The sequence below is a fragment of the Rattus rattus genome, chromosome 9 (assembly GCF_011064425.1).
Source record: "Rattus rattus isolate New Zealand chromosome 9, Rrattus_CSIRO_v1, whole genome shotgun sequence".
NCBI lineage: Eukaryota > Metazoa > Chordata > Mammalia > Rodentia > Muridae > Rattus > Rattus rattus.
Window position 1 is genome coordinate 3971795 of NC_046162.1, and position 144179 is coordinate 4115973.

The 144179-nt window shown below is 43.6% G+C and overlaps 1 protein-coding gene across 4 annotated transcripts; it reads right to left on the reverse strand.

The window, feature by feature from the left end:
• Positions 1 to 28818: 28818 nt before the first annotated feature.
• Cpeb4 (cytoplasmic polyadenylation element binding protein 4) lies at positions 28819 to 91427 on the reverse strand. 4 transcript variants are annotated; one of them, XM_032912702.1, is made up of 10 exons: positions 88894 to 91427; positions 71414 to 71495; positions 53799 to 53849; positions 44467 to 44490; positions 42742 to 42915; positions 39344 to 39433; positions 38899 to 39017; positions 36641 to 36755; positions 34243 to 34424; positions 28819 to 33110 (listed from the first exon to the last, which is right to left on the reverse strand). In XM_032912702.1, exons 1-10 carry the CDS (start codon positions 90016 to 90018, stop codon positions 32883 to 32885), a joined length of 2190 nt encoding a protein of 729 aa, XP_032768593.1. In that variant the 5' UTR covers positions 90019 to 91427; the 3' UTR covers positions 28819 to 32882. The 4 variants fall into 4 exon arrangements, with proteins under 4 accessions (XP_032768593.1, XP_032768595.1, XP_032768594.1 ...); XM_032912704.1 differs by lacking the exon at positions 53799 to 53849; XM_032912703.1 differs by lacking the exon at positions 44467 to 44490.
• Between the last annotated feature and the right edge of the window lie 52752 nt (positions 91428 to 144179).

Sequence of the window (144179 nt, forward strand, 5' to 3'; positions counted from 1 at the left end):
AAAAGTTCTATAACATTCTTCTTTTCCTTGTAGGACTAGATCATAAGAGAGCACACTGGGTATATAACATATAAGAGGAAGCAGCTGCCTTAGATTGGAATGCCATTCTCCATTATTGAGCATATATCCTGTAAGCTACATACTGTAATTTATTTACACTTAAAATTTACAGGCAGCTTTTCTTTGGTGCTCTATGGCGAGGAAACTAGAATTGCAAATTATGAAAGGGAACCCCCAAGATAATAAAAGTATACTTTCCAACTCACCCTGTTATTGAATTCTAAATATATGCAGAAGGGTGTATAAGGCACCAGTAGAAAGCTGGTGGGTTCTCAAACACTCAGCAGACTCTTGTAATTAGTATCCATTCAGACTAATCAACGGAGCAGTGAGAGAGCATGTCATATTCTCCCCCTTTCCTCTTCCTCTCTGCTCCCAGTTTCAAGTGTCACGGGTTATGACTGTCCTTTATGTTTGAGTGTTACCTTCAAATCGTGTCTGTGAGATAGCCATTGCATGACTTAGTATGTCGGTGTTCATCCATTCCACTAATGATGGACATTTTTCTGATTTAGGACTAGTATTAAACGTGTATAGAAAAACCACGGTTTGTAAAACATACCCTCGGGGTACATAATCTGGTGTGGAAATACCTAGGATAGCCATATGCTCGGCATTAGTAATCGCTAACGATCAGGTATCCACAAGTGCTCGTACCAACAGCCAGCTCCCAAACCTACTAATTATAAGAATCACCTTTGCTTCTTAAGGTTCCTACCACAGGGAACTATCATCTGCAGATGTTCACACTGGATTTACTCAGAGACACAGACTCAACAGGGTGTGTGTGTGTGTGTGTGTGTGTGTGTGTGTGTGTGTGTGTGTGTGTGTGATTTCTTTTTAAAAAACAAAAACAAGAAACCTTTATTGTACCTATCAATTTCATATAAATATATACAAAGTGAGCAGTCCCATCCTCTCTTGACCTCAAAGTCAAGGTCTCTGAAGAACTTTCTTCCTTTCTATTAAGTATTGTATGAGTCTGATTGCCCAAAGAGAGTGTTGCCTTACCACAAGGTCACACAGCAAGGAAGGGAAGATGGATGACAGGGAAGGAGGGGAGGAGCCAGATGGGCAGGCAGCTCCACACTGACTCCTTGGAGTCCTGGGGGGGGGGCCCGAGGCCTCAGCTGCTGCATGGGAAAACTGAAAGAAAGGACAGAAGGTTTGTTGGGCCTACAGTCACAGTAGGAGACACAGCAGAGGCAAGGTCATATGAGGTAAATGGGGAGGGAGTAAGGCCTCCCTCCCCCGGTCCCGGCATCCCCAAACAGAAGCAGCATGCTGCATAGCCCACCAGCTGGATGCCCCAGGGTTCCCCAACCTGTGTGTGTGTGTGTGTGTGTGTGTGTGTGTGTGTGTGTGAGAGAGAGAGAGAGAGAGAGAGAGAGAGAGAGAGAGAGAGAGAGAGAGAGATATTCAGGTCTACAAATAGAGATGAATAGAGAGTGTATAGTAGCAAACTAGAGACCCAGAAAAGGTCAACATTCAAGTTCCTATCTAAAGGTCATCTGGTAGAATTCCCTCCCCTTTCCCTCATTAGTAAGACGGTCAACTGACTGAATGCAGCCTGACCTCATTAGAGAGAGCAATATGCTTTTTTCAATTTGGTTAAATATTTATCACATAAAAACTTGACATACTCTAAAGAATATCTAGCATATTCTATATATAATATATAAAATATATAATAAATGTATTAGAATGTTTAATAGAAAACCTGTACATTGAGATATATGCATGTCATTTGTCATAATATATTTGTGATTACATATATATTCATCTGGCCTTGAACTCATAGAAATCTGTCTGACTCTGCCTCCCAAGTACCGGGATTAAAGGCATGTGCCACCACTGCCCAGTGACATTGAGGCCTATTTTAGACAGCCTATAACATTAACTATTACAATGTGGTTTTGCATGTAATTTGCATTTTCCCGACAACAATAAACTTGAGCTCATCAAGCATTTGGATGAGTTTCCTTGCATTTAAATCTCCTGTCTCTTGTGTCTCCGATGGCTCTCATTCGTATTCATTAAGAATTTATTATGGAATTATTAATATACTCAGTACATTATCCATAGCTCAACTTTTAAATCTTTTGATGGAAGCTTGATGAATAAAAGTTTAAATTTTAAGATAGCTCAATTATTTATCTTCTTCTATAGGATTGTACATTTTGTGCTTGATTTCATAAATACTGACTCATTCTAAGGAAGTCTGTTGTCTTCTAGAAGCTTTATCTTTTATCTTTACACTTAAATCGTCAGTATATCTGTGATTAACAGTATAGACAAATCGAGATTAATGTTTTCATTTGAATATTCTGTTATGATGCTAATCACAAAGGACAGTGCACACTCTCCTCATCTCCAAGGGAAACCTCGGACTTTCACTACTAAGTAATGCTTACTTCAGGTTTTTCTCTATTAGTTTTTGTTTCATCTGATTGTGGGGGTTTGGGTGAGAATGGGCCCCATAGGCTCATCTGCTTGAATGCTTGGCTCCCAGCTGTTTGGGAAGGATTGGGAGGCGTGGCCTTGCTGGAAGAGGTGTGCACTAGGGGTGGGCTTTGAGGTTTCAAAAGGCCAAGTCATTCCAGTTGGCCTCCTCCCACTGCCTGGTGCCTATGGATCAGATGCAGGCTGTCAGCCACGGCTCCGACACTACGCTGGCTTGCTAGCTGTCATGTGCTTCACCGTGTCATGGGAAGCCCCCAAAGCTGTAAGCAAGCCCCTGATTAAATGACTTCTTTTATAGGTTGCCATAGTCACGATGTCTACGTCACAGCAATTACGAAGACACAGATCCTTAATCAGATTAAGATCTGATTTTAGATCAGTGCCCTCAGAGGTGCAGAGGAGAGAGGGGAGAGATGGAGAAGGCTGTCTTCCAGATGTGACATGACCTTTGGCCTATAACTCACAGCGCGTGTGACTATCTGTGTCGAGCTCATTGGCATTCTGACATGGATGGGTTAGGGGCTCCTGAGGCCTCACCCCTCCCTGAAGAGCTATTAGCAGTTCATGGAGGAAGGAAAGGAGAGGAAGACATCATCAGTGCTTTGATAAATAATCCCCTATGGCAAGAATTTTCTCTCTGGGAAGGGAGTGGGGGTGGAGGAGGGAGTGGGTGACTAGGTGACTCCTTCTTAGGTCTCAATGGCAAACCAGAGCTGAATTCCACCAAAGTTCACCATGAACTGATGAATATTAATTACAGATCATGGATCAGGGATTGAAGGATCAGAAAACAGTTATATGGGAAGGTCTGCACCCAGCATGGAAGATGGCTTCCCCTTGGCTGCACAGGTGGAATCCCTTTTCCGCAGTCTTCCTCAGTCTATACACTCTAGCCCCGTCCTAGATCTCAAGGCCAAGCGCCATCAAGGAGGCACTACACACACTTGGCTAAGGATAGGCAGGCGGCTGGCCTCCTCCTTCTATGAGGAGATGCTAACGGTCAGCAAGCCCAGCCCTCATGATCTGCAGTCACAGCTAGTCTTAGGAAGGGACAGTTGCTCTGCTCCAAGGGCAGCGCTGTACAGCACCCCCAGTCACATGCATGTGAACAACCTTAATTAAAATCAGTGGACCACAAGTTAGTAATATCGACAACAGCAGCAGCAACGACAAGAGACATGAAAATAAAAGGGGGTGGAGAGTTGGAAAGAAGAAAAAGTTCAGTAGGAGGAAGACGGGAGAAGAGGTGATAAGAGGGTAAATCATCATCGAAATACATTCTGTACATACACACACACACACACACACACACACACACACACACACACACACATACATGAAATTGTCAAATAATACTATTGACCAAAAAGTCCTGAAAACATCACTGGACAGAGTGTAATTCAAAACTCAAAGAGATAGACTACTTGTGTCTCAAAAAGTAAGGGGTGTTCCATTTTGAATACACTTGGTGCTGCCCTCTTAACGGAAAGTTCTGGTTCCTTTGCTCAAGCTTGAGAAAGACTGCAATGGGTTTGACCCAACTCAAAATTCCACAAAGCCTTTCTCACCATGGGTATACGCACCAGAATTTCCAGGAGGAAGTAGGAGTTCTTAACGGTGTTCTCCCAACTGGGAACAGCATATTGCATGAGACATGAATTCTGACTGTTGCTGCCGTATGCTTTAGATTTTTCCAGTGGCCTGGGGAATCATTCAACGAGACCAGACCCTGGGAATTCTAAGTGGGCTTGACCCAGCAGCTATGGAAGATGGTGTTCACCCCACAGGCTGCCATTCAGGGGAGAAGAATTTGAGACCTGGTGCCAGGTTCTGTCATGGCCTCTGTCTGGTCAGTTCTCGTGTGTTTTCCTGCATAGGCTGAAACTGGGTAGAAGTCATTCACATGCCTCCAACAATAATTTTCCCTTATTTTAGTTTTAATAACAACTTGAATCTGGCCTGGGATGACCTGATTGGGAAAGTCATGAATGTCTCTAAGCTGGGAAAGCCTGTGCACTGTGTTTATGAAGCAGAGTCTGAAATGTCACCCAGTGCTTGTTTTAAGAGATCAGGCTTCAACAACCTTGGTTGCCAGAACCCTGTGCCCCACGATTGCAATTTTGTTTCTTACCAGTGTTGCAGAAGTAGCAGCTGAAACCACACAGTTGACTGGGGAGAGAAAGAAGAAAATTCAAGAAGAGAAGACGGAGAGAATTTATTAATATTACGAGGGAGTTAAATATCTCACATGGGAGCTCTCCTGCTTGGGTGTTCCGTGCCACGGTTGCTGTGAAACTGAAGTGCACATAGGAAAACCAAGCCTTTACTACAGGAAACTTTGCTGTGAAAATGATTCCATTTGGTTTACGGCACAGTAGATTTCTGCAAGCATCCCCTGGAAGTTCCCACTAACAAGGGCTTTTGTCCTCTTTAGATGTTGACCTCAGCTGACCCTCCGCAACTCTCTTACATTGTGGCCAGATTTTACAATGTTACCTCCACCTCCTACAGCATAGTCTCTACAGATGTTAATTCTTTTTTATTTCATGCAGGTGTCTTTCCTGGACACCGAGGTTCCTCCATAACTGATGTCGTGAATGGTGCTACAGTAAACATCGATGTGCCAGTATATATGCGATATGTTGAGTTGAAGTGATACAGCTGAGCTGCCTGCTAGATCTGTTTTTAATGTTTCAAAGAACCTCCACACTCATTTCCAAGAGGTTGGAACACTTTACATTCCCACCAGTAGCGTCTACGGATTCCCCTTTGTCCACATTCTTTCCAGCACGTGTTTTCTTAATGACCGCCATTTTGACTGGGGTGAGGTAAAAGCTCAGAGTAGCTTTGACTGGCATTTCTGTGATGGCCAGTGAGGCTGAGCAGCTTTGTTTATTGGCCGTGTTGGTCTTTTATCCCGAGGATGTATCTACATGTCTGGTTTTGTTCCAGTATCACAGCTCTTCTTGTTACTGTGTTTCCACAGTATAACTTGAAATAGCTATTGTGATCCCTCTTGCATTATATTATTATTATTATTATTATTATTATTATTATTATTATTATTATTACTACTACTACTACTACTACTACTACTACTACTACTACTACTACTCTGGGTTGTGCTGGTTATCCCAAATCTTATGGTGTTCAGATGAATTTTAAGATTGCTTTTTAAAAAAAAGTCTGTGAAAGGACACACGATGGCATCGTGGCCAACTGACAGAGGTTCTGTTCGACTTGTATTTAAATTGTCTGAGTGTTTTACCCTTTAAAAATAAATCTATTACAAAACTAAAAAAAAAAGTCTGTGAAGAATTGTGTTGGAATTTCGATGGGGTAAGGGTTGCACTGAATCCGTAGTTTGCTTTCAGTAAGGTAGAGATTTTCACAGTGTAATTTTTCCAATTCATAAGCACGGGCGGCCTTTCCATCTTTTCGTGGCGGCCTTCCTCATTTTCTCAGTATTTTAAAGATGTCACTGGATAGCTCTTTAGCTTTCTCACTTCGTTCTGTCCCAATTTTTCTTTTTTCTGAGACAATTCCCCCCCCCCCCGATTTACTTCTCAGCATGTTTTTGCTGGTATATAAGAAGACTGTTGGGTTTTTTTCGTATGTTAACTTTCTATTTTGGCACTTTGCTGAAAGTCATTATCAGTTCCAAGAGTGGTTTCTGGTTTTTGTGTATAGAATCTTGTGATCTGCATGTGAAGAGACTTTATTTCTTCCCTATTTTTCCAACATAATTATTATTTGGGTTTTTCATACAATGCACCCCATCACTCTCACTTTGCATTTCTCCCAGGTCTACCTTCCCACCCTTGAGCCCTCCCCACCAAAAAGAAGAAAAAAATGATACCAAAGTCTAATTTGTGTTACCCAAATACTCACTAGAGCGTGGTCAAGCTCTTGGTGGCCAGCCCCTTAAAGATAACCGAGTCCTTCTCCACCTGCACCCCTGACAGAAGCCATGACTGTGAGGGGCTACACTTCAGCATCCTTTTCGTAGGTTTTTAGGACTCTCAATGGCTTCCTGTGTGGGCTGTTTCTTTTCTTATGGTAGGGGAGGTTGTCACAGAAGTCTTCAGTGTCTCTCATCCTCAGTTATGATACCTACCCATCCTGGATGCTACTGCAAAAGAAGCTTCCTTGCTCATAACAACCATCAGCAGCCTGGATCATGGACCTCCACATGGCCTCCAGCAGCAGCACAGGAAGCAAACCTCAACGTGGTCCTCCGAGGCAGCACGGACCATGCAAGGACTTCAGCTTGGCTTCCAGTGGCAGCACAGATCACAGACATCACCATGGTCTCCTGCGAGATCAGGATGATCATAGACATCAACATGGCCTCTGGTGGCCGCACAGACTGTAGAGGTTTAATCCAGAAAAATGACATGGTTTTCATCTGGAATATCTTGCTACTATCCAGGGCCAGGGAGTGGATTGGGGGCAAGAGTCTGCATGAGCTCTAGGCTTCCTCTCCTATCATTCCACTGCACATTCATCCATAAAGTGGCATTGCAAACCGCTGTGTGTCATGGGATATATAGAAAGAGCTTTACATGTAAATACTTAGTGCAAAGAGTCACTGGTCTTGTTCAAGGGTTCTGATTTCTAAAGCACCACAGATACCGGACTACTGCTGAGACTCATCTTGGATATCCTGCTGTTGCCCAGAGCCAGGGTGGTCTTGGGGCTGGGCGGTGGGCGGAGGGTGGGGGTTGGGGTACAGGATCTATGCAAGCACCAGGCTGCTGCACACTTGGGCCCTTGGTGCCATCCCATTAGCATGACCAATCGGCTTGTGCCTGTAGCCCATGGGTTCTCCTACCCTGCTCTCCCCTCCTCAAACCTTCTAGCCAGCAGAGGACTTCCCTACTCAGAGAGGACAAGCTCCGTTGTCACCTGCTAGCTGCACTCCTCTCTCATCAACACGGGGCTCTGCCGCCATTTTCTTTTCAGTTTCACGAGACAATTTTTTAAAAAGCATCTTCCCATAAGATTCTCTCTCTCTCTCTCTCTCTCTCTCTCTCTCTCTCTCTCTTTCTCTCTCTCTCTCTCTCGTTGTTCTGTAGCTACTGCGGGCTCTGCAGACTCATCCTCCACACCCAAGTCTTGCCTCAGAACCTCCATGGGTTTCTCAGGCTGCTAGGAGTAGTTCCATGATTCTGCTGGTACCGGTGCGTGCCTCTCTCCCTGCCTCTCTTCCTCCTTACCTCCCCCCTCCCTTCTTTTTTCTTCCTTTCTAAGTAAGATTTATTTTTATTATCTTATGTGCATGTATGCACGCAGATCTGTGAAGGAATACCATTTGCAAGCAGGTGCCAGAGGAAGCCAGAAGGACCCCTTAAGCCGCAGTTCCCCGTTTGCATACATGTTTCTTCCTTATCTTGTCTTGCTTATCCTGCCTTAGTTAAGACTTCAGGAAGGTACATGCCATTTGGTAAGAGTGGAGAGAGTGGACATTCCTCTCTTGTTCCTGGTTTTAGAATTATGTCGCCTGCAAGTTGAGATGCATGACTTCTCTCCCTATTTCTACTCCTTTCATTTCTTGACCTTGTCTTGTTCTGGCTAAGACTTCGAGTATTCTATAGAATAGGAACAAGAAGAGCAGATGACTTGTCTTTAGGTTAGTGGGGTCGTGCATGCTTTGAGGTTTTCTCCACTTAGGGCAAACTTATCAAGACATTAATACTTCTTTATTCGGTAGTTTTTTCATCCTTCATTCCTTTCCTTCACTCCCTCTTCCTTCCTTCCTTTTTCTTTCTTTGTTTCTTTCTTTGTTTCTCTCTCCTCTTTCTTTCTTTCTCTCTTTCCCTCTTTCTCTCTCTCTCTCTCTCCCTCTCTCTCTCTCTCTCTCTTTCTTTCTTTCTTTTCTGTTTAACAACCCTGACCACAAAGTTTCCCCTCAACCAAACATAGCAAGTTGTAGTAAGACTAGGCACCTCCCTCAGATTAAGGCTGGATAAGGCAACCAAGTAGGACATGTCTCTAATTTTATACTCTAAAGAATTTAGAGCTATAATCTCCCTCTTAGCACCACCTTAATTGTAGCCCCACAGGTTTTGGTATACAGTCGCTACAATTTCATTTAATTCTAGGAATTCATGAATTCTCATCTTGACGTACTCAGTGGCCCATTTGTTGCTCGCGTGTTCTCCATGTGTCCGTGGGCTTTCTGTAGTGTCTCTTATGACTGATTTCCAGCAACTGATTTTTATTGTTCCACTGTGATCAGAAAGAATCTAGGAAGTTACCTCAACTTTCTGTACTTAGACTGCCCTTGCACCCTCATAGATGATCTATTGCATTCCATAGACAGCCAAGAAGAGCCTATGGTCTCTAGTGCTTGGGTGGCATGTTCTGTTGATGTCTGTTAAGACCATTTTCCCTATGGTATTCCTTAGTACTACTGTTTCTGTTTGTTTGTTTATATCTCTGGATGACTTGTCTCTTAGTGTGAGTGTGGCATTGAAGTCATTACTTCTGTGTTGGCCTTAATCTGTGGCTTGAATATTGGTATTAGTTTTTATGAAATTGGGTGCACTCGAACTTGAGGTATTTAAATTGTAACATCTCTTGATAAATTGTTCGTTTGCAGAATTTTTCTTTATCTCTGATTAGTTTCGTCTTGAAGTCTATTCTTTGTTAGATATTAGAATAGCAGAGCTTGCTTGAGTCCTGGCTCCATTTGCTTGGAATACTTTTCTCCATCCTTTCACGATAATTGGAGGTGGGTACCAAATGTTTTTAAACAAAGTCTCAATCATTCGATTTACTAATGAAGACTCTGGAGCCAGATGCTGAAAGAGAGGCAGAGAAAGCACCCAGCTGACCTTCCTCCACAGCTAACATCCCAAAAGGAAAAGGGAGCTCTCCTCCACATCTCAAAAACCCTTCAACTGAATGTCCCTCCCTTCTACTTCCTGTGTGTCTCTCTATCCATCCTTCTGACTTCCTCTTACTCTCTATGGATTTTTCCCCTGTGTTCACTCCCTGTCAATCGCTTGCCTGCTCCACCACTGGACCTGTGGTTGACTTTATTTAATCTTGTTTACAATAAAGAAAAAGCTCTTGGATTAAACGTATGTGCTGAGGCCGAGCCACACCATAACTAAAAACAGTTTTTTTTTCCAGTAAACAACACAATTTTAGGGTTCACAGTGTGACCAAATATCCTGCCACTATGTGTCCTGTTTTCTAATCCAATTGGCTAGCCTGTGTCTTTTAATTAGAGAACTGAGGCCACTAGTATTCAGATTTATTGCAAAGTGTGATTAATTCCTATTACTTTGTTGATTTTATGGTGTTTGTTCTGTTGACCTCAATTCGTGCAGTAGCTACCCTCGCAGCGTGTCTTTTCATTGAAGAGTCTTGGATGTGTACGTCTGCCCCTTCATTCTGAGATATTCCTTCCCGCATTCTCTGTAAGGCTGCTTTAGTGATCACATTTTTTTTTTTTTTTTTTTTTTTAGGCTGTTGGTATCATGTTTTCTTTCTCCTTCAGTTATGACAGTTTTGCTGGGGAAGTAGTCTGGGTAGGCATCTGAGGTTTTTCAAGGCTTAAATCACATTGCTTCAAGCTCTTGTGGCTGTTAAGGTGCCCGTTGAGAAATCAGCTGTTACTCTGCTGAGTGTGCCTTTATGTGTGGCTTCCTCTCTTACAGCTTTCCGTTCCCTGCCTTGGCTCCATGTATTTCATGTTCTGACCATAATACAGCAGGTGGAGTTTATTTTCTGGTCGAGCCTGTTTGAGGTCCTGTGTGCCTCTTATTAGACACCAATCCCCTAGGTTTGGGAAATCTTCTATGACCTGCGATTCTCTCTCTCCTATGCCCATGATTTGTAGATTCTGTCTTTTTGAGCTGCCACAATGATTCTGCATATTCTTTCCATGAACTTTTTACACTTTTATCATTAAAAAACAAAAGGTACAATTCCTCTCTCTTGCCTTCAAGCCTTGATATTCTCCGTTCTACATCAGAAATTCTTTGGGCAGGGCATTCTACTGAAGTTTTCATTTTTTTTTCATCTTTATTAACTTGGGTATTTCTTATTTACATTTCGATTGTTATTCCCTTTCCCGATTTCCAGGCCAACATCCTCCTAACCCCTTCTCCTTCCCTTCTCCATCGGTGTTCCCCTCTCCATCCTCCCCTCATTACCGACTGCCCTCTCCCCAACAATCACGTTCACTGGGGGTTCAGTCTTGGCAGGACCAAGGGCTTCCCCTTCCACTGGTGCTCTTACTAGAATATTCATTGCTACCTATGAGGTTAGAGTCCAGGGTCAGTCCATGTATAGTCTTTGGGTGGTGGCTTAGTCCCTGGAAGCTCTGGTTGGTTGGTGTTGTTGTTCATATGGGGTCTCGAGCCCCTTCAAGCTCTTCCAGTCCTTTCTCTGATTCCTTCAACGGGGGCCGGTTCTCAGTTCAGTGGTTTGCTGTTGGCATTCGCCTATGTATTTGCTGTATTCTGGCTGTGTCTCTCAGGAGAGATCTACATCCAGTTCCTGTCGGCCTGCACTTCTTTGTTTCATCCATCTTATCTAATTGGGTGGCTGTATATGTATGGGCCACATGTGGGGCAGGCTCTGAATGGGTGTTCCTTCTGCCTCTGTTTTAATCTTTGCCTCTCTCTTCCCTGCCAAGGGTATTCTTGTTCCCCTTTTAAAGAAGGAGTGAAGCATTCGCATTTTGATCATCCATCTTGAGTTTCATGTGTTCTGTGCATCTAGGATAATTCGAGCATTTGGGCTAATATCCACTTATCAATGAGTGCATACCATGTGTGTTTTTCTGTGATTGGGTTACCTTATTCAGGATGATATTTTCCAGTTCCATCCATTTGCCTATGAATTTCATAAAGTCATTGTTTTTGATAGCTGAGTAGTATTCCATTGTGTAGATGTACCACATTTTCTGTATCCATTCCTCTGTTGAAGGGCTTCTGGGTTCTTTCCAGCTTCTGGCTATTATAAATAAGGCTGCTATGAACATAGTGGAGCACGTGTCTTTGTTATATGTCGGGGCATCTTTTGGGTATGTGCCCAGGAGTGGTATAGCTGGGTCCTCAGGTAGTTCAATGTCCAATTGAAGTTTTCATTTTTAATTTTTTCATTCCCAGTTTCATTTCTGTTCTCCTCCCCCACTTAGTATTTCTGTCTCTGATTGACCGCTACTTTTCTGCATAGCACTGCAACAGCCCAGTTGGGAGAGCCTTACGCTGAATTGTCTCTCATATCTTCATTTCATTTTGATTAGCTGTCTGTGGGGTTATTTTTTTGAGGGGGTGGAGTTCAGTCAGCACATTTGTACCCTCTTAACATTCATTCAGGGATTTATTTGTGTGTTTTATTAATTTGTTGAACATGTTTGCAACTGTCCTTCTGCACTTGTGCCCTCTATTTTCTCTTAGTTGCCCTCCTATGGGACTGGTGATTCTTGGGCAGCAAAGCATGTGGTCTTGGTTTTTTCGTGATCCTCCTGCCTCTGCCTCCTTCGGCAAATCCTACCAGCGTGTGCCACCAAAACTGGCTTGGTTTTTTCGTATTGCTTGTATTATAAGGTATCTGGAGCCAGGTCGCTAGTGACATTTTAATATCATGTTTTGACCCAAACATAGACTGAATGCACTCAGACTTGTGCAGTGGTTGCAGGTCCTGTATAGAAGGTTGGAGGGGCTTTAGGTAGTCAGGAGCAGGAAGGGGTAGGGAGAAGGAGTAGGCTTGTAGTGCCAGACGGGTGATAGAGGTATTGGGGATTCCTAAGCAGGGAGGGTCTAGGCTGAGGTGTGTGAGCCTTGGTCTCCAGGCTGTATGAGGCAGCTGGAGGGTCTCTGTTAGGCTGAGAGCAGGACTTTGGGGAGGAAGCCTGGGCTCACTCATAAGGCTCCCCAGCAGTCAGTGAGCAGCGTTTTAGAGTCCCAGGCTGATAGGAGCCAGCAGAAGAGGCACAGGGTTCTGAATGGTGCCAGAAGGGACTGGAGATGGGGGAGCTTGAGGGAGCTGAGCTGGGAGGAGCTGGAGGAGAGGAGAAGTTAGTGTGAGGGTTCACTTATGGGAGGGTTCTCTGGATCTCCCTCCTGGGGCAGTCTCCTCCTGGGGGTTTTGCAACCAGGAACCCAGCACCACCAAGGAACATTTGTGGAGCAGATTTGTAAAGCATAGCAGTGCTAGGTGCTGCCCCAGAGTGAGCCACTGAATCCTCACAAGTACCCTGTGACACGGGCACCGTGGTTCCCTTTATCTACAAGTTATACCTTGTAAGATACCCACTCGATGTCTGAAAACTTGGAGACTACTAGACCCCACACAGTCTCTTCTCTTTTTTTTTTTTTTTTTTTTTCGTGTCAAGCCAGAGAGGAGAGAGAGAGAGAGAGAGAGAGAGAGAGAGAGAGAGAGAGAGATGGAGATGGGCGGAAGGAAGAGTGAGTGTGAGGAGGAATAGTGAGAGAGTCCTGTAGCTTTATTCACCACTTATATACCCAAGTCTCCAGGTAGAAAATAACTGGGAAGCACAGTGGGAGACCCTGGCTCGTGACTACCTGGCTGTGACTTCAGTAACAAAAGACCGACTAGGAGATCTGAATTAATTAGGGAGAAATCCGAGAAGGCCAGCCTAAATCTCAAGGATAAAGGCTGAGGAAGTAAAAGGCAGAAGTAAATTGACCACCACCCAGGTGTGGTCCAGGTGTGTCAGTTCCACATGCATCAGCCGGGCTCAGCAGAGGTCATGCAGTGGAGACACGGTATTTACTACTTGGTCTTTTCTTCCTGTGCCAGAATACATGGGAGAGGCCTCTGTCCAACAATCCCATGACTTTTACTGTGGCCATGCAGTTACAAAGCGGCCAGGCCCAAATCCAATATGGCACTACATCTCCCCCGTTATTCTTTTAACCATTAGGTGGAAGTAGTGGTCTGAGAGAGATCAGACATGCCTCACAGAGTGCCCAGCTCGGCCATGGTGAGCCACTCTTGCAGTTAGGACTGCACCCCAATGGCTAGGAGTGAACTTATGCTGTAACACACCGTTCTGGGCTATACGTGTGTGTTTATTGGGGGAGAAACTGGGCAGAGGAGCATTGATCGGCCCGTACGTTTAAACGGGGTGTAGCTACCTCTGTCTTAGGATCGACCTCTCAAACCCCAGCCTTATCTGTCACAGGATCACCTTGTCGCCCTCAAGGCTCCATGTCTAGATTAGTCAAGGGTCAGAGGAAGTTGCCCGTCACTGAGAATAGCTACATCAGGTCATCTTCTCATTCCTCTTACTTGAGCCCAGGGGCGAAGGAGCAGGGGCCAGATGGCATTAATTTAGGAGATTGTGGAAGTTGAGCCTCTCCCGATAAGTAGTGGGCACCTCATCTGGTTCTCCTCAGCTGCTACCACCAAGGGCCGTAGTCAAGCCACTCCTATAATAAAATTTAGAATTCCCAATTGTTAGCAACTACTCCAGAAAGTTCACCCACTGTGCTTGCCTAACAATAGATTGGGGGAGGGTAACTCCAGACACTGCAGACACAATGGCTGCAGCAGTAATGGCTGCTACAATAGCAGCAAAAATGCCAAGGTCTTTCCCAGGACAGTTCAGGATCAGTCATTCTCTGGAACAACCAGCAGGCAATGGAACCATTTCTGAGATCTGCAGAGCCAGGCAGAGTTCCCAGTCCACAGCAGCTTCACGCAGGCAGCAGTGCACAGAGGGTCGGAGCGCAGGGCTGTAGGACGGGACACACTGACTGCAGCAACGCCAGAATTTCTGTGATGACAAAGATGAGGGGGAATCCTCCATCTTCCTCTAAGGGCACAGGAATGACTCCAGGAACCTGAACTAGGAGAGCTGAATCTTCATGCTCCCAGGATCAGCATGGCTCACCAGACACTCAGGCAGCTGGCACACTCCTGTAGCATCCTGTAGAAAAAACACAAACATTCCCTCTTCCCCATATAAAATACCTGGACAGGATCATGCCAATATGTGGATCTTTCTATTTCACCTAGGCGGAAGTATGCCTAGTTGTAGGGAGCCATAAACCTTGGCATCCAAAATTTAAAATTGAAATAAAAGGAGCATTATCAAAGTTCTAACTTCTTACATTGAAGAAGCAACAAAATTACATAATATAAGGCTATTAGCCACTCTTTTGTAAAAATTTTAATGATATCACTTCATGGGCTCTCTAAAATTATAAGCAAGCTCACAAAATAAAAACTCACAATCGCCAGGATGTAAACAAACTGCATAAAAACAATCCTCTAAATCTATCTTGAAATGGCAGTTGGAGTAAGCAAACAGGCAATAATGCTCTCACAAGTTCTAAAACCTCATCAATCCTTTGTAAATCCTGTAGCAATCTTTACCTGTTTGATTTTTCCTCAATTATAAATAAATTTAAGTTAGTCAATGTAACACTGGCAATCCTTAATCAAATCCTCAAGTTCTCCTTGTAACACCAGACCACCACCACAAGGTCACCTGAGTCCTGAGTAAGTGACTAGGCGGCTGTCCTTGGGGCAGTGGAATTAGCATTAAAATACACATAACTTCAGGGCAAACTACGACTTTGGAAAGCAAAACTCAACCTCCAACAAACTAGTCTCCAAAACACCGAGTCTATCCTTCATGCTACTAAGTTTGACTGCCAATTCGTACATATGAACGCACGATGGTGCGGTCTCCAATACCTCAAGAAAGAGACATTGCCCTAAATTCTTTTAGAAGCCTGGTTTCTACAATAAGAGTCCCATAAAAATATTATCTCAATTTAGACCTATTTCCCTAGGTTGGCTCATGCCACATGTTGTCTAGAATGACTCCATCCAAATTACCAGCTTTATGTCAACTTTCTGTTACCAATATTATACCTTTTTAACCATATCCAATAACTTAAAAGCCAATAGTCCATAACCAAGGCATGTAGAGCATATTTATACATTTAAAACCAATCAGAAACAAAATTGAAGTGGCTACACCTATCTTTAATATTTAGACCAAGCACCATTTTTACTTTTCTAGCTATGATTTTAAGAGAAGCACCTTGTAAGTCAGGGATTTTTCTAAGAGAAACAGCCATCAGCTCCTGTACCAAAGAAGCTGAGGGGCTGCTGGCGCCTTTAGGATCGGCTAGTGTAAACATTTAGCCAGCCCCCTGGGGAGCTTGCCCAGCAGACTTAGGCTTCTAGCTACAGATGTAGGCTCCAAAAGCCAATTGAAACCTTTTATTTATTTGTACCTTTTTTGAAAGGAGTTAAAACTACATCAATGCATGAATCAACCAGCATTTAAAATTTTAACCTTTTCTTTTAAACATGAAACAAAACATTTAAACAACGAGAAACAAAAACCACAGACATAAACTGACAGACATGGACAGCTTGGTGCACCAAGGACAAACAATAGACATAGAGGGAAAAAACTAGATGGTGTCCCACCGAAGGGACCCACATATCCTACCTATGGAACCCAGAACCAGAAATAAGCATTTCTCCAATAGGAGCCAGCAGAGAGGCAGGACGTCTCGTGCTTTCCCTCTGTTCCTAGGAGAGCTCTGAAAAGGTTTTTCTCTTTCTCCAAAGCATCTGCGGAGAGTCCGGGAGGACTGTTTTTCCCAAACCGTTCTCTCTCATGTCTAGGTGTAAACTATCTCTAGCCAGGGTCCAAAGACTAAAATATAACTCTAACAGAACACATACGCAAAAACACTTTACCGTTACCTTGTCCCTTTTTTATGACAAGTTTTACTCAGGCCAAATCATCCAGGCCTTTTCTGCTCCATCTTACGCCCAATCCGTCCCTTCTCCTACGCCGGCCAGGCTCCAGGGACGTCCCGTAGGTGGTACCCCCTTTCTTCTCCGATCTCGGTGGAACCTCCATTTGTCGGCGCCAGCACCGACCTGGTACCGAGAATCGGGCGAAAGCCTACGGGATGAAAGAAACACGCACACACAGGTTATTCGTGTCAAGCCAGGAGAGGAAGAGAGAGAGAGAGAGAGAGAGAGAGAGAGAGAGAGAGAGAGAGAGAGAGAGAGAGAGGAGATGGAGAGCGGAAGGAAGAGTGAGTGTGAGGAGGAATAGTGAGAGCTCTTCTCTCCTTTCTGTACACATATATTCAATTTTATTTTCACTAGAGCACTACATGGCCCCAGTTCGTCACGCGTGTCTGAGCTACCAACGCCACTGCTCCTGAACTTTGGGGCCACTGTTATTATTGTTTATAATAAGCCCCACCATGCTAAAGTTGTGAGATGACTAAATCAGTGGGAGCATATATGACCATATAAGATGGACAAAAGGGTCCTGTCCTCAGTGAGATCATGCTACCTAGAATGGCTCATGATTTAAATGTGACTTTACCCCGTCATTTCACGGTCTCCAAGGCCAACCATGGGTAACTAAAACTGTCCCTGTTTTACAGATAAAGGAGAAGCAGTGGAGGGGTGCTTAAACAGCTCAGCCAGAGCTACAGAATGTTCTGGAACTAGAGGATTCAAACGCAGGTAGTGAGGTTCTAGTGCCCACATTCTTTCATCCTATCTCAGACCGTCTCTGAACAGTGGGGAGGAAGCGCACATAGGATACGTGCGCGCGAAAAGTCTCACACGGACTTGTAGTTGTCTGGCTTCCCTTCAACCCACCCAAGGAAAGCACATGAGGGGAGCATGAAGAAATAATGCAGAGTCCACCCTGAAAGCAAAGCCTGTTTTTTTGCAGTTGCTCGACTAATTTCATCCACCAGGTGGCAGTCACGGTCTCCAGATAAAATCCGCTCGCTCTTGCTCTCTTGCTTGTGCGCTCTTGCTCTCTCTCTCTCTCTCTCTCTGTGCAGGGAGAGAGTGGTGCTCCTCTGTCACCGGGGGCAGATGATCAAGGCTTCCTCCCTGCGGTTCAGGGTGCGGGCAGAGAGAGGGTGCTGCAGAGGTGCCCAGCACAGAAGCCATGGTCAGTGAGGGGAGGTGCGATTCTGGTCCACAGAGGATGTGATCTGCTTCTCCTCCACCATCCTACCAGTAAGATGTGCAGCTTCTGTAAGCAAACTCCCAGTCCTAACCCTAAAGGAACCTTCTGAGCCCCCACCCCACCCCGCCACACACACACACACACACACACACACACATCCCTCGAGAGTTAAAGAGGGGCGGGGCTTGTTGGGAGGAGGAAGGTGATTCATGAGGGTGGGAGGTGGATGACACAGGGCGGGACTCGTGCATGTGACGTGTGTATGCATGAAATCCATTATTATGCGTAACTAATATATTCTAACAAAACAAAAATGTTAAAGATACAGAGTCCTCGTGTCTTCCATTAGCCAGCATCGGGTGCGGGAACATATGCTATCTCTCAGGAGACATCATGATGAATGTCAGAAAAGGCCTTCCTACCTCATCTGTCCCCTTCCCCCTTCACTGGATCTGCTACCAATTTCAGATGTCACTCACCATCCCGTTCCTGAGGGTGGACGTTGTCTGATTAGATGTGGGGGGAGGGGCAGTGGCTGGGCTGTCGTTATCTCTGCTGTCAATCACCACAACCCTCCAAAGGCTCGAGCAGGACTTCCCTTGACAACAGGTCCCACTCCATAGGAGGGTAGGAGGGAAGGTCTTGTTTACCTGTTGGTTTGAAGAAATTGTAACAGGTTTACAGTTCTTACTTTAAGCAAGTGATGTCAACTCACACTGCACTGTGAAGTAACTTGTACTTTCCTTGAGAAACAGTTTCCTCTTAAAGACTGGGTTCTTTCTGTGTGACAGAGAGAGGCTGCGGCTCCTGGTTTAAAGGTGTCCAATGGCTCAAGTGTATCCTCAGGTCAGTGAACCGTTCTTCCTGCTATGGTTCAGTCTTAGGTTAAAGGCAAGGACTCCATTTTTAACCCCCATGAATGAGAAGGCTACCCTCTCATTCACGTTCCAGCGTGAGGCTCCACTTTCAAAGCAGAGCAGTGCTCTGGGGAGTGACAGACAATTCCCTTAGACCCAGTAGCTGGAAAAACTGCCTCACTAGCACTAAAGCAACACTTTGGTTCCTGGTTTTTACGTTCAGTCTTGCAATGGGACAATCCACGTCATGACTTAGATCTCATGCTCCTCCCACACCCTCCTCTGAATTAGAATCTTGCTTAATTAGAATTAGAATCTTTTCGGAGCATCTGAGTGCCACACACTGCCACTTGAGTCAAAGCAGAATCTTCCCATCCGTGTCCGATAAGACAGGCTGTCCCTTCAAACCACTGAGGCCTCTCCAATAACAGCCAAGCGGGACAAATGTTAGAAGGGACACCACCCACTGCAAGCAACGCCTTCTTTGGTAGGCCCTGTAGGTCCTGTTGGTTCTGGCCTAATTAGGGCAGGTTCTGATTGCTTCTGAGATAGTTTCCCTTCGCTGATGGGTCCCAAGGAAAAGGGACTAGAAATGCACTGTAAGCTGTGTTACCTTTCAAAAGAGAGGATGCAGGATTTTGCCAACAACCAACTGGTTCACATATGTCACCCCATTACCCACACTTCCTTCAACTGTCTTGCAGGTTGCTGCCACAATCCTACCTGGCTCAAGCCACTATCAGCCACTAACGTCCACCAGTATCACTCACTCAAACCACTGCCCTCCCACATGGTCTATCTACCCTGCCCTGGAAACCTAGTGTCTCATGACTGCCAGCCATTTCCCACCCTTAGGTTCTCTCATATATCCTCAAAGTATTTTGAGAACTTAAATGTAAGGCCTCAAACTACAAAACTACTGGAAGGAAACAGACACTTCATGAACAGCCCGGACCAGGTAAGGCTGTTTTGAGTAAGACCTTAGAGGTAAAAGCAGACAGAGGCTGGGTGCAGTGGTGTACACCTTTAATCTCAGCACTGGGTCACAAAGACGGAGTCTCTGTGAGTTCAAGGCCAGCCTGGCCTACATAGTGAGTTCCAGGGAAGCAAGGAGTAAACAGAGAGACTCCAGAAACTCCCAAAGCAAGCAAGCAAGTAAGCAAGCAAGATAACAGATAGACAGAAAAAAAAAAACAAAAAACAAAAAAAAAAACAAAAAACAACAACAACAAAAAAAACCTTCTGCAAAGGAAACACTGAACAAAGTAAGGCTACCTGCAGGATGGGAGAGAATTCGCAATAACGTAAGACTGATAAAATTGTTATCTAGAGAATCAAAGGAGCTAAAACAACCCACAAGCAAGGAAACAATGCAATCTAAAATGTGTGCAAAAATGATCTGAATAGGCAACCTTCAAGAGAAGACAGACAAACAGTCACCAGGGAAGCAAAACTCAAGCCACAGCACGTCACGTCAGATGGAATGGCTGTTCTCCACGGGCATTCAGGTCTTCCCAGTTGGAACACTCAAGGCCAGTGTACGTGGCATGTACACTGTTGGGTGCGAAGCACGTGAGGCATCCTCCCAGCAACTGCTCACATCGAGTGTGCTTGGTTATATCATACAGTGAGGCTCACACAGCCACCAACCCACAGGCATGGGCGTAGAGACAGGCACACGTGAGCATGCAGAGCCGGAAGTTCAAACCCAAGCCTCCGTCTCAAGAGTAGAGAAGCCATAAGGACAGGAGCTTTCTCTATCTATATATTCCCCTGCCGTGTCTTCAGCTACTAATTATAGAAAAACTTTTGGGGGCGTGTCAAGAGGTTGAACAAACACCCTTTTCTGGACTAAGGCCAACTGCAAACCAAGGTTCTTGGCTCATGGAAGGAACCAGCTCTCCCTGTCTGTGTGCCCTTCCCATCCCAAAGCCAGTGTCAGGAGCAGCTTTGGAAGCCCCCCATAGCCCACCTTGGCTTCTGTAGCTGTCTGGGTTCCTATCTTCATCCCTAAGCTCAGAAAAGCCAAGGCGTTCTCAGGTGACTGTCCACTTGTCTCTGAGAGATGGGGCAGAACACAGTTCAGCTGGTGTCTCAGTTAGGGTTTTATTGCTGTGAACAGTCACCATGACCAAGGCAACTCTCAGAAGGACAACATTTAATTGGGGCCGGCTTACAGGTTCAGAGGTTCAGTCCATTATCATCAAGGTGGGAGCATGGCAGCGTCCAGGCAGGCAAGGTGTAGGAGGAGCTGAGAGTTCTGCCTCTTCCTCTGAAGGCTGCTAGCAAAAGACTGGCTTCCAGGCAGCTAGGATGAGGGTCTTAAAGCCCACACCCACAGTGATGCATCTACTCCAACAAGGCCACACCCACTCCAACAAGGCCACACCCACTCCAACAAGGCCACACCCACTCCAACAAGGCCACACCCACTCCAACAGGGCCACACCCACTCCAACAGGGCCACACCCACTCCAACAGGGCCACACCTTCTAATAGTGCCACCCCCTGGGCTGAGCACATACAAACCATCACAGTTGGTGAGAAATGCAGTCTCAGGTGTGTAGAGCGATCGACTCAGAAACCGTGTTCAGGTGGCATCCTCAGGGCCACTTTCTACACATCAGCCTCAGGATCGTCCACACAGTCCCCACCAGCGGCCTGGCAGAATGTCTGAGCCTTGGGCCATCCCCTCAGAGCAGAAATCGCTCACCGGAAGTTATGCTAGCAGATCCAGGAAAGGGAACTAAACTCTAGGACTGTATCTGCCGCTAACTCAGTACACACCTATTAACCCCTCACCATGTGCGAGACACGCGAGAGACCATGAGGGCATGTGCGTGCGCATGACATGTCTTCCTCTCTTCCCCAAGGTAAACCGATGCTATTCTGTGGTAACTAGGGCCTGGAAGTGACTGCCCCTCTGAAGGGGGTGCAGAACAGATGAAAGGTGAGGATGGTAAGGGGATTCCCATGGTTTGACTGTCTTCTCCAAAACCCTGGCTTAATTTGTCATTGAAACATTGATGTTAAGAGGTGAGATGTGGCCAGGCAAGATGGCTCATCAGGTAAAGGCGTTGACTTGAGTTTGCTCCCTGGAACCCACGTAAAGGTGACAGGGGAGAAGTGACTCAACTCCCCGAAGATGTCCTCTGACCTACAGTGTCCCCTACCGCAGCCTCTATATAAAGTGTTAGCTTGTTTTAGGTCACCTTGACACAAGCTAGTCATTTTAGAAGGGGGGGGGGAAGGCAGAGCTTCATTTGAGAAAATATCCCCACCAGATTGGCCTATGGGCAGGCCGGTGGTGCATTTTCTTGATTGATCATTGCTGTGGGAGAGGCTGCCCCTGGGCTAGTGGTCCTGAGTTCTGTAAGGAAGCAGGCTGAGCAAATCATGAGGAGAAAACCAGTGAGCAGCGTCCCTCCTTGGCTTCTGTATTGGTGCCTACCTCCAGGTTTGGGCAATGATTCCTGCCCTGACTGCCCTGGGTGACTGCCTACCTATTGCAGGATAAAATAAACCTTTTCCTCCCCAAGTCACTGTGGTCATGGTATTTAACCAGACCACGGTATTTCGTGGTATGGAAAACTGAGAGTATTCTTGTCTTCTTACCATGGAACGATACAGTACTCAGGTCCTTGACGGATTTATCAAATGTAGACAACGTGTTCTTAGAATTCCAGACAGCAAGCCAAATAAAATTGTTGTTTATAATTTATTTAGTCTGTGGTATTTTGTGGTAGCAGCAGAACACGGATTTAGGGGTGGTGCAGGGATGAGCGGTTGCCTCAGCTAAGCGGAAGGATACAGAGTCAGCTTTGTGTGGAGTTGAAGTCAGGAATGAGGAAGATGGAGCTGGGCCGGGGAAAGACCCTGTACTAAGGATCTTGCCTTAGAGGAATGGAGAGGTCTACGGAGAGAGGACCAAGGAGAGAGGCCCACGGAGAGAGGCCTATGCACAGAGGCCCACGGAGAGAGGCCTATGCACAGAGGCCCACGCAAAGTAGCTGGAGCTGTGATCTAGAAGAAATAAGGGAGTCTACGGTGGAGGTCCGGGCCTTGAGAGGCAGGAAGAGCAAGGACGATTATCTCTTAGGGCAGCGGACAGCTCCCCCTGCTGGGCAAAGGCAAAGCAGAGCTGTGGCCCACTCTAGCTGCAGGAAGCTGGTGGCACAGGCTGTGACCTCAGAGATGGGGAGGGACTCCTTTCCAGGCACCTGCTGTTAATAAATGCTAGTGAAAGTGGGGGCCGCCAAACTCCTGGCTCAGGTGCTTTTGTGAACACTTGAGTTCGTCATCACCTCAACCCAGCGATACCAAAGCTGGTTGTCAGGGGCCTACTAATATGGTCATGTTGCTGGGTCATTCAAGGCAGGCAGCTCAGGGACAGAAACCCAGGCCCACCTAGAGCCATGGCCACAGTGATATGAGGCTTTGGGGGTTTGCCCAAGTTTGTCTAACCCCCAAACCCAACTGGATACTTCCATCCTGCTGTGCCTTGGACTACCTTCAGCTAACTCCTGTACTCACAGGGCAAGGAAGGAAGAACAAGAATTGTTACTTCTTTAAAGGCAGTGTCATTGATAGATCACCCAAGGGGTACAAGCCTACATCCTGGGAGCTCCTACTTCTTCCCTGCAGTTTTCTCCAAAGAGACTTTGGGCTCATCCAAAAACGTTCAGAACACTAAAGCCTCAGAACAGAGCCCTTCTGGGGTTTGTGTCCAGTTTGCCAACAGAGACTCATACCCTGTGCTGCCCTGGATAGCCCCATGCAGCGGAAGAAATACTCCTGATCCTGGAAACGGGTGTGTGTGGAGAGACGGGAGGAGAGAGGAGAGGCAAGAGACAAGAGAAGGGAAAGGATTGGGGGTGGGGACAGAGAGACAGAGAGACAGAGACAGACAGAGACTGACTAGTCCTGCATAGCAAAACTTGGCAGCCTGGTGTCTCACTGCTCTGTTACCATGGCAACTGCGTGGGCTGCCAGGGATGGGGACCAGAGGACACACAGGAGAAAGCCAACAGGGCATTGGCGTGTGAGTGTTCCCACCTGCAGCAGTAGCTCGGCCACTGCTCCCAGGGCCTCATCCAGCACGGGGGCAGGGACTGTACAGAGGAGGGACAATCACAGGAGCAATGGCAATGCTACTGACATAACGAAGGTTGACAGGCCGGACGGGGGGCCTGTAGCAAGGTGTGGCTGTCGGTGCTGCTTCAAGCACAGATGACAGACTCAAAGATTCTCTGATCAGGAAACTTCGTTCTCTATTTGGAGCTCAGAGTAAAGGAGATTGAAGTGCAGTGTGAGGATGAGGAAAGCCGAGGAGGATTCTACTTGCCTTTTTTGCAGAGACTGCATCACTGTGGAATTGCACTACCCTGGGCAAGTCGAGAGTGTGATGGAGGGTGGAGGTGGTCTAGCCCGTATTCGCGGCACGCGCATGCGTGTTCCACTTTCCTCCTCTTCCCACCCTCCTCATTCTCTCTGTTCTCCACCCCAGCCAGGGTCCCTTCCCTCACATCCCTTATGATCCTTAGGGAATGTACTGATTCTGACTTACTAAGGTCCCTTACGGGACTAAGTCAAATCCTGGGGGTGTCCTTTGCACTTCTCGAGTTTCATGTTTTATCTTAGATTGGGACCTTGTGGGACTTGCTCGAGGGGCGCAGGGCGTGAGCCGCTGCCTCTGAAGGTGTCTGCTGTAATGCAGAGTCAAATGCTCCAACCGTTTCCTTCAGGCTCCACCGCGGCACATCTGTTCAACAGCAGCTGTCCAGACTGTGGCGCAAATCAAAAGCCCGTGCCTGCTCCAAAGCCCCCTTTGCTCCAAAAATGGCAAATACTTTCTCTGTGTCACGAACACGTACAAAGTCAAGATCAGACGTCTCCAAAAGGAATCTATTTTGACCCTGCTGACATTCCAGTGCAGAAGCAAAACCTGACTTGAAAAATCCACAAGGACGGAGTGCAGAAGTGTGGCTACCCTGCGGGTTTCACAGTTGGTTTTGTGCTGTCGCGGAGACTATCCAGAGACTCAGAATATAACACGTGCAAGATGCTTAGTTATGAAGCTTTACAGAAAAAGCCAAAGCCTTTCTCCTCGGTGGGATTTTGTTTAAACTAAAAAATGTCCATGCCTATTCTCCCTCGTCTCTCTACTTTCTTCTGTCACCTAAGCACCCACATCCAGAAGTGCACTTAACTAGGGGCTGTCCTTTCTTGGCAGCCTTTCTGACCTATGTGATGCAGTTAAGCTGAAACATGTGTGAACAATCTAGGGGGGCCTGAGTCCCTCGGAGTCACTACCCTGTTACTGTTAAAGGGACTCTCGTCAAACCAAAGTTTCAGGAGGTGATGTGCATCGTGTCGGCCTAACTTTTTGGCGACTTCTTCTTCATAGGTTAGACATTTACAGAAAGGTGAGAATGGACCTGCCATCTGTGTACCTGGTTGAACGCCTGCCTGCTCTACAGATTGGTTAACCAATCTGAACTTTGCTCACCTTAAAGTGAGCGTGATTCTAGAACATAGCGTCTTAGATGGTAGGAGGGTTGAGAGGAATGATCTCAGCACAGGGCTTGGTGCTTGGGAAGCCCCTGTCTCAACACCAGCAGGTGTTATTTTCTCTCTCACAGGTTCATACTGAGGCAGGCAAACATAGGGAATAGTTTAGCAACAAGGGACTCTGCTGTGCATACACCCCTCTTTGAATAATGCAGTTGGAAGCCTGGGACCCTCACCTGCATAGACTATGCACACACACACCCCTCCCCAAACAATATACCTAGCAACCTGTTCAGAAACCAGGACCTGGACTGAGCTCTATTCCTCCCCACCTTGAACAGGGGACTCTCCCTCCTCTCCCAACAACCCTTGGTTTCTATTCAATTGTACTCCAGTTATAGCCAGGTAGGCTATAACTGGCATAAACTAGTCTCCAGTGCACATGCATTTAAGACAAATCGCATTCTCTGTGTAAATTTGTAGGGGGAAATTCTATTGATCATCATGTGCTTAACGAATAATTGAATATGTGTATGATTAAAATCAGATGCATCAGAGACCCACAGCCAAACACAGATGGAGCTGTGGAAGAGGGCCAGAAAAGAATCAGAGGGGCCACAGGGGTTAAAACCACCACAAAACACAGCCCACAGAATCAACCAACCAGGGCTCACAGGGACTCAGAGAATCTGTATAGGTCTGACCTAGGTCATCTGTACATACGGATGGTCGTGTAGCCTGGTCTTCCTGCGGGACTCCCATCCGTGAAAGCAGGGGCTGTCTCTGGCTCTTTTGCCTGCTGTAGGACCCTTTCCTCCTACTGGACTGTGCCATCCGGCCTTGATATGAGGGAGTGTGCCCAGCCTTTCTATAGCTTGCTATACCATGCTTGGCTAACATCCCCCGGAGGCTTTCCCTTTTCAGAAGGGACTTGGGAGGAGGAGGGGATCTGGGGAACGGAGGGGGGGGTGGAGGAGGCACTGGGAAAACATGAGGGAGGGGAAATGGCTGTCAGGATGTAATATATAAATAAACAAACATGCATTGTGGGAAGGTACAAGCAAAAATAGAAAAATGCTTATGCCAGAATGCAGTAATCAACGCAGAAAATCCCCCTCAAATACCCTTAGTAACCAAACCCCATAAAAGAATCCCCCCCAATAACATGCTTTTGAGTACTCTCACTCACATGGCCTGTTGTTTTTTTTTTTTTTTTTTTTTTTTTTTTTTTGGTTCTTTTTTTTTTCGGGCTGGGGACAACCCAGGGCCTTGCTTCCCTAGGTAAGCGCTCTACCACTGAGCTAAATCCCAGCCCTGTTTCTTTTTTTTTTTATTAATAAAAAATATTTTACTGAATTTGAGGAACTTGGCACTTTTTAAGAATTCCAAATCTTGGGGGTTGGGGATTTAGCTCAGTGGTAGAGCGCCTGCCTAGTAAGCGCAAGGCCCTGGGTTCGGTTCTCAGCTCCAGAAAAAAAAAAAATTCCAAATCTTTCATGCAGAACAAAACAAATTTCTTTATTTCTTTATTTCTTTATTTATTTGAGACAGGTTTTCTTCGTGTAGTCCTGCCTGTCCTGGAACTCTCTCTGTAGACCAGGCTGGCCTCAAACTCGAGGTTGACCTGCCTCTGCCTCCTGGATGCTGGGATTAGAGACATGCGCAGTCCTTTGCCCAGCCCAATTTTATTTATTAGCCTTGCTTCAGTGGCAGTGAGGGTTCCAAGGACTACAGGGGAAGCAAGGGGGGCCTGACAGACGGGAATGGAAACCTGGGCTTTACTGTGTTGTAGCTGTGATGTAGAATTGCCTAGACTCTGCCTTCCCACAGGACACTCAAACATCCTGTCCAGTGCCTTCTGAGGGCAGAGTCTCACTGAGGGGCACAGGTGCTTGGCCATGCCTGATTTCTTTCCCAGAACCAAATCTTCTGGTCACTGTGGAGTCAGGACTGCTGAGAGACAAACGGTAATTAAGGCTGCTCCACTTTCCCCATCCTGCCCGATGTCACTGTCATTGCATCTTTCAACAGCTGATGACATGAGACGTAGCCTCAGGTGACCCCCTCATATCAGGTCTTTGCTGGGTGCTACCTAAAGTCACATATGCCACACCTCACACACTTAAATGACTGATCCCTCCCTGCCCCCTTCTTAGCTTCCTTTACGGGTAACTTATTTCAGAACACGCTCGGATGCCTTGTTGCCTTTGGAGGATTCTAGGGAATCATTTCTAGGGCTGCCTGGTTCTTTTCTCTTCTCTCTTTGATGTCACAGAGGTGTGGGAGAAGAGCTGAAAATAATCTCTTTAAAATGGTGACATTTGCTTGATCGCACAGACATTTGTATGGCACCAAGGCTCTGGTTCCTGAAATAGAAGGCAGAGGATAAAGCAGGCTCGAGCTGAGATCCCAGCATCTGTGTCCCCAGTTCACCGCCCCCACGCTCCATCTGCCCACATCATCTCTCCCGGGCGCCCAATCAGAGACTGCAGCACAGCACATGGTGCCTGGCTTGGGTTGCATCATTGATGCTGATGTTCATTTTCAACCTCCGTGAGACAAGTTGTCCTTTTGTAATTCTGTCACCTCAGGCGACTACAGTAGGACACATTCCCCAATGGCCAGTGGTAATGCCCAATTGGACTAGAGTAAAGTCTGGACTTAAATATCTAGAGAAGATTCGAGGCTTGTCAAAACAGAATGTTCTCTAATAAGAGACCTGGGATGGCTGGATAAATTTCAAATTCTTGGGTTTTCCAAATCCAGGGGCTCCCATCCTCGGGATTATGAGTGGGGGGAATACTGAGGGAATTTTCCGAGGGTAACTTTTAAGGAGGTAATATGATCAGAAAGGCGGGCAGCATACCCAGGGTGCAGATTCAAAGCCGGTGGCTTACTCGGAGGGATGTTTGTGTCTGTGGCAGTTGTACGTGCTGCTCCCAGTCGGTAGAAGCGAATTCAAACAGCTACAAAGCAGCTTCTCATTTCTAGTCCTCTAAGTGGGGACTGAGGATGGGACTAAGGAGACGGACTGTGCGTGACAGGGTTTAGAAGCAAACCTGGAACCTGGCACATATGGATGGACAATGGAGACAGCTCTGACGAGTGACTGATGGGAGCCTGGACTTCCCAGGGCGGTTTCAGTAAACTGTGAAGGCAAGTCTTAGAAACTGCCAGCTAAGAGAAGCTGAAGCTCCTGCAACCTAGAATTCCTGGGGCAAAAATACGCTGTCTCGCCCACTCCCCACCACTTCCAGAGGCTGGCTTCCATGCTGGGAAAAAAAACTGAGGAGGAAAACATCTTGCAGTCCATTTGTCTCCTGCCTTCCTGCTCTTGAGGACAGTGCATCATGGAAAGAAAGTACAGATGCCTTACTTCCTAAACAGGGCGTCCTCGGGGTATACTTTGCTGTAATTTATCATTGAAAACTTAAATGTACCTTAAAATATAAATATTAACACATTACAACACTTGGTAGTCTACATGAGCCATGGACCAGATAAAAGCCAGCACGTGCAGCTCCTGAGCTGTGGGATTATAACCCAGAGACCATCAGCCTCTCAAAGAACTCAGAGTTCAAAGACAAAGGAGACTTGTTTTGACACCAGGGATGAGGGTCAGTGGCAGCGCATGTGCATGTGCGTATTGCATGGGAGGTGCCGGGCTTAATCTCTAGGAGGGAGAAGAGGGAGAAAGAACACTTAGATTGCAGGCTGACACAGCCCACCCGCAGACACCACACACCACACGGCAGCACAAGAACAGACAGCAAGGCCAAAGACACTCTTACAACTTCAACTTCCGGAAGCCAGGGACGCCTGCCACGAGCATCACATGACTAAATTCTTTTTCACACTGGTTTGTTTGGCCAGGGCCCAACAGGACATTCCTAGTGTTTTAAAAATGTTATAATCCCAACGAGGGAGTCTACTTATGCTAAGAAGAAATAAGTATAGTAAAAGAAATCTGAGTTAAAAGTTTTATTCATTCAACATCTCACATTACAAATATTTAAAAATTATATGCATACTGGTATAAATAGTCATTTGCAAACTATTTAATAACATTAATTTTCCACTAGCACTTCAACAAATGAACTCTTTTAAAAAAGGAACTGTGTTATATAACTTAAGAGTAGAACATACAAAAATAGGAACTTAAGGTGAAAATGACTTTAATAAAAAAATGAATTACCCTTATTTAAAATGCTAGAATAAATACTACAACCTCCCCATACACAGTAAAAACTATATGGAAATTCAGCCAAGTAGTACAATTAACTGACACACTTAAATAACGCTGCCTTCTGATAGTGTGAGCATACACTGGGAAATTAGGGAGCAGTAAAAACCAGACACCCACTTGCTAAAAGTTTCACTTCCAAAAAATATAACAAAAATCTGATGAAATTATAAAAACTAATTATACTTTAAATTTTAAAAATATAAAAAATAAAACAGTTGAATACAATATTGTCCCAATTCTTACAATGCTATCAATCACAGTAGCTTTAAAATAAGATAATAAAATAAAGCAAATGACCAAAACCTCTTTTATTCCATTTTTAAAAATAATCTCAAATTTACATTAGTAGAAAGATTGATTTCTGATTCTTTTCTTTAGAAACACCAGCAAGAAAGAGGATTACTCTTAACAGTAGAAAATGACATTTTTTAATGTCTGCAATTAAAAACAAAGAATTACACTGCAAAGATCTTCCAAAGTGTGAGATAAGTATTGCACATAACTGGAGTGAGCTCGCCACAATTCATCACATTCAAGTTTTAAATCACCTTTTAACAGAAGATTCGACTCTTCAAAACAAAAGGGGTGAATTATCAAGTCTTTCCAACAGCACTCTCATAAAATGCTAAGTTCATTCACTGCAAGTTTTATTTTGCATTCTGCAGAGGTCTGTGTATGGAGAAGTAAATATATTATACCAAAGCCAGGGGATGGGGACAGGGTGGGGGGTCCTTTACATAGAAAATAATCAGAAACACTTTATTTTACATTGCAAAAATAACCATGTAATTACTCTGTAACTACATTGTAAATACATGGCTGGTGCCATGCTAGTGCGCTAGAACTACATGCTTGGTAAATTGAAGTGATACCCTAAAACCTGTAAACTAATTACATGTTAATAATGTTTGAGTTACATGGTAACTCCCAACTACAATCCCATGTAATCTGAAGGACATGTAATCATAAAGTTCAGAGTAATAGATAATCATTGTTTATGCCCTGTAAAGAAGTGAACCAATCATCTGTAAACACGCTTGTCACACAATCACAAGGAAATATTAGCAGAATAACAATTTCTTACATTAGTCATGCATACTAACATTACACACCTGTCCTGTGCCAGGCGATCTCATTTTATTATATAGAATTTAAAAGAGCAGACATCTCTGAATCAAACAGGTAACATCAATTAATTAAGATTAAAAATGATTAAACATTCACCCAAAATGTCTGCATTTTATGAATAATTTAAAAAACTTAGTAAGAAGCTGTAGACAAATTTTGTGGTTTTAAATTTCTACCCTATGGTTATGCAGTTAATCTCTTTTTGAGGAACTACAGTGTTATCTTGTCATTTTCATGCGAATTTTTTTCATTAATTTGTGACTTTACATAGACTATTTCTTAAATTATAGGTACACCAGTAGCTGGTGCTGGGGAAGGATGTTTAAGCAACATGCTTTCTCTTCTCTGCAGACTCTAAAATAGCATTGCCAGTGCACAACATTCATAATTTAAAATGTATGCAGAGCACTGAAATGTATAAAAAGCAGAATATAAGAAAATAAAATTTATTAAAATTATTTATATTAAAAAATGAAGTATATGAAGATCTCTCAGTAATAAAAGTACAAAAAGCTACTCTTTGCAATATGAAAAATTGAGGTATTGCATAAAGAGATATCCCGTCAGTGAAAAGTGTGCCTAAAAATGTTCACTGTTGGAAAAACAAGATATACAAAGGTAGTGCATAACAAATATACATCATGTGCATGACAAAATAAGTCAGCTACAAAACACTGTACCGAAATTCAGCAGGTCATGTACAAAGGGAAAAGTATTATTCAAAGCTAGTCCTCAAGCAGTGATATTTCTTGTTAACTCATCACACCTGTTTACTGAGTAGGAACAGCACGATAGCACACCCCAAGCCACCTACAAGCATTAAAGGAAGAAAGAGGCAAATGAACATTCCAATTAGAATCGTGTAGTTCAGGAGAAAGGAAGAAACGTCCCTGACCAGCTACGAGAGAGACAGCGCCTCCACCCCAGCTGCTTCGCTGTTCTGTTAGCAGGGCGCTCGCTCCTGCGAACAGTGCTCCCTCTTTCTTTGTTGGACTCTTAGACAGCAAGTGCCTCCCCCATTTTGACCTTTGGAACGTAACGGGTGTAGCTCATTCAAGCCTGTGTTAAGAATCAAGGGCTGCTTTTCCTGCAGACAGCACTGCGGGCAAGTCTTTGGTTCTGAAGGATCCAGGATGGTACTGTTAGGCAGCACAGCTAGCAAGACTGCACTTAGACTGTTGCTCACTGTGAATGCTTTGCACACTGATGTAATCCTTTGAACTACGGTAGGGCATTACGAAGAGAATGTCAATTAAACCAAAAGTTACTTCCATGACCAGGGCTTCAAGAGACGGCTTTAAATTAGCCCCCGAAGCAGACTGTTCAGAACATAAGAACATCTTTCAAAGCTAGGGTTGTCTTTATAATAAGCATGCATTACTTGATGAAGTTGGCACTTCAAACACTATGTCCCATGCTAAGTTCGGAAAGTGTATGTTATTGTACCTTATAGGAAGAGCAAGATAAACATACGGACTTTTGCACAGATTTACACAATTACTTAGTTCAACAGTGCAAAACACTTTGCAACTACTTGACTTTTTTTTTAACCTTTCCCCCCCACGTTTTCTATGTTACAACTAAATTACAGGATTCCAAAGTAACTTCAAATGGAAAACAAGGCCAATGGGCAGCTGGTCTGTATGTTGTTTTGAATCTTCCAGTTTTGGCTACAAGTGTAGTGTAACACGAAGTCAAAAACGATATCCTTGAGGTATGTCTACATGTGTTGTTTTTAATGTCAAAATGGAGAGCAAAGGCTGACACCTGATGACTGTTAGTAAATTAGGATATAGAGTTTATATATAACAACAAAAATAAAATTTATGTATTTGTTCTTCTGTTTTCCCACCAGACATCATTAATTCTAGCTTTGGTAGGTTTCCTGGGGCTGTGATTAGGAAGTCAGTTAAATAAATAAGCACACTCCCCTCAGTAGTAAAGTCACCCAATTCTTACATTCGGAATTTTAACAATTATGTCAAAGAAAATAAACTCAGCTGGCCTACTTTATTTTTTCTGATGTATGAAGGCATTTGAGGCATGGTCAAGCTATACTCGGCCTCAAAGCTCTGATGGTTACGCTGCTCAGTCTTACTCATGCATTCGCTCGCTCTGACATACTCTTTCCTGTTAATAACTGCTAACTTCCTCCACTGCTGTTACAGAATAGAAAGGGACAGAAGAGAGAGAGAGAAGGAATGAAAGAAAAGAAACAAGAGCCCTTCCCTGGGGAGACTGTGTCAGAACAGACAATAGTGTTACTGTTGGTGGTTATCGCAGTAAAGTTTTCTTATATCATTACCAGCAATTAAAACCCCAAAATATTGTCTCATTTCTCTGTTAATATTTCTCTCCTCTAAGAAAATGCTACAGCAAGTTTGGATCCTCTTGGCCTCCAGCAAAACAAGAGAATTCAAACTTGCATGCGACATAATGGCAATGTGAAAATGGAGTTGGAACATACTGTTTGCAGTGACACGAGAGTCTACAAAAGACCTATGTTGTAGGTTGTTCTTTTCATTCTACGGCTGTTAGTTACACACTGCTGCACAGGCCATGCCAGCGTGAAGAGGCTGAGGAAGAGTCGGAATTAACAGAAGAGGGCACGCACTTCTTCTGAGGCCTGCAAAGGAGCCCTGGAGTCGTTTGCTCTTCAGTTCCAGCGGAATGAGATATGCCGAGGGCGGTCGCCACCTTCCTTCACCAGGGGCTTGTGGAACTCTCTGCCAGCACGAGAGTGAATGGCAGCCCAGCAATATTCACAGTAATACTGCAGACAGGTAACATTAGCACAGAAAAATGGAGCAAATTTCCCCCCACAACGGGCCCCCTGACATTCATCACACAGCTGGTCGTCCAAGACATATGGCTTAACCTCCACCTGCATGGGAGAGAGAAAGGGGAGTTGGCACTTCAGAACCATGTGCACGCACACTTTCATGCTGTGCTCGACCTTCCTGTGCCAAGGCACCACGGGAAGGAGCAGTGATGCACCTCACTCACAGAAACGAAGATCCGCCATTTCAAATAGCTTTTCCTAAGATAGTTACACCTACTATTTTACATGCTTATCATGTTAAAGTCTCAAACAAAAAAAGACAAAAGAATTTTATCAGAAACTATCATTACTGAGATTATAATTTAAGCAAAACCATCTATGCACTTCCTTCTTTCACAAAATGTGTACTGCAAGGTTCAATGGGCAAGAAGATGCCTGATTTCTGCCTCGGGAACGTCTGAGTGGTTGCTGAGCCTGGCTGGTGGTTTAAGTGTCTACATCTTAGGTTGCAAACACAGGGCTGGAGTCTGGTACAACATGATGGGGCTCACTTTTAATGAGAGTAGTCTACTTGAATCTAAAAGTGAGGGGTGACTTTCTGGCACTGGGCCTGAACCAGTGTTCAATAGGCCAGCTGTTATCTGAGTCTTTTGGGCATTAAAGTGACCTGGTCATTACCTCACCAGCTACAAAAGATTGGCAACGCTTGGTCTTGGGAGACTCCTGGATGAAACCTCCTAGGACTTGTTTAGATGAGGAAGGGTAGCTAGGCTCACATTGCAGAGGATCCGGAGAGGGGCTAAACATTGACCCAGGGATTTCACTGTAGAAAACCAAAAGTAAGCATTTCTAATGATGCCCTCCCAGCTCTGAAGAACACACTGACAGGGAAGTGTGACTGGAGAGCAGGAGGCATGTGACTATGCTACAACGAATCCCACACCAGTCACCTGTAGCTATAGCACAAGCTTCCTCTGTATCCATATCAGGGAATGACCACAGACATTGAGCACGCATGACCTGAAACAGGGAGTATAAAACACCACCGGTTCATGCTTACAGCTCAGACTGAAAACAGCACAGTAAAAACCAACCAACAAAGACTGCAGAGTACAGTGCCACCATGTTGGCTGCCAGTATCAGTCCCAAGGGGAGTGCCAGTGTACATTAAACACAGGTCTTACATTAGATGGTGTACCATTTCTAGAACTTTCCAGACACATCCAGAACTTACCCGTTTATCTATCTCTCCATGCTGCAGCTGAACAAAGCGAGCACTGATAGCAGCTATGTAACTCTGTTGATTAGAAAACGCTACTCGTCCAGCTCCTTTTGGGTATTTGAGCTCTGGGTCAGTATCGATTCCAGCATAGCAGACACCTCCATACAGCCGGTCCATTATCATTGCAAGCTCCACTAGAAAGAAAGGGGCAGAGACACTTACAATCAGGATACCTCATCTGGCTTACATAACGCTTCACCAAAAACATTATGTGAGCTCTGAGTATGTATCATTAGTCATTAAATCCAAATCATTATTATAGTAACTTTCTGCTGGGTGACTGTTTGAACTTCGAGCTGGCTGGTTTACAATGTGCTTTCTTAATTTTCACAACCCATGAAATAGCTAGTAATTTTCTGAGAAAACTGAGGCTCCAAGATGAAGGGTCTGTCCAGGTGACAGGCCTAGGCCTGGCACCTAGGTTTGTCTGCTTTGGCTTACCGTCATATCTGTACTGGTTTGCAAGGAATTGATTCCTATAAATTGAACATGAGAAGGCTAACTGGGAGGTTCTATGGAGGCCCTCTGCCCTCCTCACCATCGGAGCTGTGCCTTTGTTTACACATAGCTGTTCACTAGCACAGCTTGCACTGGCTGCTCTTTCGGAGGACCTACGCTTTATTCCCAACACCCACGTGGCAGCTCACAACTGTGCAGTCCAGGAGCATCCAAAGCCCTCTTCTGGTCTCTGGGGTCACTGTACACACACCGTACACACATGGTGCACAGACATACAAGCAAGCAAAACACTCACATGCATAAGATAGAAATAAACAAAATCTTTAAAGAAAAGGTACCTGGCATGGGTGGACAGCACTTCTCCCAGAAGATAATTTCTAATAAATGAAAATTCAGTGCCAGGCATGGAAAAGCTCCCTATGAGTTACTGATGATAAGAGGTCCAATAAACAATAGATAATAGCCACTATTCCTGAGCTGTCCACATAAATAGACAGTAACCTTTATTGCTGAAGTGACAACACACTGGCTAGTTTTCATAGTACTAGAGAGTGCTGATGGCTGATGGGAGAAACAGCCATCAATGGTATCACACAGCAGTGAACCCTGGACACTACAGCACCAATCTGTCAGACAGTACGTGCTCACTGGTGCCCAGTTGTAGCACGAGGGTAAGGGGGTAACCAACTGCTTTGGGATTGGACTTGATTCCGTTTGCACAGGAGGGAATTCATGCCTGGTACCGTGAGCCTGGGCAAAGCCTACGGCTTAGGAGGTCATAGGCCCAAGGGGAACCTACCACTGTTGTCTTCCTAAGTGTTGTTAAACTGCCTCTCAAAAGTTTGTTTCTTTACATGAATTAGTGTTGCCCTCCACCTGGCCAGAGATGCTTGGCTCTGCAGTGGGCAGTGCAGAGACTCATAACTGGCCACAGAAGGAGAATTAGTGACTATTGAGTGCTTAGTTCTGAATGGGACATCTGACCATCTGTCCCCACAAGTCTCAGGGAACACCCCGGAGGAGGGCACAGAGAGAATGTAAGAGCATATGGGGAAGAACATGGAAAACGCTGTCTCCTGGGCATGACCTGGGCATTGTACTCAGGAACTCACTATAGCTGTGGTCACCTGCATATGCTAAGCCAACAAGACCAGACAGCAGTTCCAGCACACAGCACCAAGTGGACTCTGTGGATGACGGAAAATGAAAAAAGAAAGAAAAAAAAAGGAAAGGCCATAAAGGGAGGAGGACTTGGTAGAGGTGCTTGGGGGAAGCCGGGTGGATATGATCACAATATGTTGTTTACATTTGTGAAATTGTAGAAAATAAATAATAAGACACTGTTTTAAAAACTTGAAATAGTGAATGTATCTTCTCCATGAAATGTTTTAATCTCACTATACTCTTAAACCTCAAATTATTTAAGTCAATTAGAGATGTAATTCCTTTGTAGTTATTATTCTAAAAACACGTGGGGCTGCAGCTATATTAAGAGTTCAGTAAACAGTGGTTGAGAAATTGGGGACATGGGAAAGAAACCCTACACATCTCAGCAGAGGGCTTTGGATTTCCTATAAAGGACAGTGGCATGATTGGCATCATGGTACTGCACTTAGACACTCTGCATCAGTCATTTCATTCAATCCTTAACTCTATCAAGTCATGCACTGTTGATTCCATTTAGTACGTGAGAAAATTGAAAATTAGGAAAGTTATATAATGTCTAAGTTTACTCAGTTATGAGTCAGAAATAGAGCACATTAATTCTAACGCAAACACTTAGACACTAGAACTTCTCTCTTTCACATTAACGGCAAGCTCATGGGGTATTTCAGCTGAAGATCTTATAGTTCCTGCTAACGACACAGGGACCGTGTCTGTTTAACTGTACCAGCTCGTAATGGTCGAGGAACACCACCAACAAATATCGTTTTCCGTGGGTCAAGTGGCTGTGAGCCATCCATCACAAAGTCACTGTCACTGAGATTCCAGGGCCGGATCTGCACCTACAGAGTGTGTAAACCAAATTGGTCAATCCAAAAAAGTTCAAAATTATTGCAGAGTATTTTACAATATCCCCATCTTATCACAAATCAACACAGCTGTAAGACCAAAGTCTTAGAAGCAGCTTCCCTGCCTCTCCTTGCAGAGTAAGAGTATCGTGGAGTGTTTACTTACTGAGAGCCAAGCCCCTCAGCACATCACACAGCTCAACTGTCTACGGTTAGTCATCTGCTTGTCAGGTTCCCCAGCCTTACAGGACCCACATAATTTAAATGGAGTAGGACTCAGCATATTTCCAGGAAGTGCAGACTTACTGCTGATACCATGAATCTATTACACTGCTTCGAAACTATTTCAAAGTAAAAATATTGCTAATATTTGCAAAATTTTAAAAGATTTATTTATTTTTATTTACTTGGGTGCTAGAAACTGAAGCCGGGTCCTCTGCAAGGTTAGCGAGTGCTCTTAACCAGCGAGCAGTGTTATGTTGATAAGCACATTAGCGTTCATAGGCTCCATCAGAATAGTAAACATCCTACATACCAGGCTGACTTCTCTAGGTACCGTGAGTGTGTGACTGTCTTTAGAAAGAAGGTCTTACCATCAAGTTTTTAGTGGGTAGCCAAGAACAATGACAATAGCCTGTATTAGTTTTGAGGTCTCTGAGACCCCAACTAACAACTCAGATGGGGGGTAGTGGTTTATCCCACACCTGGCATTGAGCTTTTGTCAGATAACCTATGGTTCCAGGCAGGAGCACTGTCCCTCTGTGTAATATAACTCTAATTCCCTCTTTCTCACTATGTCTGTCACGTGTGTGTGTGTGTGTGTGTGTGTGTGTGTGCGTGCATACACATATATAAATGCCTATAGAACAGTCTTGAAACTATTTCACAGTAAAAATATTGCTAATATTTGAAAAAAATTTAAAGCTTCATTTAAACATTTTAAACTTATTTAATTTCTTAATAAATAATTCAATAAATTCATTTTAAATTAAAAATGTATTTAAAGATTTATTTCCATATGCTTCCAGATGGTTTTTCAAATAGCCTCAGTGTTAGTGTCCTCCAGTCTCTCCTCTCTCTCTTCTGAAGTTCTACCTTCCCACTTATGGCCTAGTAGGCTGCTGGGGAAGAGAAGTCTGTCAGCAGCCTTACCCAGCTGTGAACCCTGTGAGCTACGAAAACAACCCGGCAGATTTTCCATCGGTGCACTAGTGTTATGCAATATCGGTGCACTAGTGGCATAAATGTTATGGAGTAACCAACAGCTTTCTATTGGACTTAGGGCCCACTTCATGCCTGGTACCATTATCTAGGCCAAGAAACTGTAGCTGGGTAGGTCACTGGCTACCAGAGGACAACCTACTATAATTCTGCTAAAGGTGCATAGTGTTGACCTGCCATCTGAATATTTACCCTTACACCTGTAGATGAAGCAAACCCCACTGCTCACCAGAGAAGCCTCTGTATGCAGTAGGTGGTGGTCAATACAGAGACGCACGGTTGTTGAAGTGCCATGAATATGTGACTGTAAAGTGTTCAGGAATGGACATCTACCTCACATTTCCTTACCCCAAAAGGTTCAGAAAGCAGGAGTGGAAAGACTGTAAGAGCTGAAGTTGAGGATGCTGCTGAAAAGAGTGTCTTCACCAACTCACAGCACTATGACTGCCTGCACACGACCAAGCCAGCCACCATTCCAACATGGGGAGAGATGCTCATAGGACCCCGCCCTTAAGGCTTTTGGCAGATGTAGGGCTACTAGGGGAGGGACAGTCTGTTTTTTCAGTAGCATGGCCCATGTGCTCTAAAGGATGGCTCTACTGCCATGCACACACACACAGACAGCACTAATTAGACTCAGTAAGTTACTAGAAGGAGGAGGAGAAGAAGAGGATGAAGAGGGAGAGAAAGAGGAAGAGATAGTGTAGTTGGGAGAAAGATATAGTGGAAGGATGTTTTCTAAAAGCTGGAGGGGGGTTGGTATATATTGTATTCATGTATAAAATTACCAAAGAATACATAATAAAACCTGTTATGTTCAATTTTCAAACATAAAGTTAAGTAGAAATCACAAGTTTTTACAAGCAGGTGAGTGGAGGCATAAACAAAGGGTAATTTTATGCTAAACTACACTTACTGGTTTATCCTTGATGGTTGGACTTGACACACACAGGTAGAGTTTTCCATCTTCTTCAATGCACGCATCAATGAGAGCCTGGACAGAACTTTCATCTTGAAACAGCAGGAAGGCATAGCCTGGGAAGGAGGAACAGAAGATGAAACCTAGACGCTCCCCCCTCACCTCTGTCATCCATAGGGCAATTAGACCACCATTAAGGAAGGGAAAAAGACTAGAAAAAAGTAAAACAACATTCTGACTACTTGGTAGTATCTGGAAACATCTTGTACTGTGTAATTAAAATTGAATTAAAAGTATATTAGGTAGAAAATTTAAAAACACATTTAGAAAAGTATAAATTTAACAACAAAAAATTTTGAAGTGAAATAAACATTTATGAAAACATTCCAAACTAGACTCTGTGAGAATGAAATGTGCTTCACACTGGAATCTCAGGGATCACCTTTTGGTGGGAAGTACGATTTGCTCTCTGCTTTATGAGGCCAATCCACAATCAAAGGGCCAAAGCGACGGAAGCTAGCCGTGATCTCATCTGATGAAAAACAAGCAAACAGAAAGGCAGTGTTAGTTTTAGATGTTTTTTTGTAATATAAAATCACTTTACTGTAATGAAGTCACAGATAAAAATATCCTGTAGCTAGAGCAATGTGGCCACTCAGAGAAGTATGTGCCCAGCCCCAGAGTCTACGAGTGTCTCAGTGAGCGCTCAAGCAGTCAGAACACACATGCTCGAGCTACAGGGCTTCACTTAGAGCTTCACATTTTCACTGTCCAGCTCGTTTTTATATACTTATCTGGCACAAAAAGGAGAGCAATGACAGGTAAAACCAGAACGCAACTAGCTTTCTCTCCTGTCACGGCTCATGCTCCCTCCTCCTCATCACCTCGTGACTGCCCTTTTCTTGTTCTCCCTGTAATCAAAATCCAACAACAGCAGCAAGAGCTCCTGCATTACTTCACATTCACATCACACTCGGACTTGGCACATCTGCCTTCAAGGTCTTCCTTTTCCTCTCCCTCCCGCAGGTTACGTACATATATGAATCAATACATCCATCCACAATCTTTTACTGACATTATGCTTATAATTCCTGAACACTACCATTGCTAAAGCAATGTTGCTTTCTTTTGTAACTCCGTGTGTAGCTCCCATAGTCAAGTAATCAATACTGACTCGATTATTCTGCAAACTCTGCATGTGGATCTGTATTCTGCTTCTTTGTGACCACTTCCATGCTATCTATCCCAAACACAAACGATGCTGGGTCACTTCATCATTTATTAGACACAATGATCTTGGTCACTGGCTTCTGCCTGGTTTCTCTACCAAGAAACCATTTTCTTCTCTGTATTTGATTTGTATTTTGCAAGGAATACTGCGTTACCTACCAACATCCTGCTGCATTAGTTACGCCATCCCTTAGAAGGTACCCACTGAGAGATCAGTAACCACCATGATGGCTGCCAAGTGTTGATGATCTGTTCCCATTGCTCCTTCTGCATTTGCTCATTAGTATTGCACAGCATGGAAGAGAGCTCTCTTTCTTTTCTAGTTGTTTGTTATATCCGAACACACCTATGTTACTCAACAGGTTAAAATACTCCAATTCTCTCTTTAAGTACTGTGATGTTCTTTCTATCTATCTATCTATCTATCTATCTATCTATCTATCTATCATCTATCTATCTATCTATCTATCTATCTATCTATCTATCTATCTATCTATCTATCTATCTATCTATCATCCGCTCACCCTACCACTCCCTTTCTCTTCTCTCTCCTTTCCTGAGTGAGCCAGTGGGAGCTCCCAGGACTTTCTGACTTTTCCCTGACATTTGTACTTCCGTACTTTGTGGCTCAGGAGGATAGGCCATATCTTGTTTTCTTACCTTACCTCTAGAATCATGTCAACCTATAGAATCCTTTTTTAAAAAGTTGCCTTGGTTCCTTTTAAGAGCAAAAAGGAAAACCCACATGCTCATAACTAGAGGGTATTCATTATTTCCAAGTCTTCTTCAGTAGACAAAGCTGGGAAATGCCAACAAGTGTGTTTATAACCTATGTATTACAAAAGCAACCTATTTTGATATTTCCAATCCAACGCCAATGTCTCATGGTTTTTCTTCCCTTGTCTTAATCTCCTTCTAGCTGTGAAACGGTGCAGTCTACTCTGCTCTCCCTGTTTCTGCAGTGCATTTACCTCAAGTGAGATTGGCTCACAGGAGATTGCTGCTAAGCTAACTTGGGAGTTGTACGGTTCCTGAGTCATTTTTCCTGAGCAAGTTGCATTAGATGGTGAGAAAAGAATGAACTATAACTCTCGCTAGGAAAGGGAGAGCCTTTGTTTGTGTGACAAGAAGCTGGAACCCTCCCAGCTTCAGCTTAAGAAGATTAAACCCAAATGCAACAAGCAAGGCTCTCCTGCCCGAGAGGAGGAGCCAGCCCTGAGGGCTCACGGCCCCTCTCAGGTGCTCACGTGTTTCCCAGACTACAGCAGCAAGTCAACTTTACTGCTTAGGAGCAATGTCACAGCACACCGGGCTACCTGACTTGCTTGGATTGTCCAAGGACTAATTCTGGGTTTGTTCCGGTTTCAGGTACAAAGCTTATTCAACTTCACATGATCTGCTTCTCAACCTACATCCCACGGAACTCTGCAACTGTGCAGACTCCAGTACTTTTCAAGCCCTCACTCTGAGGGTGGTGTGGACAGTGGGGGCGAATGGAATGGACATTGCGGCAACTTTCTCAAGACATTTAACAAGTGTGTTTGCTATAACCTCCAACCTTCTAGAAGTTTGATAAACTTGATCTCAGTCTAAATGACAAATGACTAAATATTTTTAGATCTTACAGATTGACAGAAATTTATTCTATATTCTTGAACATGAATTAGTCTATTTCCATCTAAGAAACCAAGATAAAAGAAACAAAGAACTCAAGGCTGTATACTTGCTGGATGGTCTGCCTCTGTCATTTTTTTTTTTTTTTGCCTCTGTCATTTTTATTTGTGTTGCTGAAACCCAGAAATGAACTCATTACTGGATAACTAATCCCTCCCAACCTTGTCCTGGTTGTGGACTCAAGTCTCAGCTCAAATACTGCTTTCCTAAAATGAGTTTCCTTAGCCACCCAAGCTAAGAAGACCCCTTGCATGTTAGCCCTCATATCACTGCTTCCCAACTCTGTTCTCTGACACCTTCTCTTATGTTTGCAGACTTTGATGCGCCTTCCCCCACTAGAATGCAGACGCTACAGACAGGGGTCCTCCCTCTTATTCACATCTATAATACACTGAAGAGCAGTGCTGCTGCTCAGAGAACATAGAAATGTCTGCTGGACACACACACACACACACACACACACACACACACACACATTTTTAACCACTTTTAAGAGTCTCCTTGCACAACTACAAACTACATTTTTTAGAAGTTCACACTTAATCTAAAATTTAAAATTTTGAAACAATGAAAGGCAGTAAAGAAATAAAAACAACAACAACAACAACAACAACAAAATTAGAGAAAACAAAACATGGCAGTTAACCCCATGTTGTGTACAATAGAATCTTGGGAGATCTTCTCTGGGGTCTTCCCTCTTTTCCACTGAATTTGGCCTCCAGCTCATGCTCACAGTCCTGCTCCTCCTCCTGCAGCTGACCTTCCGGTAAGACAGCATTACGGCTTATTACCACAGGAGGACAGGACAGGAGAACAGGTGAGTGAGACTCAAGAGTCAGAGCAGGTAAGACGGGGCTGCAACAACAGCAAACCCTAGATGCTCCTTCCCCATGGTCACAGAGTGGCATGTCTCCAAACAGTCCTTGCTGAACATACCTTCGTCAATGTCAGGAGGCAATCCACCCACGAACACCTTGCGGGAATACCGCTCCACTCTCTCCCCGTTTTGGTGAGTGAAGCAGTGAGGCGAGCCCAGACCACTGTGAAGAGGCTGGTCCCCACGGCCATCATCCAGGAACCCATCCTCCATCGGGAACAATGAAGACTGACCTGGAGCAGAAGGCAGAACAGAAAGCTAATAGAAAAGGCCCTTGCCAGTAACTGTTACACACACCAAAGAAGACGCGAGGCGACAGAACTGCCACTTCTATTTGTTCACACAGGACCACTTACGCTCTTGACCTGTTACCACCTTAAGGTGGACTGCTTCAGAGAAACTGTATGTGGTTAAGCAGAGGGCTACTCAAGTATCCCACAGGAATGCAGAAGCTTCAGAACGTGAGTGAAATGGAAGCCCAGTTAGAAGAGAGTACTCTTTTGAAACCAGTTGGCAGCAGACTGCACTGCCTTGGCAAGTGCCCCAAGGCAACCTACACAAGGACACGGAATATTAAATTTAGCTATAAAATGCTGGGCACCATAAATTTCTTTAATGGACCAAACTATGTAGTCTCTGCACACTTTCCTAAGAATGTACTTAAAATGAGCAAGTCAGTTTAAACGAGCACTCATTTTGGTTTACCTTAAGTAATAGGATAAAATCAAAGCCCACTCAATGCCGGTACCCAATCAGCTTCCAGTCTTATAGCATCTGAGATCTGAAGGCATGCTAACGCTGAGTGCTTATCAGCTTACCACGGACGTCATCTGTTTTGAAAAACTATTCTAAAAACAATCATCTGGAGTACATAAGAAAGTAGAAAGACTAGACACACCAATGTGTCTAAGTCTCCCCATACTTACCTGACAGGAAAATAGAAATGTCTGTATCAGAGCAGAGCTCCGAGGTGCAGACTGCTGACTCTGTTCACTTTTAGGTGTTCTCTGAGGAACTGTCAATGGTCCTCTAAGAGTGATCTCAAGTCTCTTCCCTCATCGGAGCGCTCACATGCTCTTTGGTTACCACAGTTGTCAGTCCCATTCCCGAGCACAGACAACAGTGTTTCTGTCATAAATTTATCCTATATGCTATCAGTAAATTATGATTTAAAATAGCTCTACAATTGGAGATAACTTTCTGAATGATTTTTTTAAAATCACATTTTTAGTCTAAGTGACTCAATGGTCTTTATAAAACAGCAAAAGTATTACAGAGAAGAAAATTAAGTTTAGCTAGGAATGTCTAAGAAACGAGTCTCTAGAATCCTTTGTTTTTTTCATGAAGCATTTGTAGAATTATTTATTTATTCAGCCCGTCATATTTTAAACTAAATACATGTATATGCTTACTTAGTAAAACAAGCTCATGTAGGTTACTTAAGTATAAATGACTCTCCAATTAATGAGATAATTTTCAGACAAGTCTAGCCTTTAAATATTCAAATCTTTACAAAAATTCTTAAATTCCTCTATGGAGTTAAAAAGGCAAATCTTTAGCTATAAGTAAGCTAAATATCTAATATAGAGAATTTAAATCCAAATTATCAAGCTCTCTAAGTCTCCTCAATTAGAATGTCTACAGCTCTAACTACACGCAGATTCCATATAGGTCAAGCCCAGCCACTGCCCTTCACTCCTTCCCCACAGAGATTACAAACTGGGTAAGCCCAACTCTCTCCATACAGAACTGATACATTCAAAAGTGAGAAACATTGATGTTACCTCTCCTTCGCCCATAAGTCCTTGCTGCATGTCAAATGAGAAGAAAAAACAAAACAAACAAACAAAAAACAACCTTTCAAACATTGTCAAAGAATCCACTGAGATTTCATCTATGAGCTTTTGAAATGGAAAGATGGCCATATTCTTTATATTTCCTGGGTTATGTATCAAAGCCGGTGGTGGTCAGTTTCATGCATTTTTAAAAAGAACTTCAAAGACACTATAAATCTTTACTAAACCTCACTTGTTTTAAAGAAAACCTTTGGCTGTAGTCACCATCCGTGAGCCAAGACACTGTGAAGCTAGGCCGTGTGTGACATGATCTACACCAACTACCACTATGTCCATTCTGTTTTCTCTCAGACTCCCATGCTAACAATTTAGTAAACATATCAGTGTTTAATTCATGCCTTTTCACCATTACAGAATAAACATTACAGTATTTTTATGTTCATTCCAAATATAAGAAAATGATAACTAATGAAAACTTTAGGCAATTTATATATTGGCTTTAGTCAGCCATTTTGTACCTACAAACAAATGACCCACCGCCAACAAAAAGAAACCCTTCTACCCAGCCCCAAATGTTCAAAACTGAAGGTTTGGCATTCCGTCATCAAGTCAGTTGCAGTTCAAAGAAGAGAAAAGATAATTAATTGAATCCACAAGAAACAGCATAAACTTCAGACAAGAACTTTTGAGGAGATGCTCTCTCCCCAGAAAAACTGGCACTGAAGGCTTATCCTGTTCTAGGGCCTTGGCACGACTCAATAATTCCTGACCTTGAGGTCTTGCTGAGCACAGTGGATAAGATAACCTGAGGCTTTGACCTCAAGGAACTAGTGATCTAGTGTGGGGTCACACAGAACTTGTCATGATGATGACCCATGCCTATGTCTACTTTACCTACTTTCATTTTCCATGGTTTTAGTTGCCAAGGGTACATCTCAATTTGAAAATATCAAATGGAAAAAATCTAGAAATACAATTTATAAGTTCTGAGTAGCATTATGCAAGCTGGTATGAATCATTTCTTTGTCCAATGTGTTTCTGCTCAGTGCTACCTGCCTGTTAGTCACTTCTAAGATATTTTTAGAAAGGCTATATTTATATAACCTTATTAGAGTGCATTTAAAATAGTTTTCATTATCGTTAATTTCTTACATACATCATCTATAATATGTATGTATGTATGGGTGTATGTATGTGTAGGAGAAAACAGTATATAACACAACCATTAACCTTGGATGTCTCTGGAGAACATAGTTCTACTGGTTACGGAGTACATGCAACAGGGATAGAAGAGAAGAATATCTTGAAGTACAGGGGGTGACAGAGATGGAATCTAGGTGAGATCTTAAAGGAAACCTGGAGGAGTATCAGGACTGCCACGCCACAGGCAAGGGTGCTACTGTGTTCAGGAGAATGTAGCATGAGTGAGACTTGGCTGGGGACTGGGTTTATACAGAACACTGGGACACACTCTTCAGTTAATGTCACTCTAAAAACTGCCAGGACTTTCACTTTTAGTCTTCTAGATTCAATACAAATCAGTTTAACTCAGAACTACCAGGTGAGTATTTTGCAAAATAAAATTAGTTTTCATACAAAAATACCTTTCTACCATTACTGCATAGCACTGGAGTCTGCTGAACTGCTGGGGTGAACGGCCTCTGACAGTGCCAGGACTTTCCCCAAGGAGAGCTCATTTCAGCACCTTCCCAGCCAGCAGGTAATGAGCTACTTTCCAACTTACCAGGCAGAGGTTAGAAAGACAAGTGACATCACAGAAGTGGGAGTCTGCCTGAGAACATTCTATTTACATAACCACTTCAAAGACAAAGCAGTTCGAGAAAAGAATGACTCAGGAATCTGAGTTCTATCTTTAGAAGTAGATTGATGCTACTTCAATTCCAGGGAAAACAGATATTTAAAAGCATGGCATTTAAGAGCTACAAAGACAATATGAAAACTCACATGGCTCCCATTTAAAAAAAAAAAACAAAAAAACCAAACCTTCAAGAACAGTAAGAGCTACAGATAAATAACTAAAGTCTCTACAACAATCTTCAGACGTGAGTTCTTTATTTATATACCACAAATCAGGTGGTTAACATACAGGCATTTAGGTTAAATTCTGGGATTAATGTTTGAAAAGTAATCAGACACCTTTTCTCATATTAAGGGAAAATAGGCTGTAGGTACACAATATTTACAACTATAAAAACTTGAAAAATTCAAACAAAAAATTGGTGTAAACTAGTACTGAAAAATAATGATGTTTGGAACTCAAAAATGAGAATGTCCTTTTTAAATTTTGACTTATACTTTGTGTATGTGTGCATGTGAATTTTGACACGTGACATATATGGAAAAGTAAACAAACTGTACTTTGATGAACATGTCTACAAACCAGATCCATGAATGAAATGCTAAATGGTGCCTCTTCATATATATATATATATTTTTTTTTTTCTAATGTTTCTTCCTCACTGACTCCAAGTTATGTTTGGAATACACATTGTGATGAAATACTTGGAACACAGACTTTCCTGGGGAAAATGTCACACAGATGTCTAATCTCATGATACAAAGTCTAACGTGTCATTTAATGTTTTACAAACACTGAGGGAGTAACAAGGGGGAACATTACCAATGGCAAACATGTTTTGGGAAAGTTCTGATTAAGTCAGCCAAAGTACACTCTGCTAAGAATTTTCTTTTCCCCAAATTGCTAAGGGGCCAACTGGTATGATTTTTGAGACACTTGCTAGCTAGTATTGCTAAGTAAAAGCCTTCCCAGTCTCCATTAGAGTAGAAATGAGTACTATTTGTGTGTCTCTACTTTTATTTTCATTGGGATTTGGGATTATAGAGTTGTTACTGATTTAATGTTTAGAATTAATAAGAGTCAAGAATAGTAAAGCATGCTTGAAAAATTGTGGTCATAAACGTCTCTAACTTCTGAATCCATAATATCACATCTATTGACTAGTGCTTCGTTTCTAAAGTGCCTCTACAGGACTGCTTACAAATGGTTTTCACAGAAGACATATTCAGTCACATTCCCGCAGTAAAATATTCCATTAGTCTGTGGCATAGAATTACAAAGAAGGCGCAGAATAATTGATTTCTCTCTCTGCACACGTTTCATTATAAAGGTGAGTTACTATTTGTTTCTTTCTTTTTTTTTTTTTTTTTTTTCTTGGTTTTTTTTTCGGAGCTGGGGACGGAACCCAGGGCCTTGCGCTTCCTAGGCAAGCGCTCTACCACTGAGCTAAATCCCCAACCCTACTATTTGTTTCTTAATAAGCACCCACATTCCTCACTTGAAAGTATCCATACTAGAATATATTTATAAAAAGAAAACATCTATTATGGACCCTTTTTAAAATGTGCAAATATTACTGTATATATGTACTAGCAAAAACACACACATACATACACATGTAAAGATAAAATTCAAAGATCTGAAGCTTATAGTTATTAATCTGTTGACACTATGTCTACATCCAGTCCAGCAAAGATGCAAAAATAATACTCTTAAGTGATTTTACGATTAGCTTCTAATTTAATAAATTCACTGTCAACATTAATTTACACACATAGCTGGCAATTAAAATTTCCTATGTCACATTCGTTTGTTGTAAAGTAGCATTCAAAACTGTCCTCTGCATTTTACAGCCTCCTTTTCTGGTAGATTTCTGCCGACACTCTAGGCAAATAATCTTCCTATTTCATTCTAAAAGCCTATCATTAAGAAATATATCTCTGATAGCCTTTAAAGATGGGTCTCAACACACCTTTGCTGGAACAAGCACAGACTTGATGCTTCTAAATGAATAGACACCATCAGAGGGAAAAACCTACACGAATGAGTCCAAACCCTCACGTTCTGCTGTTCTGGATTTTCTTGTGCCCAAAGTTCATCTTTCAAACAGTTAATTCTAAGGGCTAAAATAGTGGAGAACAGAGAATTGAAAATAAAAATTAAAGGAAAAATGATAGAACAAAACTACAGACTTCTCTTTTTTAGCAGTGACTACTAGTTTCCTTTGATAAAATTAAACTTCAACATAGCAGATGAATACAATTACTCTTTCAGTCAACATTTAACTGAGTGGTTAGCTAAGCCACAGAGAAAAGCCTAGAGGGAAGTCTGAGCCATGCTTAGCACGTTTACTTAACTGAGAAACAAAGTTCAAGCTTATGTTTCTGGACTATAAAACATATGTGCTTGTTATATAAAATTTACTCATAAATTCATCCATTATGGGTTGACATTTTCTCACACCCACATTTATGTGCTGAAGTCTTACCTTTAAGGACTTCAGAATATGATGGATTTTGCAGATATGGTCTTTAAAGAGGTAAAGTTAAGTGAGGGCATTTGGTGACCTCATCCTACATGACCTCTGTCCTTCTAAGAAGAAAGCAGGATGCAGATGTATCAAAAGGTAGGGCATGGAAGGAAAAAGAAGCCATCTGCATACCAAGAATATGTCTCAGAGAAATAACTCCTGAGTATTCCTTGATCTCAGACTTCTAGCCTCTAAAACTCCCAGCAAAGTGACTTATAGCCTCCACAAGTGTGGTGAATAACTGATAACAGTCATATAGTCTGTGTGCTTATTACTGACTCTCAGCAAACCGGCACACTAACATGGCACTCAAAAAGTAGCTAGAAAACTTGGGTCTTTAAATACATTTAAACCCAAGAATTCCCTCCAGGAAAAAAATAAAAATAAAAATGACCCTTCTATAATCATAGAAGCGAGGTGTATAATAATATTCTGTAACAGTATTACTGACGTTTTAATTATTATCAGTTGAATTACACTAGCTCATCTTTGAAAAGTCACTAGTCCATGAAGGTCACTGAAGAGTATGAAAATGAGTTTAAAGCAAGGCAAACAAGAAGTCAGGGTATCTACGTATGAGTGAACCCTTTTATCATTGTGCACACAAATTCCAATGTCATTCCAATCTGAACTACCCCCAGATGGGAAAGGATTCTTCCCCCTTTTCTTTTTATTTAGTTAGGATTAAACTTATTTCCTCACCTAAAGGGCTTATATCCAAAATATACAAAGAACTCAAGAAGTTAGACTGCAGGGAGACAAATAACCCTATTAAAAAATGGGGTTCAGAGCTAAACAAAGAATTCACAGCTGAGGAATCGAACGGCTGAGAAGCACCTAAAGAAATGTTTAACATCTTTAGTTATAAGGGAAATGCAAATCAAAACAACCCTGAGATTCCACCTCACACCAGTTAGAATAGCTAAGATCAAAAACTCAGGTGACAGCAAATGCTGGCGAGGATGCGGAGAAAGAGGAACACTCCTCCACTGTTGGTGGGATTGCAGACTGGTACAACCATTCTGGAAATCAGTCTGGAGGTTCCTCAGAAAATTGGACATTGAACTACCTGAGGACTCAGCTATGCCTCTCTTGGGCATATACCCAAAAGATGCCCCAACATATAAAAAAGACACGTGCTCCACTATGTTCATAGCAGCCTTATTTATAATAGCCAGAAGCTGGAAAGAACCCAGATGCCCTTCAACAGAGGAATGGATACAGAAAATATGGTAATCTACATAATGGAATATTACTCAGTTACCAAAAACAATGACTTTATGAAATTCATAGTCAAATAGATGGAACTGGAAAATATCCTGAGTGAGGTAACCCAATCACAGAGAAACACACATGGTATGCACTCATTGATAAGTGGTTTTTAGCCCAAATGCTTGTATTATGCTAGATGCACAGAACACATGAAACTCAAGAAGGATGACCAAAATGCAAATGTTTCACTCCTTCTTTAAAAGGGGAACAAGAATACCCTTGGCAGGGAATAGGGAGGCAAAGTTTAGAAAAGAGGCAGAAGGAACACCCATTCAGAGCCTGCCCCACATGTGGCCCATACATATACAGCCACCAAACTAGATAAGATGGATGAAGCGAAGAAGTACAGGCCGACAGGAACTGGATGTAGATCTCTCCTGAGAGACACAGCCAGAATACAGCAAATACACAGGCGAATGCCAGCAGTAAATCACTGAACTGAGAACAGGACCCCTGTTTAAGGAATCAGAGAAAGAACTGGAAGAGCTTGAAGGGGCTCAAGATCTCATATGAACAACAATGCCAACCAACCAGAGCTTCCAGGGACTAAGCCACTACCCAAAGACTATACATGGACTCCAACCTCATAGGTAGCAATGAATAGCCTAGTAAGAGCACCAGTGGAAGGGGAAGTCCTTGGTCCTGCCAAGACTGAATGTGATTGTTGTGGGGGAGGGTGGTAATGGGGGGAGGATGGGGAGGGGAAGCTCATATAGAAGGGAAGGGGAGGGGCTAGGGGGATGTTGGCATGGAAACTGGGAAAGGGAATAATATTTAAAATGTAAATAAGAAACACCCAATTTAATAAAGATGGAAAAAAAAGATAGTGAACTGATGAGGGAGCAACATTTAAAAAGTAGTGGTTTGGATTATTTATCTCAATAACAAAGAAAAAACTGTGTTTACCCCAGGCAGATTTTACAAACTCATCTTAAATCCTTTGTTGTTGTTGCTCCCTTTTGTAAAATTTTAGTGTTCATATTCTTAGCCTTAAAAAAATGAATGATTTTAGTATGATGTCCTATGTGTCTGGTATGATGATAAGTGAGTTAGCTATATTAATCTTCAACCCTGCGAGATGGGAGGTTTCTGTAATTCTAAGTTTGTCTCCATTCAACACATTTACTCCCATATGTTAGATTTCCAAGATAAACACATCCAAAATCTAACCTAAGAACCAAGCTACCAATTCATCAGTGTAGCAAGATCAGTTTATTACATCAGTGGTCCATTCACAAGACTGCTGCATAAACATGGCTGAAGGAATAGCCAACACCTACACCTAAGTCATGCTGGAGGTCTCACTGCCCTTTTCTAAAAGCCTCTGACTTAAGTAATCTGTTATAATTATTTTACTTTGTATTTTAATTATATGTATTAGTTTATACACGAGTGCAGGATGGCAGAGAGGTTGGATCTCCCTGGAACTGGAGTAATAAGAAGTTTTGAGCCCTGGGTCCTCTGCATCCAAGCCATCTCTCCTGCCCCACTTAAACATCTTCTGGTACGTTTGACTTTAATAATGGAGAAGGAGTGAGTCTTACGGTTTCACTATCTGGTCTAACCACAAGTTTCATTCTTCACTACAAATGAATAAACTAACATTGGGTCACATACGACAAAAGCTAGTTTGTTGTGCCCTCTGAAGTGGATACTATACCTGAGACCATGCCAATCATGACCTCACACGCTCGCGTCTGCTTAAGGAGCTAGAGTTTCTTCTTTTTTATATCTTTTTAATTTTCTTCATCTTTATATCTTTTAGTTTGAGGTGTTATTAATGATATGAACCTCAGTCAGTATACTTTTATAATAAATAAAACTTCTACATAAGAAGCAATGAAAATAAAGTATCTGGCCTCCCTCTATTGTCTATGAATCAATACAATTTCAAAACATAAATACTTGGGGGACAAGACTGTCTTTATTATTTTTTGTTTTTCTTTTGCCAAATAAGAGTAACTGAAAACTATTAATTAAAAAATAAATATTAATTGGAAAAAGATAGGCATAACAAAAGAATTTTTAAAATTTAGACGTGTTGATCTTTAAGGAAAAGCTACTAGAGAATTTTTCTGCACTACACAGAGATGAGTCCTAGAGGCAACTGACCTGGCCAAACAACTTCATGAGGTAATTAACACAAAGAAAAGCCAACTATTGTGCCTGGGGTCACTCAGTCATATCCCAAATCTCAGCTCACAGTAATTTCCAGTACTTGGACCCGAGCCAGGATCTAGTTTATCAGAAAAGGTAAACCTTGCTCTGTGGATGGGATGTCCTCCTAATGCCATCACTGTTAGTTGGTAGGTCGGTAGGTTTTAGCTTAGATACTTTTGTGTTACTAAATTATACTATGAGCATGTTATGATGGTTTCTGCCAGTATAATACAGTAGCATTATTTTATAGAAGACAAGGAAGAAGTCGGAGACGGAGAAGGAGAAGGAGGAGGAGGAGGAGAAGGAGAAGGAGACCATGACAACAACAATGATGATAAATGTCTGGCACTGAGCATAAGGAGACCCAACTTTGATCAAAGAAGAGGTTTTAATGCACTATACAGCTTCCAGAAGAGCTGCTGGGCCAAGCACCCCTCATTCATCTGCTTTCTTGTTAACTTTTTGGGGGTGGCTAAGAAACCCATATTCTACACAGGTCACCATTTTCAAGAAGTAACCAAAAGGAGACTAATTCTAATAATCCTTTTCAATCTCTCGTTTACCATGTGAAACAAACAAGGTAGGTTTTGTTGTTTCTGTTTGCTTGATGAACGATGAATACAGAAAAAAGTAATTCTTGGACAGAAAATATTAATAGAGATTTGAAATTAACAGAAATTTAGGGAAGCAAAACTTCAGGAATTGGAAATATGGCTCAATGGTTAAGGGTGATTCCTGCTCTGTCAGAGGACCTGAGTTCAGTTCCCAGCATCTACACAGCAGCTCACAACAGCCTGTAGCTTCAGCTCCAAGGACTCCAATGTCCTTTCTGGCTTCTACAGGAACCCACATATATAGGACACACACATATACAAACAAACACATAATAAATCTTTAAAAAAGGATTTCTGCATTCCACCTATTTATTCTAAACTGTGATACTGAAAGTATCTATGTCTTTGAAAGTTCTTTAATTCTGTGAGTAGTTGCCTTGGCCCTCCCTTTGACTTTAATTTTCTTCTGGCATGTACACATAAAAGCAGGATTTGTGGGCACATTACTAGTGTTTGGGTCAGGGAAGGAGACTACAGAAGGAGCTATAAAGGCTAATACATCTTTCTTCATGCTCTCTTTGATGGTAAATAATGAATGGCCTTCTCTTTGGAGCATAAAGTACTGTGTTTCTTGGGCTGTCTCTTTCAGGTTCTAAGCTTCTGGTTACCTTCTCTTTTCATTTGCTGTACAGAAGCTAGAATCTGATGATGGTGGCCTGTCATTATGGGATTCATACTCACTCTCTTCATTAATTTCAGAATGGAGAATCAAGTGGCTCACAGTAATTTTAGAGAAAACTTTCTATCACAATTTTGAGGGACAAAAATTATTGTTAAAATAAGTGATTAACAGCAATCAATAAATGTCACTACAGAACAAAGAGTGCCACTTTTGCACTTGCTGAAGCACAAATGCTATCTTTTCTTAATCTAATACTAACTTCAGGTTTGTGCACTTCACTAGGGTAAATCAATTATCACTTACCATTAATAAGCAGAGAACTATCGGATCCTGGGTATGAATAGTTTAGACGACCTGAAGGTAAAAGAAGGCCGTTTGTTACTAATTTTTTTCATAGATAGTTTAAACTTAATCAATAACAGAGTGGAGTTGGTGGGTTCTAATATGCAAAATATTTACAAATCTCCATAATGGGACATGAGTTTGTTGTTCTAAGGAACATAGCCAATCAGAGGATGTGTGAAGCATTGATGCACCGAAGGGGAAGCCTGAAGGTGATCAAGTGTCCCTCAGATTTAGCTACTCATAACATATGAACTACCTAACTAGTAAGGTTGTTTCCAAATCACCACCCAAAATATGTTCATCTACACCACTGTGTTCTGACATCAATCTATTAAAACAATCTTGATTTTTATGCCCCATAAGTATGAAAAAATTTTCCTTGGGGTTGGTTGTTACTTTTTTTAAAGAATGCAATTAACTATAATATCTTATGTGTTTTTTTCCGTATGAAAAAGGCTTTCACAGGTAAAGGCATGCAATGCAGGCAGCTTTGGATTCAGGGTTTGGGCTGTGCAAAGTGAGCACTCACTAAATGCCTGGCCACTTAGCTTCCAAGTTTGAAATAGTTTATAAGTTCTGAAGCTAAAATCACTATTCAAGCTACTTCCAAAAAGAACTTGTGAAAGCACTACAAAGTGTTGGATGAACTGTCTCCCGGTCTGGCAAGGGAAAGCAATGGAACTTCTCTGCCTCTAAGAAACTGTATTTCTGTTTTGTGAAGTGCCTCTCTATGTAGAGTGAGCTATCTGGACCACAAATCCTCACTGAATACTTACTGTGTACATGCTAAGTTACAAAATAAATATCATTGTGGTAACATTCTTAAGCCTCCATACCCCACATACCTATTTTTAATCAATCTTCAAAAAAATGGTGGAGAGCCCTCAGCAGGTTCAGCAAGGGCTGAAAAACTGGCTGCTAATTCTCTACTATGGTCAGGGGTAGCTGCCAATATCTAACTCTGAAGTACAAAGGTCGCTTTAGGGAAGAGCACTGAGCTCTGGCCTCACAGAGTAGTGAGGCTTATGGGCTGTGGAAAAAGCAGAGAAGAGGCAGAGTCTGCCAAGCCTTCAGGCTGCCACAGGCCTTCTCTAAATGCCAGCACGACTCTACTCGGTTCTGAGAACCAGAGCTAATGTAGTCCCGTCGCTCCAACACCACATACAAACAACTCTTCACAAGGAAGTTCCAATGTGAGACTCTTGCCTCTGAAAGGAACTCACAGGAATGCGCCATGTCATGGAAAGAGAAGAACATTGTTTGCTGCCAGAATCTGTAACTAACCTACATCTCAAACCTGGGGTCCAACATGAACACACCACAACTAACTAAACTTTCAACCAATATAAAATTAAAACAAAAAGGTTTTTTAAGATAAAATTAACTGCTCATTAAGATTTCAGCTTATTGCTACGTAGGAAGTGAATGGAGAAATGGAGCTGGGGGAAAAGTGAAACCTGATTTTGATACTTCAATTTCTGTCTAAATACTGTTTTGTTTCTTTACTGTCGATGTGCAGGTCAAGTACTCAACTCTGGCAAATGCCGCTGGAGTTGATTTAACTCCAGCTTGGATTCTTCTCCTGTCATAGCATACTTAAAAAAATGGACCTGAGATGTGTGAAACAGGAGCATGGCATGAACCACTAAATTTCACCTGATTTTTTTTTAATGAAACATGCCTAGATTTTGTTGCCATATAATCCTCTAAGCAAATGAGTTAACAGAAGCTATTAAAACCACTTTCATCATCAAACATTTTTTAAAAGATGAACTAAGAAGACAACACATAAACAGAAGCATTTATATTGATTAAAATTAAGGGCTGAGCAAGCGGTCTTTGCATTTCTGAGGACACGCTCTAATTTCTTTGGTGCTGGCACTGTGGTTGAAGCTGGGGCTGTTCCACATGAGCCACGTCTCCTATTTTGGGCTGAGAAAGGCTATAAACAACAGTGGGAATCCAAGTGACAAATTACCATACTGGCTGGCCCAGTTGAAGAAAGTTCAAACAACAAACACATTTTCTGGTTATTTTTGGAGGGCAGAAAAATATTTCGACTTCACAGACACAAAAATTTGGCTGAGCTCAGGTGCGTGCCTACGTTTAGGTGACTGACATTTCACAGCTGGTCTGCTCCTTAGCTTTCTACCCTGCACCCAAGATAAAGCATGCCACTGGGAGCCACTGTCAGCACCATCCCAGCTGGACACTGTGAGCCTCCAACAACCTTAACTTGCCTTCTGATAGGGTTACCGCTGGGGAGCACCAGCTTTCCTCCTGAGAGGCCCATATCATATGCATGGGATATCCTCCTAAAACCATCAAGAAGTCTTCCCCTACTTTTAAAAAATCAGCAGTGACATTAAGAGAATTTTTCTTTTTACATTTCACAATATTTCCCAATTCTGTAAATTCTTTCTACAACTAACAAATCTAAAAACGTCATTCATAATTATGGGTACCATCTCTCCTCTGGAAATTCTCCCAAAGTGTAAGAAGGACCTGAACCTTCTTACAAGCTACCCCCATGCTCCTCTGTGCTTTGTGTCTCCTTTGCTCTGTGGATGCCAATACTGTTCATTATCTTCCTCTTCCCATTCAGTGGCTAAGTTCCTGACTCTCCCATCCCATAGGTCCACAGTGGGACTCATTGCACATTCCCAGCCAAAGACTGGATATTGTGTTTGTGTCTTGGTGCCTATCTGCCTATCTAAAGAGTTCTTTTTTGAAATCCTCAGCAAAAGTTAGCTCCAGAATGGTACATTTGTCTTAGTTATGAATCTAAATAAGCATTTCATTAACACCAAAAATAAAAAATCACAGGTCATATTACTTTCCTTACTGTTCGGAGAAATGTATAACAACATGCATCTATATACACCTACCTATTGATATAGAATCACAGTCATCTCCTTATCCTAAGCCTTCTCTGTTCTTTTTGATAATTTTATACCTTTCCCTTTATTAGGATCTCATCTGGCAGAAACCAGAGAACCATCCTTATCAGACCGGCTTCTTTCGTTTGCTGGGGGTTATGGCTCTCCTGTCTTTTCTAGAGCTCAACAGCTCATTTCTTTTAGTATTAGAGAATGTTATACTGTTTGTAGGAACTCCTAAAGGATATTCGAATACTTCCAAGTATAGCAGTTACTAGTTAACCTGTTAGAGGTTTGTGTTAAGGATACAAGCTTTTGGAGGAGCTTTTCAAGGTCATCTTTTTTCAAGACACTTTTCCCAAAATGGAAACCTTGTTTTAAATTAGCTTTCTAATTCTAGCCACAGCAATAGCCAGTCTTATGTAACCATTCAGCTAGTGGATAAATTCTCTTTATCTCTTTTATATAATAAGTGCTCTTAGGAACTAAATTGTTAAAAAACAAAAAACAAAAAACAAAAAACCAAAACTACATTTCCTATTTGGGCATCAGAAAACAATGAGCTCATTCTACTGAACTTAAAACATAAGTATTGTATAGTGAATAAAGGATAAAGTAAAAATAATTGAGATAGGTGAATATAAAGATAACCCAGTGCCAGTGGTCTTGCTGGGTTCATTTTTTGATAACTTATCTATCTATAAGTGGATGACACTAGGATTTTAAGTAAATGAATGTATTTGATGGCTAAAATTCAATCCCTGAAGGCTTTTGCTATTGACTGTGTTATAGGCATAAAAAACACTGCGTGATCAGCACTCCTCCTCTTAATGGACACTATCTTCAGAAATGCATATGTCTCTGCAGACAGCTCTGGCATTTGGAGCCAGGGCCTAGCACATCTCATCCAGAAGCCAGAGGCTGTATTTGTAGATACTATTCAACCTAGCCAAATAGAGGGAACTGATACAATGTGACTTGGGAAACAACATTACCAAATTCTACAGCTAGAATAGGCCTGTGGACCAACTTGACAGTTCCATGCTGGGCATCCCTTAGTTGGAAAGACCACTGCTTAGCAAATGGACGGACTTAAGAGTTAGTAAGTAGGGTCTAACAGTATGTACTATCACATTCTTTTAGGACTGAGTAAGTACATCAAGGAGATAAAAGGCAATGCTCTATTTTATTAGTAATAAGTGTACAAGTTACTTTCATAATTAGAACTTATTTTCCAAGGAGAACCCAGGTATTATTGCTGCAGATGATTCATCAGGAAATGATATAGTAAAAGTATATCCTTCAAACACAAACAATGAAACCTATCAGACGCTCTACAGAACTGCTGGATATCATTCTATGATATTCTATTCTTCATAGCCAATTTGTGACAAAGTACAAGTCAAGTTATATAAGAAATAATAGCTTTGCTGTCTAGAACATAGACAATGTGGTCCTATACAATCCAAAGTAGCATGAAATGCTACATTATTTTTTCAATTAGCTCAAGCTAGAGTAACCTAGATACTCTAAAAGAAAAGGAGTTTTCAGTGACCCACATTAAAACTTACTAACTTCTATACACGTACATACATACATATATGTTTGTATATGGACATACATTATAGTAGTTATTTAAGTAAAATTCTGAGAGTGATAATTTTATTTAGTTCACATATAAGTCAAAGTTATACTGTCACAAATTCTGATTAAAGGTAACAGATAGCTTTTACATACTTTTGTTTTTAATCAACATTGCCTGATACTTGTAGCAAGATGGTGTTATGGATACCTGGACAAAATGTAGCAAAGGCTAAAAGCCCATTATAAATTCACTGGTTATGATACCAACTTTGTATTTACACAAATGCTGAACCAATGTCAGTATGACCTAATGCAATGTACTCACTATGCTCTGTACCTTATGATAAGAAGACTTCTTAACAATCAAAGTCCATAACCTTACTTGGTCTCATGATCTACCTGTCCTGTAACCAACTGTTTATAGCATTTCTATATAAAATCACAAAGGAAGAACTGGCACTAATACCAGCTACAAATTCTTACTCTTTCTAAAAACCCGTTTAAAACAAACTTCAAACATACAGAGTTAAGGCTAAACAAAAACCCTCTATAAGATGGCTGTGGCCATTAGCGTGAGGACCAGGGAAAATCCTTACACCTGCTCTTTCCTATCCATCCACAGAGCCATTTCCCTACCTCACAAAATCCACCAGGCATCCAGATCTGCTAACTCATCACTTCTATTTCTGGTTACTGGTTACTTCCTCTGTGGAATGAATGCCCTCCTCTCTCTGAGCTCCAATGTCTTACCACTCAAGCTCTACCTCCATTTCTTCTACCGTCCCTTGCCCTGCAGGCCTTATTTCCCATGGAAGTCCCCCCAGTTTCATGGCACCTATGCTCTGGTTCACTCTGTATGGTAGCCCCTCTCATACAAGGTTACTGAGTGTCTTAGTTTCATTTCCTGTTGCTGTGATAAAATACCCCAGACAGGAACTTAAGGAAGAAAGGTTTTATTTTGCTCATAATTCTAGATTACAACCCATCATCATTTTGGGGAAATCAAGGCAGCAAGAACCTGAAGTACATCCATAGTCAAAAGCAGCCAGAGAATGAAAGCATGCATGCTTCCTAGAGCTCAGTTAACTCTCTCCTAGAGCTCCGCCCACTCAGCTAACTCTCTCCTAGAGCTCCGCCCACTCAGTTAACTCTCTCCTAGAGCTCCGCCCACTCAGTTAACTCTCTCCTAGAGCTCCGCCCACTCAGTTAACTCTCTCCCAGAGCTCTGCCCACTCAGTTAACTCTCTCCCAGAGCTCTGCCCACTCAGTTAACTCTCTCCTAGAGCTCCGCCCACTCAGATGGTAGCACACATTTAGGACATAGGTCTTCGTACTTCAGTTAACTCAGGTGACAATCCCTCACGGGCCAAGCTGGATGACTGCTCCTTGGTCCTCTCTTCACATGTGAAGTGATTCCCATTGTCAAACTGTCACCCAAAACTAATCGGCACACTTCTTTTTAAGCTTTCTCTTCCTCTATGGTAGCAAACTCTTTGAAAACAGACTGACAGTCTTGGATTCCAGAACCCAGGCACAGAAAAGTACTCAGTAATCAGCTGCTGGGTGAATGGAGTGGGAGTGGGGATGGAGGTGCAGAAGGTGGAAATGTCTCTACCTTAGAAGATACAGGAAAAAGGATAAAATCACAGCCTTGTAATTTACTTCACATTGCTGAATCTTAGGGACACAGAGGTCCCTATTTCCATTTATAGGCGTTGTGAGAGAGTCCTAAAATAAGCTCTGTAGAGTGATAAGACCCCTCTACCTCTAGTGTGTAGGAGTAGTTCAGCAATTAACAGCAATTCCTCCCATCTCCAACAATAGCCAAAGATAAGCAATGATTTTCCACCTTCAGGAGAAAGGACGCCAGGCAGTTTCTTCTGTCTAACGAGTACTCAACTGGAATTTTTGGAAAGGCAATAATAATTCAGGGAATCTTTTGGCTTCAAGGAATTAGAAGTTTATTAGTGTCTTTGGTTGCAAACAGAGATGTACATCTTTTCTGAGAAAAAAAGAGAAGACAAAACTCAAGCGCCCGCCTTTTATCAAACTAGCACAGTAGCAGAAGGATTTCAGGAAAGGGAAACCTCAAAACTCACCTTACGTTACGAGTATTAATATAAACGAGTCACCTTCTTTTTGTACCAGAACCTCAAATTCCAATTTTAAATAGTAATAGGACAGTGGAAAACAAGACTGTAAAAGCCAAAGTAATACATTTTTACAGAATGAAAGACTACCCGACTATAATTCAAGGCAGCTGTAAAGTTGCAAGGTCTAAAAGCAACTAAAAGTTCCAGGCAGAAGGGAATGTCTGCAGAGAAGCTACCAAGGAGCTGACCTAATTAAGGAATTCAAAAGATCCCGACTGCCAGGAAAGCTAACAGCAAAGCAGCAAGCAGGAAGGCTATGTTTATCCTCAGCAGAAGCTTGCTTGACTCTGGATGCTGCAGTGAGAGGACACAGCAACGGGAACTTGCCTTAAGAGGATGTTAGAATACCAGTGATTAATGACAAAAGTTTAAGTTTTTAACAAAAAAGGTATGTTTTTCTGTCCAATTAAAGCAGCCATAGCTGGTTTAAAAGGAGGGGAAGGTATAATCTAATGGGAAGAAAAGTAGACAAACAGACCAACAAGCAAGGGAAGGGAGAGCAGTGGCGCTAAGTCACCTGGGGATCAGGCTGCTTAGGCCCCAGGAAGCCAGAGGCATGAGAATCAGTGGGCAGAACACCGGCCTCCACTCTGTAACAGGGAGTTAGTGCGAGGGCCACCCCTTCTATACAAGATTACCATGAATCATTATAACACAGATTTTAAATTGAATTCCTAAACTGAAGCTAAGAACTATCAATGCCTACTCCATGGAAGCATGCAAAGCCACACTGCTTACATCTTATGTTCACTTCCTGCTACACTACAAAGGCTTGAGCCACTGAATATGAGGTGCGAGGCTATGCTCCTTTCAGAGACCCTCTCTCCCTTACTGGGAAACTGAGTAACTTGTAAAGAAAGCTGTTTTACCTTTCTGGGCTTTATCTGTTCTCCATTATAAACTAGAGATCACAAAATTCAGAGAAAAAGTTTCTGTAGGATTTAGGTTGGAGACAATTCTCCAAAGAGAGAGAATTAAAGAGAGACGGTGCCAGTAGTAGCCTCCTGCTAGGACATACATGCACTTCACTACTGTCCACAGACAGTGACCAAGTTACTTCAGAGCAGAAACACACAGTGGAAGGGATCTCACAGAACAGAGCATGTGCCACCTTTGGGAGCTGGAATAGAGGCAGGGGCCAAATGTAGGAGACCTCCAAGCCACATGGCCATGTCTCATCATACCAGGGTTGTCCACATTCTTCTAGAACGGTCTCAAATGACAAATATAGCTTCAAATATAGAAATGAAGCTCCAAAATGCTGTTTTCTGGAGATGACAATATAAGGTAAGTGAATACATCTCCATTGTCTTTTCCTTGTCCTCTGTTTCTTCTTCCTTTATAGTCCTATGTTCTTTTGGGTTCTAGGGAACCCAACCTAGGTTCTAGGGAACCTAACTGCAGAAGCATAAAGCAGAATAATCAGAGAAGGTGTCTAGAACTATCTCATAATCTTTAATAAATATTAAGGCCTATTGCAAGGAAAATTTTCATAGTGGCTTCACTACATAATAAAGACTCCCAGTTCTACCTTACTCAAAACATAAAAACAAAACAACTAAAACTTCAGTAAGTAACAGTGAGAACTCAGCGACACCTTTAAATGCATTTCAACTGCCTTGCACCAGCATTCATATTGTTTGGAAAACAACCATGCATGTGCAAAGTGTGGTGGTAAACATTACATGAAAATGTTCACACAGGTTCAGACACTTGAATGTTTGGTCTCCAGCTGGTAGAGCTGTTTAGGGAGGCTGAGAGGGTGTGGCCTCCTTAGAGGAGGTTTGTCAGCAGGACTGGGCATCGGGGTTTAATAGCTTTGTGCCATTCCCAATATTCTCTCCACCTCTTGCTTGCTGTTTGAGATATGAGCTCTTAGCTGCTCCTGCCACCATTGTGGACTTTAATGCTCTAGAAGCAAAAGCCCAAATGAACACTTCCTTCTAGAACAGTGGTTCTCAACCTTTCTAATGTTGTGACCCTTTAATACAGTTCCTCATGTTGTGGTGCCCCGAACCATAACTTATTTTCATTGCTGCCTCATGACTGTAATTTTGCCACTGAGCAGCATTTTAGTTCCAAAGACCATTAGAGTTATCTGTTTTCTGATGGTTGTGACCCACAGATTGAGAACCCCTGTGTTAGCCTATAATAGACATCCTGAAATATTAAGAAATAAGAAGAAACACATTTGGCATCGTGTTCAGACCTGGCTCAGTGATTACCAGTGATGTGGCCTTGTGTTGATGGCTTTCTTCTGGACCTTATTTTCCTCACTTATAAATGAAAGGGTGGAACTTAGCATCTGTTGTCTGTACATTACATTAGAAGAGTTGACAGTGTTTACAGTATTGAGTAGCTTGCAGAAAGAATACGATCCGAAACTTCAGTTAGGGTCACGAGCCCTGTAAGAGTTGCATAGCAGATATTCTGCATAGCAGATATTCACATGAGGATTTATAACAGCAGAAGAATTACAGTTATGACGTAGCAACAAAATAATTTATGGCTGAGAAGTCATCACAACAGGAGAAACTGTATTAAAGGGTCACAGCACTAAGAAGGTTGAGAACCACTGAGTCAACAGCTTCTGATCATCAGGGTGAGCTCAGCTGACTTAAAACATGTATATTTACTCAATTGTGCCAGACATTATTCAGAATTTTATAGCTAGTAGACATTTTAGATTTGTTTCAAGTTATTTATAGCTTTTATTAGTCAGGACCATTCTTTAGAACAAAGGTTTGCGCTCTATTGCTAATTTCTTGGGCACTAAAAAGCAAGTCTTCTAATTAGTTGACTCCTCTTTTCTGATGTATAGCACTGGCATGTACCTCTGGGGATCTGGAAAGATTCTAGAACTACCTTCTTCCCTTCAGAGTCTGACTGGGCTGTTTTCCAGGCAACTCAGAATAAAACAAAACCTGGCTTTTAGAGTTGGGTGCACTAGTGTGGGAACCGGATCCAGAACCAGCCAGTTAGAATAATGAAGCTCAGGAGGCAGCATTGCCGTCCTGGGTATTTTTCAGAGAAGTAAGCAATTTAAAACTAGTTAAGTTTATTCAAGGTTTTGTTGTTTGTTTTCCTTCTAAGTTTCTAAGTTTTGGTACTGAGTACATGGGCACCAGGAAATAAAAACGAAATGTAAATCACGTGTAAACAACGGATAAGTAATTAACTGCACACATTCCATAGGAAAGTATTCCAAGCATATTAGGAACATTTGTAAAAATTTCATGCATGTGTAAGAGTGCACAGTGTGCATGTTAGTGTCATGTGTATGCAGGTGGTGCTTACACTGAGGCCAGAGGAGGACATCAGGTGTCCTGCTCTACCATTCTCCTGCCTTACTCCTCAGAGACAGGTCTCTTGTTGAACCTGGAACTAGACTGAAGGTTAACGAGCCTAAGCAATCCCGTCTCCCCACCTTGTAGTACAGTGGTTAATGGGCGGGCACATGACTACTTCTGGCTTTTCTTTCACAGGAGTTCAAATCTGAACTCAGGTTCTCACCTTGCATGACAAGGGGTCTTATCACTGAGTCTTTCACTCTTTCCAGGAAGTAATTTCTTCACATCCTGGACTGTTCTTTCCTTCCTGTAGCTAAGTTAACTGCAAAAGGAATCTTGGATGTTTTTATGACAGGTATGAACCAGGCAACCTGGTTGGTTCCCTTTGCCAAAATCCCCCAATACCACAGGGGGGACTACACACCATGATCAAGGAAGGCCTGAGGACTCTTAGAGACGACAAATTATTTACTAAATGGGGACTTGCATATGGGATTGTCAGGAAATGCACTAGCAAGAATACCTCTATGTAAAAGTTTTATAGAAACCTCTGAGAAGGAAAAAGACAAATAAGTGACATCATCAAAAAGTGTACAGCACACACATTAATATGGACAGGAAGCGACAGCAGCATGGGCTGTTTAATTCTGAACCCCTTTCCTCATTTACACAGCAGAAGTCTTTAACATGTTTACTGACAAAGTGCTAGGTTGCTGAAAACTTGCTAAAATATCACTCAGCTTTCCCGTGTAAATGGAGACCATTACTATTTTGTCCATGATCTGGTGTAACCTGTGCTTATTTAAGCTACACCCAATACTTAAGGGGGCAGTGTAAAAACACGAAATCATGTGCAACGTGTGACTTTACTAGTGCTTGTTATCTGAAAAGTGTCTACCAAATTTGGTTTCTACCTTTATCAGCTCTGTCCCTGCCCCATGGTATGTTAAACAAAATTAAGTCACAGCAGGCATAGGATACGGGAGCCTTAGTGAGGCTGAAAATAATAACGTTGTGAGGTAACTTTTTGAAAATGCTTAACATTCTAATAACAAATGGTTTAGGATTACTCTTCTGCCCTGGCCCTCCTTACCCTCACCTGCCATCCACATACAGTCAGAGTTGTGGCACTGCTCTAAGGTGACAATGACCACTCAATTTTTGCAAACTCAAAATAGGATTCTTTGTGCTCATGTCCAAGAAGAGAATAAGGGACTGCTTAGGCAATTTTGACCTCATGTCATGGATGACATAAGATAAACTCCTGCTTTGTGACAACTGCTTATATGAGTTTTAGAATAAAAATAAGCATCAAATATTCTATCACAGATGTGTGTCAGAGGAGAGGATCACAAGTGGATCTGAGGGTAACCAGGACGTGTGCGCTGTGTAACTGGTTCAGTCAGAAGCACAGTGGGGATGATGTCGATTCAATCCTACGAGCAAATCAATGTTCAGAATCACATTCCCTCTCGCCTAGGCCAGGCCCTATCCTCTCCTCCCCAACTGTTTTTTAAAAGATAGAAACCCCCAAATCTGAAAGAGTAAACCAGCATGTTCACAGTCTACTCTGCTGACACAGCCATTGAGGTTCCACCAAGTAACCCTGAAAGCTAGCAGCTGCTCGGAGTTCAGCCCACCCAGCAATGACTCAAGGAAACCCACCCGTCCTCTTCCACACAGCCCAAGAGAAGGCTATTCAGGATGCTCCACGTCCCCACTAGGAAAGGGAAAGTGCAGGGGAGGAAACACCCTTCATTTCAAACCACCCACACACAGTTAATTGTAGTGCAGTTGAAATTATACTCTTTATATGCCTCTCACTCCATTACTCAGGAGACTTTTAGAAGTAAGGCAATTTTCTTCTTTGGAAATCTCGACCACTCCCCTGCTCAGCTGCTTTGAGTTACTTGGTATCATCCAAAGGGGACAAGAAATCAGTGTTCTCAGCAAGCTGGGAGGCTACTTGGCTGAGTCTGAACTCCAGATACATGTAATGTTTAAGATTCCCCCAATTTTCCAGAAGACACTTGATAGCATAGATAGTAACTTAGTTGAGAGGGGAAGATTGGGTTGTGAATCCAAGGTAAATGAGTTGTGTTTTGCCCTGTCTTTTTGGTTCTTCCTCATTGCAGTTTGTACCGTGTCTGCTCTATGCCCCTTAAAGGAAAGTGTCTAACCCTTGTGATTTGTCTCCATGTAGACAGAGGCCAATATTTAAATAGAAAAGGGGCAAATACTACATACATACATGTACACGTGTGCACGCACAAACACACACCCCTCACGCACACCCCTCATCATACACACTTCTGACTGAAAATTAAACATTATGTTAAAGGCTAGCCTGTTTTCATGGGGACTCCTTTCATTTTTGAAAGTCTTGTTTATGGCCAAATTATTTCAGGTTCATAAGACATGACAAATAAATGACCAACTATAGACCTCATTCAATAGCTTTCAGTAGGTAGTCTAGAGTTCTCTCAGAATCAGAACCTACATGAAATCAAGTCAAAGGCCTCGGCATATCAATATACATCATCTGTTCTCTGAAACAGAGAACTAAGTGATGACAATTTGGAATATAAAAATATTAAGAAAACTGTATATAAGGAAGGTTTGCCAGCCATTATCTAATCTCTCCCAAAAAGTAGCACTAAATTCATTTTTTCTGAATGGCAAAGATAAAGAATTTGCATAATTATCCTAACCACCACTTGTATGAAATTAATGAAATGAGCATTATGCACTGAACATCAACTGAATTTCATTATTTTCTTCTAAAGAGATTATTATAAATTGTTTTGCTTAGCAGCAAAGAGGCACAGATGGAATCACCACTTGCTCATGCATTTAATCTTTTGTTTAAGGGGAAAAATGTACAGTAATGAAAATAGTAGGGGAAAGACCCTGAAATTCAATATATAAGGAAATAGAAAGACATCCAAAGTGTTTAAAGTGGAAGGTCACAGCACCTTTGGCAATCAGGAACTAAAGTGCAGAACATTCTTTTGTTAAGTCCACAGTTCTTAAAATAAATCCATACGAATTAGGAAGCAAGTGAGGCAGAAACATGCATACATATATTTCTAACAGGTTCCTCAGGCACGGAAGGCTTCATAAACCACAGGCACTACAGATAACCGTTACTGCTTACATGCAGATTTAGCATTTGACATGCCTGACACACACACACACACACACACACACAAGAATCACTTGTAATAAGTATGCTGACTCTCATTCCTCCCAAAACCTGAAAGTGAAATTTATTCTATTTATTCTAAAACAATACGAAAGACTCTATTTTCATTACATTCAAAAGAAAACTATGGTATTGACTCATAATTTAGTTAATAACTGAGGAATAACTGCAGTGTTGCAAGACTCATGGACTGCATTTGTTCTTGCGGTAATCTTGTTGTTCAATTTGCTTTCTAGTGAAATGAAGCAAATTGGATATTAAATTGTCTTTATACATCATTAAAATATTCAATCACTATTATGAAATAATTGTCTGACATATTCTAAGTACTAATTTTGTCTCTTTACCCAATGCACCTGACTCCATTCCATAACCTACTTCCTACTTTATTCCTACTTCCCTTTATTCCCTGCACATGCTGAGGGAGAAAGCTCCAAGATTGTTAAAGCTCTTTCTTACTATATACACATAAGAGAAACACATTTTATGACTACTTCATGTGTCCAACCTATGCTTCAGAAGGCTGAAAACAGCTGTGTTCAGGTTTGGCTCTGATCTGCTACTCCCTTTTTAAAAAGCATTGATGTCATAGGCAAGAAAAAAGAATGGTAAATATGAGAGCTCCCCAAACCATCTCCTGGACATCTAAATGCGAGTGCTTGCTGGCCCCTGATAATCTAACAGTATGACAGCCGTGCTCAAGGAGTCACATGGGGAAATCAAAACTCACAGACTCGGGCTCTTGGCATGTGAGTCTGGGTGTAGAACAAAGAAAACAAAGTTGGTCTGTGGGGACAAGCTTCTGCGGATTGTCACTGCCACTGGTTAGAGAAGGCAATGCAGTTTCCAGGATAAAAATAACACAAGGACCTGCCAACTGACCTCAGTGATGATACAAGGATAAAGCCTATGGAGGACCCTTTTCCTCTCCCAACAGCTAAGACCCTGCAAAATGACAGGAACATAAAACTCTTTAAAAACCAGTATTTAAAAATTATTTTAAAACCACAAAAAGCTCTGATATTCATGATCAAATGAAAGCTATGTCCTTTTGAACATCTGTTCAAAGTTTTGAAGAAACCAGTTGGAATCAACAACACAATCATAAGAACATTCAAACACTACCTTTGAAGCCCCTAGACATATCAAAAATCTTATTTGTTGATGGCAAAAATAAAAAGTTTTAACCCCTGTACCAAGGAAATATTTTCCTAAACAGAAAATGCAAGTTCTCCTTTGTGACTTCTTTCCTCATTTAAGCAAATGCCTGCATCAATTTTAGGCTTTTATGATTTAAACACTGATATCTAGGAGGAGCTACTGATAAGAGATAAATCAATGAGGTCATTCATGTTCTATGGAATTATTTTAATGTAAAATTAGTCCAAATGCAAAATGTCTTTGTATGAAATCTTTAGCACTATTCTCAGTTAAAACTTATATTTTTCTAAGAGGCATGATGATCTCACAGAATGAGTGATGATTTTTCTGCCCTGTTTCTGAGGAAGGGTGTTTTACTGTCTAGATGGGCCGGCAGGATTTAGTGCCTGACTTAGAGGACAATGGGTTGTTTTTTAAGGCAAAGGTAATGATCATTTTTAAACAAAATCTTAAGTTAGAACCACTATCAGAATCAAACATCACAGTACTAACGGCTCTAACTCAAAGAGGTGTCTGTAGGAGATAAAGCAGTGCCCTGAATGGAGCCGACTGACACTAGGGTAAGGACTCTTTAAAGTCAAGCAGAGTTCTAAACTACTCTTCTAGGCTCATGCCTCCACCTATGAATTAATTCTTCCTTGTTTTTTTTTTTTTTTAAAGAAAAAATGTGAAGTTTTATAGTTATAATTTTGGAGTTTTGTTTCTTTAAAAAATCACAGAAATACTTTAAGAATATATTTTCCTTTTAATCTCAGGTATGGGACACGGTGCTGCTTCAGACTGTCCCTGCAGCTGTCTGCAGTGCCCTAGGACTTGCCTTGTGCTCTTTGTGGTGGTTTTGCCAGCTGCAGACAGTCTCTCCGACTGTGGGACATTGGGAACTCTGGAGACTTTTCAGAGAGTATATATATAAGCTAGGGCTGCAAGGGGGCAGGGGTGTTGTTGGTTGTTGTGTGCAAAGAAGAAATGAGCTATCCTGCCAGCAAAGATCAAACTTGACCCAAGGAACTCACGCCCCTGATCAGCAGGAAGTAGTTTAATGATAAACATCACCCCCTTTCCGTACCCTGGCTTTATTCAGGGAGCTCCTTCTTTTCCCTTCTACCCTTTTTTCTCTTATCTATTGTGAGGGGTTGAAAGGATGGAAGAAAATAAGTGGAGAGGAGTGGAAGAAAGAAGAGCCCACAAAGTAGCAAAAGGACAGCTACCAGGTTCATTTAATACCGAAATGAACTGAACTGAGCCTGGCTTCCTCCTGTGATAAGCACAATGAAAGACTTAGTAGATAACAGAAAAATCCACATTAATTCTTGAGTGTCTTCAGAGCCAGGCCATATGTTGACTTTGACAGACACATACGGTCATATGAACCACATGATCATCAGCACAGCCAGAAGGACAGTGGTCTAGAGCTGTTCTTGCCATCGTGCCTTGCTACAGCTCCACGGCCTGCTCATGTCCCACATTCAGCGCCATTTACACATATTTTTTCTGCCACTTAACTTTTGATTTCTCATACAGAATCAGCTGAAGAGATGTAAGTAAATATTAGTGAGAATAATTTTTTATAGAATATAAAAGTGAAGCTTATGTAATAATTTATCAAACTAAAAAAGAAAAATCAACCTTAGATATCCTGGGTAAAATTGATAAACCAAAGACATCTTTTAGTTAATTATACAATGTGCAAAAACCTCTTTCTATTTAAATCCTAGTTAGAGGCTTGCTTCCTAGAAACACAACATAATAAATTGTACCTATTGCTGTTCTACTGACTTTCCCCACCATCTAGTGCAAGGGAGGTTCTCAAAATCCTGCTATAAGAATCTAGCAAACAATTTTTAAAAGTGTTCTTTACAAACCTTTCCTGTAAATAATTTTTACAGTAATTACAGACTCACAAGTTACAAGTACTACAGAGAAACCCTCCTATACACTTATACTCTGTTCCCAAACTGATAATCTCTTATAGAGTGGAAACGTAGGAAATCAACAGTTGTTTCTCTTTGAGCTACTTTGAAAAAGTACAATTTTCTGGTGCTAATGATGACCTTAGACTTTCCTCATTTTTATGAAAAAAGAGAGTGGAAAAGGCTGAGTTAGAGTCATACTAAATCTATCAAACTCTGACAGAGCTTTTCTCTTCATGTATGGAATATAACCTTGGAACATGCACCCAGAATCATACAAGGCATTCAGTAAGAACCTTTGAAATACTCCTAAACAACTTGACAATGTCCTTATTTCTAAGTGAGCTCATGAAGTGGACGAATACACACATATTTCTCATATCTGCAGGACACACAAAGATTCCTTATGGGGGATATGGAAGTAGTTGAATAGGGAAATGTATGTGCTGGGGGTGGGAGGATATGACCATATTTCACAAATCAAAACCCCAAGTTGTTCTAAAGGAAAAATAAGTTTATTCTTAAAGGTTTTACTGTCAGTGGTACGACGTGCTAACTAACCTCTGGGAAAACGGGCTAGGTTAGTCAGCATTGCAACAGGCTACCCTGCCTCAGTGCAAAGTTCTTCATCCAGCGCTTCCTAGTAAACTGAGATTCTTACAAGGAAAAAAGTTTCCTGTTGTATAGTTTTCATTAGGAGTCTGGAGAAGGCCTACTCTGATAATTATCAAGCTGGTTACATGGTAGCATGATCTGAGACATTAAAAGAGAGCATGATAAATCCATATTCCATGTATGATGTAGGGTCCATGCTTGTTTATTTAACTTTTAAGGCTCCAGGTGAGTCTCTTAGCAAGAAGAAAAGGCCTAGGGAGACTATGTGGCTTTTTAAAAACTGTAACATCGCTAGTCACTAACAACCTTGTTACCAGAATCCAAGCAGAATAGTATTTTTTAAATCATCATATATAGAAAAAAAATTAACTATAAAAGATTTTAATCAGAAATTGTGGGACATTTTTTAAGTTGTAAAACTAGGCCAAAAAGTCACCAACATGTGAATTATCCCTGGCTATGTAGTTACTGTCACATTTTAGAACTTCAGGGGTTCTGAGGTTTTTGTCTGTGACACAACCGTGATGTGTATGATCTTTGAGTTAACTGCCCACTCTTAGCAATAAGTACTCATTCAGTACTCTTAGTTGATATCATAATGGATTCTACTGCAGATGGTCATCAAATAAATATGACTTTTTAACAAAAAGTTTATGTGCAGAATTGATACAACTTACTAGACACAATGACTTCAGAGTAATGATATTGCTTATCAGAATAAGTAGATAATATACTTTTAGCTATTACTAAAATAGAATCGTTGTTTCTTAACTTACCTTTAATGGAATCATTTTCAGCTCTCATTATGTCAATGAGTGAGCTCTCCAATGAATGCATGTCAAATGTCCTGGGGCGATCCTGTAAACAAAAGCAGTCACAGACCACTTTAAAATAATATTTCAAGCTTTGGAGAAACACAGCAGCAAGCACTAATATGTGCTGAGGCTCAGTTCAAGTAACCCCTCCCTCCATTTACCTACCCAAGAGGAAGTTGCATTTAGCAGGACATATTCTAGCACTTCCAAAAACATCAAGACCCACAAAAACACACAGAGCTTATTAGGGACTGATTTTACTTCTGACAAGAATTCAACAAAAGCATCACTTTTATTAATAAAGCCTAAACCATTAAAACGAGCCTTCACCTTAAGAACAGTAACGAATGTAAAAGAAAGCTAATCTTTTCCTCCAATTAAGACTATATTAATAGGGTAAACCTTTCAGAACTGCTCCAGTAGTTCTCTATCAATTTGGCAGATTCCTGAAACACAATATGCAGCCAACTGAATAAGTCTTAGATTCAGCCAGCGAAGTGAACCTCAGATTCAGTGAAAGACCCTATCTCAAAAATGAAGCTGAAAAGAGATGAGTGGGGTGGGCTGGGGAGAAACCTGATGGACACACAGACACACACACTCCTACCATAACCAGAACATATATTATACCATGAATATGTGTACATATAAAAACGTCCCCTCTCCATGGATATGATAGAATAATGACACTAGACACTGTTTTCCTTACTTTGACAGAGCTGGCTTTAAGAATGAAGCTTGTCTATCTACTCTCTCCAACATAAAAAGGCATTTACTCTTTAAAAACCTAGCCTTATTTTGGATGGAGGACAAAGGATAATGATCAGACTGGGTATCTGGACAAGAAAACCCAAATCCCCCTCAATACCTATTTACTTGCCAAGCTGAGCTAGACTTTGCTGCTATTGAAGTTAAACAGAGAAAGAGTGTGGAGCCTACCCCACCTTAATAAAGTCTACTTCCAGAGTAAGAAATAAGAAGAGTTACAACCACTCTACTGTTCTGGTATTCCTCAGATGAAGGGAATTATGTAGCAATGACTAAAACTGAAGGTCAGCTTGAGAAGTTAAAGTGCATGGGAAAGTTTTAACCCTGAAAGGAGGTGATAAAGTGGACATCTGACGCAGACCCCAAACCCGCTGGATCTCAGGAGGACTTCCCCTGACCCTGCAACCTCTCTGCGGTTACTCTGTGTTTTCTTCTTGGTAGAAATGCAGGCCTTATGAATGCTAAGAATCCACTAGCTCCACGTTACTTATTAACTCGGAGTTTCAGCTTGTTTAAAAACAAAAACAAAAACAAAACCAACCAACCAACACACTCCCTCTGCCCCACCAAATCATTTAACTCGGTGCCTTAGACTGCTCTGCCTTGCTCTTGATTTTATTTTTACTTGCTGGGACATCACTTTTTTTTTTTACACTTTGATATCTAACTTCTAGGCTAGCAGGGCCTATCTTCACTCAAGATGATTTTCTGATTAACCTGGCATTTCCCCCCTCTTCTTCTGTGATACTTTGCACCATACTTCCCTGAGATAGAAACACTCCTCCTTATCCTGTTCCCCCATATAGATACTCAGCAATGTCACTGAACAAATGCTTTTCTGACACTCTGCAGTTTAGGGACTCCAGGTACAGTTATATCTCGATCGAATTCAATTATTAGCAGAGAGGATGTTGCAGGTTTGCCTTTAGGAGTGGGAGATTTGGGGTGAGAGTGAGGATAAGAGTTGGGGTGAGGTGCCACTCACTCCAGATTTGTCCACCTTTTTCTTCCAGATTTTTCACTCTTCAGCTTCCTTCACCAATTAGATCCCACAGAAGTAGGACATACAGCCGGAATTAGACTTTCTAAGGTACAGAAAGTCTAAAAGGGGAGACTGCTCTATTTTTAAGGCTTCAAGTGCAACACAACATCTAATCCCTTACTGCAATTTCTTTTGGAAGTGAAATGAATCTGAGGCAGAAGGCAAAGTTTGGAAGTTAACAGCAACTCACACTACTTTCATCCACAGCAGTTGGAGTTTTCTCCTTTCCAGAAGACTATGAACTATGCCTATACCTGGGTCATCTACCAAAGCCATAGTCAGTACAAAGCATGTACCTGCTCTATCCTCTGACAAGTCCTAAGGGCAGAGCTGTTTTACATTAAGTGCTTCCAGTAGAACGTCTAACATCATATGTCCCACTACAGCACTGACCTCAAATGGGTGATGGTGAGCTAAGTCAGTCCTACCACTTTGCCATACAGGACTACCCAGAAGGGCCTGAAATGGCAGAAGCTCTATGGTGATGAAATATCATTTGTTGAAATATCATTTTCTTTGTGTCCATGCTATGAACTGGGTTAAGGAGCACTGTCCAACCCTCTGTATCACTATGCATTAAGCACATCTACTGGATGCAGGAGCTCAAAATGATTGCTAAAACCACATGTGGGTGAATGCCTTCAAGTGAGCTTTAAGCATGTGAAATACTTATTCTCCGTTTCCCTGTCTTAAGGTTTGCTTACACATTGCCCATTACAGGTGTGCATTTCCATATGATAAAATGAACAACAGGGCAAACAATTTACTCACTCTTTTCCATGGAACTAAAGCAGTACCAGCCTTGTGAATTTGCATTTTGCAAATCAAAAAATGAAGAGAAGCAGCTGATACAAAATATAACAGTGGTTTTGTGTGGCTTCTTTTATAAAAGCTACTTCTAGTAAGTCAAGAAAGCTTCTGTTTGTTAATGGGACACTAGTAAATGACTTAGTAAACTTACTTTAAACTTTACTAAGTAAAAAACTTAGTAAACTTCATGGCTACTCAGGCTCCATGGATGCAGAACATAGACTTCTACTACATTTAATAATCACTGACTTTAACCAAAAAAAGTATGCCAAACTAGAATCTAAAATGAAAAGTGTAAATTCCAGTACTTTTTGGATTAAAATCCTACCTCAATCCCTTTTAAATCCATACTATTTTTCTTTCAATTCTTTGTGATTTAATTTATGCCGATACATAAACTTGGAGCAATTGGTACTGACACTTAGGTGCAGTGTGCTGAGGCAGATGCCCAGATTCTATACGGTTTAGAAGGAGAGAGCCTCAACAGATCACTGATGAACGCAAAGTCTAAGAGCAGTGGCACAAGCACTGTCATCTTTCCAACCTCACAGAATGGGCATTTTTGCCCACAACCCAAACATACTCGCCATCAGAATTACTGTAGGCTTCATGTATAGAACGTTTGTTTCCTCAGTGCTCTGGTAATTCAAGGGGTCAAAAGGCACATATTTTGTCAAGTTAGCTTTTTATTAATGGGGATTCAAAATTTATCATTCTTAATTTTCTCCTTGGGTGATCTTTTCTATTTTTAACAATCCTGTCTTGTGCTAATAGAAAGTAGGTAGAATGATAGAGATACAATAGTAAGGCCAGCACACAGAAACAGAACAATGTCACTTTTCCTACTCAAAGTTGAGTTTATCAAGGAGGGTTTGATTTCCAATTTTTTCCCCCCTTTGCCTCTTTAAACTACAAAATGGACCATATATAATTGCTGATTTGTTTCTAGGATCTATTTCCCAGAGAGTATCTATAAAATAGAAAATTTATCAAGTGATATCTCTTCTTACTTGTCCTTGAGCCAATGAGGAAAACATGAACCCCAACCTAAGTCAATGCAATGAGTATTAGACATTAGGAGGCCTCAACTTCTGCAGGATGCTGCTGTCCTGCAGAAGGCTTTCCTAGTCCAGAAAAGGAAGGAATTTCATTAGATGTCTACTATCTTTTCCTAGGACAAAATGCTTTTCAATTGTTTGTGTCTGCAGATCTGACAATAGAATCCAGGGCTTTCCATGTGCTAGGCAAGTGTTCTGGTAAGGAGCTATATCCTCAGCCAGTTTTCTTTTGGTTTGCCAATATTGTAACTGTCTTAGCTCTTGAAGGATGTATATTTTATCAGTTTTGACAACTATGTCAAAAACCAAAGATCTGGATTTAAATCACTACTCAAAGTTCCTTTTTAGTCTACAAAAGGTAGAGGTCACTGAGAGTAAGAAGGTGAATGTTTCCTTTCTCAGACGCTAGAGATTGAACCTGAGGCCTTCTTTGGGGTTAAAAAAAAAAAAAAAAAGAAAAAGAAAAAGAAAAAAATTGCCATAGAACTATAGCCCCAGTGCTCTTTAACAGGGCTAAGCAGCCCATTATGCAAACAAAAAGCAAAATAACAACAAGCTTTTTTAAAAAATTACCATTTGATTTGAGGAAAAAATAAAATATTTTATAAAAATTAAACAACACGGGGTTGGGGATTTAGCTCAGTGGTAGAGCGCTTGCCTAGCAAACGCAAGGCCCTGGGTTCAGTCCCCAGCTCTGAAAAAAAGAAAAAGAAAAAGAAATTAAACAACACTCTCTCTACAATCAACTCCACAATCAAAGGTATTTTTTTTTTTTCAAACTACCTTTGCCAGGCTCCCTTGGGAGAAAAGTTGAACCTCTCTGTACTGAGCACCAACTAAGTACCCACAATCAATCTGTGTAGAGTACCAGCACTGTCTTAATTATATGCCTCAGACTTCCTAAATTAGAGTCTGTTATTCCCTTTTAATAATACAAGCTAAGACTAATGAAAATATATACAATTTTCTACATAGGCAAATCTCTGCTGAGTTCAGCAGCACAGCTATGATTGAAGCCTCATTCCAAAGTCAGTGGCACTACTGTAGACATCACAGGGCCACTGAGACTTATTTACCGAGTAAGGGGGAGGCCTGTTAAAGGACTCTGAGGGCATCCATATGGCAAAGGTCTGGAAAATAGTAAGTACTCAAATAGTGCTCAACAACAGCAGCAACAAATGAACAAGGCGTGTAATGGTGACGAGGATGCAACAGACTCTGAAAAGCACATGAGAACACAAAGCCCTGTCCTGTCTCCCACTGGGATGACATTTAGGTAAGGAATACACATTATATCCATGACAAACGCATTGACAGGTTATCAACTGCAAACCAAATTATCAGAACTGGTTCTAATAGCAATAGTGCTGGCAGCTCATTTCAAATATCAGATGCATACTCTCACTTATCCCTCACACAAGCCTTATATAATCCCGTATATTCAATTATCTCCTTTCACAGATGAAAAAACAAGCTTACAGTGACAGAATGACTTTTTTATGTCAGGCACGTAGTACAACAGAATTTGAACCTAGGCCTGTAGCTTTAAGACCTATGAACCTAATAACTATCCATAAATATGAAAGAACACCTATAATTTCTAGGCCCTACAAACATCTTAATTGCAATGTTCTGACTTCGCTTTGTTGTAGCTTGTGTTTTGAGACAGGGTCTCACTATGCAACCTTCTGGCCTAGGGCTCTCTATGTAGACAAGGCTGGCTTCAAACTCATAGAGCTCCTGTCTCTGCCCCCTGCGCTGAGTGCTGGGATTCACGGTGCACACCACCATGCCCAGCCAGCCATGTTTACATTTGAGGGCTCAGCATGGCCTGTTCTTTAAGAACAGAACTGAGTCACCTGAACGAGAGTGTAAGAATCCATACCTCTGACAAGTCTCCATCTGAGACTAGGGACAACACACTAAAATCTACTAATTAAATATCCCATCAACAGATTATTTTCTTTAGCTATTTGGGGGTGTGGTTTGCATCTTATTATTCTGCATCTTAAGTAAGCTAAAAGAAATATTTTAAGTTTCCTTATAAAGAGAGGAGCTTTGTTCTCCAAACTCTATAGCATATACCTTCAAAAAATACAAATCAAGTTCAACTTCAACAAATGGGGAGCTGTTCTTGAAGAAAACAGGTAGTTTACCATCAAGAGCAAACGAAACACAAAGCTGGCACCTAGACCATCACTATTACCCCTGACACCTCTGATCAGCTATCTTGGGCCCATCATTCTTTTTTATCTAACAACATAGCATAACTGCCTGTAGACATTTATTAATGTGTCTCCTCTCCAAACTGTCGATCAAATGCCCTATGAGCCATCTCCATTTAAAAAGTCAGTTGACGCACATGCTCATTCCTCTTTAGTTAAGATTCATGGCTGACCATTAAGGAGCTGTATCCTCGTCCACATTGTTCACCAAATGTGATCCTGTCATACACCAAGTATGAATCTTTGAGTAAAATATCAGTACCTGCCATCTGTTAAATGTTATGGATTTCCTTGAAAATCAGTTATAGAGGGAAATTATTTCTTCTATCAACTCCTAGGATTAGAGACCCTCAAGGCATATTTTTCTCCGGTTTCACTCTTATTTAAAGGGATATTCATGTTCACTTGGTAAGAAACCAGACCACCACATTATGTATTTTGTACTGGATGCTGTTCTGTGTTCAGAGATTCTGTCTTCAGACTAAGTCTTCTCATTTAAATATATCCCATGCTAACCACTACCACCACTCTTTATTGGCTCCTTTTCAAACATTCATCTCTGTAGTTGGGTGCTACCAGCCTGGGATGATACACACAATATAGTTACTTGAATGTAACCAGGTTAGTTAAGAATCCAAGTCAAAATTCAACTCCCTACTTTCTTTCTTCCCTTCCGATGATCACTTTTCAGCCTGCTCTTCCAAATCAGGCTGTGGAAGTTTCTCTTTCTGGCTTAAATTTTCCCTGGTGAAGAAGGGAAAGGAAAATATTTTGGTTCAAAAGGAAAGTCTATGCCAGTGTGTCAGCTGCCAAAACAAATAGGAAGCTTGAAAAGCTCTGGGAGAGCTCATACAATCAAAGCTAACCATGGGAGTTTAATCCAAGATTTTCCAAAATATAAATATTCGTCTTGGATGAAATGCTATTTATGTACACAAATCACAAAGAGGTGACTGTATAGTTAGCCTTCAGGACTCTGCTTCCAAATGGCCTCTCACCCCAGCACAGAGTACACTTCTTTCCCTAGAGTCCCTCAACACTGTCAGGCTGCATCAGACAGACAGGCTGCTGCTTATCTCCCTGGACAGGACTATAATCTTCCCACAGCACAGGTACACTACTGCAACCAGTAAAGCAAGAGGCGGCCTTGTTCCTCCTGGCTCTGAGCTGCATTTCTCACACAAGCTATGTATCATTTATCTATATTAGCTTCTTACAAGTGCCACGTGGTGGAGTCATTACCCTGTTCTTATCCCATTTGGGGACCATGAAACTTAAAGTCACACTGTAAGTGGTGTGAAGTCTAGCTTCAGAAGACTTGGTTTTAGAAAATCTATTTAAATAAGTCATGCCATAACCTAGAATGTTCATTACTGACATTCACAAGGTATACAATTCTTTGTTGGGTCTGCATGGCCTGGGCACAGGTAGTGTCAGGGGTTGACATAAAAGAAGTGATTGTGTAATGGGAAGAGGAGCAGAGTGAAGACATTAACAGCCCTCCTAGTTCTTCAGCACTCCACTTCGGAGTCTACTTCCTCATCATAACACCTTCTATGGAGGTGACAAGTCTTACTTAGGTCACTAAACAGCCCTCACGGAATTCTACACTGTGGCTGAATCAATCTGCTCTGTTCACAAACATTTGGTTCCCAGATCAGAAGACCTCTTCAGAAAGCCTTTGAGAAAAATGCCTTCTACTTTCCCTTCACTAAATGCAACGTGTACTTACATATTTTGAATATTATAAAAATCTTTGAAGCGATTTTTTAAAAAACTTGTTGCCATTTATTTGAATTAAAAAACAAAACTGGTAATTTAGATTCCATTAGTTCAATGGACTTCCTTCTTCTTGGCTACTTAGTCATTCTAACCTTGCTTGGAAAAAAAATAGCCCATTGTAAGACTTGATTTTAAATTTCTACTTAATGGATAAGAAATCTTGACACTCTTCATACACACACTCAGAAATATCTCTGTAAAATTGTGATGGGGGACTGAGAAGATGGCTGGGGTAAGAGTGCTTGCTCTGTAGGTGTGGGAACCTGAGCTCGAAGCACCCACATGGAAAGCTAGGCATACTGCTTTTAGATCTCTTTTCCTTCTGTTGGGTTGCCTTGTCCAATTTTGATATGATGGTTTTTTCCTTTATCTTATTACATCTTATTTGGTCATGACTGGTGCTTATCTCTTCTTTTCTAATGAGACGGGGAAAAAAAAGGAGTAGATTCAGAAGGATGGGAAGGAAAGGAGGAACTGGAAGGGGAAACTATATCGACATATTGTATGAGAAAAGGATATATTTTCAATAAAAGAAAAAATGAAAAAAACCTAGGATCTATAAATAAAATAAAAAAAAAAAGATAGGCACAACTTCATGTGCCTATAACTTCAGTACTGTGAAGTAGCCAGATCCTAGCCAAAATGCTGAGGCTTCCTGTCCAGTGAGAGGTCTTGTCTCCCCAACATCTTCCTCTGATCTATACATGTGTGCACACCAGCATCTGCACCTGCATATGCATGCACACAAACAGAAAACTGGTGAGAAAAGAGACATGGTATGTAAAGTAAGGCCCAATAGCCACCAGGTAGCAGGCACACTCAGAGTACATCCCTGCATGCCTTCACTCTGTGGTATATAAGTCACATTTTGAAAACAGGACACTGGCATATCTGAATAATCCAGTTGTCCCTTGCTTTACTATGGCCAGTTTCTATATAGGTTATCATAATAAACCCAAACCTCTACATCCAAAAAGATCACAGGCAATGTTTTCCTATTTAACAAGCTACTCACCACAAGAAGCCATTGTTTTAAAGAAAGTAAATAAAACTAAAATGCCATCCTGAGAGACTAAGTCGGGTCATAACAACACATGAAAGACCCTAAAGAGCTGGGAGAGTTCCTCTTCTCCTTGTCTGCCTGGCCAGCTCAGGGCCCAGTTAACAGAGGGACAACAACCCAAAATGTACAGTTTTATGCCTAAGCTGAGACTTATGTTTTACAACCCTTGATATCCCTTCTTTTTTATGATGACAAAAAGCACCCAATGCTCACCCTCTAACAAGGATGCCCCATATTCATAGTCTCCTAGGCAGAACACACTCCTCAATTCACAAGAACATAATAGGAAGTTCTCAGACTGTACTCTTCATGAGAAGGCCCTCTTTGGCCATAGACAAATATTCCTACTACAAACCATTAAAAGTAAAAACCTGTATATTGAAAAAGAGGTGAATGAATATGATTGAAGCACTCCATAGGCCTCCAAAAGATCTCAAATCCCTGGATTCCTTTTAAAAACAAAACAGAAAAACAATCCCCAAAGCACAGCCCTGAGCTGTTCTTTTGAATTCTTCCCAGATATCATACCTATGGTTCCACAGAAGCCTAGAACTAGAAGGCCATAATTGAAGAATATTATACTGTACTGAGATTTTCCAGTCACCAGTAGCTGATCTGCTGCTCTAGCTGAGCTTATTTTATTACTTTGTTTTGAGGTCTCAGAAAGTGATGAGGCCACTGGTGTTTGTGGGATAACACTAGGCTGAGTAAGGAAAACAGGCTGAGCAGGCATGACAGAAATGTGAGCCATCGATATCTTTAAAAGACCCTTGGAAGATGCTCTTTGCAAATCCCCCAAAGACTTTGTATCTTGGAGAAGTGTGTTCTTTCACAGTGAACTCCGACCACGTCTAAAACTGCTTTAAGATATATGGCAGAGAAGAGTTCTGAGTGTAGGTGAAAAGACTGTCCAGGAGTCATGTGACATGTATGTAGGAGTTCAGGACACTATTTTGCCTAGTCAATATTTAAAATTTTCCATAATAAAATATCAAAAGTCACATGGGAAGAAAACCAAATCAAAAAGGGGGATAAAGTCACCAGTTAGACACTGTATTTATTTGCATTCAGAAAAATAAACATTATTATGTAGCTTGAGTTCCACTATTGTGTATGTGCAACAATTTTGTTTAAAATTATACTTCATTCTTTAAAATTACGTTTAATCATCATGTAGCAGTAATACAATGATTTCCACATTTAAATGGCATTTTTTCTTGTGTGTGTGTGTGTGTGTGTGTGTGTGTGTGTGTGTGTGTGTGTGTGTGTGTATACATACATACTTGTACAGGTGCATGAGTGCCATGGACCCCCTCACAGAGATCAGAAGATTAAACTGAAGGAGTCAGTCTCTCCTTCCCATGAAGGTTCTGTGGACCAAACGCAGGTCACCAGGTTTGGTGGCTGGTACGTGTTCCTACTAAGCCACCTCACCAGCTGCTTTTTGACATTTAAAGAGACTGTTATTCACAAAACTTTGGATTAGTACATTTTTAAAAGATTTATTCTATTTGTGTGTGTGCGTGTGTGGGTGCGTGTGTGTGTGTGTGTGCGCGCTGCACATGCACGTACAAATTCGATCTAGTAGGGTGTGAAGATCAGAGGACAACTTTTGGAGTTGGCTGTTCCTTCTGCCTCCCGGGTCTCAGCATCTAACCCACAGCAGCAGTCTTGGCCAGAGCTCCTCTCACCTGCTGAGCCCACTTGCCAGCCCTGACTAACACTGCTACTGAAAATCTGTTCTTTTAATAACAGAATCTTCTGGAAGACAAATATTAGACATAATCTCATTTTATTGTCAAAAGGGTCAGAGAAAAGAAATGAACAAATGAAGAATCAGGACAGTAGCATGCTTGTCCTGGATTATATGACTAGTAAATAGTAAAGCCATATTTAAGGCCAGATCTAATTTATTATAACTAAGATTATTTTAAGGGTAGAAATGTTCTTGAGATCATAGATAACAAAATGACAGCATATATTTCACTAACTAGCACCATGAACCTATTAAGTAGATACAACCTTCTAAGATTCCTGAAAAAACTATTATTAAATTGTTACATGACATTTTAAAGACAAGTATGGCTTTGAAATACAGAATACCAAAAGATTACCTTACTTTAGGTGTATAAAAAGGACTGGGTATATAAAAACTCAGCAAATTCAAACTTGTCTGGCTTTAGTACAGTACAATTTGGGACGTACTTAGATAGCTTATATGTAGTTTTAAAGTTTAATAATTCAGACCATAAACATGAGACAGGCATTTATCATACCTGGTGCCTAAAACTTTTTTTTTTTTCTTTTCTATTTTTCGGAGCTGGGGACCGAACCCAGGGCCTTGCGAAGCGCTCTACCACTAAGCTAAATCCCCAACCCCTAAAACTTTTAATAAAACAACTCTATGCAAAAATTTTTCAAAAACTGAATGATATAGGCTGATTAATGTTAACCAAAGTTTATATAGTTGATCTGGTTTTCTTTGACATGAAGCAGGACCAGCCTTCTGCTATCCAAAGGTTTGCACTGAGTTGGATTATAATCTAAGAAATTGGGAGGCACATACAGGAGATTTCAGGTTCAAGGCCAGCCTAGGCTATATAGCAAGTCTCAGGTCATCCTATCTAAAATAAGAAAATGAATTTTATTATATGTTGCTTTAAATACTATAATATATATAGTAAAGAATACATAAATTAAATTTATATATTAAAAGAACAATATATTTATTAGAAAATGTGTGACTTTTCATAAGAAGTTGGAAATGGTATCATAGATTTAAACTGGATATTGTATGACTTTTAATATTTATTTATAGATATAATATTAAAATATGTGTTTATATTATTTTATTATAATTTTATTTTCTACTTTAACATTTTAGCATAAATTTATTGAGCAACTATGTTATGAAATAGGTTCAGGACTCTCACAAAAATGATTTGATACTATACAATATTTCTCTAACCTTTTCTAATGTTTGAGTAATATTCAGCATGCATTTTTTAATATTATAAGGAATCATAAACTAACCTAATAGTTTAATTCCATTTTATTCCAGGAGCTAATTGATTAAACTTTAAGGCAAATTAAAAGATTCAAGTTTAGGCATAACAGAAATAATATGTAAATGTGACCATTACTAAAATAGAAATTTCTAAAATTTCCAAAAAATATTTGGAAATTTGTAATATTTGGGAATTTAGAAATAAACTCTTGAATAAGCGACTTTGTATGCCTGCGAACATTATTTTATACTCTGTGACCAAATGGCAATCACTAAAGGCAAACTTTAAATCAAAGTTTCTAGGTATATATAAAATCATTCTAAAACTTGCTTTTCTGAGAAAAATTTGTAACTGTTAACTGATTTCTCTCTCCCAGGTTGTAGGCATAGCTGACTGTAAAGGTGCACCTTGAGAAGCAGAGTACGAACAACAAGGTACACGCTACTGAGTGCTTCGAATTGGTTAGAGACCCTAAGCTACATTAGTGATTATCTTAACCTCACAATTTTACTCAAAGTTTGAAAGACATGTTTTCCGCTTTAGCATGACCACACATTCACGGTGCCTTACAACAATCCTTCACCATTATTACTTAAATAAGCTATCAGCTTCCAAAATTTAAGAGACTTACTCCAAGCCATTCAGTTTGGGTTCAGAATCAAATTTAAGTGTATCTCAGTCCAACGACAGTTTGGCCTCACATCAATAGTCTTTCTTAGTAGTTTTTCATATTTTACAGTCAGAAGCTGACTTAAATCCTAATATATACAATTTTATTTATCTATCAGTTATTGTCTAACATTAGAAAATGTAACTCAATCTCTTTTCAATAACGTGATGAAAACTATACTAAAATTAAATTTTAAAATATGTATCCTACCCTAAATAGATCAGCCAAAAACTTTCATTTAATTTCTACAACACATCTTTAGATAGTTCAAATGTACAAATTGAATATTTGTCACAAAAAGTTAAGAGAGAATAATAGTCATAGTGGGTGTGGGCTTGTGACCTTCAAGCTTAGAATGCTGTTCACCCTATCTTATCTGTGACCAGACCAAAAGCCCAGGTATATATAGCGCATTGTTGGAAACAATGTGACAGCATGAGCTTTCAAGATTGTTTTCACTCTACCAGGACAGAAAAAATTGAAAGAAAAATGAATTTAGACTGTAAAATTCCAACAGAAGCCTAAGTTAATTTTAGAGTGCTTTCAACGGTTTCTTCCTCAGGAGAACCACCAAGGATTCTTCTCACAAGCTTACCCTGATCAACCAAACATTACCTTCCTAGTTTTAATCAGCAAGTCCATATTTGCTAGGCTTGCAAAAAGTAAACCTTTCCTGATACATTTTAGAACAGTTTTTGATCATATTTCATGGCTTCCAGGAACATACAGACACACACAAAATAGGGTTAAAAATTCTACCCTGGTGCTAGAGAGAAGACTTGGTGCTTAAGAGCTCTTGCAGAGGACCTGTACTCAGGTCCCAGCACCTATATGACAGCTCAGAACCATCTGTAACTCCAGTTCTGGGGGATCTAATGCCCTCTGCAGGTTTGCAGGCCTTGTGAGGTGCATAGACATACAGACAAATCACCTAGACCACAAAAAATAAAAAGTAAAAAATTTCTTTTTTAAAAATGAGGAAAACACAGAAGGGAAAGGGTTAAAAAAAGGTTTCAGCTCCATCAGGAAATAATGGACCTAGTTAGAAGCTCTCCGCAAAGAAGAAGATGTTCTCTACTTCATAGGATTTTCCCAGAATGTTTTCCAGTATTTTAATTCTGCCATGGCTAGAACCATCCAGCATATATTTCACAATTACAAAATTGGTTTCTCTCTAAGTCAAACAAAAGATTTCCTATGCAAAAAAAAAAACAAAAACAAACAAACAAAAAACAACTATCTTGTAATCGCATTAAGGAAAAATAAAATGGAATGAGGCCGTGTGTTATGATTTTTTTAGTAACTCACCAAGACTTGTCGACCTGAAGCACTGCAGTGACTTTGTTTCTAAGCACACAGTTTGAGACATAACTTTAAGAATACTAAGTTGACAACACCAGGTAAGTTATTATAGTAATAAGAATTACTTGTGTAATTTAGAAAACTTAACAAAGCGATGTGTCTAAGGTAAGAGCAAATGGAGCCCTAAATAAAACACTGAATTCTCTCTGCCAATAAAGATGGGGGACAATCCTTGTGGCCACTTACCTAGTTCTTAGCTAATGCAGATGGGAACATAAACGAAGCCTTAGTTAACAGTATACAGACTGAGGAATTCTGTTACTTTCCTGTAAGGACAGATCTAGGCATCACTCCAAAAAGGTGCTATATTCAAATAAAATTACTGGCAGGCATCCCAATCAATTATTTGGTTTTGAAATTGGAGCTTCAGGATGTGTTTGGAAGGACAGATAGGACTTTCTTTTAAACATAAGGGGCAAACCATACCCTTAGTCACATGACTATGGGCCTTGTCTCTTTATTTTAAAGATAGGACAATACAACAAACGTCATGGGATTGAGAGGTCCTTTTAGAGGAAGTGATAGAGTCTATCTGAGGGCATCTCATCCATCCCTGGTTTATAGTAACTACTCAGAATTAAAAATAAAAGGATTTGGGGCCAGTGAGATTGGGTAAATGCCCTTGCTGCTAACCTAGATGGCCTAAGTTCAATCCCCGGGACCTACATGGTGGGAGAAGAATTCTGCGAGCTGTCCTCTGGCTTCCATGCATGTGCTGTGGCATTGGCATGTATACATAAATACAATAAATACATGTAAAAATAATTTTAAGTATTATTATAATATTATATACCTAAATATGTGTAATAAATAAATAAATGTAAAAAATGTTAATTATTGACCTTAATTTAGGAAGTTTAACATTTAGTCAGAAGCAACTTTTAACCAAATTTTTCTCAAAATATACCTCCTTCATGGATCAGTTACAAGGCTACTGGAATGTCTCATTAGGTTTCAAAAACGTGAAAAAACAAAAAAGTTAAAAAAGGAAAAAAAAAAAAAAAAAAAAAAAAGCAGGGTGGGGGTGGGTCAGGCAAGATGGCACACTGGGTAAAAGCACCACCTGAGTCTGATGCCTGGATCTACGTGGTGAAGGTACCTGGTGTACGTTATCTTCTGACCCTCATATGTACACATTAGTACACACACATCACACACAAACATAAAGAAAATAATTTTAATTTTTAAATGTTATTAATTTAAAAACCCTGCATACAGTCAGAACATAAACATACCTGCAGTAATTGAATGTAAAAAGCATTCTGGTTCATTTCAAACTAATTAACTGTTGCTCAATATTAGAAATATTTCAGGTAATTTCTTTTTAGTATTCCATACTATCCTGATTGTATACGAATATTATAACCTCATAGTAAACCCACTAACAAAAATGATGGAAATAGGGAGAAGATGTACTTTCTCATCTTTTCATATTTGAAAAAAAAATATTTGTTTTTTGAGACGGGGTATCCTTGGGTAGTCTGACTAGACTAAAACTTGCTGTGTAGACCAGGCCGGCCTTGAACTCTCAGAGACCCAGCTGCCTCCCAAGTGCTAGGATTAAAGGCATGCGCTATCACACCCAACTCTTCTGTATTTGAGCTGGGTTTACTGAGCACCTTTTTCTATCCTCAGCATAACAGACAAGAAAAGACAAGAGCAAAGTAATTGTTTTTCAGTGCTGGAGATCAAACCCAAAGCCTTCTGCAGGCCAGACAAATGCTCTATTATTACTGAGTGACATCCCCAACCCTATGAAAGATCTAATTTCTAACAATCACTTTTAGTATAAATCTTACTCTATTATTTAATAAATAGTTTAATAACCAACAAAACTGATCAAAAGGATTCCACATACCATCAGTCTCATGGGGAGAAAACATGACACACATATATAGATATTTCATTTCCTGCACTTCTCACTTTCCCCAAACAAATCTTTATCATAAATTATGATGCTCAGTATGAGGGAATGATCATAACATCACATAAGTTTACTTCCTAGCATAAGAAGTAGCTAGTAAGAAAGAAAAGAATATTGAATTCCCACTCTAATCATAATCTAGTTAAAAGGTTTGTTTTTTAAAATCAGTAATGCATAAATAGTTCATAAGTCACCTTTGCATTAAACTGCTGTAATATTTATATTCTAAGGAATATTAACAACAACTTTTTAAAGCCATTGTCAATGTCCTGAACTGCTATTTACCTGTCACTAAATGACAACTGCACTTGGCTTGAGCAAAAAATAATGTTTTCTAAAAGCAAAATCCCAACAATTTTTTGACAGGCAAAAATTAAAGTCTTTTTAAGAAAATTTAAAATTAAATTTGACCAAATATTTTAAGATGCCTTACACCTGTATCCTTAAGGAATGAAGAGATATTTACTTAACTCCTTGAACTGATACAGGGCTCTCTCTAGCAAACTTTCACTTCCCTTAAATAGGAACACTACAACTGTTTTATAATATGCTTTAGTCCCTGCAGAAGTGTATCTAAAAAAAACCTTTTGCTGAAACACATGTGGTGACACATTCATTCACACATGGCTTTAAGCCTGTGTTTACTTCCCTTATCTGTAAGTGGGATAATGATAGAACTTACCTTTCACAGTTGATATGAGGACGGGCTCGATGGACCTTACTACTTTCTATAAATTGTCTAAGGATGTAGAAAGGATCACTCTACAGTACATAAATTGAGTGTGGCAAGTGATCCTGAGCTAAGACATGAAATTCTCTTTACCTTGTTTCTGCAAGACAAACTGGCTGCTCATTCGTTCAAAAACAATATGATTCCTACCAGAAAAGGGATATACTAGTAGCCACAAAGACAAGCGATCTTTGCCTAGACCTATTTTTAGGAATGGTCTAATTATCTACACCCCAAGTGTTAACACTGGAAAATAAACAAGTAGGTGAAAGGCATCACATACCAAAAAACAAAATAAACATTAAACCCCCCAAAACAAAACAGGCATTCTGAAATCAACATCTTCATGGTATTCAAAAAGAAATGAGTATACCCAGCACTGCAAAATAGACAGACAGATAAATAAATAAACCTGAAGCATGACAAAGAAACTATCTGCATCATTTCTCCCTAACTAGTAATCTTTACTGACACAAGAAAGGTCAGAATTTGCAGAGAGGTCTAAGAGGAATTGCTGAATTGATCAGTTCAGACTGCAAGGTCCACATCTAAATATAACTAGGAGGAAATCTGGAACTCTGAGTACCTTTCAGTGACTCCCTACCTTACAATGTCAAAAAAAGGTCATTTTTAGTTCCTTCAGATAGGCAGAAAACATTCATTAGTTTCTATAATGAAATACATTTCTGCTACACATTACTGTTTTACTGTTCTTCCTCAAGCAAGTGAAGAAAATTCTCATTAAACAAGAAAGGTATAATAATTAATTAGGACAACACTAACTATCCTGTATCTGTAATTATAAATGGAAAAATTAAGGCCCAAGAAACAGTTAACTGTTTTCTTCCGATCACACTGGTTTGCTAAAATAAAGACTGGTAACCGATTCATTTCCTAAGGTCTCTAATGTGAGCAACAATTCTGATTCTTTCATTCCACAGATACTCCACCACACTACTTCCTTATTCATCTTAATCTATTAATGGAACAACATCTTACCGGAAAAGGAAAAATGTTGTCAGCTCTGTTCAAGCTATCTTCCATCCAGGATTTTGGAGCAAAGGCTGAGCTAGGGCGAGCATACTTCTGGAGCTGAATATGATTGCTTGCGAAATTTTTCTTCAAAGGTGAGATGGAGTTCAGGGGTGTTATTCCACCGTTCAGCCCTCTGCGGTGATCTCGGCCTTGAGAAGCTCCCCAGCCACCATAGCCGCCACCTCCCGGGCTCCAGGAAGAAGAGGGGGTTGGAGAGGGACTCTGGTAGCTGCTCCATGGAGAAGGAGGTTTGTTAAGATTATTCGCCAAATGAGGCAGCTGGTTAAAAGCAGCATTTCTATGTGTGAAAGGTGGGGGGTGGGGACTGGCAGGAGACCTCCTCTGCTGCTGATGCTGGCTGTGATGGTGCTGGAAATGGGGGTGATGAGGATGGTGCTGGGAGAGAGGCCCGATCTGAGGGGAGAAGCTACCACCAAAGCCAGGGCTGACATGATGGGGGAAATTTTGAAACAAGAGAGCACCATTATTAGCTGAAGCGCCAGGGACCCCTCCCTGGTGAAAGAAACTTGCATCTTCATTGATTATCGTGGAGGAAGAAGGCGCTATCGCTGCTGACCAGTTACTGAAACCAGTAAGGGATGATGCACTGGATGTCAAGGGTTGGGTGGAAGTCCCGAGGCCTGTGGCTTCTTGGTAATCGAACCCTGTCAACACTGGTGATTCAATGCGTATCTTTTCTTTTCCGTTGCTGTTCTCTGAAGAATTGTCCCCTGGATTTTCTTCGGCTTTTGCCTTTTCAGTTTCAGGCAGTATTCCAGCTTCCTGCCCTGGACTCGGGGACAGTTGTTGCTTTTCTAAAGGGTCTTGTTGTTCCTGCTGTTGACTTTTTGCTTTTTCTGACCCCAAGATCTCATCCTGAATGTTATGGGTAGCCGGAGCAGGAAAGAGCCAAGCTGACCCAGCACTGCTGCCGTTGGCAGCTGTGTTATTATTTATAAAAGCAGCAGGGTTGGGGGTGGCATTTTGGTGATGGTGTGGAGGCTGCAGATGTGGATGGAATCGGACTGGAAAAGCAGATTTATTCCCAGTATTGCTTTGCACTAGCACTCCAAACCCGTAATCCCCCATTTATTATTTTTAGGATCAGAATCTCACAATAAAAAAAACAAAACAAAACAAAACAACCTAATGTCTCAGGGCTTTCCTCCCCTGTATCTCAAATTTGTTTGCTTGAAGTATCTTATTTATAGCTAACTCAACGATCACAGCTTATCACCCTACGTATCTCTGATTTGGAATTCTGGTCTCTCTGAATGGAAAAGAACCTTAAAAAAAAAAAAACTCTTAAAATATTGATATGAATCCAATTGGGCTTATTTCTAGGAGGGAATAAAAAAGGAAAAGGTAAAAATCAAGTCTTTGGTTAGTAAAATAGGCGCTTTCTTTTTCCAAAGGAAAATGTACATGAATGACAGAAACACAGCTTCTCAAGCATCTATGGATATAGAAGAATAAGCATTGTGCGGAGTAAAAATATATATATATAAAATTTAACAATCACATATGGTCTTCCTCAGCAGTTTAGATTCACATAAAAATTAGAATAGGATTAAGGGGAGAATACGTTCTTTTCTTGGCAGCTTGGTTAAAAAAATCAGGAATAATTTAAGAACATTATATATTATATATTTATATATAGATAGATTATATTAGGTTATCTGGGGCGGGAGGTGAATTTCTGGTTGCCAAAGAGGAAATCAGCCTTGACTAAAGGAAAGATGATTGCAGGGAGATTTCTGCTGTTCCTGGTCCTGTTTCTGTTCTTTTGTAGGGTGCAGTGTGGGCCTCTGGGGCTGTTCCTGGGGCTCCGGGTGCAGATCTTGCTGCGTTTGCTGTTCTTGGGCTCCCCTCGGCCTCCTTTCCCCCATGAAAGGGGTTGGAAACACCCGTTTCTCCCTCTGGGGGGTGTCGCGATCAGGAGGGATTAGTGAGACTGGACAAGGGCGAGCTGGTGGCCCGGGGGTGCGGGGAGCAAGGGGGCGACCTGGAAGGTCCTGCGGTTTCTGCCTCTTCCCCTCTCTGCGGCTCCGGGATTTTTTTCCCTCATGGGACCCAGGGGCGGTTTGTTCAGTTCTCTCAGTTCGATTCTCCGCCGGGGGGAGGGGGAAGGGGGATGGACAAAAAGGAAAACCCCCGCTACCGTTGTTACTCTAAAGGAGAAAAGCCTCCCCCCTGGGCTCGCGCTCTCTTTTACCCTAGACTGATTGGAAACTATAATTTAGGAGGCTTTTGTTTCTCCTCACGGTTGCTGGGCCGCCGCCGCCGCCGCTTTTCCCCGGTCCCGCAGTCCCAGCTGTCGTCGTCTTTGAGGACTCCGCCTGGCTGTTCTTTTTCTTCCTTCTTCCTCCTCGTCTTCCTCTGTTGTCGCCGCTGCCTCCGCCGCCTCCGCCGCCGCCGCCACTGCCTCCGGTGCCCAGGTCCCGCAGCCGCGGCTGAGTCCTTCTCCTCAGGACCGAGCCGAGTGAAATGACAACCAGCTGGAAAGACCGAGAGACACTTCCGGTTCGATGAGGGAGGGGCGGGGTGCTGCGGAGGCCACGCCCAACAGCCGGAAGACCAATCCGACACTACAATTCCGACTAGGCCACGCCTCCCAGCCTCAGAGCCCCTCCCAGGAAGGTCTTCGGTCATCTCAGAGCCGCCTCTTCCGCCTGCGCCTCGCCCAGCGGGGCCGGCGTCGGCGTCGGGTCCGCGCATCCAGTGCAAGCGGTGCACCGCCATCTTTTTTGTGGGCAAAGATTCCTCGCGATTTATGTTCCCAAAGCAGACTTCTTAGGAAGCCCGTGGGGGAGACATTCAGGAAGAGAATGGGCATTTTGCACACTGAATCACTGAGCTAAAGTGTTGGGGGTCGAAGTGGCAACCCATGAAACCGAGAATAAACCAGAAGCCTGCCCTGAGTAAAGGTGGGTGCCCCTGGCATCACGTGCTCTGGCCCAAGCTCCGCCCCCCGAGGGATGGAAGGGGAGGCGGGTTTTCCCGGCATCTGTGCTGTGCCTAGAACTGCTTATTCCTTATCCAGAATGTAAAGCTCCGGAGGGATTCCCTTCAGTCTCCATTCCTCCACCCTCACCGCCTACTCAACCATCCTCCCTTTGAGATGCAGATGCTGTAGGCGTCCGTGGCTGAGCCACCAACTATATGTTTTCTACTTCACCACCTTCCAAGCAGAACGGAAGGATGCTTCTAAAAACCGAAAATCCAGTCATGGTCCTGTTCTGCTCATACCCTTTTTAAAATGGCAGTCCGTTACCTGGAGAATAAAGGCCAGACTTCGTAGTTCAAGCCTTATTGTCCCGTGTGCAGTACTCTCTGTACCCTTTTCCATGCCTTTGTCATCTCTCTTTGCAACTCATTTCTTTTGAGGAGTAAGTCTCCAAACTATGTACCCTGACTTCTGACTTCTCTTTTTACAGGCATACATGACCCTGGATATGGCTCCTGCTTGTATATGGCATTACATTACACTGGTGGCTTATGTCTCTAAACAAGTACTTGGTCTGAAGCAGTAGTTCTCAACTCATGGTGATGCCTTCAGGGAGGGGTCCAACGAGCCTTTCACAGGGGTTGCCTAAGACCCTCAGAAAACACAGATGTTTACATTGTGATTCCTAGCAGTAGCAAAATTACAGTTGTGAAGTAGCAACAACAATAATTTTATGGTGGGGAGGTCACCACAATATGAGAAACTGTATGAAAGGGTCACAGCGTTAGGAAGGTTGACATTGAGGACGGGAAGCACCAGAGAGTGAATCTTGAATGGAGACATACATGTATAAAACAGCAGTCGTGAAATCTTTTCTGAAAGGTCCAATTTTCAAAACTGAATCAATCATTTAGTTCCTTATGCCATTTGGTTTGGAGCTCACGTGTTGGCTGTTTGCTGTTTGCTCTCTATTCAAGGACTCCATGTCTTTGCATGTAGACCTGCTGTCATGCACTCCGCTGGAGCCTGAAGTAATATGTTGCCCTCAGCATAAGCTTTAGATGTGTGATGAATAAATGTTTCCTTTCATTGGGAAATGAAAACCGAAGAAAAATAAAACTAGGTTAGAGCCCTAAGTATTTCCAACAACAACAACAAAAACATTATTGACCCAGTGTGGTGACATACACCTTTAATCCCTGAGTTCCAAGCCATCCTGGTCTACACATCGAGCAAGCTCCAGGCTAACCTGGGCTATATAGTGAGACCTTGTCTCAAAGACTCATCATCACCATCACTGTCATTTGAGCCTTCTTTCTGTGCTTGCCTATGTGGATCTTATTCATAGATATTATTCTCCTTCCCTGTGTATGCATCAGAGTGATCTCTGCAGTTCTGTGAGTTCTTTGAGCGTAGGTATTTCTGGGTCTTACTCTGTTGTTCCCCTTTTCTGCCACACACACACACACACACACACACACACACACACACACCCCTTGAGACTATTTCTTCCAGAACAATTTCCCTAACTTCCCCTTACTACAGTCTTGTAGATTCCTCTTTTTAAATTACTAGTGGGTATCAGTAGGTTAGTTTCTTAAGGGCAAAGACTATGTGTGATCTGTCTTTATGTCGCCAGTGACCAGTAGAGGATCTGGCTCAGAACAAAATCAGTTCATGTCTACTTAATATGGATGTTCTGCGTCCAGTAGAAGGTTATGGGTCTCTTGGAGCTATCATTTCTTCTCAGTATCTAAAATGGCAACCGTGGCTTAGAGGAAACTGGTCTGCCCTAAGAACCAAGCAGCCCTGAATTGGAATCCCAGCTCTGCTGCTTCTTCCTTGAGCTGCCTTTGGCACCACCACTCCAAGTCCTTTCTTCCCCCATAGATCCATGTGGACAGCATCCTCCGGGCCCCTTCCTAGGTCAGTGAATTACATGAGGTCTATGCAGTGCCCGTATACAGTGCTCAAGATGTGTGTTCCTTATTAATACATTGAGTCCAGAGAGTTACTTCAGCAGCATCTTCTACCTAGGCATAGACCAGTGTTCTCTTGGTTTGCAGGAGAAGACAGGCCAAGATCACTCAGTCTTCCACCCTAGATCGATCCTTGTTTAAGGTTTGGTCTGGGCTAAGACTAGGATGATCACTGGGACATCTGAGTCATCAAGGGTCAGGTTCGTGGTTAGGCCCTGGGAGGAAGAGAGAAGGAAGGGAGAAACCATTCTCTCAAGTCTGTTGCCTCCTTGGAGACTCAGGATATTCAATCCAAGACTACCCTTCTTGAAAACATCGTGGCCTCCGCAACTGTCCCCTGGTAACCATGACAACAGTTCAGCAACTCTTATTTGGGATCTTTAAAGGGATCTTCTGTTGCAGATAAGAGCTGGATGGAGCACTCTGCTGGCGGTAGGAGTCCTTTCTAGGGAGTATGCGCAACAGGAAGCTGGCAGGTTGCAGGGCAAAGCATCCTTTACCCAACCATTAAGGTACTACCAGGTTCAAATTAAATTTTACACAGCTCCCTTCCTGTCTAGTTTACAAATACACCCTTAGAGAAGCTATAAGACTAGGGAATGCCTATACCCTGCCACTGCAGCCGAGTCCCATCTAAGTCCCAAAACCAACCATAGCACAAACTTGGAGCCTTCCAGGAAGTAGTGTTAATGCCCCCTTCACCAGCCTCTTTGTTCTCAAGCTTGGCAGATGACATAAATCTCATACCATAACCACACAGGGTGAACTCTGGACCCCTAGAGTTCTAATGTCCTCACTACTGCCTTTGAAGCATACATTGCCAGCCATTTCCAAACAGCACACACCCAAGCTACCTAGAAGCCTGGCTAATGACTTTAGCAACATGGCCTCCACCCAAGGCCGCTTATATTGTGAGCTGTGCGGTTCTGTAAGGTACCATAGACTAGTAAGTGAATGAGACCCACAGAGTTCAACACTACATGGGCCCTGGTGCCTTTCCTTTCTATAAAACACAGGGACACATTATAAAATATGGCACCCCTACAGCAGAAGCTACCAGATACTACCATAAATTAGGTAAGCTCATATGTATGTGTGCAGAAATATTTAAAGCAATTGTTCCTTTTAGAGTCAGCAACCCGGAAGTGTTCTAACTGAATTGAAGGACGTAATGTCCTTAGTATTGGTTTTAGTAAGAAAGTAAGTCTAGACAGGTATAAAGTCTGAGTGCACAGGAAGTTAATACTCAATAGCTACTTGGCTAGCAATGTTAATGAGCTCCCTAATAAAATGCCAAGATATGCTTTTTAATGAGTATAAAAATCTCAAGGGTGAAAGGCACCTACTGTGAAGGCAAAGAAAGGATGGGATAGCTCCGAACCATCTTATTTCCAGGAGTGCCTGCACTTGCTAGCATAAGGTGAGCTAGACAGAAATGGAACCAACCCCAGGAACAGATCTTTTCTCAAATTCCACTTCTGCTCTTCGCTGAGACCCAGTGTTGGAAAATGGTTTGTATTTACTCAGAACGCACCATTTTTAATGACTAATTGCTCTGTTGTTCTCTCTCTCTCTCTCTCTCTCTCTCTCTCTCTCTCTCTCTCTCTCTCTCTCTTGCTTGATGTTCTGCAGTGTGTGCAAGCCCCTGAGTTTTCCTCCCACCTTCCCGCAGAGTGCTAGCCCAGGGCGCTAATTAACGAGCTGTTTGGGTGGGAACAGCCAGCTCCTCTGGTGCCTCCTTATCAAACAACTGGTTTGAACAGGTGAGGAGCCTCATCCTGCAAAGACAGAGATGGGCAAGAACGGAGTCTCCCCTTGCAGACCATGCCAGGCATCACACAGAATACCCTGGACTCTCTCAGGACTCCAGCACCGTACGTGGGCAGGCTGCCGGTCTGGATCACCCTTGCCGCTTTGAGTAGATTCACTTTGTCTTGCATCAAAACCGTGACCATGCTGCTAAGTACCTGCTATCTCACCCCCCAATAGCTGGGCTCTAGAATTTAACCTGCACCACCAGGAAAAAACATTAGATTTGCAGAGCATGCTGGGAACTCTAGGGTCCACAGGACAGACAGTTGTGAGTCAAGGATCTTAGTCCCAACATATCCATAAACTCACAAATTCTGGTCTAGCTGATCTAATGATCTGGTCATGTCTAGAATTTATATTGCAAAGAAAATGTCAATTCTGATTTTGTTTCCTATTTTTAAAAAGTGCCATCTATCTATGGGAGAGGGTGACTAAAAATGATTCTTTTGTGTCCAAATTTCTTGTTCTCCCGTTCTGTGAACATATGTTACTAGCAAACATTAGCCCATGGGAACTCATAAAATACAGATTTCCGGGCTGGGCCCCAAGATACAAGCTTTTTGTTGTTTGCTGTGTAGCCCCTGCTGTCCTGGAACTCTGGATGTAGCTGGCCTCAGACTCACAGAGATCTGCCTAACTCTGTCTCTTGAGTGATGGGATTAAAGGCTGGCCCAATCTTCTGTTTTTTTCTCACAGCATCTTCTTATATAACATTACAAGGTAGATCAGGCTTCTTTGTGATGATGTAAGAGCATAGAGAAGCCAAATTAAGAATTTGTAAAATAATAATGCCCTTTTGTACGTGGAGTAGCTTTGGGAACTAAAAGAGAATTGAAGCAGTAGTGTTTTTCAGGACTCATGTGGCCCAGGCTTCTCCTTCTATGGCTCTCCTCTCCTCAAAGTGGGCCTTGGCCTTACAGCCAAGATGTGTGGTCTGTGTTCCAGACTAGAGGACAGAGAAAGAGGTGAAGAGTGATTTAAGTCTTCTCTTTGAGGAGACTTTTCAGAAACCATAGGCATCGCTTCCATTCTCCCACTGGCCACAACAGACCACATGGCCACACCTACCCTACAAAAGGAGTTGGAAAGCAAGGCTGAATCGGTGTTCCCCAGTACTCTGTTAAAAGTCGGGCTCTGCTATTGAAGCCAGGCGATGGGTATTTGAGGTTTGGGCTCTCAGAAGCAGCAAGGTTTAAAGACTTGCTCGTAGTCTTATAGCCATTCATTTCATAGTTGCAGAAACCGAAGCCTGACAAAAGACCTTATGTGGTGATACAGTTGGTTTTCCACAGGAATATTTGCGAGGTGCTCTCTCCCTTGTCCTGTAGCCCTTGGGTTTTAGCACGCATTGGAACCATCTGGAAAACTGCTAGGCTAGAAATTCTGATGGCGGTATGTGTTGGTAGTTTGCCGTTAGTATGATAAAATACACGCCAAGCCGTGTGTTAGGCAGAGAGGTTTGTGTGGGCTTGTGGTTGCGGAAGTCTCAGTCCACTGACATTTGCTGCTGAAAGCTGTGAGAAAGACAAGATGTGGCCGGTCCAGGAGGCTTCCAGGTGATGCCGACATTGCTGATTTGGTGAAAACACTTGAGAACTGGACTGAAGGGTTTTGCTCTCGTCTGGGTTCTTGCAGGGCAATGGGCTCATGCAGCCCATCGCCCACATCGCCCTCCTTCACTCCTAGGCCCGTCCTCCCATTTTCTCCAGCTCACTTAGTGGTATGGCTTTTCCTTTAGCCCTAAGCCAACCTTAGACATCATCCCAGTGTTCTCCTCATTCACCCTTGAGGTTTTGGGGGTTCCCCCCCTTTCTTGCCATTTATTTTCTTCCCTCCTCCTTTGGTTCAAGTCTGATTGTGTCTCGCCTTCTGTGTGTGTTTCTTTCTCTCATTTGTTCGTTCTTTTGTCAGAGCAATTTTCAGACTTAATGGCTGGCTTTGCTCACCAAATCTTTATGGTGGGAATGTAATTTTATTACTGTATGATTGAAATGTTTTCAGTAGCTATCACGTGTACTCAACTCCGATCAAACCTTGATGGTTTTCATCCTGAAATCACCATTTGTCTTACTCGATATCCTTCTGTTCCTTAGCTTATTTCAAAAAACTTAAAATATATATTCAAAGAAACATAAAGATTCAAAAACCTAGTATCACTTGTCTCACCAAAAGATGATTCTCAGAATTACAACAGTGGGGACCAAGGGTGGTGTCGACTGTCTCTTAGACCCTGTATGCATGTCAAAGGCCCTGGCTTTGAGAGTTTCTATTTGGAGCAAAGAGTAATAAAGTGGGAGAGAGCTTTAAAGAGGTCCTAGTCTAAACTGCGACAGATCCTCTTTCAGTAATGGGAAGTACTGGAAAGGCATAGTGAAGTTTCTCATTGTGTGATTCAATGTCCTGCCTTTGTCTGCGCACACAGTCACCTCACTTACCCCGTAGGAAGTCTTTCATTGTTTGAAAACCAATGCCCAACTCTTAGAACGTGGTGAAAGGGCCCATCACTTGGTAATTGCCACCTGACCTCTCTTGCCCTCTCCTGGGGCACTGCCCAGCCCCCTGCAAGACTCGTCTCAGTACCTCTCTTGCCACTGTCCTGGGATGCTGCCCAGCCAGACTTGTCTTCACGAACTTAACTCTGGGCCGTGGGTGCCATATGCTAAAGGCAACAAGACACATGGGCACCAGCGCTCAGTGCCATTTGAAGAGATTTCTGTCACACCTGAAAGAGGCTACGTGTGTTTGCTGATGCTGGCCAGCTAGTGATGTCAAGGTTCGTGGCTTTCTTTGAGGTCATAAAATGTCGACCCCAGTCTCCAGGCCCAGTTGTCACACAGTGCCTTTCAAAAATAAGAAACAGGGCTGCAGAGCCTAATTTCTCCCCACGCCTGGAGGATCTTTTCCAGAGACCCACCACACCCTTAACAACCCTCTGTTAGGACCTTTTGGTGCGAGCTGAGTCATGCGCCTGGGTTTGGGCCTACTTTCCCTTAAACTAGAGGATCCAGTGTCAAGCTGAAGCTGTAAGCTGCTCTAGACAGGAAGGGGGGTCCTGAGAGAGCGGGTGTGTCCCTGCCAGCCACCACCACTGTGCTGCTTTGCGCTTGTGCCCATTTGCCAAGAGCACCTACGCTGTCCAGGGTCCTTTCCTGAATGGCCTTCTCTGGCCACCAGCAGAGGTGACCTCTCTTCCAAGGTAGGCATATGCATTCAGCCTGTCGTCTCCATTGTGTAATCTGCAGTTTGACTCCCACTGACTCGCCATCTTTCAAGTTCAGGCTCTTCGGTTCTTTTTGTACCAACCTAGGGTAGGCCTTCATTGAGCATTTTTGAAATTAAGCTTTTTTCCTTCTGTACAAATCACAAGTAAGTCCAAAGTAATACATATATGTTAAAGGGGGGCGGGGAAGCCCAACTTTGAACCGTTTTACAAATAACACTCCTCGTTTTATTTTTCAATGGGACTTCTGCTGGGAGGGGAGATATAGCGGTGTCCTACTAGCATATGGGAAGTCCTGTTGACATAGAACTTCTGCTATGCCATGGACCTCGAAGCAAGTCAGCCATTATAAGTCCCAGAGAGTTCTTTTATAAATAGTAAGCCATTTCAACCTTGTGTAAAACACTTTATACATAATAATTGCTTCCCTGGGCTGAATCATCTTGGGTCCAGTGCTGCAGCTGCATTAAGCTGGTCTGTACTGATACACTCTTCCAAGTTAAACTGCTTCTTAATGAAGTGGCTTGCACAGAAGCCATCAGCCAATGCATGTCTGCACACGAGCATGCTTATACATAATGCTATCAGCACCTCAGAACAAGTGCAGAGACAGAAATTGTCTAATATTAATGAGCGATTCACAGATAAGTGGATGCTCCAGCCTCTAATGTAGTTGAGGTGAGTCTCAGTAATGGGCCTCTTGAAATGACCCAGCCCCCACCGGAGCACCTCCACTTCCAGCAGCCTGCGTAAAGTCTAATAAGTGCATAAATATTTTAGCAAGGGAAATAGGTAGCATTATGGCCACACTCCGTGCTGCTGACAGCTTGGTAGTTAGAAACCACCACATCCCGAGGTGTAGTAACTCACCATTTGCTCAGAGTTGAAATGAGGCAGAGGAGAGAGCTCAGGGCCCTTAGCTCATTTTTTATTTAAGGGCAATTTTTAATCTATTCAGCTATTTAAGCTCCAAAGAGAAAAGGGAAAGAGGGAAGAAATATGCCTCACGTGCAGAGATTCGGGGCGTGTGTACGGCCTCACTTGACAACATCTGAGGTACAGTTTAAATCAGAAGCAGCATCATGTAACCCTGTAAGTGGATGGTGGGAATTTAAAAATTTAGTTTTCTGGTGTGTGTGTGTGTGTGTGTGTGTGCGTGTGTGTGTGTGTGTGTGTGTGTGCGCGCGCGAGCGTGCCCACATGTGTGTTAATGCATGTATATGTGGGTGTCTTTTAATCTGTTTTGAGGCAGCTAATTTCCAGTTCTCCTTTGCAGATTCATAGTTCGTATTCATTGTTCTGCTGCCTCTTATTCAACTTTTTTTTTCAAATGGACACGATCTTTAGAACTTAGGTAAATAAGCTAAGAGAAAACACGTGTAACTGATTCATATTTTGAAAGATCAGTATGACATGGCATATATATTATGCCACCATTAACCGTTTTCTAATACATGCTGAAATAAATGCGCATTGAGTCCAACAGATGTTGTAATCAAAGAGGCTGTTGCTCTAGGCATGTCAGGAAACACTAGGTCACTGGGTAAAAAAAAACAGATGTTTTAATTAGGTAATGGTTCAAGTCCCCTCTCTGTCAGTTTCACCAGCCGAATGACTTCTGTGGCTTTTTGTCTCTCTGACTCTCAGTTCCTGTGCTGGAAAACAAAGGCATAGATGTCCAGGCAGTTTTCTAGAGGGTTAAATGAAGTGAGACATGCGCAGCTCTTAGGGTAGCTTGTGGGCTCTAGCAGGACCAGCTTTGGTTATTATTAACTTTTCGACTGGAGATATATGTGTCACTCGAGGGTTCCAAACACTGATGAACATGCCTTGGGACACAAAATTTACCAGGTGTCTACAGCTGACAGACGTCTACCGTGGGTCCTGGAGACATGCTGATAGCTTTGGAGTGACAGCTGTGTGCTAGAGATAGTGACAGCAGTGTATGTGTAATGCATTGAGAGCCACGTGTCCGGGTTAAGATGGCAGGTCAGAGAAGGAGAACGTAGTCCAAGTCATCCTCGGAGAGGAAAACATGCAGATTCACACATCAGGCCTCTCTTGGATGGCTCCCGGGGACACATCAAATTCCAAGTACACGATTCCCGCCGGGGAGCAAAGGATGCACGAGGTTTGAGCATGTGTTCAGACATGCAGCCCTGCCATCATTCGCCTACAAACCCACGTGATATTAAAGGATTTGAAAAATACCATTTTCAGAACTAGACAGTAGTCAAGCAGCATGTAAATAAAATTATTAATTCCTTCTACAGAGATCTCTCCTAGATGCTACACAAAAGCTGGCTGCCCTTCTTACCTGTGGGTTTAGTCAGTACTGGTCAAAAATATTTGGAAAAAGCTGTATCTTTTCTGAATATGGAGAGATTTTCATGCATTATTCTCTAAACTATATTTTGTCAGACTTTTTGCACAAAATGTATTTGTGTTAGTACCCTAGAAGTGATGAAACACGTCATAGATGACTGTGTATGTTACATGCGAATACCATGCCACTTTACATAAAGAGCTTGAAAACCCATAGATTTTAATATGTGGAGGGTTCCTGGAAGTGGTATTTTTGCATGTTGGGGTAGCTGTGTTTAAACATGTGAGAGACAGGCTTCTATTAACTTCTTCTTCCAAGTGTTGAGATGTTAGCACTGCTTGGTGAGTCCCTTTCCCCTTGCTCTCCACCCTGTCTGGTATTTGAGCTGCTGGCTCTCACTAGACTGGAAGCTTCATGAGAGGAGGAATTGTACCCGAATTGTTTGCTGTCATACCCTCCACCCATACTGAGTAAGAGACTCTCAAATCTGGGAGAGGGACCTGGGGAGTAAGTTCTTTTGGAATTGTGTCCTCCTGTTACACACATGTACATGTAACTGTATCTGACTTTTTCTTCTGAGAAACTGGATGAATGCCTTGAAAAGTGTTTTGGTTATTTCTGTTTCTCTGGTTTGGAAGTAAAGCTCATGGTGAAAGAAGCTGGGTGCTTAGCAATGCAAACATAAGCAGTTGCACTGCCACCTCGGCTCCCCAGCAGTAACTTCCTTTGATGCTCGCCCTGCTTACTCCCAGCCCCTTTCCTCACCCACTTCTCCTCAGAGTTGACACCCTCACTAGAATCAAGACAGCGAGCTCTTTATATCCCAACTCCTTACACAGGAGAGCTCTCATTCTCTGTGTGTATTCTAAAGATAAACCAGATTAGAGTCTTCTAGATTTCATGAGGAGCTGGTGAACTAAGAATGTTATAAATACTTTCCAGAGGGATGGATGTGGCTCAGATTTTACATGCGTGTGGGAGAGCCTGTCTTACCTCACTTTCTGATTTTTCATAATTCTTATTGAACTCATGAGCACCACTGAGAGTCAACGATTGGCGATTTCGTTTTTACGTTCTTCCTGTGTTGTCCGTGAAGACAGCTGTCTATGCTCCCTTCCTTCCTGTCAGCACACTCTCTTCAGTGACCCACAAACACATTTGAGGTGACCCCCAGTTGTGTTGCGCCATTAAAGCACTGAGCGCCCGGACCACTCCATTGAGAGTTGAGCACAAGTTGAAGTAAGCAAGAGCCCATGAGTAAGGGTGCCATGGGGACAGGGAAGCTTAGCTGCCCCCCTCAGCCTCCTCTCCAAGGAACGCTTCCAAGAATGGACATTTGAGTGCTGTCTGGAAAGATGAGCCGGGGATTGGCAGACGCTGAAAGGATTCAGGTGTCCAGTGAGGCCCTGAGAGGATGGAGAGCACCTAACCCACATTTATTCCCTGCAGACCACGGCTCAGGGACCACGGCTCAGGGACCACAGCGGGCCTGAACAGACAGGGGTAAAGAGCTGATGAATAGAATGTGATGAGACCTTTACATGGCAATCTATGTAACCTAGTGAGGTGGCCAACACTTCAGTCACAGCCTTGATAATTCTACCTAAGTTGTCAGTAAAAGTAGTTTCAAATACCCTGTTCAACTTGACAGAATCTAGACTCAGAAATTCTACTGCTTAGTTTCAAGCAGAGAAAGTAAACAAACAAACAAACAAACAACAACAGCAACAACAACAATAACAACAACAACAACAACAAAACAGTTCCTGTAAAAGAGTATTGTTGGCAGCACGGTTTGGGGAAACTAGATTAGGATCGTCCAGATCTGTTTGTGTAGGGCATGACTAGGGAGATTGGTGTCTGCTCCATGGACACGTGTGGAAACATCCGTATCGATGCAGAAACCTGCAGGCCTGCTGCTGGAGGCGTGAACCAAGACACATGTGCGTGCCACTCTTGTGGAGGTCACCCGTGGGAAGGCTGCCCTTGTGGAGGCCGTCCCTATACAGCAATGCCGCATATCTGAAGTTCTAGAGGCATATGCTCAGTTCACAGACACAGATAAAGAAGTTAGGATATCGCCAGAGGCCTTTTGTAACTGAAAACTGGTAAGTCCTAGACTTAAGACATTGGAAGAGGCCATTAAGAGAGGCATAACTCTTTAAAAATGGTTCTTAGCGAGGAGATTGTATTCCATGAATCACTTGTATAACTAAAGATTAGTTAAAATAATGAAAATGCCCTAATTTCCATGGTAACTCAGTACCATCTCTTTGGAAACAAATTGAACAACATGAAACATGACATTCAGAAAACATTTTTACTCCACGCTCCAGTAGTTTTCCTTTTAGGAATCTATCCAAACAAGATAGCCCTACTTATTTATAGTGATTTTCACAGGAAGATGTTCAATGTGGTTATTATTTACAACGACAAAAGGAACAGATTGGTCTAAGTTGTCTAATAATGGATGAGAGTTTAAATGGTAAGTCTATATAGTGGAGTGCTGGGTTCCTATTAAACCCTTGCTGTAGAAGAAGTTTTACAGACTTGTGCATTCATTCACAAAATAACATTAAAGCAATATAAAAATAGGGAGATAGTGTGCTCCCAGATATGAGATAAACACAGCAGTGTGTGTACAGGGTTGGGATGATAGATACCAAGAGAGCCATTTGACCAGGCCCTGTATTTATTTAGACTGACATGGCTTCTTGTGTGCAGCTCTACAGTGCAGAAGAATGTTCTGAATTCTATCACACACAATCCCAGACGTCATCGTACAGCTTTCCGTGAGACTCTTACGATGGTACACACACACCAAAACCCTGTTAGCTTCAGAGATGGAGGAAATCCAGGCTCCCCTCCTGCTCAATTCTGTCACTGCACAGTGGGCAGGAAGCAGCTACTCTGAAGGTGAGTGTTCATGCTAACTAGCTCCTGGGAATGGATTACACACTAATATATTTATGCATGCATGTATGTATTATATGTGTATGTGTGTGTATGTGTGTATGTATGTATGTGTCGATAGATAGATAGATAGATAGATAGATAGATAGATAGATAGATAGGTAGATAGATAGATATAAAAATCTCTCTGTAGACCAGGCTGGCCTTGAACTCAGATCTGCTTGCCTCTGCTTCCTCAGTGCTGGGATTAAAAGTGTGCACCATGATGTGCTCAGCCATGTCTCTTCTCAGACTTTAAGAAGGTAAGTTTCTGCCCTTCTGAATCTTCTCTAGTGACCTCAATGAAAAGTTTTAAACCACCCAGGAAACAGAAGAGATGTCCTTTTTTAAAACACAAAAGCAAGGCCTAGCTCTAGAATGTGCCACATCAGGATGTCCCCAGTATAGAGACCTCAGCAGTCTAGCTCCAGGGCTGGACAGAAAGGCCATGACTGGACGTAGCTCCAGTGTGTCACAGAAAGGCCACAGGGATTCCTGCTGGCCACCACTCTTCATTGCTAGGTAAGGCCAAAGCAGTTCTCTTGTCTTAGTGAGGAAGCCCTGTGGATTCCAGTTCTAAGCTAACGTTCTGTGTGGAGGACCTGGGGAGGTAATCTAGACTCCTTAAAGACTGCATAACCCTGAGGTCTGGTTTGATCTTCAAATGAGTCTCTGAGAGGAAACATGCATGAAGAAATGCTATGGGGGGGGAGATAAGAACGGGGGACCGACTTGCAGAGCAGATGGGCTGCGTGATGACCAGGCACAGCGTGGGAAGAACCAGTAGATGAGTGTGGAAGCCCTTATTAATGTAATTGAGCTGTAGTCATTAATTTTTAAAAATATCTTTATTTATTTTAAGGTCTTTTTTGTTACAGGGTTTCTCCATGTATCCCCGACTGTCCGTGAACTTGATCTGTAGACCAGGCTGGCCTCAAAATCAGATCTGCCTCCCAAGAGCTGGGATTAAAGGCTCAAGCCACCATACCTAGTGCAAGATATATTTTATTTTTAGTCCTCTCCTCTCTCTCTCTCTCTCTCTCTCTCTCTCTCTCTCTCTTTCTTTCCCTCCCTCCTTCCCTCCTGTGTGTGTTTGTGTGTATGTGTGTGTGTATGTGTGTTGTGGTGTGTATGTGTATATATATGTGTGTGTATATGTGTTGTGGTGTGTGTGTATGTGTGTGTGTGTTGTGTTATGTGTGTGTTATGTGTGTGTGTTTTGTGGTGTGTGTGTGTATGTGGGTGTGTGTGTGTTGTGGTATATGTGTGTGTATGTGTGTGTGTAGGTATGTGACTGCCAGTGCCCACAAAGGCAGAGGTGTCATATACCCATGTAGCTGGACTGTCCTATGACAGTGGTCACCAACGTGGGTGCTGGGAATGGCACTAGTGTCCTCTGCAGGAATAATGTGTGTTCCTAAATCAGCTTTCCAGTCCCTCCCCCACCCCCATTTTTAATATTTGGTGCTAGGAATAGCATGCATGCTAAGTACGTGCTCTGCTGTTGAGCTATGTTCCCTTGGACCTTCTTCTTATCGGTATCTGGAGGCCAGAGATGGGAAAGAGAGGGCGAGAGAGAAAGAGGGGAGGGAAGTGAGCAAGCGGGTGGCCTTTCTTACTGCCACCTTTTCTCATTCCATACACCTCCCACCACCAAAGCAGATGTAACTGGTTCTAGATGCACAAGTAACACGAGGCTTTAGCTTTGGAGGGAGTGCATGTGCACCGAAAGGTCAGGGTGCAAATCACTTGTCCAGTCCCGAGCTGCTGGGACTGGACGCCAGTGTTCTCATTAACAGCCACTGCTGCCGCTACTTAACAAAAGCAGGTCATTCCGTATTCAGTGCAATTCCGCATATTAACCAAATTAAAATAATAACATGTTCTCTCCTTTCATGTACTATACTGATAAATCCTGATTTATGAATGAAATGTGCTGATTAGTTAGTTAAAAATAATTAGTATCAGACTATGCTTCAAAGTTAATGAATGCACACAAATCTGGTTTTCTACCCATCCCCAATGCATCCGTCATTTGAAGGGAAATGTTAATCAGTTGTGTTCAAGAGAAACACATGGAGTAGCCATCAGCTTAGTTTGCTTTCCTTTTCTGTTTGTGTACAAGGTACTGTTTGTACAAGGTAAAAATTAGTGCATCGTGGGGCTGTGTACTTCAGAGGGATGCATCCAGCAGGGGCTATTCTCTGCGGCTGAGCTGGGATGCTTAGGTTGTCAGGGTGAAAGTCCCACCCTCAGAGCTCCTGGGCTGCTGCAGAGCCTTTTCTGGGATCTGAAGGCTAATTAGAGAAATGCCAGAATTGTGGAGAGCCTGGGAATATCATCTACAAAACCAGGGAGCCATTTATTAAATGCAATTATGTTCTCAGAGCTAGAAAAAACACTAGATTTTAGATAAAATTGGATGCTTTGACCACTGAGAATCAGAAGACCACAGGGCACCAACCCATCAAGATGGCTGCCAAGAGCCTTTAACCCACAGACCAACTGGCCACCCCTCAAGTGGGAGGCTACGGACAACACAGCCACAAATACTGAGTCTGTTACCTTCCAAAGACAGCCTCGACTGCCGTGTATATTATCAAAATCACCTCTCAAAGGGTCCTATCTTTCACATTAGGTGTGCACAGCATAGCAAGGCTCGTCTGATTCCCACGGCTGGCCCAAATTCCTTGTAGTTTCTTTGAAACCCAAGTGATGGTAGTGGATTTGCACCTTGGATGCTGAATGCAAATTACACACACAAAAACCAAAAATACTTTGTTACAGCTTTCTTTCCGTGCCCAATTCACCTAAGTGGAGTTGGGAATATGGGTTTAGGCCTGTCTGTACAAACTAATATTCTCTCTGGATAAGACAAATCCCTATGTAAGAATATGGGGCGGAGACTAGCGTAGGCATCCCTATAGCCTCACATCTGTATGTTCTTAGCTTGGTAGGCAGGACGGAATCCTACAGCGTATGGCGCACCACACCCTGCCGTAGACGGAAGCTACATTGTTGCTTTAGTGTTGCTGTCCAGCCTCCTCCACTGCGCTCTCTATCGCTGCCTCCTCTCCTTTGGTTCACTTGTTATTCTTCTGTAAATTCCACTGACCTCTCCTGGCTGCATTCAGCTGTACTGGATCAAAACTGAAGAGGTCCTGAGCATTCCCCTAATAGGCCTCTTCTCCACCTTTGCGGGTTCTCTAGCAAGGACCGCTCCTGTTCACAGTAGGTCTGCAGAGTGAGCACACAAGTCATGACTGGGCAGGAGCATCAGTCCCCCCATGAGACTGCTTCTGTCACCACTGAGCTGCAGCCCATGCTAATGGGCAGGCAGTCTTCAGCCTGGTCAATCAGTACCCGTCATGAAACACCGGAAGAGCCCCTCAGAGCTCACCTTTTGATGCTCTGAGGCGAAGATGAAGTGTATGGTTGCTATTGAGGGAAGAGCACACATTTAGAGTAAATTCTTGTTTTATAAGTAGCAAAGCAGGCTCTAAAATGATGGCAAATACATAAAGAGTAAATACATGACTGGTGGTGGACTGCAGTCAAGAATTGTGTACTGTCCAAACCAAATGCACCCCGCACTAGTGTTAGCCTACAGCATCACAAACACACAGTAGGTGTACTACCTTTGAATCAGCAAGGACTTTTTTTTTCAGTATTTTTAATGTTTAGCAAGGACTTTTTTAAGCACTCTATTATCCTTGTGGGGTTATTAAATATGTGGATGACTGTGATGTCACCACATGGCTCTAGACCATATCGATTCTTACTCTGTTGCCTTGGATATCCATGTTAGCGTTTCTCACTGGAATTGGTGCCTCTGGAAAGTGGGAGGGAGTTGACTATCTCATGGTACTGTAGCCCAGGAATGGATGCTAGCAGATATCGGACATGCCAGGGAGAAGGAAGGAGCTGCTGTCTTTTTGCTTATTAAAGATGTGTTCATAGGTGATCAAGCCATCTTTGTACATACCTTCCCTGGCCATCTGCCCCATCAAATTTTGGTACAAGTAATCTCAACCTTCTCTATGAAAATACTAAAAGCATATGAGCATTGCATATAGATATTCTGTGTTTAGTCTGGTTTGGGTTCAGGAAAGGGGGAAAGCCCCCAAACTCTTGCTCTTTCCCATGTCAGTTTCATGATTGAGACTTTGAAGCGCTGGTGTGCGAGCCCACCAGTGTGGGTGGCTGAGAAGGGAATGTGTGGGAACGGAAGAAAGGCCTTCCTTGGCAAGGTCTCTGGATCTAGCTCCAGTCTGGTACAAGCTGACTCCATACGTTTCAGGGAAGTTCCCCTCAGTGTCTCACTTGCTGTCCTCTTCAGGCAGGCCTCTTGGGATACCCTCAGAATCAGTATGTGATGGTGTGCATATGCTTGGCCCAGGGAGTGGCACTGTTAGAAGGTGTGGCTCTGTTGGAGGAAGTGTGTCACTGTGGGGGTGGGCTTGGAGACCCTCCTCCTAGCTGCCTGAGGATGCCCAGTCTGTTCCCGGCTTCTTTCAAATGAAGATGTAGAACTCCGCTCCTCCTGCACCATGCCTGCCTGGGTGCTGCCATGCTCCCACCTTGATGATAATGGACTGAACCTCTGAACCTGTAAGCCAGCCCTAGTTAAATGTTGTCCTTTATAAAACCTACGTTGGTCATGGTGTCTGTTCACAGTAATAAGACCCTGACTAAGACACAGTAGCACCCCTTGTCCTATAGTAGGCCTAGGGACACATGGCTGCTGCACTCTCCAGTGCTGAGGAGAGACAAACAAGCACAGAATATTTAAAAGTTTAGCATAAAAGCTAGTGACACAATTCTCAAAGCTTGAATTGGAGTGTTGGTGACTCGGGGCGAGTATGTGAAGACCACTATTGAAGGAATATATTCTTTTGTTCAGCTCTGGTCCAGGCAGGGTCTTGGAGAGCTCTGTGGCTTGCGGTTGGGGTTTGAGGTGGGGTTGAGATTTGTCGCTGCTTATGGAAGCTGCAGTGGCTGGTGGCAGCATAGAAGGAGGGGACATGACCCGTGTCATTGGCTCAGAGGCAAGTAAGGGAGGGGGCAGGGGAAGAAGGAACATGATATTTAAAGCAGCAACAGCAATGCCAGCCTTGGATCTAGGAGGAACTTACCTTGTCTAGGAGGAAGTGCCTGAATGGAGAAGCCATGTTGGGAAATGAGAAGGGCTAGCCAAATGAGAAACCTGCCCATATTAGCAGAGCTGGCATCACAGGTGCCCAGGGATGGCTGCCTCCAGAAGCTGTATAGATCATCCAGGAAGGAGAATGTCAGCTGAAAAGCACCTGCCAGCCTCTGAGAGCACAAAGCCAACCTTTGACAGTACCAACCAATTAAGAGTTCTCCCACCCCCTTTACTTCCTTCCTTACCCCCGCACAATTCCTGGAGGGACCAGAAACTAAGTCCCCAAGCTAGTGGAAGAGCAGAAATGCCAGCTCCACAGGTTCTTGCTGGCGGCAGCCCAAGCAGGAAGAAGAAGGAGGAAGAATTACACAATGAACTGAGGCAGTGTCTCTGACTTAGAGAGGCCACGGGCCTTTTATTATTGTCATTACCTACCAGAGATCAGAGAGTGCGTGGATCGGTCTGTATTCTCACTCAGGAGCAAGAGACACATGGTACACTGTGAGCACCTTCAAAGGGAGGTGGGAGTAAAGAGAAGCCCTGCTTGTTCAATGTCTTCATACATTATCCAGCCCACAGTGTTTTTCTATTTTCAAGATCATTTGCAGAGCAGGTGCAGCTCCAACCTCCATTTGTTCGGAAGGATTTGAAACTCAACACGGTTGCATCAGCTCTCTCTAGCTGCAGGGTGACTGGAATGACCCAGGATTGGAAGCAGGCTATCGGGCTCTGCACTGGCAGCCCTGCTACCTTCCTGTGCCTGTCTTGGGAGGCAGGTCAGACAAGGTATCTGGGGAAACACTGAAGTTGTCCCTAGGGCCTCCAAGCGCACTCAGCTAAAAATACTTAGAGTTCACAGGATTCTCTTCAGTCCCTTTGAGGAAGGTTTTCAGGGAGACATTGCCATTGTGATTGCGGGGATGTGGTTTTAAATATCGAGGCCCCTGCAAGCTAGCCTAAGGAGACGAGAATATTGAAAAGTGTTCTGGAAGTCTGTTGTGACCTCTGACTCTCTCCTTATTCTCTACCTTCCTGTCCCTCAGACAGTTTCCATCCATTTTACACAGCATGGGTGCCCCAACCTCTGGGTTAAAGGAACCTGGGCTTTCTCTTTTGGGAGATTAATTGGCCAAACTTTGGTCGGAAACATACAGAAAGAACGCCTGCTGGTGTAAGGCTTTCTTTGGGGGCACTTGGGCTGTAGTAGTGTAAATTTTACGGGGGAAGAAAGAGGGAGAAGTCCTAGCTCTGTTGGAGGAGGGTACCACTTCCAGTGAAATTATGAGTGGTCAGCTGACCTCTATTCCTAATCCAATTGTCATTCCCAGGGGAAGAGTCATGTGGCCCTGGCTAAAGACCAGTTTCCGGGGAGTAGCCAGATGAGGAATCTAGACTGCCTGTCCTGGAAGTCCCTTGGACCAGAAGGCTCAATGCACAGTTGAGCTGGTTTTAACAAAGCTTCAGGCCCTCCATCATGGTAGCTTCTGGCTTCAAGGTCCCATCGGTGCTCTGTCCTCTCGGGTCCTCTACGGTTTTACTCTCATCTCAGTCCCTTTCGTACTATGCTTAAACAACCACAGCTGCTCCATATTCAGCCATGTTGTAACTGATTCAGTCACATTTTTCCCCCCAGTTCTTTCTGCCCTCTTCATCTGAGTGTCCTGGCTTAGAACTGTCAACTCGACATCCTGGAGTCACCTGAGAAAGGACTTTCAGGCACACGGTTTTCTTTATCTAGCTGGTCTTTAGGTTCGTCTGTAAAAGATTGTCCCTCCTAGGCAATGGTTGTAAACGGACCCAGGTCACCGTAGAAGATGCCCTTCCCTGGTCAAGTGATCCTGCACTGTCTCAGAATGAGCCAGCAAGCAGTAGTCCTCCATCGATTCTGCCGCGGGTCCCTGCCCTGTCTGCCTGCCGTCTGTGATGGACTATGTATGACCTGGAAGTGAAAGCCAAATAAATCCTCCCTCCTGCTGAGTGGTTTTCACCACTCTGGCCTGGCACAGCAAGGGGAAGAAAACTAGGAGAGTGACTGAACCTTCTTAAAGGGGAAGTGAGGACTCTACCCCTGTTCTGCTGCTTGCTACAAGCTCAGACAGAGCCAGTGATGACAGAACACTGAAAGGATGACCGTCGTCCCCTGGATGGGCTCCTCTGAGGCAGGAATGCTGCTTTGTATGGCTGAGCCTAGCTGAGGGAGCCTGAATGGCCTTGTCAGCGTACCCTTCTTCCTTGCTCTGCAGGCTGGGAACATGATGGCCTGGATAGTTAGGGCTCTCTCATGCCTCCCATTTGGTGGCTGTTGTGATCAGCTTTGCTGGTGTCAACTGCCACTTTTCAGCTGGTGAGGCTCTAGACATCCCTATGTTCCTGCTATTTCTCCATCTTTTGTTTGAGGGCGAGCCATGGCACATTCCATAATAGAGCAGATGACATCGGATGCTGACTTGCCAGCCTCAGCACTAAGCTGTGCTTCTCACTGTCACAGCAGAAAGCCGGCCTATTTGATGGTAGGATACAGTTTACACTGCAGACACGACTTCCGGGGATCCCTGAAGTGGAGCGGCCTGGTGGGCTCTGTCTTTTCCTGGTAGTTAAGAGCATGGAAGCCTAAGTCAAGAGACTAGGTTCAGTTCCACTCGAGGCCGTTTCTAGGAAGGACCCTATGCATGCAACTTAACCCTTGGCCTCCCAGGTTCTCCATGGAATCATTTTGACCTGAAACCAGGATACAGCATATGAAGTGCTTACCATGGTGCACAGCAATGACCCACTACCCAGCGGCCATGGCTACTATATTTTTTACATGGATACTTGAATTTTGTCACACGACATATCCTCAGTAACAGTCTGTAGGAACCAAGCTTCGTCGTCAGAAAGTTACAAAGTTGTGACAGTCTCGCATGTTCCCAGGACTGTTTTTGGGATGAACTGGGACAGTGGGTGTAATCACGCACGTACATAGGTGCCTGGACAAGCCTTACTCATTGGTTCTTCTTGGCAAGTCTAAGGATAGGTAATATACTCATTTTACACACAGGGAAATGGAAGTATTAACAGGCTCAACCAGAAAGTTAGTAGGTGGACCACGAGACTGCTTACCATGCCAATGGCCGCTGCCTTCTCTACGGTTCAAGGTGCTTAGCACTAGTAGGAGATTTAAAAATGTGAATGGCGTTTCTACACGTTGCTAAAGTATAAAGAAAAAGGTGGCTACAGAGAGGAGCAGTTATCCAGAGCAGTATCCATGGAGTCCCTGGGAAATGAAGTCAGGCAACTACGGAAACAGAAAGGGTCCAAACTCCTCACTGAGTGCTGGGTGCTCCAATGGGAGCTTAACAGGCATGACTCTATGGAGTCCTGAGCAACACCATGTGTGACAGGCGCACAGTTTTCATAGTCTGTGTGAATTCTGTCCCCACACACCTCTGAAGTTCTGGGTCTGACAATAGACCTGAGAGATTTTCCTAAGAGCTGGGAAGAAAAGCAACTCCAACTGTCAGCCCCAGCCAACCAGCACACAGGACGAGTGAAGATTTGAAAGGACAACCTATTATGGCCAAATTTCCAGCCTCATTTTCCATCGGTCCAGCACAAAGCACAGCATTCCATAGGCTGGGCACCTAGAGGTGCCAGTGAATGGCCTGGAGGAAACACATGGCATCGTTCAAAGTAAGCAAAATGTGAGGAAGGTTTAATAAAGAAGGTATTTGCAAAGGTGAGGGTGACCCATGAGACAGGGTACAATTCCCTGGGGCTGGTCAGAGCCCTGTGTTGTCACCTCTCCTGGGCCTTTGTGTACAGGCGTAGAGGGCACCCTGGAGGCAGCCACCTGGCAGGAAGTATGGCTTTTGGCAGAGGGACTCATATACCCCATTGTGGCCTTCTAAGTGAGAAGACAGGGTGTGAATATACAGCCGCCATCCTCACTTCCTCAGACTTCCCAACCTTATTTCCTTACCAGGACCTAAGGGGAAGGAACAGCCTCCCAGGGCACAGAGCAGGAAGACAGAGAGGACAGGCTACAAGGGTCTGGACAAGCAAGGGGAAGCCGCAGGGACGTTGGCACCCAGGAAAGCAATTGTTGCTTTGAAACTGGAAAATTCCAGGCAAAACTGGAGTTTGAAATTCCAGGGATGATAGCCTGATTCTTGTATTGTGTAGAATGCATATATGTATGTGTATGTTTATATGTATGTGTGTATGTGTATGTTTACATGTATGTGTATGTTTATAGGTATGTGTATGTATATGTTTATATGTATGTATATGTTTATATGTATGTGTATGTGTATATTTTTTTTGACCAACTGATGCCTAACATTGCCTTCGGTCCCTCTACATGTGACATGAGAGTCTCCTAGCCCACTCAATGTGAACTGGGTCTGAAAACGGCCATGCTTTAAAGTGCAAGAGATAGCCTAGGAGGACTGAAAGTCCTCATGTCACTCACAACCAGCTTGTCTTCACTGATGTTTGTGTTCATTTCATGTGCACAATTAAAGCATGTGATATTCTTTAGTATCTTTGGGAGAGCCCCCGCCCCTATACCAAGATCTGTACCTGCTCCAGTCTCTTACATAAAATGATGTATGCCTACATATAACCATACATATCTTCCTGTGTACACGTCTAGATTACCTAAGCGCCCCATAGGATGCAGATGCTACATGCATACGATTGTACTGTATTACTTAGGAAGTAAAAATGGGAAAGGGTGATAACGTTGTTGTTCTTCATTTACTCTTGGCATTCGGTTGAATCCATGGATGCAGAAATCAGAGAAAGGAAAGGATGAGTGTATGCAGTTAAAGGACGGGCTGTCCCCGCAACACACAATGACATGTTTTGTTTCCACATGTCCAGAACCTAGCACAAGGCTGACAAATCGTGGAATACCAATAAGTAGTTGTTACGTTTGCACGTCTCTGTGGTCCTCAGACTCCCATTAATAAGGGCACTTATTAAGCCCTTACTACTTTACGAGCATTGTCTCGGGCCATTCTCATCTTAATATTATAATTTAATATTCACAACCACTCTAGTTAGCCTATCCTTGCTTTTATAAATACGGGAACCAAGGCTCAAAGAGACGGAATAGGCAGAGCGTGGGTTTTAATAGGGTTTCTGGTTGCTTCCCTGATTGAATGTTTCATCCCTTTCTGCTCAGAAGCTGCCTCCGGATTGGTCACTGAACAGTTACTTCATGCATATTCATGGGCTGACGGCATGAATGAGTCCCCCAGAGTCTGCTGTGTGCTTTGTGCATCTCTGAGCCTACCACTGAGTGTGTTGGCCTGCCGGCCGTTGTAGTCCTACTTTTTAAAAACCAGTTAAAATATTTTCAGTTACCATAGTTGTACATAATCGTGGGCTGTGGCGTGATATCTCAATACATGTACGCCATGTGAACTGTTCAAGGAGTTTCTGTTTCCCTTTCTGTCATTATTTTGTTTGGGGCCTTTGAGCTCCTCTCCACTACTTATTCATAAACAAGACAATGGATCGTTGTGAGGTGCAGCCCTCCCCTGTGCTGGAGAACACTAGCACTTCTTCCTTCTGTCTGTATGTCTCTGATGCCCGCACTGCTCATCTCTGAGCGCACTGCCAACAAGGGCATTCACAGTGAGTGCCCGCTTAACTAGAACCCATTATGCAGCATGAGCTTGCGATCCAGTAAGGTGGATGCTGGCGCTGATCTTGGTTCTACATTAGAGACAAGGACCCTGGCACTGTCACACTTGACTTTTTCCATTAGTTCAGAACACACACACTGCTGGCAGTTCCTTCTGAGGAACGGTTGATCTGAAACTGTCAAGTGAGCCCTTCGGTGATCTGAAATGGAGCTGCCAAAATAGTTACCAGTGACATCCACCTGTCTTAGAAGAATCACACCACAGAGAGAGAGAGAGAGAGAGAGAGAGAGAGAGAGAGAGAGAGAGAGAGACACGCACAGACACACAGAGAGAGAGAGAGAGACAGAGAGAGAGACAGAGACAGAGAGAGACAGAGACAGAGAGAGACAGAGACAGAGAGACAGAGACAGAGACAGACAGAGACAGACACACACAGAGAGACAGAGACAGACACACACAGAGACAAAGACAGAGAGAGACAGAGATATAGCACACACACACAGAGACAGAGACATAGATACACACAGAGACAAAGAGAGAGACAGACACACACACACACACACACACTCACAGAGAGAGAGAGAGAGAGAGAGAGAGAGAGAGAGAGAGAGAGAGAGAGAATGTCTGATGTCTGAGCAGGTAAAGTTTATAAGCCTGAGGACCTGAGTTGGCCCCTAGTAGAAGACCCAACAATGTCCTTTTGACCTCAGCAGAGGACAGGTGGTTCAGCATTTCCTCCGTCACTAATAAACAACTTCACCGAAAGCTGCTCCCTGTTGAACACAATCCACATTCACGTCTCTCCTCTCACCTACTGTGTACACACAGCACCTACACTGTCCCAAAGAGGAAGCGCGCACAGCTCTGACCGTACATGCTACGCTGCGTCCTAGTCAGCAGGCTCAGTAAATGTGAGGTAGACTTTGAGACTCCATATATGTCCATGACCCGTAGATGTTAGTTGTGTTTTGGAGACAGTGGATCAGAGGCTTTGTGGTGCTAAGGCCGTTGTCCACAGGGCACATCTGCCTGTCTAGCTCTTGCCCTTGGGTGGGTCCAACCCTAGGCTCATCATCTTCTACTCTGTTTTACTAAGATTTGGATCTGACCTAGAAAAACATTTTCCTGACCTTGGTAGGTAATCCAGGATTGGGGATAGGGAGGCGGACAGAGAGGGTCTTATTTCCAGGCTGGTCTGTAAAACCTAAGGCTCTGTATGACAAGAGTGTCTTTCTTCCTGAGTCCTTAGGCTCTTTGTCTACTCCTTTGGTGCAACCCTGGTCTCAGGCCACTCCTTATCTTCCTTTCTAGGTAGGAAGCTAGTTAAAGGCAGGTCTGCATCTAATCCCTCTTTGTCCCCTTCTAGGCTCAAACTCTCAAAAGTTTACCGAGCTAGGACATCCTAATAGGACAGTGTGTCATGTATGATCAGAGCTGTGCATTCTTCCTCTTTGGGACCGTTGAGATGGTGTACATGGTAGGTGGAGGAGACGGGTAAAAGAACAGGCCACAGAAGTAGCAAAGGGTGGAGCTGGTCTTGAGCGTCAGCCCGCTTCTCCTCCTTTTGATCTCTCCAGCCTCACACTAGCCTGCAGGTGCCCAGCCAGTCAGTAGACAGGAGGGGGAGGGGATGAAAGGAAGCAGATGTAAGAAGTGTGGGATCCAGCAAACTAAAAAGAAACGAGCAAGTATTTCCAAGCAGCTTCCTGGTAGCCTAGAAGATGGATCTAGGCTCTCTCTTCTGAGGTTACAAGAAAGTCACTCGCTCCAGGTCAAGTTTTGTATTCAGTCTGCACACGTGAGTGTGTGCAGTGGGGTTGGGGAGTCTCTGCCCTCGGGTTACATTACTTGTCTTCAGACCCCAGGACTTCTGCTTCCTAGCTGCCCAGGTATGGGTATCATTCTTTACTCGGAGGGGTGAAGCAGGCAGGTGAGCACTTAACATCGATGCTGGATGTCGGCTTTCACTCAGTGATTCCCCCTGGTATCTCATCTCACTGATTCGTGTTTATGTGGTGTTGGAGCGGAACCAGGGCCGTGCACATGCTAGGTTAATGCTCTCCTCCAGCTCTAAAATTCCCTTCAAGTTAGGGAAGGCAGAGAGTGCCTCCTGCTTCTGCCCCACCTCTCAACTCTGGCTGGGTAGCTCCTGGGGCTGTTCAGCCGAGTGGGGTCCTGCAAACTGGACACAGATGGGTAGAACTTAATGCTGGCCCTTCCCGTCGCAAGTTGGGTAGCCTAGAGCAACTTGCCTGACCTCCTTTTGCCTCAGTTTTCTAGTCTGCGAGGTGGGAAGGACTTGGACCTTTGTCTTAGAGTTCTTAGGACCATGGTGCTTTGGAAGGAGATGGCTGGTGTCGAAAAAGTGTCCAGCAGATGTGAGTTACTACAACGCCGTGTTTCTCTGGTGTTTTCAGATGGCTGTGTTTCATGGTGACACTGTCCCTTCCCCAGCCTCCCCCACATTCCTGCCACTGAGCCCGAGAACCCAGATCTGCAGGGCAGCAAGGAAACGCCTCTTCATCTTGCTGTGATGTCAGGGGCTCCTTATCAATAATGGAACAGTTTTTCCAGGAACCCAATCTAGAGAACGCAGCACCCTGGCTGCCGCAGGGCCTGGCTGGCTGGTGTTCCGGGAAGACGCTGGGCAGAGAGGAGTGTTATCTTGCGTGTGTCTTGCCTGCTATGTGGGCAGAGGCGGGGCATGCCTGTCTTGAAACCGGGCTCTTCGGTGCTCCCACATTGTGCTACAACAGCCCCAGATAGACAACCCTGTACCTAACCTGCTGTGTTCAAGGCACAAGACAGGGAGTCATTGGTGTGGCAGCCATTGCGGGTGTCCTCTCCTCCCTTGCTGCTCATCTCCAAACCTTCTGAATCCAGATGGCTTTGTTCTCAGATGATCCTGCACCCTCCTCCACCTCAGGACCACAGAGCTCACCCCGGCTTGCCTTGGTGCCTAGAACAGTGTCACTTTGCTTTCCTGATCTCTATGCAGCCTCTCCCCGCCCCCATGTTCTACTTCAGCACACATAAGCATGCACATCCACACAGACACATGTATGCATACACATGCAGACACTGACACACCAGCATCGAAAGATCATGTAAACACAAAGATGATCTGCCCCTCCCCCACCCCATGCCAGAACCTTCCAGGCCTGTGCTGAACTCAACTCAATGTTCTGTCTCACTACTGTGACCCCTGTGGTCAGCCTCTGTATGACCTTCTGGTCGTGCTGCTCCTGCTTCCCCATCTGTCCCAGGGCGAGTGAGTTCTAACCTTTGGACCTTCACCCTTGTTTTCCTTGCCGTGGCTCACCCCACAGTCTTCGGGTCACAAATAGGACCTTCTCAGAGGAACTTTCTCTTACTACAGTGGCGGGCTTTCACCTTTTCTGCCTGCTGTGGACCTGAATATTTTTACCGAAAGATTCATCTCAAGTAGAACCTGCCTGCTTTCTTCTCTCTCTCAAAGAGACCCCCTTGGGGGCCGGATGTGCCCCTCTTGCTCACAGCCATATTCTAGTGTCTCCAGGAATCCCTGGCATGTGCTGGGAGCCAGCAGGTTGTACGGCAGAGCTGGGTATGAGGTGGGTTTGAATCCTGCTCTGGATGAACATGATGTAATTCTCTGGGGATCTCAGCCCCACTGCTTCTTGCTGTGTGGTCTTGAGAAGGCTCTCACTTCCTTTTCCTGGGCTGTTGGAGATAAGTCACCCGGATTCCATGAAATAGAGTCCATGCTTCCAGTTGGATCTGGCACCCTTGTGGGGAGGGGCCTCCAGACACCTTGTTGGGCTTTTTTGCTTGTTTGTTTTACACTGAGACTGACAGACCCCATGTGTAGCCATGAGAGTTACCACCAAGTGGAAAGTGTTGTCAGACAGCACCCTGCTTTGCACTAACACGGACCAATGCCCAGAGGATCTGCTTCTCTCAGCAAAAGTGAACTGCTCCCACTTCAGAGTTTCCCTTTGGGCTGTGGCTGCCAGGCTCCTCAGAGAGACTACGGCCACCTAACTATAAGCTTTTCTTCTGCACTTTTCTGTCTTACAAATGACACACAATTGGCTTTGCAGGGTCCCCCTTCCTCTCACCAAACCACAAGAGCGACAAATTTGAAGGCTGCAGCTTTGAACATACACAGGTCTTGTTGGAGAGACTTCATCATCACACGCTAGGGAAGATGGCAAGAAGGATGAGGGATGTCGAGCATGCTTCCCCGTGTCGGAGCTGGTGGGGAAAGGGAAGGCCCAGCGTGATGTAACACTAGGGGAGCCGGGAGAATCTGGATTTTATGGTCATGAACGTCCCAGCTATAAAAACACTTTCAGTGTTGGCATTTCCACAGGAAAAATCATTTTCGTTATTGTGACTCTAAAGCACTCTCATAGACTCCCCAACCAGCTTTCCACAGTCCCGTTGAAACAATTTATTTTATAGCCATGAACTTGAAGTCAGGGTTGGTCTGCCTACAAAGCCAGTGAGGGCCATCAGTGCTTAGCAGGCAGGCTTTTGCCAGTACACTGTCTGATGTTTAATCCTTTAGCATGGTGGACGAAGCACTTAACACAGTACCCAACCCACGCCTCTTTTACCATGGTGGACGAAGTACTTAACACAGTGCCCAACCCACACTTTGGTTACCATGGTGGGCAAAGCACTTAACATAGTACCCAACCTACACCTCTTTTATCATGGTGGGCAAAGCACTTAACACAGTACCCAACCCACTCTTATGTTACCATGGTGGACAAAGCACTTAACACAGTACCCAACCCACACCTCTTTTACCATGGTGGGCAAAGCACTTAACACAGTACCCAACCCACACCTCTTTTACCATGGTGGACAAAGCACTTAACACAGTACCCATCCCACACCTCTCTTACCATGGTGGGCAAGGTCACCTGCACTGGAACTTAATCCATGTCACTGGGCATCAGAGCATAGTACTAAGTGTGGTATCTGAAACAGCAAGCATGAGGAGCAGTTAATGCTCAGAGGCATGGGTTGGGTACTGTGTAAAGTGCTTTGCCTACCAGGGCAGTCATGTTCTACCTCCCAGGCCATGCCTAGCTGTAACTTCTAACACAGAGCCAGGTAAGAAGCCCCTGAATACATGGAAGGAGGGAACATATAACACAGCATGGCGTGGCGTAGCGTAATGTAACGTAATATAACATAGCATAGCGTAACAAGACGTAAACGTGAGTGCCTGCCACACACCTCCGAACACCTTACAGCAGTTAAGTCTCATGGCATTCTTGGAAGGTAAGGTGGTGAGGTAAGGCTCCCCCACTCACAGACTGAGAAACTGAGTCTTGGCAAATTGTAGTAATTCACCATAGAAGCTAGCAATAGGCCGGGCTGAGTTGGAACCCAGATCTGACTCAGGACTGTGATTTTCCAGAGTCTGGGATGGATGAGTAAGTCCTTGGTCCCTCCACTAGGGATCTGCATGACCCACGTAGTTCCACGTATCTTTCGAAAGGGAACCACAGCTATTGTTCATTTCTCTGTTGGTTCGCTGGGTGTGGTCAATCCTGCTCTAGGCCTTCGACTTCTCAGCCTTAGCTGATCAGGCCTCATCTGTAACCCAACCCATGATCCTAACAGAATCCAGTTAAAGGAAGCTATCTGCTGTCAAGATTGCTTAAATATTTCATGGTGTCCTGGATTGCTCTGCTCTGGGGCAGGCAAGACGGCTGGCTAATGGATCAACCACAGGCACCAGATGTCCTGGGGCTGGGGACAGATAGATGGCCTAGTGAAGAAACCAGCAGACAATGGGTGCTTCACACCACAAATCCTGAGTATTTATAGTGATCGAATCACAAAACTCCCAGTTTGATCTTTGAGTCTAGATGTCAAGCGAAAGCTAGTTAGGTGCTTTTATTATCTATGTCAACCTCCACACAGCCTTCTAAGGAGTGTGAACCCGCGCGCACACACACACACACACAGAGAGAGAGAGAGAGAGAGAGAGAGAGAGAGAAAGAAAGAAATTGGCTAAGGACCCCAATCTGCTGCTGGGAAGGCTGAGACAACAGAATTATCCTGCTGTACTCTGGATCACCCTAGAGATAGTGAAAACTTGCCATGTCTTCTCTGTCCCCACCTCACAGGTTACTGGAAAGAGCTTGGAGTATGGATACAAAGGAAACTCAGTTTCTCTTCCTTCAACCGCTTCCTGTTGACAGCAAGGTCACGTCTCCATCTGAGCCTCAGTTTCTATTTTCTGGATAATCCTTTGGCTCCAAGATGTCATTGCTACCCCAGTTTACTCCCCTGGGATCAGAATGGGTAGAGACTTTGGTGGGGAGAGGAGAGATGGCCGAGGGAGATGATAAAGCCCTCCCAGGTCATTGTCCAAGATCTTGGCCTAGAGAATATGAGGTGTACCCAGGTGGAAATGCTCTTGTCTATCTCTTAGGAGCTCCTGTGCAAAGAAAGCATGCTTATGGTTGGTGGCACGTGTCAGGGAAGTTGCATCCATGAGCTACAGAAACAGGTGCTGCTGGGGATCCAAGAAGCCTGAGTCCCCAGAGGCCGATACAGAGATCTGAAAAGCATCTAGCTTGGGTTAGAACCCCAGCTGTCTGCCCGTGGTTCTGAAACGACTTACTTAGTACCTACTATAGGCTAGGTACTGTGTTAAGTCCCTGAGATGTGAAGAGAAGACAGACACACTTCTGCCCTTGGGCCCATGTTCTAGTATGGGGGAGGGGTTGCTATTTCCAAATAACAGACACAGATGAGGCCCAAGGTCTCTGCAGGAAGCAGACAGACTGGGAGAGGGTGATAGGTGAGGCTCATTGTTACCAGCAAGGAGTAGTTTTTGAGCTGGACCTGGTGGAGTCCTGCGTGGAAACAGTGTAACAACTCTGAAGCGGAGGACCGGCTAGAATCCCCCCTCCCCCACACACACTGAAAGAAGCGGAAGAAATCTCAAGCTGGAGATGACTTCCTTAAGAAGGCCACCTTCATCTTACTGAGCTGGAAGTGCCGCTGTGGAAAGGTGGGCAGTGGGAGGACAGAGCTCTTCTCAGGCCTGCTGTCAAGGCTCTGGGATTCTCTGTGCCACTGCCCTTCAGGCTCAGCACTGTCACGTCCCCACACGGTACCCATGGATGTGGAGACAGACGGTTGTCAAAGGGAAAGGAGAAAGTCTCTGGTGCCTTTTCTGAAGGAGTGGATGTCCCCAGCAGCCATCACCCTCAGCAGCCCAGCCCCGAGCCCCCACAGGTCATCTTTGCGGATAGTATGGCCACACCGTTTCTTTAAGGCTTGTCAAGACCCCCCAGAGCCTGGCTATGTGTTTGAGTCATAAGGTGGGATGCTTAGAACAACTGAAGTTTGAATTGCTCTCCGGCTCCTAGTTAAGACAGCACACAGGCAAAGCTCTGGAGTGGTGTTTGTCATCCCTCTCCTGCCTCTGCTGCTTCCTGAGGATGCAATGCAGCACAGCACCAGGGGGGGGGAGCTCTGACCCTGTCAGCCGCCCATCATGGCAGATGTGCCATGGTTCTGTCCTTGGATAGAGGAAAGCTGAGAGACATAGCTCCCCAGAGATGCCGAAATTCAGCCTCGTGTCATCTCCCCTTCAGAACCCGGCTGCCCTAAGGAAGCTCCATCTTGCTGCCTCTGCTTTAACAGTCCCCTAGATAACGGACACCACTTTGGGCCACTGCACAGCGGCCAAGGAAGTTCTCCCCGCTCTGTCACATGCTGCCAGATGAACCTGCTATTTTCGTCGAGGGCACTGATGCCTCCTTCCAAACCTCCCGAGAGTGCAAGGTACAGAATGTTTTGAATCAATCACCTTCTATTTTCTTTCCTGTACGTGGGCCCGTTTAGGACAAGATTGACTCGAATCCTTCTTGAATTCTGGCAACCCTGATTTGCCTTGAAGTTTAACTATCTTTATAATACGCCGTACAATTCCCTCTGTGCCTTTTATGACATGGAGCCGAGGCATAATTTGTCTAAGTCTATCGCTGGAGAAAACAAAATAACGTGCACGCCTTATGAGAGCGGCTCCGGTCTGTTGTTTATTTGTGCCATATTTGTAAGGAGTTACCTCTGGGTCTTATGACTTATTACCAACCCTCTTCCTCCCCCTGGCCTCTCTCAGGTGGCCATCCATATCCTCTGCTGGCAGAGTGGGGATGAGAATTCTTCTTCAGAAAGAAGAATTCCTAGCTGCCCTGGTAATTCTCCGTTTGGTTCCCTGGATCCTCTCCCTGCCCTTCGCCCTCTCTTTGTTGCAGGCTACTGTGTCCTCCGGGCTCCCTGCCAGTTCAGCCAATGGGAGGCCCTGGCACGAGAAGACAGAGGTTGAAGGTTTTCCTCCCTCCTGCCTGGCTGGTGTCATGTGTCTGCCCCTCTCCGTGTCCCTCAGTGGAACAGTGTCTCACAGACTCACTGCCAGCTTCCTTTCCTTGGTTCGTCCCTCGCCCCAATGCTTACGTGTTCTCTCTCTCTCTCTCTCTCTCTCTCTCTCTCTCTCTCTCTCTCTCTCTCTCTCCCTCTCTCTCTCTCTCTCTCTGTGTGTGTGTGTGTGTGTGTGTGTGTGTGTGTGTGTGTGTGTGTGTGTGTGAACCATCTGCCGTAGGACCTCTTCCTCTGGAGTCTTGCGAGAGACCAGAGAGCTGATCAGGTGCTGGGCCTAGGGTGCATGATATACGCACACAGCCTGTGCCACTTCTCCTTCCTACCCCTTTATCCTTAGACGGCATTAGTACTGGTTTAGATTTAGATAAGAAAAAAGATAACATATAAGGAATCAGACCTTTTCTAGAATCTTCCAAGAGTACTTATTTGCTTCTAATACTCGACTCAAACTTGCCCAGTTGAAATCAATTATTTGGATTTTTGTTTTGTTTTGTTTGTTTTTTGTTTTTGTTGTTGTTGTCTTAAGTTTGTTTGTTTGTTTGTTTGTTTGTTTTTTGTTCCATTTGAAAGACTTTTGTCCCCTGTAGATCCAAAGACGAAGCTGTATCAAAAATGGGTGCCTGAAAACAACAGAAACGTTCTCTCCCATTTCTGGAGGTCAGAAATCTCAAGTCACACTCTTCTAGAAACTCAGTCTCCTTGCCTCTTGCTGACTTCTGGTGAGGGCTGCCAATCTTTGTGGTTTCTGGATCTGCAACTACAGCTGCCCACTGCTGCTGTTGTCATAGAACATGCTTCCCTCGTGTCCACATATCTAGACCTCTTCTTTTTTTTTTTTTTTTCGGAGCTGAGGACCGAACCCAGGGCCTTGTGCTTGCTAGGCAAGTGCTCTACCACTGAGCTAAATCCCCAATCCCTCTAGACCTCTTCTTGTCTTACAACACCCATCATATTGGATTAAGGGCCCACCTACTCCAGTGCGACCTCATCTTAACAAATTGTGTCCTCCATGACCAAGTAAGTCACACTTGGACACGCCGAAGGCCACAACTTCAACAGATGTGTTTGGGTAACACATTTTAACCTATGAAAGAGCTACTGCTAAAACTGAGAGCCAGCCTCTTTGGGGGAATCTGACTTCCCTAAGCATGAGGTAAGGAAAAAGGACCCAGGGCCACAATAAACACTTCAGGGCAAGCTTCCCCTCTTTTTATTTACAGACCACAAACAGCGTTGTTTTTGAGAGAGGAGCAATGCGTGTGTGGATTGACCCAGTCAGGAATGATGGCACTATGGTGATAGAGACCTAGAGGACGATTGGATACATCACTGCTTTCATAGGACTAACAGGGTCTATGATTGGCTACATCACTGCTTTCATAGGACTAACAGGGTCTGTGATTGGCTACATCACTGCTTTCATAGGACTAACAGGGTCTGTGATTGGCTACATCACTGCTTTCATAGGACTAACAGGGTCTGTAGGCGCACTCAAAGGGATACTTTAAAGAACCACTCTCTTTATTGTCTTAAGTGCATTTATTGATCTGCCCTAGCCCATGTACTACACAAGAATAAGAAGTCGCCAGGGTCAGGGAAACAGAAAAGATCCTGAAGCAAGGAGAGAAGGGGGCTAAAGAGGCTTTGAAGGAATTCTACAGAGTGACAAACATTAATCAATATGTCTTCCTTTTCCATCTATCCATCCATCCATCCATCCATCCATCCATCATCCATCCATCCATCCATCCATCCATCCATCCATCCATCCATCCACTGCTCTCCATGCTTTTCCTCTCTTTGACTGGCTCTTCCTATGTGCTAGATCATGATATCATACAATCTTCCTAAAGCAAGATTGGGCCTTAGGTATTAGCTGAATGAAAACAGAAATGTTCCCGGGGTGTGTGGCCCAGAAGGCTATGAACGTGTAAGGGACTCTGTGTCCAACTCTGACATGATGTGGGCACCCAATAAACAGAGAAGCACCCATAGGATCCAGGGAGAGGTACCAGCATAGAGAGAGGAGGAAGGAGCCTGAGCTCCTTGTGCCTTTTCAAGACCTCAAAAGCCAGACCTAGAGACACATGTCTGGAGTCCCAGTGCCAGGCTGAGATCAGCTGGGACTGTATTGCCTAAGCTGAAGGAAGAGTCTTTGAGGAGGGGCATAGGTGATGGGAACTTTAAGAGATCGTATGTTAGCTTTCCATTAGTATAGTGGAATACCTGTGATGACCAACTTATAAAGAGAAAAGGTTCACTTTGGTCCATAGTTTAGGAGGGTCCAAATCCACAATCAGATGGGCCCATTGCTTTGAGACTCTGGTGGGCATACCAGCTGACATTGGCTGTTTACTGCATGGGCAAAAAACGGAAGAGGAAGAAGCTAGTGTCCAAAACCTCTTTCAAGGTCACAGTCCCCACCCCAAATAACCAAAATATGCGCTATTCACAAAGACACCACACTTCCTAGTAATACTGCCGCCACCCAAGTGACGGAGATCAGATGTAAGAGTAGACGCTATTGGGCTCTACTGTTATCACGGAGAGGGATGGTGAGGAGCAGGCAGTTAAGTCTGTGTGAGACTGTGGAGGATGGCGGGGCTTGAGAAGGTTAAAAAGCCCATCTAAACAAAAGTCCGCCACTCAGCACTCACTGACCTGTTCTGGGCGACCAGGTACTCTTGTTTTCCTTCAAATGGACTTAGAAATCGGAATTTTAGGCATAATCTTTCATCATTAAATATCAAACATGACTATTTCTTAAGGTTTTTACGTCTCTTGCCAGACGAAGCAGAGGAAAGTGACCCTCACAGAGAGGTCACTCACTGAGAGGTCACCAGGTGAGATCGTTTCACAGAGAGGTCACCAGCCAATATCCTGTGTCTTAAATTTTAAGGCATACTAAATATTTACTGCTGCTTAGATCCACAGAATCAAGTGTGTGTGCTTTACCGTGTCAGAATATCTAGTATGTCTACAACTGGAATGACGCAGTGCCTGCTGGTAGGGAGGGCTGTGAGCTACAAGGCTGGATGCCCTTAGCTGTTCTAAAGAATACAAGGCCCATATCAGCCCAGAAAAGAAGTCTGGGCAGGGACTAGGCCTAAGGCCATCGGCCAGATCTGTGTCACCAGGTTAAGACACAAACAAAACTCTAAAGCATGCTACATACCTACTTTTTAAAATTTTTGACTCATTCAAGCGAATGTCTGGGGAATTTGTGTGGGAATGGATTTTAAGGGTGTGGGATAACGTTAGAAGGAACGTAGAGCTTAATCAGTCTAAACTTGTTGATAAGGCCCAGTGAGCAGAGATTCCAGGTTTGATAGTGAAGCTCACACAGTTAAAATGGTGCCAAGCATTTGATTGGTTGGCTGACAACTTTGTCAAAAGATGGCCGACTAAGAAGGAGCTGGAGCTGCCTGATTTCCCTTGGCGTCGTGTCGTGGAAGGGAAATTGCAATGCCGGAGTGGATTCACTGTGGAAAACCTAATCCTCCATAAAGGGCGTGCCCAGAAGACACGCCCTTCACTAATGAGACACAAAATGGAAGGAGGGGTGCATGTGCTTGAAGAGCTTTGTGGCTGTTCTCCTCGTGTCAGATCTCAGGATGTGTGATGAGCTGCTTCACTGGGACCCTAATTGGGAGAGGTGAGATTTTTTTTATTACTGCTTGTTTTATTATGATATAGGAGTGTGTGCATGTGTGTGTGTGTGTGTGTGTGTGTGTGTGTGTGTGTGTGTGTGTGTAGCCCTGGCTGCCCTAGAACTCTCTCTGTAGACCAGGCTGGCCTCAAGCTCAGAGATCTACTGCCTCTGCCTCCCTAATTCTGGTATTAAAGGCGTGCGCCACCATCCCTTAGTGAAATCTTCTTTCTTTCTATTTTGTTTAAATTGGATATTTTTAAATTTACATTTCAAATGTTAGTCCCTTTCCCAGTTTCCTGGACATAAGCCCCCTATCCTCTCCCCTCCCCTTTTTTCTACACGGGTGCTCCCTCCCCATCCACCCCCTACATTCCCCACACTGGTGGTCCAACCTTGGCAGAACCAAGGGTTTCTTCTTCCATTGGTGCCCAACAAGGCCATCCTCTGCTACATATGCAGCTGGAGCCATGGGTCAGTCCATGTGTACTCTTTGGGTGGTGGTTTAGTCCCAGGGAGCTCTGGTTGATTAGCATTGTTGTTCTTATAGAGTTGCAAGCCCCTTCAGCTCTTTCAATCCTTTCTCTAATTCCTCCAATGGGGGTCCTGGTCTCAGTTCAGTGGTTTGTTGCTAGCAATTCGCCTATGTATTTGACATGCTCTGGCTGTCAAATACATATAAACATATATATATATATATATATATATATATATATATATATATATGTCATAGTGTCTTTGTTGTATGTTGGAGAATCTTTGCTGAAGTTGTTTATCAGACTTTGTAGTTCTCTGGTGGAACTTCGGGGTCACTTAAGTACACTATCTTATCATCTGCAAATAGTGATATTTTGATTTCTTCCTTTCCAATTTGTATCCCTTTGACCTCCTTTTGTTGTCTGATTGCTCTGGCTAGGACTTCGAGAACTATACTGAATAAGTAGGGAAAGAGTGGGCAGCCTTTTCTAGTCCCTGATTTTAGTGGGATTGCTTCAAGTTTTTCTCCATTTAGTTTAATGTTAGCTACTGGTTTGCTGTATATTGCTTTTACTATGTTTAGATATGGGCCTTGAATTCCTGATCTTTCCAATACTTTTATCATGAAGGGGTGTTAAATTTTATCAAATGCTTTTTCAGCATCTAATGAAATGATCATGTGGTTTTTTTACTTTGAGTTTGTTTATATAGTGGATTACATTGATGGATTTCTATATATTGAACCATCCCTGCATCCCTGGGATGAAGCCTACTTGATCATGATGGATGATCATTTTGATGTGTTCTTGGATCAATATTTATAAGGGAAATTGGTTTGAAGTTCTCTTTCTTTGTTGGGTCTTTGTGTGGTTTAGGTATAAGAGTAATTGTGGCTTCATAGAAGGAATTGGGTAGTGCTCTGTCTGTTTCTATTTTGTGGAATAGTTTGGACAGTATTGGTATGAGGTCTTCTATGAAGGTCTGAGAATTCTGCACTAAACCTATCTGGTCCTGGGCTCTTTTTGGTTTGGAGACTTTTAATAACTGCTTCTATTTCTTTAGGAGTTATGGGGTTGTTTAGATGGTTTATCTGTTCCTGATTTAACTTTGGTACCTCGTATTTGTCTAGAAATTTTCCAGTTTTGTTGAATATAGGCTTTTGTAGTAGGATCTGATAATATTTTGAATTTCCTCAGATTCTGTGGTTATGTCTCCATTTTCATTTCTGATTTTGTTAATTTGGACAAACTCTCTGTGTCCTCTGGTTAGTCTGGCTAAGGGTTTATCTATCTTGTTGATTTTTCTCAAAGAACCAGCTTTTGGTTCTGTTGATTCTTTCTATAGTCCTTTTTGTTTCTACTTGGTTGATTTCAGCCCTGAGTTTGATTATTTCCTGCCTTCTACTCCTCTTGGGTGTATTTGCTTCTTTTTGTTCTAGAACTTTTAGGTGTGCTGTCAAGCTGCTGATGTATGCTCTCTCCTGTTTCTTTTTGGAGGCACTCAGAGCTACGAGTTTTCCTCTTAGCACAGCTTTCATTGTGTCCCATAAGTTTGGGTTTGTTGACTGAACATGGAGTTGAGTTCGTGGATTCTGCAAAGGTTCTAATCTAAGCCTTGTCACTCTAACGCTTCTTCTTATTGTCCTGCTGCTCCTCACTGGCAGGTGTGACTCCACCACAAAGGTAAATGTGCCTCTTCTTTCAGGAAGGGGGTGTTGGAAAAGCTGGAAAACTATCTGGAAGCTAAAAACAAGGCTAGGCTTAAACCTGATCTGCAAGAAAGGGTCTGAGTGTGTGGGATGGGCGGGGAGGAACTCTGGCTCCTGACCTTAGCACTGAGGCCTTTGGTCTGAAACACCTCTGAGCCCACGGCAAGCTTCTGGAACAAGAGTCAGATGACAGAATAGGAAATCTTGCTTTGTCTTTTCAACCTCATTGCCCTCACCTTGATCCAGATCCCTTCCCACTTCAGAAAGAGCCAAGAGGCCCCCACCCTCCTCCGGAGCAGTCTCTTGTACATGAAGGGCCATCAGCAAGACCCTTCAGACTCTCTCACCTTTAGAGAGCTGCCGGCCACCTTTCTCTCCCGGTTCATTTTCCCCTCAGTGTGAAGCCCCTATCTAGTCTGTACGAAACTCAGTATGATCTAAGCTCACCTCATCCAATTCTGTGTTCACCTGTTTCTTGTTGTCCTGTCCCTACAGAATTCGAATGTGAAGGTGAGGGGCCCTGGGCCCACCTTGTCACTGCCATGTCTCTAGAGCCTCCAGTGTGTCTGACACCTCTTGTCCTCAGACACAGTTGTTGGGAACAAATGGAGAAAGGAGGGGACCTCTCCTGCTCTGGACGGCATCGCTGCCTCCCTCTCCACCTCTGCTGTTCGCTTGTCACTTGTCTTTGCACACTGAGGGGTGGCACCAACTTAGGAAGTGCCCAGGTGCACTCTGGGGAAGCCCTGAAGGGTAAAGGCAGCAGAGCCATGTGCTGATGTTTGCATTGAAAACAAAAGAGAAAAGATGGGGCTCTGGAGGCCAGGGACTGAGTGCTCAGGAGGCCTGACAGATGCACAGACCAGAGGGAAGTGAGTCATCCAGACTCTCAGAGACAGACAGCCACGGGCACGATGGCTGCAGCAGCAGCTGCCTGTCTGTCTGTCTATCTGTCTGTCTCTTTCTGACACTGATATCCTTCCACTTTGCTATCATCCGTAGTAGATTAGGCAGTTAGGACAGTTTTTTAAAATTTAATATTTTGGTCGGTCACCCTTGTAATACAAAATTAGCTCATATCCACGTGTCACTTACAATAATCCACACACAACAGCGCTTTCAGGACCGTATGCACTATACTACTACAATAAGCTAGAGAAATTGCAGGATTGGGGAAAGAGAGGTTGAATTTGCTGAGACAGGAGGCTCGATAGGGTATAAACAAACTATCTGGTGAGTCCAGCTCTTATCAGAACCATACATGTGGTTTTTTTTTTTTTTTTTCGGAGCTGGGGACTGAACCCAGGGCCTTGCGCTTGCTAGGCAAGCACTCTACCACTGAGCTAAATCCCCAACCCCATACATGTGGTTTCTGAGCCTCCTAGGAGCCAGCACATGATAGTGCTTCAAGTGTGGAAACAATAAGGGGTTGTAACATGTTTATGGATTATTTATACACACCATATAAAGAAGCACATATTAATCTCGCAGGAGAAATTGCAACAAAAGATGAAAATAGCTCACATATTTAACACCACACTAATGCTGTTTATTTTAAGGAAACAAATATACTTATCATAACATTTTGAAGGACTAGAGCGGATGAGTAGGAGGATGGTGAGAATTTGGGGTCAGCCTGGGCTACACACTGAGACTCTGTTTAAAAAAAAAATTAATGGAAGTAAACCAGGTCTTTGATCCTGGTCCTCTACATGCCAAAATGGTAACATTAGGACTTGAGTTCCTAAGACTCTGAAGTTCTCCTGAATACGTAGCTACAAAATTTCTTGTCAGAAAAATCAAATGTGCTGTTTTCAAAATTCTTTGTTATAGTGAAATATTTGTATAAATTATCATCGTAATGATTCTTCAGAGACATAAAGCAAATTCTGAAATGCAGAATGAAGGCCCAGTGCCGGGCTCCGGGTGTACTTAAATACAGAAACGACATTAAAGGGATGATGAATTTTGTCACCCATACAGAAAAGGCTAAGAGCCTTGTCACTAACAGTTTGACACTGAAAAACAGGGAGGGAAGAGGCAAGGTGTGGTGTTTCTCTTCAGTCCCTCATGGGTCACAGTGGAAAGCCAAATCGAATCATCTGGGTTTTGACAGGTTATTCCTGTGTAGCTCCAGCTTGAATCCTCCTGCCTCAGCCTCCCAGGCCTTGGGATATGGATGGCAGGTGTGAGTCAGTACACCCAGTACAAAGACTTAAGTTTTTTTTTTGAAATAGTGATATTCCTCAATGTTTCACACTACATATTTTTCTTAACCATCAGGAGATTCACTGGGATCCCTTATATGTAGACAGTTTTCTACACTTCTGGGTATTTATTCTATATTTTATATTCATTTGCTGAAATCCAATTAGATTGAAGAAATTTGAAAATTCAAAGTCAGTATTGTCCAGTATATATTTCAAGTGACATTCAGTACACCCCTAAAGTGGCTGGAACATCACCACCGTCCATCTCCATGACTCATTTCACGAAACACATTGAAACTATATGTCCTGAAGTGTAGCTGCCTCACCACAGCCTTCTGCCATACTCCGCCTTCCATCTCTGTGATTCTGACGACTTTGAGTACCTCGTTATGGGCTTTTGTGATGTCATATAATGTACACGCCATGTGTATGTTCAAGTCTCTAAAGAAACCAGCATCAGTTGAGTGGCAGTCAATTTATTAGAATGATACTGCTCTGTTGACAAAGGGAGTGAGTGGAGGAAGGCAGACCGTACTGTGGGTATAGCAATTGGAGGGTTCATATGCGAAAGGATAATTTCATCCAATAGTCCTGAGTGTTAATATCAACTCTGCTCAGTGGGAAAATGAATTAAGTGAGCTACAATTCACAGAGCACACAGCCTAAAAGAGTTCAGCCCCACAGACCTGGCATTATCCTCTCAGCAGGAGAGCAGTGGACAGTCACTCTTGTCACACGATCTCAGTAGACACCCCTGCAACAAATTACAGTCTAACAAGAGAGAGGCTAACACGCTGATGTAATCATGAATTTGGCAGGCCCAGGGGTCGTACTAGGACTCCAAGCCCTAGAGAGAACTGTCCGTTTTTATACTCAAGACTCAATAAAGGAGGGGCAGCAGCATGCCAACATGGATGGGGATGAGTTATTGACCAAGTGGGCTACCCAGCCAAGCCTAGGTTCAGAACCTTCTGAGTCCCTCCCTGTGGCATTTCCTCCTCTCTGGGAGAGGGCAGGACCCTCTGGAATGAGGGTCTTGATTGGTTGATAACCTGCTGTCACGTAGAAAGGAAAGGGAAGGTTAGAATAGTATTTTTAGACTTTCTGACTGACTTATGGGAGAAGAATTTCTGACCTCGTGGAAGTAGTTCTGGCTTGTAAGTCTCTCAGCAGGACAGATTGACAGGCCGAAGAGAGTCAGAAGGCCAAAGAGCAGCTTGGCTCTGAGGCTTCACTTGGGGTAGTATTTTCTGAGCCCAACAGTCTCATCAAGGCGGTGTTAGGCAGGTCTGTGCCCTGTAGAGATTATGCACCTCTTACACTGACCCTTGCGACACAGATCCCAGGGTACAATGGGCCCTTCCTCTCTCCAGTCAGCCCTTATATGCATGAGCAATGATGAGACCCTTCGTGATTCACCCTGAACTGAAAGGAACAGATCTCAAAGACTTCATACTACGATGAATGCACACACACACACACACACACACACACACACACACACACACACACACACGCGCGAAACCTTCCACATCAGTTTCAGTTGGGAAAACTGATCAGTGTATCAAGACATATAATGTGGTGGTCATCTGAGAGAGAGAGAGAGAGAGAGAGAGAGAGAGAGAGAGAGAGAGAGAGAAGGAAGGAAGGAAGAAGAAGGAAGAGAAGGAGGAGAGGAGGAGGAAGAGGAGGAGGAGAGGGGGGGGAGGGAGAGGAGGAGGGGGGGGAGGAGGGGGAGGGAGGGGGAGGGGGAGAGAGGGGGAGGGGAGGGGGGGGGGGAGGAGGAGGAGGAGGAGGAGGGGAGGAGGGAGGAGGAGGAGGGAGGAGAGGAGGAGGAGGAGGAGGAGGGGGAGGAGGAGGAGGGAGGAGGGGGGGAGGAGGAGGAAGAGGAGACGAGGGAGGAGGAGAAGGAAGAGAGGGAGGAGGTGGAAGAAGAGGAGGAGGAGGGGGAAGAGGGAAGAGGAAGAGGAGGAGGAGGAAGAGGAGGAGGAGGAGGAGGAGGAGGGGGAAAAAGAAGAAGAAAAAGAGGAGGAGGGGGAAGAGGAAGAGGAGGGAGGGAGGAGGAGGAAGAAGGAGGAAGAGGAGGAGGAGGAGGGGGAGGGGAGGAAGAGGAGGAGGGGAGGAGGAGGGGAGGAGGGGGGAGGAAGAGGAAGAGGAGGAGGAGGAGGGGAAGGGGAGGGAGGAGGAGGAGGGAGGAGAGGAGGGGGAGGGGGGGAGGAGGAGGGGGGGAGGAGGAGGAGGAGGAGGGGGGGGGGGAGGAGGGGAGGAGGAGGAGAAGAAGAAGAAGGAGAAGAAGAGGGAGGAGGAGAAGAAGGAGAGGAGGAGGAGGAGGAGGAGGAGGAGGAGGGGGAGAGGGTATGCATGCTGCCCTGATGTTGCTGGGGAGAGCAGGAGAGGAGGACCTTCTCAAGGTCTGGATGGCCGTCTGTCTTGCAATCTCTTCCTGTCCCAGGTCGGCCTCTATCGAACCATAATGGCGGTCTCACTGGAAGATACATACTTAAAATGGACAGTCCCCTTGAAGAAAACACCCACAGCACATTTTATGTCAACTCTCACAACTAAGTCTCCACTTGGAGTCCTGGAGTCAGGTTCAGACAGTGACCTTATCGGGTTCCTTGGATAAGTTATTTAGCCCCTCTAGCAGTAAGAGTGCTGACCCCACAGGGCTGCTGGGAGAGTCAACTGACGTGCTGGGCGTTACGCGTCTGGCACAGAGTAAGTGCTTAATGGCTGGAGTTATAATTAGCCCCTAGCTTACTTACAGCCCATCCCTGAACCAGTCACACTGGTCAGGTGATGTCACAGTCTGGCCAGCCAAGCTTGGGTCTTAGAGTGACATTCGGAACTGAGCACAGTAAGGACTAAGCATTGCAGAAAAGGCCAGGGTGTGAGTGGGGAAGGCAGAGGTTCAGAGCCCATTGTGGGCATCGAAACAGGGGAAGATGCTGATACCTTAAAAGAAGGTGGTGGTTGTGGTGTCACGCTCGAGAATCCCGAATTGTGCTTCCTGTGGGCTGCAGGAAGTAAAAAGTTCTCAGCTGCTCCAACAGCTCCTTCTCCATAAGGTGAGGAAGGAAAATCGTAGGTTGAGCAGCAGCCCCACTTCCTGTACCAGGTCAGACCACCACACGGGGTCATGTGTGGCCGTGCACCTAGAGTGACTTGGCCCCGCAAGGAGTGCATTCTGCTATGGGAGAAACAGGTTCAAGAGTCCCCTGCCAGGCCTGCAAGCAGGCCACAGAAAGTCCTTAGTGCCCAGGAGAAACTGTCTCGCCAACGTTTACACCCTTGATTTCAAACAAGTCCTTGGGTTTCAAAACAGGAAGTAACCCAACTGGGTTGCTGTTCTTCCTGGTAACCTCCCTTCCCTGGAGCCCCTCCTCCACGCACAGGCGAGTCAAGTGTTCTTCAAAGAGCAAAGAAACTACTCTCTCAGAGCCCTAGGACAGGAGACACTTGGGGCAGGGGCGGCAGGGAGAGGTTGAAGGCCGAGGACAGCATAGCCCATCTGCAGCATGGCCCATCACCTTTGCACAAGGCACACAGGGTTTGAGAAAGGAAGCATCGGCAAGAGGGGGAGGGATGTGACAGGCGTCGTGAACTGGCCACAAGGACACTGGGGTAAGAAACCTTGGAGCTTAGTCCCAGCGATTTTGAGAAAGGGGCATTTTGTTTCCCATTTGACACCATCTAAGTTACCACAGAAGCCTAGATTTTCTTGGCCAGTCTCCTGGCTCACTCCTCCTTGGCAACGGCCTGTGACTCCAGCTGATTGCCTTTCTCTGCACTGAGTTGTGTGAGCTGGTGGGAAAGCAATCTGAGACCACCAGCACCCACGGGCAGGAAGATAAGAATAGCCTCCTGACCATGGACACACAGGCGCGTCCACGTGCACTTTGCATTTTGTAGCTGTAATGGAAATGTCAGGCCTTATCACTGTGAGCAGGCTGCGGTCCATCGCCACCTCGGCCCTCTTAAATGAGGACAGCCTAATTTCCCTGAAGTCAGAGGCACCCCTATCGGTTCCATCTTGCTCACCCGGAGCGTGGCAAGACACCACTATCTCACACGTGGCAGGTGCTCTGGGAAGGTGCTTTAAATGGAAATGAGTTGGATTGTACGTTTTTTATCTGTGCTCCACAGTTCTTTGAAATGTAAAGGACAGCTTCATCAATGTTAAAGAGCCGCAGAGTGGAACGATTCCTTGAGACTCCAAAGGGACAGAAACCGGAGTTTGAAAGCATATAAGGCCATGGTATTCATGCTCATACGCAAGGCATGCCTATGAGGGCTGCACGCGCGTGTACGTGTGCACACACACGCACACACACACACACACACACACACACACACACACACACAAACCTGCTTCCCACTTGACTTTGATGAGCGCCTGATCAATACCCAAAGGCCTCTCCAGCCTAAACTGAAGCTTCTCTTGCCAGAAAAGCCAGAGTTCCCATCCATTAATCATTGTCTAGTCCCTACCAGGCCAAAAATAGACCATGTATCTGTAAAGATGTCTCAGGAAGCTGCCAGGGGCTTCCGGGAATAGCTAGTGTGAGCGGGAAAGACATGAATTATCGCGAGACGGAGAAGAAGAGGCCTAGAAAGTGGGAAGCCAGTGTCGGTGCCTTTATCTAAAACCCTCCGGTTTGTAGGTGGGGAGACACACAGAAGTGAGGACAGTGCCACTTCCTAGTTCACCCTGAGTTGGAATTCGAACAGTGGCTCCCTGTTTTTTTTTTTTTCTGTCTTCTCTGGGAGGCAGGGTGTGATCACCAGTGAAGCATGCTGACCAACCCAAAGTCACTGCCTCTCAGTTTGCTGGCGGGTCAGGAATTCTCTGGAACCCTGCTTTTGTTTTGAATGAGTCCTCTGAGAGCTTGGCACTGATCCTCCTGCAAGCATTCAAGCAGACTGAACCAGAAAAAATGTCAGGAAGAACACAGGGACATAGAAGGAGCTTAATGAATTTAGTGAGAGGGTGCCCCAACACACATAACTCAGGCAGACTTTTATTGACCTGTTTCATGGTTGCTGCTTCATTCTCATGCTAGAACTGATCAGGGCCTTGTGGGTTATTAAAGAGTACAGTCAGCCCGACAAAGGTGGGTGTGTTTTCTTGCTTTAAAGGGGCGGGGGAGCATGTGTTCACCTTGCTTGTGCAGTGGCATATTAAAGGAGCAAATCCCAAATGTCAGCACAATGCTGGTATTGTTACCACAGTGTGGTAACCCAGGCTGACCATGGTGCCTGCCGCTGCTCATGGCTGCACTCAGTCGCCCATGGGTAGAGCTTCTATTCCCATCACTCGTATTTTGTTTTCAGTATGGCATGTGGTCACGTGAGCTGAGCTGTGCTCTCCATAGGTAGAATTCTCCTCATCCCTCCTCCTCCTTGGGACAAGTCCTCAAAAGGACCAGAGGACATCCTCATGCAAGGAAGAGGAGTACTCAGTTTCAACATACTGTCATGTTTAATTCCTGTCCCCCAAGTCATCCTGGCATCCCTCTGTCTTGTGATATAAACCCTGTCATGAAAAGGAGGGTGGTGGCGACGCCCACGGTGCTCATGTGGAACCCAGTCAGTGTCTGCACAGAGGTGTCCTACCCCCATTAAAGAGGCTTCCATGTCTCTTATAACCTCTGAAGGAAACCTGTGTGTCTTCTCTGATGTTCCCACTCTGGCCACAAACCATTTCCCACTCCCTTCCCTTTTCTTATCCCACCCGAGCTAGACCCCAGGCCCCCAGAGTGGCTTTTGGTGGGTTTCCTAACAAATGCCTGTCTCTGCTTTGGAACATCATTCTCTGTGTGAATCAAACAAAAAAAGTCTTTCCATCTTGTAGGGCAAAGCTCAGATGGCATCTTCCATAGGAACTCTCCCGTGAAGACTGTAAAAGGGGCACTGAGGCCACCTCGGCGGAACTTTAGGTCCCTGCCATCCCATTCGTCACGCAGATGTTCCATTTACAGCTGCTTTCTCGGACGTCCCGGAGAAGATTGTGACTCTGCAGAGCTTTGGTGCTCCAGCTAAGCATCACTTGGCAACGAGCACACAGTCAGCCTTCAGTATCTCCAGCTTCGCCGACTCGAACAACTGCCGATCGACGTTATTCAGCGGGGAAACGTTGCGTTCATACGGAGCATGCGCAGACTTGGCTTTTTTGTCATCATTCTCTAGACCCTATGGTACAACAGCCATTTTGTGACATTCTATGCTGTCCTGGGTGTCATTAGTGATCTAGAGACGGTAAAGGGTACACGGAGGAGGTGCACGTTATATGCCCACACCACACTGTATTACAACATGGACTAGAGCGTCTGCAGATCTGGGGATTCCTGGGTCTCCTGGAGCCAGTCCCCTGGGGTGACCAGAGATGACTTTATTAAAAATGCCTAATGCCAAGTTTACCCTAAATCCACGGGATCAGAACCTGCGCTCTGACCAGATCCTCGGGTATGGGCCTTTTCTCTGTGACATAAGCACTTTCTCAGAGGGCCCAAACATCATGAAGACCATCTTCAATTTTTCCATGCTACAAGCCTGTTCAACAAAGTTAGCATGGGATGCTCTTGCTATCACAGAAGCCAGGGCCTGGTCTGATCTGGAAGGGACGGGGTAGACCCAAGCAATGTGTGTCTTCAAAGGAAGGGTGATTAACATGTTCAGTAATGGAGAGGGCCATTAGCCCAACCTGCTAGTCAGACTTGAATTCTTTCTTAGACTCTCCCAGGCTTGTTCAGACCCCTGTTGGCCTGACCCCTGAAAGTCTGCTTCTGTTGAGCTGTAGTGGAGCCGAGAATTTGCATTCTGCCAAGTTTCCTTAAGATACTTGTGTTACTGGTTGGAAACCTGATGGGAGGCACCGGCTGACACAGGAAATACCTGGTAGGTATACAATGGAAGAAAAGATTAGGAAAGTGTAGACGCCAGAAATATCTACTGGCTTGTTTCTTGGCTGCTGGGTAATAAGCCATTCTATAATTTAGGCCTTACAGCTCCAAAATAACAACCTCTGTGTATGGCTGACTTCTCACTGTTAGATAGACTCACTGAGCTCGGATGGTTCTCATGCTACACGGTAGAGGTGAAAGTACTCATGTGGACACCTTTTTCTGGAACTGACCAAAGCTGCAGTGACCAAGATGTCCTCCTGCCTTCAAGGTCCTTCTCCCAAAACTGCCTTTCAAATGGGAGAAAGCAGAGACCATCCATCTTTTTAAGGCTGTCACTTTGACACATTCTGTTGTCCAAAACCAAGTCTCGGGGGGCAGCTTAGGCCAGGTGAGGCAGGATTTGCTGCTCCCTGGGAAGAGAAGGAAATAGTTCATAGCCCATGTACTTAGTGTGTTTTAGGGAGCAAGTCAAAGAAGCTGATGGGAAATACCTCAACGTGACCAGAGTAGTAATTCTGCTGCAGCTTTCTGTACCTCCCTGTGCTGGACCATCATGGCTGAGGATTTAGTGCTGGGCACTGGCTCTGTTCAGCAGCCTTGTCTGCTTGTAATGTTCTTTGGGGTAGGCAGTGGGGTGATCCAAGCCTCCTTCCTTGATCCATCTCTCTGCTGCAGATGGAAAGGGCTTGGGAGAATCACTTTGTGGGTACAAAATACTCGGAGGAGTCTTCTAGAAGGTTCCAGGTCTGAGGTAATAAGAATCTCTAATAGGGCAAGACAAATTGTGGTGTGTCCCCACTAAAATAAAACCTTTCTGCTTAGAGAAATGGTTTTTAGAAGTGAAGGAAATGAAAGAAAAGGAACCGGGTGATGGTCACACAGGACTCCATCAATGCTCCTTCCAACCTGAAGCCGCTTCCGGCCGCTGTTTGTGTTATACAGCTTTCGGTGTGTGTGGAGCCCTTTCCAGGCATTGTGACGTCTGTTCCATTGTAGCCGTTCATTGGTGGCACCATTATCCTCGGCCTGCAGATGACATTGCCGTGTTTCTGAGAGTAGACTTTGCCACAGTCATAACAAGGAGCTGACTGGTAAGATTCAGACCCAGGATCTGAAGGCACAAATCTCTTCCATGATTCTGTTCCAAGAAATTCTTCCAAGAGAGAATTGTGCTGAACATCCTAACAGGTCAGGTCAAGAGGAGCCATAGTATCATAGTATCATGTTGATATAAAGATCAACATGACTTCAAGCAGGGGAGTTTTGTTTTTTGCTTTGTTTTAGAAATGTTAAGTTTGGCCCAAAGCGGAATCAGCAGGTGCTTTTAACAAGGTCCCTTTCACTCAGGGTCATTGGAAAGCGCCAAAACCCACAGTGTGGGAGTCAAATGGGCAGGGGTCACATCTTGCCTAGGACTCGAGTTGTTATTCTCTGAGCTGCAGTCTCGGTTTCTGCCCAATAATGATTTTTAAAAAGCGTCCACTGCCCAGGATGACTGCCAACATAGTACAAGTCAATGTCCATACGGAACTTAGCCGACAACCTGGCCTTCTGCTAGTGCAGTGTGAACTACCAAAGTACAGTTGGAAGTAACAACCTTCCTGATCAGCCAGCCAGATACAGATAGTTCACAATTCTCCACGTGAAGACAGACAGACAGACAGACAGACAGACAGACACACACACACACACACACACACACACACACACACACACAAACACACTGTGGAAGAAAGGACCAGACTTTTGTCCTTGAGTAGCTCAGAGAACAGTCAGAAAGAAGGGGAAAAGCCAAGAGGAAACTGACAGAGCAGCTTCCCTCAGGGAGCTTCCTCCCAACACCCATGTCCGGCCAGATACAAGCTGTGGGAGAAGGTGTCACAAGAAAGGGTGACAGCCTTGCCTCTTAACTAATCCATAAGTCAGGGACAACAGCAGCTGAAGCATGAAGGTGGAAAGACACAAATACACAAGGCTCATTGTGGCCAGGAGACACTTCCTCCCTCATCTCCACGTCTGCTGAAGAAAGCTGGGGTGGGTTGCGGGGCACTGGGACAACCCGGAAATAGGAACCGGGTCAACAGAGACATTGGTGATCCACAAGGATGACTCAATCCAGACTTACAGGAGACCCAATGCTGGGTTGCAAGCTCTGCGGGGGAAGGAGGGGCAAGCATATAGTTTTTAAGTAGGAGGGTGGTAAAGATGGCAGGGTAAAGGGTGTCAGTTAAGAATAGAACGGTGCTTTCCGCCATCTTGGCACCCGTGGAGGCCTGCTGGGAACAGGACTTCTAAAAGGAAACAAGTGTGTCTGGAAGGCTGTGGTACAAGGCTACAACCGGGGTCTCCAGAACCAAAGAGAACACACGGCTCTTCTTAAAATTGAAGGTGTTTATGCCGGGGATGAAACTGAGTTCCACTTGGGCAAGAGATGTGCTTATGTGAACAAAGCAAAAAAACAATACAGTCACTCCTGGAGGCAAACTAAACGAGCCCAGAGTGACACAGGGAAAAGTAACTCAGGCCCATGAAAACCGTGGCAGGGTTCACGCCAAATTCTGAAGCAACCTTCCCACAAAGGCCATTGGAGACAGAATCCGTGTGACGCTGCACCCATCCCGGATTTAAACTAATGGAGAGTAAATAAATAAAAGCGGATGTGTGCTCTTAAAAGAAAAGGAACAGAATGGCTGGCGAGGCCTCTGAACTATGGATGTTACAGACACCACATGCTGGAGTAGCATCAGTGTCCTGAATTATAATAATAGCATTTATCAAATCCCCGGTTACATCTTAGTCCATTTTCCTCGCCGTGATGAAATACCAGAGGCTAGGTACCCTATAAATGATTTTTTTCTATTTAGGTCACAGTTTTATGGACTAGAAGTTCAGTGAGATGGCCCTGTTTGTTCTGTCTCTGGAGAGGGCCCCCCTTGGTAACATCGTGTCCTATGGGTTCGTGGTGGATGACAACAAACTGGGAGGGAGAACTAACAAGAGTCCCAGGAGAGCTACACTAATTCCTTCTAAGGACAATAACGTCCCATCATGCCTCACTTCCAGACTCACCATCCTCAAGATCTGTTCCTATACGTGAATCCTAAAAATATGTGTGCCAACCATATTTTTTAAATTACAGCAGTCTGAAACCACTGTCTCCTCCTCCTCCTCCTCCTCCCCCTCCTCATTCTCCTCCCCCTCCTCTTCTTCTTCCTCCTCCTCCCCCTCCTCCTCCCCTCCTCTTCTTCTTCCTCCTCCTTCCTCCTCTTCTTCTTCTTCTTCCTCCTCCTCCTCCTCCCCCCTCTTCTTCTTCTTCCTCCTCCTCCTCCTCCTCCTTTTTTTTGTTGTAGGTTTAGAAACATAGTGTCTCTGTAGCCTAGGAAAACCTAGAGTTTTCTATCCCCCTGCCTCAGCCTCCTGGGTGCTGGAATTACATTTGAGCTCCTGGAGCCCCTGTCTTACTTCAGCCTCACAGCATATGGAATTGATATTCTTCTCCAGGTGAGAAAAATAAATAATAGAAATGTTTAACACTTGCCCGGCATTGCCTAACCAGTAAGCAGCAGGACTAGCTGTGTGGTTTTGGTGTCTAACAGTCAGAACTGTTCAGTTAGGCCGCTGATCAGCTTGTCATCAATGCTCTCCACAGAGGGCAACCGATACGCTTGTCTTAAAAAGTCTCGGTGAGGAAGGAATGCTGCAATCTGGGACTGAGGGGATGGCTTGGTAGGTAAAGTGCTTGCTGTACAACCATGGAGACCTGCGTTCAGCTCACCAGAGCCTTGTGAAGCCGGACATGGTAGCAAGAGTCTGAAGTCCCGGCAGTGAGGGGAGAGGCAGAGATGGAAGGTTATTAGAAAGCTCACAGGCCAGCCAGCCTGACCTATGCAGCAAAGAACAACAGGCGACTCTTTAATAAGGGAGAAAGTAAAGACCAACTCCAGGTTGGTCTTCCTCTGACCCTAGCAGGTGTGCAGAGGCAAGATATGCCACATTCACAATGCACCGTGCACGCACATACATGCACACGTACACACCACACACAGAGATTCAGATTCAGCAATTCAGAATGAAGGAGGGATAAGTCTGTGACCCCCTCTTTTTAAAGTGCCTATCCTATCAGCGAGCTCACCCTAATTTCATTTTGCCTAAAGTTTCAGTTGATGTGGGCCAGACAGTAACCGGGTGCCTGCTCAGAATGACACGGCCAGCTTCCTTTCTGGATGCCATGTTTGACAAGGATGGAGACCCTTCCTGTCTCTGATTTCTTCTGTGGCCTAGAGCCTTGTGAATCCTTCCTCTGAGCTCAGTTCAACCCTTACAATGCTTCACCTGCCCCCTTTTCTCCACATGCCTCCGCCTACTCGGATCTGGTTTATGAGGATCCTAAGAGTTGGTCACAACACGCCAGGGAAAAGCTCTATCTGAATCTTCACTTCCCCAGCACATGGTTAGAAGTGACCCTCAGGAGCCAGCCTTTCACTGATGCAGTAGACGGTTCAGACAATCAAGGGAATGGTTCACTTCAGCTCATGGCTTTAGAGATCGCAGGCCAGTTGTCCCGTTGTTTGAGGATGTGTGTGCCCATGCTCACACACACACACACGTGTATGTAGGCGTGTTTGCATATGTCTTATGCAGGGCTACAGTCATCGTGAATCTAGCAGGCAGCATTTCATAGCCTCCTCCGTGTCCAGTTCTGGAAGTCACCTCACCTTTCCAGTGGCCTTGGAGGGCTCAGGTGCCTTTCTCTGTCAGTCTGTTCAGCGTTCCTCCCAAAGGGCATAACATTTCTGACTCCTGGGTCATTCTCTGGCCAGATCTTCTGCCTTGCAGTGTGTCTCTCTCCTGCCTTTATCTGGTAAGCCCCTATCTAGTTTCTATCACCCAGATCTGGGTTACCGTCTTTCAATATCACTTCTGTTCGCAATATTGAGTAAATGTATCTCCCCTCTATGGACAAATAGTGCCTTCATCTGTGACCTAAAGTCTAACATTTGGTCACACAAAACAAGTATAGATTTTTACTGAATAAATGAAAAAGAAAAGAGTAGCCACTACCTTCCAGTCATTGTGAAGTTGAAAATGAGATCATATATGAAAATAATGCATATTTTCTTAATAGTAATTGACACGAATCATTTCCACTAGTTTTTACTGTGTACTTTCTTATGTGCCGGCCATTGCTTCAAACATCTTACACACTTTACATTGAACTCTAACAAAAAAGCCGTATGAATAAGCCTACTCGTAAAGTTAACAGTGATCGAATCTCAGGGATTTAAGCATGCTCGATTCATGCTCACTGTCCCTTACGATCTCAAGGGATCTCTAGGCACTGTAAGGCAAGCTGACCATCTGGTGGCTCTAATATCCAAGGCCTGTGTGTATCAGTTAGCTTTCCACTACTGTAACAAAACCCCTGGGCCAATGAATTTACAAAGAGGAAAGTTGGTTTTGTCTCAAGGTTTTGGAGGATTGGGGACACTTGCTTTGGGGCTGCAGCAAAGCAGTGCACCATGGTAGGAACATCTGTCAGAGGAAACCCACCTACTCTCTGGCTGGCAATGAAGGAGGAGAGACCAGGGGGTCACAATAGCTTTTGGGGGTGCACTGCCTGTGACCTAAGAACTCCTAGCATGGCCTCACAGCTCCTGAAATTACCAAGCTGGGAACCAAGGCTTGACACCCGGCCCTTGGTGGACACTTGAGAGTTAAGTGATTGCACAGGTCTAGGAACCAAGTTCTGTCTGGAAGTGACTCATACCACTCCCCGCATAGCTCCCACATCCGCGGTATCTTGGCTGTAGGTATGTCAAGAAACAGGGCCATGCCGATCCAAGTGCAAAGGTCAAAAAATGAAGGCTGAGTCATTTACACTTG

Bases quoted from the DNA above. Each gene is read 5' to 3' on its own strand.
- Cpeb4 (XM_032912702.1), bottom strand. From the start codon at position 90,018: ATGGGGGATTACGGGTTTGGAGTGCTAGTGCAAAGCAATACTGGGAAT. The intron at 71,496-88,893 runs GTAAGATGTTGT...TTTTGTTTACAG, and splicing joins ACAACATTTTTCCTTTTCCG to GATCGCCCCAGGACATTTGA. The intron at 36,756-38,898 runs GTAAGTGTAGTT...CACACTCTGTAG, and splicing joins CAACCATCAAGGATAAACCA to GTGCAGATCCGGCCCTGGAA.